The sequence below is a fragment of the Strix aluco genome, chromosome 1 (assembly GCF_031877795.1).
Source record: "Strix aluco isolate bStrAlu1 chromosome 1, bStrAlu1.hap1, whole genome shotgun sequence".
Taxonomy (NCBI): Eukaryota; Metazoa; Chordata; class Aves; order Strigiformes; family Strigidae; genus Strix; species Strix aluco.
This window is the reverse complement of record NC_133931.1, coordinates 12,639,907-12,784,085: the sequence shown is the minus strand read 5'-3', so window position 1 is coordinate 12,784,085 and position 144,179 is coordinate 12,639,907. Positions and strand designations below refer to the sequence as shown.

At 41.9% G+C, this 144,179-nt stretch overlaps 1 protein-coding gene across 1 annotated transcript; it reads left to right on the top strand.

The window, feature by feature from the left end:
- The first annotated feature begins 42,991 nt into the window (after nt 1-42,991).
- FER1L6 (fer-1 like family member 6) lies at nt 42,992-125,257 on the top strand. The gene is made up of 42 exons (XM_074816502.1): nt 42,992-43,119; nt 47,233-47,379; nt 56,870-56,952; nt 60,052-60,178; nt 60,749-60,803; nt 60,898-61,029; nt 61,760-61,822; nt 66,736-66,814; nt 68,310-68,466; nt 69,537-69,723; nt 71,317-71,509; nt 72,530-72,879; nt 76,053-76,161; nt 77,944-78,124; nt 81,656-81,776; nt 83,031-83,131; nt 83,791-83,881; nt 84,685-84,804; nt 85,965-86,117; nt 87,432-87,618; nt 88,168-88,292; nt 90,241-90,375; nt 90,931-91,080; nt 94,948-95,058; nt 97,267-97,428; nt 98,568-98,751; nt 98,945-99,129; nt 100,645-100,767; nt 100,913-100,952; nt 102,702-102,817; nt 103,954-104,085; nt 105,125-105,250; nt 106,265-106,392; nt 108,040-108,210; nt 109,354-109,514; nt 112,457-112,599; nt 113,169-113,257; nt 114,843-114,941; nt 117,278-117,519; nt 117,860-118,023; nt 120,736-120,836; nt 125,077-125,257. Exons 1-42 carry the CDS (start codon nt 42,992-42,994, stop codon nt 125,255-125,257), a joined length of 5,832 nt encoding a protein of 1,943 aa, XP_074672603.1.
- Nucleotides 125,258-144,179: the final 18,922 nt, after the last annotated feature.

Sequence of the window (144,179 nt, the reverse complement as noted above, 5' to 3'; positions counted from 1 at the left end):
GACAAGAAAACTTAATGGTAACAAGAAGACTTGGGCTAGAGTCCAGGGCAGCAGCGAAGTGCTGAGGACTGAGATCTTGGAGGAGGAGGGGGTAGATGGAAATGGAGGTGATGCTGCTGGGAATGGTAGCAAGGACACATGTGGCTGCAGCAACTTGTAAGTTGTTGATGCGCTTCCAGGTTCTGTCTTACCTGCTGGTGTCCAGCGTGGGGGGAATTTACTGCTTTCCTCATCCAGCAGCGCTGAATGGCTTCTGTGGCTGCAAGCACTGGTTGTGAGTGTTGCTGCTGAGAAATGCACAACACTGCTTCAGCTGTGGCTGTCTAGCAGTAGTGAGTTTTCCTTTATGGCTCTGTTATGTAGGTCAATGCAGAAAGGTTTTTTGGTGGTTACTGGACAGCTAACCTGATTCCCTAACCTCAAAGGTGGCTGCTTTTGTGGTTTTGGTTTGGGTTTTTTTTTGTCCTATTGGGTTTAGAGTTTTTTTCCCCATATGAAAGAAAGAAATAACTAATGAACTGGCTGCATCCTTTTTTCTAGATGTAATGTGCCTGTAGGAAACATTCTAGCTGAAAAAAAAAAAAGCACTGTGAGAAACTGTTAAGAGATCTGCTGCAAGACTTTCTTAGGTTGTTCTGTTCTTCTGAATTGCTTCTGCATCGTATGAACTGATAATATCACTTGAGAATGGTGGTTTCTCTGTTTGTCTTGTTTCAACCTATTTGGCATTTTGTTTGTGAGTGATAAGGGTTTAGTTCTTTTATGATTTTATCATTGTAGAACATGTTTTCCTAGGCTGTAGCTTTTGCTTGTTTTCCTTCTATAAAAAGAAAATCTATCACGTTTTCTGCAATACCCGTTTTCTTCTTGATGTTTTATTCCCTGCGGGTTTTTGTGCTGCAGCCTCAGCTTTTTACCTGCAGCTAGCCTACACATCCTTCTTGGTCGCTTTACACTGTGCTTGTGCACATGCAAAATCTAACTTTGAGTCTCTGCTTATGTTTTTACTGTTATTAATAATGTTCACGTGGTTTTTTTTTTTTTCTTTTCTAAAGTCTTTGGCCAGCTGAAGGCTTTCTTTTGTTATAATAACTGCATAAAATCCTATATGGGGGTGGGGGGACCTCACTTATTCTGTTTTCCATCACAGTACACATGGGCTTTTACCCTCACCACGAGTCTGCCACTTAGGGCATGTGCTTGAAGGGTAGCGTTGCATACATTGATAGCTCTAAATGTCTGAGTTATCTTGGAAGAAGCTGCTGAAATCAGACACAGCTTCTGATTGAATGGTTTGGCTTGGCAAGACACTGTTTTGTTGTTTCTTCAATTTGTAAATATAATTCTTCAAAAGCTGCAGGGCAGCGGAGTCCCCAGTCCTAGGAGGAGAGATATATAGAACCAATGCGAAGAATTAAGTAATTTGTCAGGAATAACATGTTCCATGTGACATCGATGCTGAACTTTGTGATTTGCAAGGTGTTCCGTAGCATGTATAGCCTGTGACGTGTATAGCATGTGTATGAGCCACGAGATTTAGTGAATAGAGTCTTGGCCCAGCATTGTTGACTGAAAATACTTGTTGCAACAGAAGGAATATATTCAACTGGGGATCAGAAATGGAAATGAAAAGAAGCTAATGATGAGAAGGGGGAAGGAATAACAGTCTAGAAAAGTTCTGGGAGAAGAGGGGAAGTGTCTGTCTGACCCCTTATATCCTAGAGCTCAGTCTTACAGAATAGAGAAATGGAAACACAACTCTGAATTACAAGTCCTCAGGGACCATTCCTACCCCAAAAACCTGGGAAAGAAGTTAGACACAGAAGTGAGAGGTGCCGAGGGTGTGAGCAGACTGGGAAGCAGGCAGTAGAAATAGAATTGGAAAGTGCTCTCATGGCTTGTTTTTCCAGTTCTCTGAACTCCTTCAGACAATCAACATGAATTGGCCTGGATTGTATTTTCACCCGATGTATAAAAATAAAACATATTTTGAAAAATGAGTGATGAGATATTACTCCAATCATTTTTTAAAATAAATCAGATCAAGTAGCTGTCATGCTGTGAAATCATATGCTTGTTTAACTGGACCTACCATACAGTGCGAGTGATATAGTAAGACTTGCCAGGTTGAGGTTTCTAGACACAGAGATGTCTTGCCCTGTAGGTGTCAGCACTTTTCTTGTTATTGTCTTGACTTCCAGCAACAGGCAGCATCAGGGAAAAACTGGATTAGTTTGGCTTTTTTTTTTTATTAAAATATCAAGTGGATGTTCTTTGTCAGTGAGCGCTACTGAAGTAAGGCAGTTTTATATAATTAAGAGGCAGAGCTCTCCTTACTGGATAAAGCGGCTTCAGAAAATAGACCTGGTAAAAATGTTACTTGCAGAATATCATATAGCTGTTTATAAAACTATCTAAACAATAGGGCTAAGCCTTTGGCAAATATTGATATGACAAATGGCATTCATCAGTTGTAATGAACTTCTTGATTCCATAAGCATTGCTATATATGACAGCATCTCTTAGGTTAAACATTAGCTCCAGGTTGGCTAAGTTCTGGCTCTTGAAGCAGAGCCAGGATCTTCTGAGTGAAGGATGTGGCGTAGGACTTTGTTACTCCTTACGTGCGACTGGTTCACATTCATGTTTGTTCATCTGCTGTAAAGCCAGTGAGGGCAGAATTACTTTAACTCAGCTTTCCTGGAGGACTGGAGTCCAGCTCTGGAAAGGTGGTTCAGCGCTGAGTAAACACATAGGACTTGAGTGTCTGAGCAACCTGGGGAACCTGGGCCTGACACCTTAGAAGCAGGAGGAGGAATGTGTTTTCAGCCCAGTGCTGTTTATGTAAGATTTTTTGATAATTGTGGTTAGGAGGATGGAAGAGTGAATTTGAAACACCTTTTTAATACATAGATAGAAAATTGGCATGGAGTATCCTCTCTCTTGGACCTGGTACTCTCTCAAGTGCTTCGAAAGTCTGACAGTGCTAGCACAGCCATTTGATTCAGAAATAGATTTGGGATTTGTATTTGGAAGACTGCTGAAGCTCATTTTTGTAGCATTCCTTGCACTTCTTGTTCTGCATTGATCCTGGCTAGCAATTTGTCTAGGCTGACTCTGTATTTCTGACCTTGTGAATTACTGAAGAGAGCTCTTTTCTTGGTGCTTGCTTCCAAGGCAGCCCAATAAAGAATTATTAGCTGAATTTCCATACGACAGTTTCTGAAGTATTAGTTTCTTTGGCTAACAAATCTGATTATGTTGGCTCATATTCTTCGTTGGACCAACACTTCTTGCCCTCTTCCTAGAGAGCTGATTTTACAGCTATGCAGAATATGTCCAGAGGGGACTGAATAGATGTCAGTGACAAAACTGAAGGTTTATCCATGGTAACACACATGTGATAATACTTCAGAAGGCAGAAGGAGATACTGTATTTTCGTCTCTCCTCTTCAGAGTGGATGCATCTCAAATCCATTATTAAACAGATGGCAGGATCTATAATTGAAGTGCTCTGTGTGTTTGTCTTCAGGCTAGCTGTACAGGAAATGAAGGTGCCATGGGGTATGCGTCAAGCAAGATAAAATAGAACCAGTTTCTGTGGACAAGATGGTATGGAGATTATTTTTTGAGTTCATGCATTGAAATAATGTATTCATCTATGTCAAGCCTGCAGATTGAGTTGCTGGAGCCAGCGACTCCTGGGGATGTCGCTAAGCTTGTTTTAAGTGAGGTGAGTTGGGCAAAGGCAGCCTGACCCATGCAAAGCCAGCAGCAGCAGAGAGCTTGGCCTTGGCTACAAAAATATGCCCACGCAGCTGGCATGAGGTGCCTGAGTCAACCTCTGCTTATGAGTGAGAGACTCAGGTCAATCAGCTTGTACCAAAGGAGATGCCCGTGTGAAGCTGCGCGTGGACACTTCTCTGTGCATTTTATGTAAACTTGCACTTTAGACCGTCAAAATTAGAACTGGTTGGGAACCTTTTACAAGCAGTCCTGCACAGAAAGTGCTGATTTGCTGAAAGGGAGCTTCATGGGCCCAAGATGCCTGTATGTGTGCGATGGATCCTTTCTCCCTGCAGCAGAGATATGTCTGCAGGGCACTCAATCCCTGCTCTGATCCAGGTGTGCCATTACTCTGAAGTGGTATAGTTGTCTTTGCTGTAAGTACCATAATTCATATAAATAGCTGCATATTATGGAAAGAAACTCTGTAGCCCACAATTAGGAAAAAAAGAAAATCAGAATCCCATGTAGAAGAATTGTTTATAGTCCTTGCTCTGAGTTGAGAAGAACAGCTGCTTTGTTTATCAAGGGAAAAATCTAGATAATGCTTTCTTAAGATGCAGAACAAATTGTTACTTTTTTCATAAACTGATGTTTAACTCCCAGCCAGTGGTACCACTGTCCTGCTGATACTGGAAAAGTACCAATTGCTGCCTGAGAGGGTTTTAGTAGGATGCAAACAGCAGACAGGGCTTCTCCAATCCAACAGAGAGCAGTCTTGCATTTAAAAAATGAGACACTAATCTGTTGCAGAAGTGCTGTTGTATCTGCTCCTCCTAGGTTAGGAGTGAGAGCAACTACCCAGAAGCTCTTGATTTTAGAAAAATGTACTTCTGTTTTTCTAAACAGGTCCTCTCCCCTCCTATCCCTATACCTGGCTGAATCTCCATCTGCAGAGAGTGGATGAGCTTGTTGGGAAGGTGTTAAGTTTCTGACTGCAGCTCCTGGCTCGTCTTTTCTCTCTTACTTCATCTTTGCAAGTGCTTACAGGGCAGAAGTGGCTTCTCACCATGTGCCGGTGTGTGTCCTGCAGCAGCGGTTCGACGACGACCCCGGGAGGTATTGGTGTGGTGTGGTGTGCCTGGCAGCCTGCGAACTGCATCCCCACCTGGCTGACTGACTTTTCTCAAAGATGACGAGTTTGTACTGTTCAAACAGCGGAGTGTCATGGATGGAGTGACATACTTCACTTGTAAAAGACAAGTAGCAATGTGTTTATTGATACAAACCAGTGATTTAACAAAGTTTGATAGTAAATGCGACAGTGGTTTAACAAGATTTGATGGCAAGGTTCACTTGATATTTACTGCATAGAGGACAGGGTCAGGCAAAACTGTCAGGGAGACCCTCCCGTTGACTCATGAGGTTCAGAATGGACCCCCTTGCTCTCTAAACTCTTTCTCAGAGAGGAATCTAGGTGCAGCTGGATCCACTCGTAGTCCCAGACTTGGTCAGTGGTTTATGTCTGAAGGAGTATATGTGCACAATCAATCCTTTATATCACTTAGCTAAGATTTCAAAGTTTAGCATGCTATTAATCACTTACCGAGAATCTGTTGCAGCAAGGAATCTCTCAGCCTCAAGGAGTAGCCTTGAGAGGGTCCCTACTCAAGAGGAGGTCCTGGTGTGCAGCCCGCTGCAGTGCGGGAGACTGAACGGGCTCTGGGCTGTGCACTATTTATGGAGTAAGATAATTGACTTGTAGTCATATTTACATACCAACTACAGGTGTTAGTTTCTTCCGGATTTGGCTTGAGTCACACATTGGCCAGCACCGTGGTTAAGGTGGGCACACAGTTCACATTAGCCCTTGGCTTTTGTGTTGTCATTTGTCTGCTCCCAATCCACCTTGAGTTGGATGCAGCCATCACGACCAGACACATCCGTTATAACTGCCACTGGTGGTTATCGCTTGAGTAGGGTTACAGGGCGTACAGGTCAGGTTGGGGTGGGGGGGAGCACACCACCACACCCAGCTGCCAACCTCTGCCCACGCTTCCTGGCAGTCAGTGTGCACACACCCCCCGGGCCAAGACCATCGCTCCCTTTGCGCTTAAAGGGGACCCCTGGATCACTTCAGCAACGCAGCCCGAGCAGATATCCCCATAAGCAGAGTTTCAGCACTGTGTCCAACCCCTTTGGACCATCCCACATTAGCAAAACAAGGCTGGATTCCCTACTGCTCGTGCAGCGGGGTGGGTGTTGCCCGGCTTGTTGCAAACTCAAGCTGGTGGTGCAGTGTGACAGATTGTTTTATGTTGTTTGTAGACAGGTATCACCTGGGCTCCAGGTTATGCTTTGCTTTTTTGTGGTAACATTCAGACATACTCACGTAATATTTTAAGATCCTAAATTAAGATGTTAAATCTTCCTTAAGAGAAGGGAAGGAGAGAGAGGAAAAAACTATTCTTACTGTGTAGATCTTATTAGACCTTAAAAAAAACTGAAGAATTTTTAATGCTCTTAATAGATATTCATTTGCTTGAGTAGAGAAGAACTCAAGTGGATTTCTTAAAATATTTAGATGATAAGTTTAGTTTGATTAAACACTATGTGGTCTGCCACTGAAGAATGTTGCCATGATGGAAAAAATCTCCCCTTCTGAGATCAATTAGTCTGCTGAGATCAATTAGCCCTGCTGGTGGGATGATTCAAGGCAAGTCTGACACTGGGGTATCTCTGGGCTCTTAGCAGGGCTGTGGGGAAAGAAGGGTAGAAATAGATGGGTTTTTTCCCATGACAGAGCTATGCTGTGTCTGTCAGCAGAGGCTCCTGCCTGTACCTTGCTGCACACCTCCCCTTCCCACTCACAGCACCTTTACCGTGCTGAACAAGAAGAAATGGAGGTGAAATGCGTCCCACACTGCTCATGAACATCTCCGGGTCCTCTCATCTCAGGTGGCTTCAGAAAGGTCTGTGCAGGGACCCAGAGCTGGAAGGGGACAGCAGGGCCACTGGGCAGTCACAGCCACTGGGTGTTTAATAACCAGCAAGAGGACTCTGACGAGCTGTACTGTCGTCATAAGAAGAAACTGTGTCTCCTGAAGGTACGCACTGATAACTGAGTCTTTCAGAGCTGCAAAGCTGTATGTAGCTGTTACATTTGGAAGGATTGCTCTGTGCATGAGAAAAATTAAAAGACCGATGTTGGCAGAAGCCTTGCAAAGTGTTAAAAGACATGGAGGGTTACACGCCAGGAAAAAATGCAGCAAGCTTTTTTTGATGTTGTGGGATCCTTTTAACTGTTATGTTGTATTTGTGTCACTGAAATAAATCTCTCCAGTCATAATCACTCCAAAGTTTAATTTTTCTAGAGCAGGGAATTGAATGGTATCTCAGGAAGAGGGTAATTATGCTTCAAAGAAGAGATGTCATTCTGCAATAGGGTTATCTTTAATCTGGGATTAGGTGTCCCCAGGGGGATTTACACTGGCATACCTGAGCTGCCTGATCACTCCAGAGCACTGCTTGCCCCTTCCTTTGTCCTCACGTGGTCTTACAGGTTTCATCTGCTTAAAGTTTGCTTTGTCATACGTTATGGTCCCTGAGGTTTAAAAATAGAAGCTAATTTAACAGCAAGCTTCCAGCTGCCAATCAAACTTTACTTGCACATGAAGGGAAGAAATGACAGAAAATCTTCAAATGCTTCAAAGAAGTAATCAGATGAGCTTACCTGTCAAATAAGGGTTTTTTTTTTTAAATCATTATATTGGTCTGGTAAAGACTGCAGTTATCCTCTGGGGTCAGGCTTAGTTTTAAAAAAAGCCAGATGTTGCAGAACTGGGCTCCTATCTCCAAACTAGGTTTGACTTTTGCAGATAAATTTATTGACAGATGGGATGCAACCAGCCCTTCCTGCCTCCTGTCCCCTGTTCCTCAGCAAATTTCTGCCCCAGGGAGCTCTGCAGAAGTTGGACACCCTGCAGAGTTTGCTCGCTGCACAAAGCTGCTCTGTGGGGACCTGTCTCTGTGCAGAGACTGGTCCAGCCCAGCTGATTTCAACCTGATTTAAAGGATTATTAAGAAGGTGGCTCCAGCTCCTGAGCTTAACTGGTCAGAACTCAAAGCAGTGGGTGGCTGAAATAGTGGCCATCCAGGACTTGGTGACAGTGGCTGAGTGGATGACATGGCCACAGCTGACTTGTGGTTGAGATGTGCATGGGCTGTGCATGTTTGTGTTTCCATTCCTTCGGTTTTTATAGTCTTTTTATAGTCCCTTCTTTTAAAAAAAAAAGTTTAAAGGAGGAGGGGAGGGAATGGCCTATGACACTGAAGTGTCCCTGGATATTCCTTCCCACTTGGGAATATTTCATGGAGGGTTTTGGCTTTTTATAGCAGCTCCAGTGAGCCAGTTTGCTGACTTCACTTCTCAGACACCCAACACACATGTACAACTGTGGGATGAAAAGGTTTCCTCTTGGGTTTTGTAGAAATCCTAGCACAAAATGTAAATCCCCATCTTGAGCATTGCTATATATATATTTAAAATGTGTGGATATATACCTCTCATCTCCTTGCCGTGATCCTGTAGCCAGATACCTATTGGCCTCCTGGCTTCAAAGGCTAGTCCTAGGAAAGCGTTTTCCATGAATTATCCAGGGCTATAGAGCAATTACAGCCTCTGACTTTTACACTGACAAAATGGTCAGAGTTTGCCTTTGGGGAGCACTGTGCAATTCTTTTTCTGCCCTGATGTGAATGATTGGCACTGGTGTTTTGTACTGGGGATGAATTAGATTAATTTGCTGACTTACTGCTTTGCAAAACAACAAAAGTGTTGTCCCTGGAGCAGATTTGTTTTTTCACTGGCAGCAGCAGATGGAGGGGGGCAGGCTCTGCTGCCTGCTGCCTTCAGAAACATCCTGCTTTGGAGCAACCGTGGGAAACGATCGAAAGCAAATTTGCTTGCAGCAAAGTTTGAAAAGGCTGTGGAAACTGAAGCCAGTTATTTTCAGGAGGAAAACTCACCAAAAAGTAGCATGAACTTGTCATGGTCTTTCTGAAGAAGCTCTGCCAAGGTGGACAGAGGTATAACCAACATGGGTGTAAAGAGGAGGGGTGACACCCCCCTCGCACTCTGATGTGAGCTTGGATAGCTTGTACAAGTGTGGAGCTTCTCCCTGATGCTTCTGAGACCTTGCAGCAATTTGTTTTATTTCAACAGACTGAGGTGCTTGAGCAACATGTAACGTCCTTCCCTTGGAGGGGCACTTCTGTATGTTGTCAGGATGTCAGACCTGGCTCCTGAGTGAGAGGCGGAGCTGAGGGCTGTGGCCATAGCCTGGGACCACAGGACGCTGAGGAAGGGGTGGTGGCATCCTTCGCAGCACCTCTTTGCTTCCTGCTACGTTCACAGGTGAAGAAGCAGTTTAAACTGAGTGCAGGAGCTCAGCTTCAGACATTGACAATGCTGATGACTTCCACTGGGCCTTCCCAAGTTGCTGCTCTGCCTCTTTTCTTGTCAGTGAGATGCAAATCCAACCTCACCGGCTTTGCTGAAGGGCTGTGAGGGCTTGCTGCCATCACTTCTGCAAAACCTCTCCCAGGGGAGATGGGTGCTGTAACAGCATTTCTGTTGCTGGAAGTACAGTGGAGGGAGCCCAGCTGAATTGCTTGCATGCTTGCTTTCCTGGGGACACTTCAGCATCGGGTCCGTGGGCCAGCTGTGCTGAGCTCCCTTCTGCCAGGGTTAAGCTGCAAGAAAGCCGATAGCTTAAATCAGGCTTATCTTAGGTCTTTGTGATTTCCCCAGCAGGTTCCGTTTTCTTCATTCAGAGGACTTCAGCAAGGCAGCACGTAGGGAGGCTGGGCTGGAAGGCTTAGCAGCATGCCTGAGCACCCTGACCTATTTAATATGCCAATCTAATATGCTTAACACGCAGCTCATCGGGACTAGCTGGGGTTAGGTGTGTCTCCAGCCTGAGGACAACTAGCAGGTGACTGCAGTGATCCTGTACCCTGTTATTCAGCTGCTCTTGTATTGCTTGACTGATCCATCATGGCATTGTGAAAGTAGCAAAAACTGCCCTTTGCAGGTACTTTCTCATTTTGCCATTCCTGAGCTATTTGCATTTTAATGTAGCTGTGCACTTCCCAGTTATGACTGTGGAAAGCAATGCAGAGGTCTGGATGCCTGAGATACTGTTCATTACCCTAATCTTTCTGCACCTCTGTTGTCTTAACCATAAGCTACAGGGCGGTGAAAGAAAAGAATTGGAGAATTGTTGGCTTTGGATATTTAGAAACTGAAGGGTTTTGGTGGCGCTGAAGGGGACAGGTTTAGTGGCTGTCCCTGGATTGCCCCCAGTCCCAAATGTACAGACTAGGGACTGTGCTCTTGAATTTCATAGCAGCACCTATAGCTGTCTGTGTCCAACCCTGATCTAGATGCTAATGTTTCTGTTGGTAATGAATACAGTCACCAGGATCCCGGTAGGTTTTTTCTCTCCTTCTCCAAACAAGTCTAAGTTTCCATGTAACGATGAATCCATTATGCTAATTATAGCTGTGGGGAAAGGTTAACCTTGTCTGCCAACATCTGCATTGCTGAGACACAAGTCAGACTCAGGAAGAGTTTTTCTGCTGCAGATCTGTATTTAATCATGGTAGCAGTTCTAGGCTTTATTATTATAACAGCACAGACATCCTCCATTAATTCATAGTGTACTGCTGTGCCTGTCACACATGGGCTTGAGGCTCCAGTGCTCAGTGGCTTCTCAGGCTGCGTGAGGCTGCCTATGGATGGGTGGTGTGGGGAGCAGGCTCAGGGCAGAGATGGCAGTTTTGGGAAAGGAAAAAATGCTTAAACCAAATGAAAACGGATGAAGGTCTTCTGAGGTTTGGGACTTCTTATTAATATTTAGAAATATCACCCATAGCTCCAAAAATTACAGGATCATGCTGTGTATCAAGTCATTTTGCTGCAGGCTTATCTTTGCCCTAAGTGGGACAGAAAAGAATGACTGTGACTGCATTGTGCCATTTTATTTGTAAATAAAAATAGGTAGGCCACCAGTGACTTTGCTCTAAGCAGTATAGATATATCCTTATTAATAATTAAAAAAAAAGTACTTCACTCCTGAAGGCTGCGTTTCTAAGGAATTATAACAAGGTTGGAAAGGTCTTGCAGCTAGCACCATGATGTTTGTGTGGTACCTGCAGGACAGTGTCAATTCTGTAGAAGTGATGACCCCTTTCCCTGGATTACTGCCAGAACTCATGTCAGGGCTTGAGTCAGTGGAAGACCAAATGTGGGTGAATGGAGGGAGATGCCTCAGGAGATGTTCCAGCTTTGTGCTGCCTCTGTACCGGGCTGTGTCTAAAACGCACTGAGCCCTGGGGGAATGAATTTGCTGTAGATTTTCAAACTTGACTGAACTTATAACTTTAATTACCCAGAAAGCTACTGAAAGGTTGTTCTGCATCCTGCATAGCAGGGACAGCCCTGTCTTTGCTGTGAAGAGCTCCTATGCAACATTGCCTGCTGCTGCTGAAACCTAGGGGTCTAATGGATAATTTTGTATGAAGCTGGTAGGGAAGGTGTGTATGTATCTGTGTAACGTGCATATATAGTGCCACATATGTGTTCCTTTCTTCTATATCCTCTTTTCCTGCTCTGAAATGTGTCTCCTGTCAAATACCTCTAGAGGAAATGCTGTCAGGCTGGGGAGCCTCACATGTGAAATGCAGAAAAGCCTCCTACCTTATCACCCTGTCAGAGACCCTTCTGGGGGGATCCACATCATCCGTTTCTGTCAGATACTTTTAAGAGACAGATCTTAAATTCATAGTAAAAATTCATCTCTGTCCCACTGGTAAGTTGATTAAAACTCTTACACTGAAATGCTGAAGAGCAAAGAAGGAGCCAGAGGTGTTAATGAAAAGTTTGGAGCTAATTGAAATCTAAATGTGGTAATCCTGTGAAACCAGGTCAACTTTGTATGCTAGGAGCTGCCTTATTTCAAGGCAGATGATACCAAATTCTCATGAAGGCACTGAAATTGGCTAAAATGCTCATTGTTCCACGTGCTATTGGAGATGCAGCATTCAAGAGTCCAGCCAGATATGAGAAAATTGTGTTGAGAGATTTTTGCCTTTGACTGTAGAATCAGGGGTTTATGCTCAGATCATGGGCTGGGACTCGGTTTTCTAAAACATGAACATGATAATCAAGCTCAGTCATATGGCTTCAGCAGGAAACCCCGATGTTCTTGTTATCAGTGGCACCAGTTATGTAACAAGACAATTTTCTGAATCTGTGTCACTTTAAGCAATAAAAAATGGTTATTTGTATCACAAATAGCGAAGACAGTAAAACATTAATTCACAGTATTTCAAAGAACACAAATTACTTTAAGGAGGCGGAGAACTGACTTTTGCAGGAGATGCTAACCTGTACTTTCCCACATTCCCCAGAACTTTCTCTTGAAACTTTTTAAAGTACTTTGCACAGCCAATTGAAATTAGTGTTATAATAATTTATGATGGTTCAGCCTGGTGCAGCAAAACACACAAGTGGGCATTTTGCCAAGTGTGACTATAACAGCATGAAACATGGGGCTGCACAGGAAGTTGGGAGGGGACACAGCCAGGACAGCTGACCCCAACTGACCAAAGGGATGTGCCATACCATATGATGTCATGCTCAATATATAAACTAGGGGGAAAGCTGGCCAAGGAGCCGCTGCTTGGGAACAGGCTGGGGCAGTAGTTGGTTGGTGGTGAACAACTGTTTTCATTTGCATCACTTGTTTCTTGGAGTTTATTTCTCTCTCTCTTTTAAATTTTCCTTTTCATTGCAATTAATTATTATTGCTGTTGTTATTATATTTCAATTATTAAACTATTCTTATCTTAACCCATGAATTTTCTTACTTTTACCCTTTCGATTCTCTCTTCCATCCCACCGGGGTGGGGTGAGTGAGCCAGCAACTGTGTGGTGCGTAGCATTATCAACATTATTCTCATCTTAAATCCAAAACACAGCACTATACCAGCTACTAGGAAGAAAATTAACTCTATCCCAGCCAAAATCAGGACAATACCTTTAAGATCTGGAGGGAAGGGATGTGCCATCTGCAGGGACCTGGACAGGCTGGAGAGGTGGGGCCTGTGCGAACCTCACGAAGTCCAACCAGGCCCAGTGCAAGGTCCTGCATGTGGGTCAGAGCAATCCCAAGCAGCTACAGGCTGGGTGATGAGTCGATTGAGAGCAGCCCTGCAGAGAAGGACCTGGGGGTATTGGTGGATATTTCCCAGGGCTGATGTGCACTTGCAGCCAAGAAAGCCAACCATATCCTGGGCTGCATCAAGAGCAGCGTGGCCAGCAGGTTGAGGGAGGTGATTCTCCCCCTCTATTCCACTCTCATGAGATTCCCCCTGCAGTGCTGTGTTCACCTCTGGGGCTCCCAACAAAATAAGGATGTGGACCTGCTCAAGCGGGTCCAGAGGAGGGCCCAGAAGATGATCAGGGGGCTGGAGAACCTCCCTCATGATGACAGGCTGAGAGAGTTGGGGGTGTTCAGCCTGGAGAAGAGAAGGCTCTGGGGAGACCTTATAGCACCCTTCCAGTACCTAAAGGGGGCTACAGGAAAGATGGGGAGGGACTCTTGATCAGGGAGTGTAGGTATAGGACGAGGGGTAGTGATTTTAAACTGAAAGAGAGTAGATTCGGATTAGAGGTAAGGAAGAAATTCTTTACTGTGAGGGTGGTGAGGCACTGGCACAGGTTGTCCAGAGAAGTTGTGGCTGCCCCCTCCCTGGAAGTGTTCAAGGCCAGGTTGGACGGGGCTTTGAGCAACCTGGTCTAGTGGAAGGTGTCTCTGCCCATGGCGGGGGGGTTGGAACTAGATGATCTTTAAGTCCCTTCCAACCCAAACCATTCTGTGATTCTATGATTCTGTGACTTGAAGACAGAGCGATTTAGTGTGGTATGTATCTTGACTGCAGCTTCTGGATGGAGTTGCACTTCTGAGAATGGGAACAGTAAAGCAGAAAGGATTGGAGGGTTTAGTTTTTTCCTACAAAAAGAGAGATATTGAAGTGACTGTCTTCCCCATGGTGTTTAATCCCTGCCTAACATCTGCTGTCCATAAAGCTTTGACTTGGATGCTGGTGCCGTAGTTCTCTACAAAGCATTCAGGAGCCAGGGTGCTGGCATTTCTGTAAATGGATTTTAGTTATCTGCTCAGAAGAGGTTGAAAAGTCACTGAATTAGACTCTGGAGGAGCTGTTCCTAGTTTTACAGATCATTTGAGCGTGACACTTTTTTCAAAAAAAGAACTATCTGAGATGAAAATATTAAGAATAATGCAGGTTTTGTATTTTGATAAAAAAAAAATTCCAAATAATGTTTTAAACTTAGACACAAAACTCTTCAACTTTTAGAAATGTATTGAATTGCAATTGCAAATTATGCCAGCAACATTCTTATGTGGTTGAGGCAGATATGCAGTGCTGAAAATGTAGAAATGTGTTTGGGAACTTGAGTTACAGTTGAAGGTCTGTTGGCAGTAGTGATACTATTATATTTACTTCCACTGAGTGCTGACGTAAGAAAGGCCATTTTCAGCACGGACATTTTCTGAAGTATATTTACCTATCTGAATGTCTCAAGTGATGATGTGGGAAAGAAAAACTGGCATGACATCTCAGTTATGCCCTGCTCACAGCGTGGGCTGAGCTATGGCAGCATCAGGCTCTTGCCCACTGGGACGTCAGCCCTGGGAAATAGTAATCAAAACAACCCCACACAAGGCTGTCTGTCTGACGTAGGGTATTTCAGGCCCAACATTGTCATGGCCAGAGAGGAAAGCACACAGCCCTGTTTGCATCCTGAATTGCACATGCAGGCAGAAATGATGTGTGGGGGACGGTGAGGTGTCTGGCAGGGGCAGAGAGGGCAGCTGGCAGGGTTTCCAGTGGGGACAGGGTTGTTCTTCCACTTGCCCAGTACATGCAAGGACTGAGACTGCTTCTCTGTAAGAAATAACATTCTGTGTTTTGTATTCTTCCCAGGGGAATGTTGCGTGCTGTTCCCCAGCTCTTGCTTTGAGCTCAGTTCCAGCCTGCACATGCCACAAACTGCAGCATAATCTGCAGTGAACCTGGGCTGCTGCCTGCCTTGGGCAAAGCCAGAGAGAAACCAACTTCTCTGGTGAGTTTTGGATCAAAACACACAAGTGTTTTATTGGCCAGGATGTGCATGGTCTCTTGCTGGTGTTATGTGTTAGATGCCCTTCGGATGTTTTTAGTGTCCTCACATGAGAAAGAAGCCATAGATGAGACAGCATCATGTACATGTATTTTCCAGTTTGTGTTTCAATTGTGCTTTCTCCTTTCATAATTCCTTGCTATGGGAATTACAGCTGAAAAGGTTTTGTAAAAGAAATATGGTTGAGACAGTTTGTGCTTAGGAGTATCACATGTTTCATTTCAGGGTTCTGTGAGCCCTTCTTCAGAAACGAAAATCACTTGAAGGTCTTCCTTTGATCGTATTTGATTTATTCTGAAATAGGTAGAATTTCACTTCCACAGCCTGTCATCTCAAACTCTGAAAGCTGGAATAGTTTTTACATCTGCATGGCCAGCTATGGAGGAGAATATTCAGCAGCCGTGCCATGCACATCTGCTGTGCTGCATACTTCTCGCAGGTGTACTCTGTGGGATCTGCTTTTGTCAGCTGTTCCTCAGGATGAACACAGACAGCAGGAAAAAAAGAATTGTCTGTGTTCTGCTGCTCAAATTTATCTAGTGATTTTACCCTCATCTGATTAAAAAATTTGCAAACCAATCTGCAGTCCTGTGCAAGGAGTAGGATGACAAAAAGATTCATGCCTGCACCAAGCTCTAATTTGTTTTTATCATTCACTTCAAAGAATACAGATAGAGAAATAGAGTTAATCTTTTTCAACACAAGGTATAAACCAAAATTAAACAGAAAATTGTTGAGGCAAATCTAGGAAAGGAAAAAAAATGCTCACACTAATAGCAAAACACTTATTTACAGGGGTATGTTATGGTTTATGATCATCCCTGAAAGAATTATCATAATATTTTTAAGCAATTCAGGCTGAAGCATCACTTCATTTCCTTCTAGATACAAACAAGATAGTTGAAGCTGAAGATTGGAGCTGAGACACTCTGAGTGACACTTTTGAGATTCAACTGGACAGGGTGCTGGGCCATCTTGTCTAGACTGTGCTTTTGCCAAGAAAGGTTGGACCAAATGATCACTGAGGTCCCTTCCAAGCTGGTATTCTGTGATTCTATTTTTGACAAATAATTTACTTGTTGAAAAAAGGCAAATGGACCGGACTTTTTTTGCTGAACTATTTGCTGATTTAATCTAAATATATTCCATTGTATTTTGCCTACTTTTAAATTTGAAAAGTTAAAAAAAAAAAAAAATAATCATCATGCTAAGATAGGTGTTTCATCCAGTCCCAAAATGATCAAGGTTGTATTCTTCACTTCACCGGCAGAACTGAACTAGTCCTCTCCTTTCGGTTGGTGACACAACACGTGAGACAGCCGCAAGGCCACCGTGTGTTCCCCGACATCCAATGGAGATCAGTGCCAGCTGCTCCCCTGGGAAGAGTCCTGACAGGTCTAGAGGGACAAACGTATGTTCCTGCATGGGTCTACAGATGTTGCTGCTTTCTAAGGGGAGAGGAACTGTCTTAAATTTGTGGGGCAAATTTCTTCTTCTCCAAACCCTTTTGGTTCGAACTCCACCATGGGAACATCCTTGCAGGGAGGGATGCCCGGCCGGGGCTGCTGCTATGCCCCATCCCACTGACACCCCTGTGGTGCCTACACCTGACAGAGCAGCAACCACAAAACCACCCCAAACCCCCATCAGCTGATGGGAGCTGACTGGGCAGGCAAAGTGCTGATGTGAGATTGTAACCATCTATGTCAATAGGTTCTTCTGTTGGAGAAGTGTAAAGGACAAAAAGGTTTTAACTCTAGGTAATCCCTCAATTTTCTTGACTTGCTGAGCGGCAGTGCTGTGTCTGTGTGTCATCTGGCTGATACCTGGAACAATGATACTTTGAAATAAGGAGTAAAAACCTGTATGAAAATAGAAGGACAGAAGTGAAGGGATGTCTTAATTACAGTGGTCCCTACCAGCCTCTTAGGAGTGACTCATTCATCAGCTTCACCATCACATAAATTTTATGTATGGCATTGTGGTGGTCAAATAATACCTTTTATTTTAGAGCAAAAGAGCAGAGGATCAACACATTGAAGTGAAGAAATGTTTATTTCCTAATTGTGCAGGAGCAACCCAGGGAATGTGATCTGTAACAACAGAAGAGGCAAAATGTCTTGTCTTTCAGTGCACCAGGTTAGTTCCAAAATAGCTTCCAAATTCCTGTGACTGGAGTTTCAAATAGAGCTGTGTTTGCATAGCATAGTTTGAAATGGCTCTTTGGCAGAGAGCAGTGTATTTCTAAACAGACACACAAAATGCAGCATGGCCTGCCTTTCTGGCAAATATTTGGTTAAATGGATGTTGTTAGGAATGTGTCCTGCTCTGCTGTTGACACTAAGGATTTGTCATTGCAAGTTAGGGGACAAAATGGTTTGTTGTTTCCAAAGACAGGGAGGAAGGTGGACATGGCACATGCCTAGTGCAGGTTGCAGTAGAGTTTTACCCCACTGTCAGCCAAAATGGGGATTTTATTCCTGCTGTATACTTGAATCGGGATAAAAAAACCCCACAAATGTTGAATTTGATGCTGCAGTCATTGCAGTATAATGGGACAGATAATATAAACACAAGGTCTAGCTTCAGCTGCTCTGAACTTGTACTTGCAGGGACCCTTGCAGTCCTGAGTTATTCAGGCAACTGCTGGCAAGATTCAAGGCTGAATTTATCTCAATATCATAAATCCACCAAAACTTTTAAAACCAGAAGAGACCAGGTAACACTGGTCTTCAACCAGACATATCATCTTTGCTCTGCCAAGATCACTACTGGCTTTAGGATGTAGAGAGACTGCAGTCATTCTGGAAAGAGACGTGAGCAGGCAATGGTTCAAGGTTTCCCAAGCTGTGGATTTGCTTTATGGGAACAGCCTGCAGTTAAATAAATCTGGAGAAATGTGCTAGAGAAGGTACCCTTAGGAAGCAGCCCAAGAGGGAATAAAGTGCAATGGGAAAGCTCCAGTGACCTGGGAATTACCATCAGAAAAAAATAAAGCTGGTTGTATCTTTCTTGCAGGCAAACTGGTTTTGGAAGTAGCTGACCTAAAAATAAAATGGAAAACACTGACACCACCCCTCCAGGTCCTCCAGGGTGCATTTGCTCTGCATTCAGCACCTGACTGCCTGTTTGTGTGCTCTGCTGGCATACTGCCTTGACCCGGCTGCCCCAGGGCTGAGTGATCCTGTGCCATGGCAGCCTAGCACCTGAGGGACAAGGTTGGCAGAGATCCGAGATCTTTTTATTTTCTATTTAGTTCTATTTGGAGAACATGTTTGTCTGCTGGCTCTGAGACCCAGCCCAGACTCAGCCCAGCTGAGAGCAGTGAGCCTGTGGCTGCTGCAGCTGCAAGCTGTATGGTGTATGCGCTGGTTCAGGGAGCCTCTCCCTGGCTACCCTATTAATACGATCTTATTTATATAAAGCAGAAGACTAAGGTCAGGAGAGACTGAAAGAGACTCATATTTCCTTTCCCTTTTAATTTTTTCCTAAATTCACAGTGCCATGGTTAGCATTCAGGCAGGATGCAGAAGGCTCACCTTCCTGTTGGGTTTCTATCAGACAATGACTTGAGTTGGCATTTCCCACTTTTTTATAAAAATACCTTTGCAGGTGTTGAGTTTCAAGACTTTATCATGGAAAGGTTCAATTGCTGTACAGGCACTTTAGGAGAAATGCCTAGATTTTTTGGAAATAAATGTCATTTCAGATTAGTAACTGGCTTTATCCAGACTCTGATAAGTGGTTATTTGACTCCTGAGTATATATATTATGCTTCAAGATATGGCATTATTTGCAGTGGGTGGTCAGAGCTCCATGTGTTTTCTTGATGCTGCAGCTGAGTTTCTGCAGCTGTGGTGGAAATGGATCTGTAAGAAATGGCACGGGGACTCTGCTGCTGAGGCTTCTTGGGGAAAAAGGGAGCGAGCAGACAGGCTTCAGGCTCTGCTTGCAAATTGTTCTTTACTCAGAAAAAAAGCAATTAAGTGACAAAGGATTTTGTTATCCTTTGCAAAAAAGCATCAAGGTTTCTTCCCTCCAGTACTGTTCTGTATTTGTGTGAAAAAAACAATGACAGTTAAATGAGCTTTATTAAATCTTTCATAAAACACGTTAGCTGTGGAGAAGGCAGAGAAGTTAAGGTCTAGCATTTTCCCTGCAGACTTTCTTGCAGAGACTCCTACAAATATCACTGTCTGCAAATCTGATTCCTACATGCAGTTGCTCATTTTTGCACATAGAAATTCCTGCGAGTGACTGTTTCAAGAGAAATCTCACAGATTCTGAATTTTCTTCTATTCCATCTGAAGTAATTTTCCCCCAATACAATTCCATCTGAAGTCCATTTTCTCCATTTTTCTCCATTTTTTTGTGTAATGTGACAGTGGTTTTAAGTCCACTGTTTTTTCATGAAGGTTCAGCTAATTATTTTTAAAGGATCTGTACAGACAAGAGGCAGGCTTTTGGGGTCAGCTATACATTTCTTACACAATCCCATTTCCTGGGTATAAGTGATTTGATAAACTACCCCTGGATATGAAACCCTGCATGAGAGCAATCCAGGTCTGTGTTTTACAGAGATTTTGGAAAAAGCAAAGGCTGTACATGCTCAAATGCTGATGTTAGTAAGTTATATCACAGGTGACTGACAGCTACGTTTCCAATTTCAATGGTTACCACAGTGCTGCTTGGGTTTGTTCTGTGCTAATTAAGTTTTAGCATGTCTCAAATTTGTGTTAGTATCTTTCTATTATGTTAACATGTAATTTCAAATTTAAAAGTGTGGCTAGCAGCCTACACAGTACCTTTCACAAAACTAATCTAAATGTCTTGAAAAAAAGATTTTAATTCATGTTTAATGAGATAACTGACAGAAGGCTTCTGTCTTCTCTCTCTGTTTTCCTTATTTATATTCCTAGATGCCTATTTTATCTGGCTTTCAAGCCCTCACTGCAGTGGAGTTTTGCTGCTTAAAAATAAAGCAATTCCTTTGCAGGCCAACAAATGTGCTTCCAAATCAGGAAGACAAGTATTTGGCTTCTGTGCTTCACTAACCTGTGCTGATGCTGTGAGGAGGTGGGTTATTTCTGTGTTGATCTTGGCAGTGTTGCTGCGTTCAATAGCTAGACCTCTTCACTGTGGCTTATGGCAGATCAGAATAGCAAATATTACTGCTAACTTAATTTTGTGCAGAGTAATGCAGCTTTTTGTGTGCCTCCTTGTTTAACAAGGGCTATTAATTTGTGCAGCGTATGTTTAGTGTGGAAAGATAATTTAATGGAGGCATATTTCCTCCCATTTACAAATCAAAGCCTCCTAATAAACCGTGGGTCGAATCACAGAGAGCTGAGGGACATGCTTCATCTCTCATATGCTCTTTTCTTTGCTGGATGGTGAGTGCTTTGAGGCTGCAGTTACGTTTTCCTGTCTCTCTCTGACAGTCCAGACAGAGCTTGGTGGACTGTCGGCTTTAATGTCTCACAGAGTATTATAAAAGGAGCATAGAAGTGGCTTGTATAAAAAGTATCATCTCTTCTTTTACCTTTGCCTTTCATGGTTACTGTATTTTTAGTATAGTTTGAGGCAGTGATCAGAATGAAAATGTAAAACTTGCCCTGTAAAATCCTGCAACCAGACTGCATATTTGGTGTTTGGAGAGGGGTGGAGTAGTGTAAGCCATATACAAGCTCCCTTCAGCCCTTGGTTTGGGTTTAAAACCCTGGGTTAAATCCCTGGGGCCTAAATACTCTTGTCCGTTCTTTGAACTCTCAGTAGGGAAAGGATGCTGCTGCAAGGAGAGCTTGGACCCGCGTTTCAGCCAGCTCTGTGCAGGTGATTAAAGATCACCCCCACCAAATGAGACAACAAAATCGTGCCGAGTATGAATGGACAGGATTCTGGTTATTATAATTATCCCTATTAAGGGTCAGGGTGTTGGGGTTCAGGGTCCCTTGGGGCAGGTTTTGGGTACTGCAAAGCAAAGGGGCAGTCTCTGTCCCACCTTTGTCGCACTGTTGATGGAGCACAGCCTGGGCTGACTGTTCCTTGCTGGCATCTCCAGGGGCTTCGGTGGTGACCTGCTGTGGGGACACGCTGGTATTTCTGGTATTTCCATTTTGCACTGCTGTCTTCTATGACTCAGTATGGAGCTGTGGGTTGCTTCATTCATTCTCTAAAGCGGGAGTTGAGTGGTCTGGGGTCAATCTGTGTGACCTTACCCCCCTCCTGTTTTCTTGAGCGCATTTTTTTAATAAAATAGAGTTCTTTATTGCACCTTGTCATTTTGTAAATCAGTCTTATAGGTGAGTGATACGAAAGTGATATGAAAAGGGAAGCCAATGAAGAGAAAGCCATGCCACAGGACCTATTTATAGGGCAGTGCACTTACTGAAGCATGGCCTGTTTGCTCAGGTTTTTAAGTTTTTTGGGGCAGAAACTACCTGCATAGGTCTGAATGAGTTCTAAGACGATGGCACGCAATTTTGAGTGGGGTTCTTAAGGAGTGATCACTCTTACTAAGAGGGAGATACTCACAAGTGCTTACCAGTCACTGAGGCCATTCAGGGAGATGTAAAATACTTGTGTTTGGGCAACAGCAGCATCATTTTTCTTAGGAAGAGATTTGAGTGACCAGGGAAAAAGGTATGAAGTTCAAACATGGAGCCAGGCAGTACCTACTGGCGCAAGATTGGTGAGATCCACAAAGACGACACTGCTGGGTGATGTTTGCCAGCCTTGCTGTCTCCTCCATGCCCTGGTAAGGGAAGTGAGTCCATGGAGCTAGAGAAACCACCATCCTGGCTTAGCATATTCTGCTCTGAACTTGCACCTGAAATCATGGCTGTGTAAATACACATTTGCCAAAAGCACAAAGAAAATTCTCCTTTCTGCAACACTGAAATAACAGGATACTTCCTCAAATTTAGCTGCATGTTTGATATTGACTCAAACCGGTCTGAGCACACAGTGTACAGGGGTGTTGACACACCAGCCTACTTGGCAGAAACTCCATGTTATAGTCTAATTTTCTATTTGTATCTGGCCTACCATTTGATACCCATTATAAAAGCTGCACCACATAATGATCAGATTGGGCTGACAATCAAAAGGAAGCCAAGATATGAAAAACAGCCATTGCAAGGGGAAAAACTGAGTCCTGTTGGCAGAACTGTAGATGGCAGTTTGCATTACATCTCCTTGCCCTTCTCCATGCTATGCCTGAATAATTTGCAATAATTGCATCACATTCTCTGATCTCTTAAGACTGATTTGCATAATATGTGGGAATATTAAAAACCCCAAACCACCCAGGGGTGGAGTGGCCCAACAGGTAAGACCTGGAGACCATGCTAGAGATGGAGGGGAGTATTTAAGAAAAGGCTGCAATTCTCAGGTGATATTGTTCCAACAGTTCAGGCTATTTAAAAAAACCAACAAAACAACCACCACAAAACACACAAAAGGAGACTATGATACCTTGCAAACCTCTAATGATAACATCATGATGAAATCAAGATAAACCTGGTCATGGAAATACTTCTGGAAAATTCTAGGAAGAATCACTTCTAACTTGCTGCTTTGATATCAGGAAATATGACATTTGTCTATAATTTTCTTTAACTGAATTGAGCTAGTACTAACCAAGTAGTTTGCAAGAACTAATGAGAATTGAACACCATTTGGGATGCCTAGATTGAAGCCAAGTTATCAGATTCAGAAGTGTCAGTGTAGCTATTTGGGAAGATGTTTGCCATGCCCAAAGGTTAACGTAACCATTTGGAAAGCTTGTTAGGTTAAAAATTCATGCCTGAATGAGCTGAATCAAGATTTGCCAAATCAAAGGCAGCACTGGCATTTTTTGGCCTGGGTCAGCTGCACAGTCAGTATATGGAGCAGAGGGCTGTTCGCTGGGGAAGCCTTTATCTCCCTAAAAAATCAAATGAGGAGGAGAGTGGTACCTCGTATTGGTAAGTGGGACCACATCTGAGATGTCTTTATCCACCATACTGGCAGTTGTTTTAGGGACTCTGAATTACAATATTTGGGGGACTGGGCATTTTAGGGACTGTAGTACCTATGCTGGAGGCTGAAGACAGGCTGTCTGCATCTGACCCTCTGCTGTATTTTGGTTTCTGGAACTGGTCTGCGCTCATGTTAGGGCATCAGAAGGATAGACTGTTACCTATTACTGCTGTAATGTTCTGTTTAAGACCTGCGTGCAGCTTTGAAGTAGAGCCATATGAAGATATTACCATTCTGGTCTCATTCTAGTTTGAGACATCACGGAAGAAAATTAAATAAAGAGGTAATATGACAACTGCTTTACAAATTATCCCACAGGTATTATGAAGGTGAAGTGATGCAGATAAAATACGCAGAGCAATTCCAAATACGTTAGCAGAGGATGCGCTTAGAAGTCCCCTATTACGGAAATTTGTGGGCAGCTGTCCATAAATTGTTAAAAATGCATACTCCAAGCAATGCTCACAAAGCTGAGACTGGAACAGTAATGGGGGAGCTGTGCAAGTCTCTGGCACTAAGTATTCTCCATAACTATACACACACAGAAACAAAGACAAGGCTGGGAAAATCAGAATTAATGGCAATCCAACTTAACAAGAAGTAATCACTTCACAAGTGCTTGTAGAAGGAAACAGTCTGTTTAATGCAGAAATTAGAAAAAAGGAGGAAAATCATTATGTGTAATCAGGGGTTCAGTCTGACTCACACCAAAAACAAAAGCATTTCAAAAGTATAGCTGTCTTTGCCTTTTCAAGCCTATGCTGTGGAATAAGGTCTAAACAAATGAAGAATGATTGGTGTTATAGATACATTAACTACCTGGTCATGTAAAAGATGTGAAGGTATAAAAATAATTCTATGGCCAATGTTAACTTTAAAGCAACTTGTTTGTAACAAAGTAGGTTCAGAGGCATCAGAATAGGGTAATGAGGTAAATTTTGGAAAGGAGAATAAAAGATTACTGTGGGCAATGCTGTGTGAAGTTTTAAAGCACAAACCACTCCCTCATGCATACGAGCAAGCAGCTGAAGCTTGGAAGCTTGCTTAGAGGTGGGATTTGGATTATGGACACTGCTGAGAAAATTCAGTATAAACTTGTTTCTGTTGGAGTAAAAAAAGCAAAATAGGCATCTGCTGACATATGAACACAAAAAATGTCACCTACAGGATTTCAGATTCAATTTAAATGAATAAACTTGTTGTGGATTAAATAAACCAATAGAGTATATCAATATGGAATATCAAGAAGCACAGTTTCTAAAAAAAATTTCTTTCCTTTTTCTAAAGCAACACAGCTGAGGAAGAAAAAGAACTGACTTTATCATGGTTTTAACAACAGTTATGTAGACAAAACTGTTTGATTTATACAGAATTTTATCACAGAGGGAAATCAAAACATCTATGGCTGAGCTGCATGGGAAGCTATAAGAATGCAAATGAGGAGAAGAAATGTATTTGATTCACATAGGAGAAATCTGGCCATGTAAAATCCAGTCTCTCCATACTGTAAGTAAAAGTGAGAAAGGGATGCCTGTGAAGCAAGAGACATCTCTTTGTATTATACCTCCAAACCATTGGGAAGTGCTGATATAACAGCAGTGGGGGATCCAGCTAAAAGCTTTGTAATCTACATTTGATTTTGTTAAGTAAAACAATGTGAAGGACATGGTTGAAGCTTTGTCTGTGGAGCAGATGGATAAGGTATCAGGGTACTGCAGGGTAGGTCAGTGTGGTACTTGTGCACATGATGTCCTTTCTACCTGATGCCAAAATCAAACATTGCAGAGCTCTTGGGTGGTGTCAGCTAATACAGTATGGGGACACTGCATTTGTAGCAAGACTATGGTGGTCTGATGTTTTGAGCTTGATGGGAGTATGTAAACAGGAGCTACTCTCTTCATAGTGTTAGTTATTAAATATGTCTTCTTGTTATGCTGTTAAGTGTAATCTTACTACCACAAGACTGGGAAGGACTGTTGGGTCTTTTATTCCACCCTCTTCCCTGGGCCATGGCTTCAAATGTTAAACCTGAACCTGCGAGGAGAGCTCAGGGGGTTCACCTGGTAGGTGTCCACACCTGCATGAGTTTTCTAGAGGTGTGTTAGGTCAGCCAAACTCTCAAAATTCTTCTTTACCTCCATTGACTAAGAGGCTCCAGATGACTAATTCACATGTGAACATTTAGTCTGCAGACACCTGGAGTTAGGAGAGATGAATCTCATCTCTGTCATCCACATTAAGTGAATCATGATATAGCAAACTGTGCAACTTGCAACACAACTCCCTTCTCAGAGGAAAGAGGAGAGAAAACAGCAGAAGAAAAATAGGAAATTTGGCAGCAGGTTCAAGTTCCTCCTTTTATGTTAGAGTTGGCCTGTGCGTGGCTGTCTTCATTTTGCACCTTCTTTGTTAGGTTTGTGGGTAAGAGGGGAAATGGATCATCTTACGATGGGGGTAAGTTAAAATGAAAGAGAGCCTCTGTGTCTGCAAAAGTGGCAGTATTCTGGAAAGTAATACTGTGTGTGCTTTTAGCAGAGTTACAAATATTCCTACTGTACAGACAATCATGTAGTAGATGGGTTTGAGTGAGAGAAGATACGAGTGTTGTATGAATTACAGCATGGGCTACAGAGATAACAGATCTTTGCCATATTTGTTTCCTGGTGCTTAAGCACAGAAAGTCAGGGAGAAAAAGCCCAGAGCATTTAAGGCTGTCAGGGAGTCAGAAATGTGCCCAAAGTAGCATCATGACTACATAGCAGCCATGTCCATGGGTGCTCAGCATCCATGTCTACAAGGTGCTGAGCACTCCTGGTCTCACTGCAATCACTAGGAGCAGACTTTGCCAAGCAGTCCCACATGCTCCAGCCCATAGATTTCACAGTGGCACAGCCCTTATCCTTGGGCCTGTCATAACTTGTGCTGGAATGTGGTGCTCAGAGTTTTCCTGCAGTGGATGAGAGGCCTTCGTGCTGCTGAGATGGGTCAGGTGCCACAGTGTATGCAGGTACATCACCTGCTCTCACGCACAGCAGCCTATGGGTAGAGGAACCAGCCATCCTGGTGGCCACGTGGCTGCTGTGTGGCTTGGGACAGATGCTGCTGTGGGTGCTGGAGAGTGGGGCCATAGAGGAGGACAGGACTGTGGTGGTCTCTCTGACCGTGGTCATCTTCCACACCAGCTGCGACTCACATTCTGCAGATATGTGACAGATGCCTGGCATTTGGAAATGGAGCTGTCTTCCCCTGTGGTCAGGCTGTGCTGGTGCTAGTGAATGGGGGTGGCCCCTCCTAAAACCCTTGTGGAGGTGGAAGCTGAAGGTTTCCCCCCTCAGAAAGGCTATAGGGGAGCAGGGAGGGTTCAGAGAGAACCATTTTGATAATCCAAAGGATAGGAAACAGCTGAAAACAACAGTTTTGTGACATTTTGAAGAGAAAAAGAGATGAGGAAGGGCATGGTAGAGGTCTATAAAACCCAGAGTGGCCTGGAGGGGGTGGACATCATGTTCACTGCCTCTTCCAATGCAAGAACTCCCAGCCAACCAGTTACACTAAAAGACAATGTAGAAACAAAAAAATGTTTGGTTTAGGCAAGATTTAGGCTTCAGGTTTATGCAAGCTGTGGAGCAGGTGGCACTAGGGAGCTGTGGCTGCTAGAGGTGCTGGGGTGAAGTGCTTTGTTCTTCTCTCTCCTCCCAATTCAGCTGCTACAGACCAAGAAAATCCAACTCTTGAGGGGCTTAGCCCCCTTAGCAGGCTTTCTCAGAAGTGTACCCTGTCATGATTTCCCAGCAGATACTCCTCTTGCCATACTGCTGCTATCTCTACTAACTAATTCAGAGAAAAGAAGAAGAGCTGCTCTGTACCTCCCTTTCTCTGGAAGGCTTGGACCTCCAGGAGACCTCTAAATGTATCCCACCCATTTATCTTTTCCAAGCATGTGTCCTAACTTTTGTAGTTGTAACTTGTCTGGAAGCTACTCCATGCCCTTGGTCACCTCAGTCACTCTCCTCTGTCCCCTGCCAGTTGTCTTCTTTTGGGAGGACTGCACAGAATATTAGACTATACAGAGTATTAAAACTAGGTGTATAGAGTGGCATAATACTTTTTGTCACAAAATGAAGAAAAGATGGATGTTTTGTCCACAAAAGGGACTCTTAGACATGACCACTGCATAAATAAAATGTCCTTGTAATGAAATCCCCAAGTGAATTTTCACAATAAACTGCTCCATTTGTCTTTCTTTCCCCTTTCTTTCTGAAGTGTATGAGAACCTCTGCCAGCTTTGCATCTGCCTGGGCGGAGCCCTTTTCCTCATTACCTGTTTTCCCATTTCTCTCCAGAATGTGCTTTACCCAGACTGTGCTTCTCCTTGGCATTTCAATGCACTACATTGTGTTACTCAAACTCTCCTTTGCAAGCATAATGGCACTGTTCAAACTAATAATGATAACCATATAATGAAAGCTAGCCACACCTTTTGGCTGGTCTCTTCTAAACTCTCTAATCAACTTGCCTTGTGAGGGGTTGAGGAAATATTAGCGGGTAAATACTTATGAGTCACAGTGGTTTCTAGAAGTCAGCTGCCTGGGAAGCAGGAAAGTGCCCAGGCTTACGTAATCCCTCAGCCAGGGAGCTCTCTCTGGTCAGCATTGCAATGCTGGAGATGGGTCCAGACAGACCTGCTTTTGTCTTTTTTTTTCCCTTATTGAAACACAACATAGTTTTCCATGTTTAATCACTGGGTAGCTGTTTTTAAAAAAATGTTGATGTGTTGTTCTTGAGTTATAAGTGTCAATTAATACTCAAATCCCACTGTCAGAGGACAGTAGAACCCCCACTGTGTATTTCCAATAGAGTCAATTATTATCTCTCTGCAAAGTCTATTTGTGCTGCAAAAATACCCTGTCATTTCTATGACTATGTATTAACCCTAAGACATCGACAGAGTGAAAGCCTGGTATCGACATACATTTCCTCTTCCTTTCCTCCCCTCAGACAACAGACCATCACTGCTGTCACTGCTTTTCAGCTCACAGTTAGTATTTTGCAGCCTCCTCTGCCTCCCGGGGTGTTCAAGCGGATCAGACAGACCTTGTTGAACTGGGTGACTTCCTTCAGGGCACTGAAGTGTCCCTCATTTCACTTTCATTTATTTCACTTCCAAACTTAAGCAAACCAAATCAAATCGCTGTCACGGGAATTCTGAGCATGTGTCTCTACATAGAGATTAATGCAGTTGAATTTGTCCACTTTAAAAAGTTAATTCAGATTAACTCCCCTGGGCCCCCTGTGCAGTAGAGCTGTCAGTGGTCTCCCACAGAGCCAAGAGGCTGGCCTCTTCCAGAGAATTAGAGAAATAAAAATACCTAGGGTAAGAACAATGTCACTTAATCTCATAAAGCCCCTTTCTAGCCCGTGCAGAGCAGTGAGGCAGAGTGCTGCTGGCCTCCTCTGGACAGGTACATTAGGAAGCACCCTGGAGTGGTGAAACGAGGGCAGATGGACCCTGATGGATGTCTGGCACTGCATGAGATGATTCTCCCTCCTTAAGATGGGTCAGTATCCTAAATTTAAGGAAACTACGTCAGTTCTGTAATGTAATGATCAGTGGCAGCTATAATATCCACTGAGCTAACTGCACTCCAGAAAAGTGCCCCAAATAATTATGAAGTGAAAGAGCTCAGCACTGTGAAAGGCAAACTCTCTTAAATGTGGGAGCTGGACTGATTGACATTCGCCCAGAAAAGCTTGGAATGACTTTAAAAAAAATCGAGTTTCTGTCTTTTGTTTTATTTGAATCAGTTTTCAGAACTGAGCCCTACAGCATAATGTACTGAAAACTAGTGGTTCACACTCAGTTCCCCAAGCAAAATTGGAACTGTATAAATGCAGGCATCTAGTGCTATTAGAGATGCCGAGAAGCTCAGCCACCCACAAGGGCTGGCAAGTATAGCACAGGATCCATAGGACACCCACACATTTCTGGAGAGGTGGAGGGAGACCAAGCAGGATGACCTGAAGCATCACAAGATGTCTCTGATTGCCCCTGTTGAGGCAGAATTGCTCCCTTTGTATCCTTATTTCTGAAACTGTGTCCTCTCCTGCCCCAGTTGCTGTCCTGATGAACACCCACCCAGACATACCTAGAGCCCTTCCTCAGAAAGCTTCTAGAACTATTTTGCCAAGATAAACATATCTTTGGGTGAAGGAAGGAGGAAACAGCTCTCCTGATACCTTTGTAGGCCACACTAGAATAAGTACTTAAGATTGTGGTTTCATCAGCGTCTCAGCCAACCTGATGGCTCCATCTTCCCTCCTGTCCTTCCTTCTGCTCCCCACTGTGTGATGCCTCTCCCTCCTTTTTTCCTGTCTCCAGACTTCCTGGTTCCTACTGCAAGACAGTTCCAAATTCTCCACTGCTTTCTGGTGGATTAGTGAGTTAAACTGGCTCAGAGCAGCGTTGTTATAGTTGTCATAACATAAACAGCAGGAACATGGCTGAGAGCAGAAGAGAGGACTGGTAAAGGGGAGTGATGCCCCCATCCCTTCTCAGTATCCGTGAGCTGTTAAATTGATTCAGATTGCTGCCTGAAACCCCCACAAATGATAAATGTCTAAACTTGGTTGGATGAACATTTCCCTCTGTTTTCCTTAGCACCTAGAACATCTGTGCTGACTAGCCAAGTGCTAAAACAGCCATAAAAAAATCAAATAAGAAAATTCTACCAAATGTTGATGCCCTTTATTGTGTCCCTCTGACACAATCCTTTTTTAACTAAAATGGAGAGCAGTTTCTGTATGGGAAGACCCAAATTAACCTTCATGATGTAAGACATTCCTCTTGCCAAGAGATCAGGTTTTTGTTTTCTTCCACATTTTCTCCTCAACACAACTCTTCAGGAACACTTGAACATTAATTGCAAAACTAATGAACTGAGTAGCAAAATGACTGCATATGCAATGTACTGCACAGTGAGACGGGTCTCCTCTTTTTGTGCTAAATGTATTAATTGCAGCAGTTCATTTATTCTTTTGTGTGATGGTGTTTTTTGATACATGAAACAGGTTTACATTTGCAGAACTGTGGAGCACAGTGAAGCATTTATGTATTTCTGATATGAGAGATCAAATGATCAGCTAGTTAACACCCTCTGTATTTGGTCAGCAGGTTGATATTCAGTTAGTTTAATTAGGTTAAGCAAGACATTGTCTTAAACATGCCTGTGCTTTGTCCCAAAGTTTATGTGTGTATTGCTCCAGGGACTAATGGAAATGTTGCGTTTGCTGTATTGCTGTGACACTGTAGAGCATCATTTGCTGTATGAATAATTTGAAAAAGTTATACTATGCTTGCAAATGCCCCAGGGAAATAAGGAACTAGAATAGTTCCCATATTGCAGCTGCATAAGCTGTAGTTCAGAGAGGATGTATGACTTGTGAGGTCATAGTAGCATCAACATCACTACAGGGAGCAGATTTCACCCTCAACCATTGCTGTAAATCCTGATATACCTGCACACACCATTACCAGTGTCAGAATATGGGATCATAGGGCAGGATCACAGAACTGAGCTTGGAAGGGCCCTCGTGCAGTGTCTAGGCCAAATGCCTGCTCAGAGGAGGGTGAGCCATGAGTGCAGTCCAGGTTGCTCAGGGCTTGGTCCAACCAGGCTTTGAAAACCTGCAAGGACAGAGTCTGTACAACCTCACTGAGCAGCTTGTTCTAATGCTGGATTGTCCTCATTGTAAAAACATTTTTTGTATATCCAGGACACATAGGGAGCAATATCTCTGAACCCTGGAGGGAACTAAACGCCCGAGCTTTTTCTTGCACCTATACCCACTCCACCAGTCTCTAATATCTTGGCCAAACTCCCACTGATTTCATTGGGATATCTGTACACTGGGGAGAGCAGTCTGGACTGGCAAGTCTGGGAAGAGGGTCTGTTCATGTCAAGGAGCAGAAATTGTATTAGTACAGCAAATACCTGAACTGCATGAAGCTCTGTGAAAGGAAATGCATACCTCATTTCGGCATCATCGCAACGCAGAACATCAGGCTATTGTGTTTCTGGAACTGTTTTATGAGCCAAAATGCTGGCTGAGTCATAAGCTGGTTCCACCCGACCACAGTGGGGAGAACCCACTCCTGGCAGGAGCAGGAAAAAATGTCTCTGTAAAGGAGCACTATGAGCCAAAACCACAGAATTTTACAAGGCTTCACTAAGCAGCTAACTCCACTTGTACACTTCAGTGTTTTGAGAAACCTTATCTAGAATAAGAGTCACGAATATAATTAAGTGTTTAAACAGCCTCACCCTACCGTGGCAGATATCGCGGCGGGTTAATCATAAACACAGGTAGAATCCCTATGGCAGCCAAGTGAAGAAGAGTATCGTGTCTTGCAGGTGCTGGATGAGTTGCCAAAGGCCAGCTTGACACAGGACACAGGAAAGTGTAGGAGATGGAGGAAAAAAAACCAAGGTAATGTCTCTTCTATTTTTCCTGATTTTTTGACAGTGAAAATGTAAGATATACTGCATTGACAAAAATGAAGTTTAGAAATACTTAAAGACTTAGAATTTTAACGCTGAGGTGCTTGCCTGAGCAAGCTTTGTATTTATTTATGTCAGCAATTTGTATTTATTATTTTTATGCTTTAAAAGTCTTTAAGGGAAGATCATTAATTCTACTGAACTGCAAATGGGAGATGAATGTCTCTAGCAAGCATCTTGTGTCTTTAGGGTTTTCATTTCCTGTCCACTGTTTTAGAAGTTCAGTGTCTTTGGTATTACCTTGGTTCACACTTGGTGTGCATCAATCCAGCAGTACGAGTAAGAGAACAGAAATCACTCAGAGCACCCTGGTCCAGGGCTTCGGAGCTCGAGTGCACAGGAGTGGTTTCTATGCCCATGTCAGTTGGTCTAACATAATTGGTATCCCTGTAGTTTTGTGATTCTGCCTTGAAGAAGTATGTAGAAACAGCATGCCATGTTTCGTAGATAGGTGCCTGTATGCTTCACTTTACCCAGTGAGAACTTCTTTTGATTTCAATAGGATGCACCTAAGGGCAAAATTTGACACTTAAATCTTTTAATGCTCAGGTGCAGCAGCTGGAAATAATATTATTTTCCTGAGATAATCCAATTCATGAGTTGAGGATTAGCTCTAATTTGTGAAGTGCTTGTTTTTCATAAGAAAAGGATACTGACTTTTTACTGAAAGAGAACAGAGGAATGTATGTGTGTTTGTGCCTATGAGTGTATGCATATATACATGCACATATCCATGGTTTTTTGTATGTTTCTGTTTTTCTGTTCACAGTAAGATTACTTAAATAAGATGTCCTGCTTATAGTGTATTTTCTTGTTTCTACCTTCCTTTGCAGTAGAGGTGAATGTAGTACTAACAAACAAATTTTACCCTGGCTATAGTAGACGAAACCCAGAACTTTTCCATGGATCACAGATGCGGAACTGAAATGAAAGCTTGGCCAAAGTGCTTAGAGGATTTGCCTGAGAATTTACCATAAATTAGTTTGTATAAATAGTAAATAAATGGTAGTGGTTAAATAAATTTAACATACTGACTAATTTTAATTTATGCCTGCCTAATTCAAGGGCAACTGCATGAGGTTTGGTGTGTGAAGAGACAGGCATGTTTTGTTTCAATAGTTTGCTTCCTTCATTGAAGCAGTCTAAGAAAATGTACCTGAAACTAAGCTAGCATTTGCTCTGGTAAGATTTAGATCAACTTTTCTATTCCTTCTGCTGAAATGGATTTGTCCTGCTGAGAGAGCTACATGGTTTTGGAGTCCAAGTCATTTACTGTTCTGTGGGTCTGATCGTGCAGACAACAGAGACCTTCTCCATCAGATGCCTGGGGTGTTGGATTAGTCTCTGCACCAGAGAGTTCCCAGGCTCAGGGTTTTTAAAATTGACTCTAGACAGTTTATTAGCTTTGGAAAGTGGTAATAGTTTGTTTTTCATGGATTAGATACATATCATTTCAGTCGATGTAGCTGATCTTTAAGAAACCATAGCTTCTCAATGTGAAATAGCACAATAACATGAGTTCAATCTAAAAATATTAATACCAATTTCTTGTGGGTCCTTTGCTTAGATTGGTCTTTTGACATCCGTAGATTTTTACTTTGAGGATGATGAAGTATTTAGTATTAAATTCAGTCCATGGTCTCGTTTTCTTATGTACTGCTATTATAACTTCAAAAGTGAACATGGTTTCTATGCGTAGTAAGGAAACATGGGTGATATTAGAGCTGACATTCTACTTATTGATTGTGATTTTATCTCAGATGCAGGGATAGCTCTAGAGAAATAACTAATTGCATCAGCATACCTGACAGCAGGATTTAATCCACTAAAAATAAACCATGTGACTTCAGCTATTTGTTAAGGTGCAAATGACTGATATTTTTTTTTTTAAAAGCACGATTATTACAAATGAGACCAAAAATCATTTTACGATTGAAAACAAAGCACAGTTGTTCCCACTTGTGTATATATCTTTGCCACTCCATAGTCTGAACTCTTTGAGGCTGCTGGCATGCAGCTGTGTTGTGTGCGACGCTGGAAAGAAACCCACATTGCAAGGTAGCTTTGGGCTGAGGCAGGCACGGGAACCTTGCCAGATAAACCACACAACATGCAACAAGAAAGAAGCCAGTTGTCCCCTTGGCAAGTTCTGGGTGGCTGCAAGAAGCATCTGACTATGCTGACACTGCTTTGGACGAGGGTTTGGGTTTCTCTGTAAGCACTCAGGGAACTGTAATCCCTCCTTTTTCTGCCCTGTGCTATGGATTATCACCTGTACCACTGCTGAGGGAAAGGCAGGGGAAGAATTCTGTCATGAGCTCCCTGGGGAGTATTTTTCTTTTGTCAGCCCTGGATGGCACAATCTAGTCCTTGTGTGTGAGCATGAAATTAACATCTGCGGGGGCCCTGGGGCTGGTGTGTTTAGCTGGATCATCACGATGTTCGGTGCCTTGGGGCTCCATTGCTCAGTGTCGTAGGTTGACCTCTCCTGACTTGCTTGACTATGTCCAAGCACAGGATTTGGATACTTCAGTGCCTGCAGTTTGGCTCAACCAGCACGTCCCCAGCTCCCATGTGTAAAAGTCCTGGCACATGAAAAACTCGAGAGTTCAGATTTAGAGATCTGAATATTGGGCCATTGCTCAAAATGTCCTTAATTCACAGCAAGCTGTAAGCTATGGACACAAGTTTGGCTTGCTGGGAAAGGCAAAATCCATCTTGAGGGTTGTATGAGCTGTCTGTGTAGAAGTAGCTCTGGATGTTAAGCCTGTAAACACAGCGGGAAACCTCCTGCTGCTGTTTTTGCACCTTGATAAAGCTCATGAGGCCCAGAAAGTACTCTCCACCAAGAAAAAACAAACAAAAAATCAATGGCACTCTGAAGTATTTTGAACAAGGACCTTGAGAACACTTTTTGCCTCAAGGATGCATTAATTGCAGCCTTCTTCCTCTTTCCTCGTTACATGCCTTGAATCCTTTGTCCTGGAATTTTCATGGGTCAGGTGTACAGGTCAGGATGTACAGGAACTGGAGAGCAAGCACTGTGCCTCCAGCAGGTGACCTGGGAAGTCTGGGGCAGCAAGGTCCTGGCTTCACTCTCTGCTGATGGAGAAAGCTGCCTGGGAGAAGGGGATCTTCTCCAGTCCTCTTTCCCCTCAGGAATGTAGGAAATCATCTGTGATCAGCTGTGGCCACCAGCAACTTGCTACACACACAATGGCAGTGAAGCACTGGGACATCCCCCACCAACGGTGAAACTGCTGCTCTTTGAGTCAAGTCATTCCTCTTCTTCCTAACTCCTTGTTACTTCTTTATTGCTATTTTTTTTTCATTTTATTGCCTTTTTATTGTTTATTATGGAGCTACTGTAAAATCTCTGGGAGGTTGGCATTCAGGTCTTGCTCCTAAAGCTGCTAACGGTATCACTGACTAACTTCACCTAACTAAAATGAACTGCATGGATAGAAAAGGTGACTGATGGTGAGGTCTTTGGATGGGACTTGGAAAACACACATTGACTCCTGTTTGTAACACCAGCCTTGGGTCCTGCCTACCATGTGCTGTACACACCTCAGGGAAGTTTTGCTGAATTGGTTCTGATGCAGCTTTTCCCCATCATCACTTTCTATTTATGTTACTTGTACCAATATTTGTTTCTGCCTTAAACTCTTTATTACAAGCCCATCAAATAAATACATTCAGTGGGGACCAGGACTGTAGGTACATCCATTCCTGCAGAAAGCTTGCTACTCACAGGACACAACTCAGCCCCTTTTATCCTCAAAGGATGCCTGTAATCACCCGAAAGGGCTTCGAAGAGGCACCACCAGGTGGCATTTGAGGACCAAAGCACCGGTGGCACAGACAGGCTTTGCAATGTCATTTAACTCCTCTATCAGGACAGGGTGATGGATAATCTCACTTTGGAGTGGGGAGATTTGCTGACTCCAATCATGAACATAAAAGAACTCGCACTGCTGTCTCCCCTTCACCGACCAAAAAAAATGCTGACATCAAGTTACTTGTGTAGAGCCCTGAGGTAGAGCTAAACTGATCATGTTCATAAAAAGATTAGCTGTGCTCCATGTGGGTGTCAATGCAAGGGCAGGGAAACCCTTACGTTTGTGCTTCTCAAGTGAAATGCCCCGGATTTTACAAAAACATTTTTTTTTTCCCCACAAAACACTTTACTCTCTGTATTTGAAATCTCTCTTTGTCTCATGAAGAAAGTTTGATATATCTTTTTTTGTTGTTTTTACACCCTCTTTCTCAGGATTGCCACATGAGGGTGGGATTAATCTGGACAAATGTAGATGTCTCAAGTGTCTAGACTCCCTTCCCAGTTGATGGGGAGAAATAGACACTTCTGGTGCCTGATTCATATGGATGCATTTCTGATGTCTACTTGATACTGATTACCTGGGACGACTGGCTGGGATGTAGCAGCCTGCCTCTAGATGTCTGAAGTTAGGTGAGATGAATCTGTCACTGGCATCTAGATGTGTGGCAACAGATCACACTCAAATAAAACCCATATTGTGACTATATGGGATATTTCTGTCTTTATCCTCTCATGCTTTCTGATGAAAGGCCTGGCCAGGTGGCTGAGCTGGATCTAGCTGGTGTAAGTGGAGGGACTGTGCTGGTTGACACCAACTGAGCATCTTGCCTAAATTTATTCTTCAGTGTTGATCCATATTTCCTACTTTATTTTCATGTGAAAATCACCCTGAAAGTCTTGTTTCCTGGGATTTTTTTTTCTTTTTTTAAACTGCACCTTTGCAAATATAAAAATTGAAGCAAAGTGTATTTTTCCTGCTAGCTCTTTACTCTTACTGCCTCCCAAGGAGATGAGGTGGATTTTCTGTGTGTTTTATAGAATGTTTGAAGAACACAATCTTTTCAGTGACTGTGGATATCTTAAAATTTAGTGTTTCTGGCTGTGAAGACTGGAGCCATGCAAAAAGCCTGGGAGAACCATTATCCAACCTGCCCATGCAGACCAAGGCTGAGACATGCATGCTGTGCCTGATCAGCAGTAACTCTGGGCTTCTATACTGTTCAGAAACAGAAGATAACTTGATTGAATTTAACCTGTAACAACAGACACTTATGTTAAGTGAAAGTACTTGGCATTTCCTGCAGTTAATGATCTGTACCGATCCAAGGCAACTCAGTTGTGTCTGAACCCTGTTCTTATTGGCTGTGTCTCTTCCAAGCTGTAGCTCAGGGCTTTGGCTAGCTCTAAAATGATGGTTTTAGCCAGCACTGTCAGAAATTCTTCCGTGGTAGAAGTGGCCAAAAAAGGCATGTGCCTTACAATGACCTCCACAGATGGAAAATTACCAGGCTTTGGTGTGTCCCTGCTGAAGGCAAAGGGGTCGAAAAGTCTGCTGCGTATTGTGGCTTCCTCCAAGACAGAGATGTTGTAGGAAGCTCTCTCCACTGAGATCAAACAGCTGTATTGCCTCTCCAAGAGTGTCTCACATTGCTTCAGCTAATGTTCGTTTGTACTGGGCATTTGTTGGTGGCAGGGAATTCTAGAAGATAAAAAAGACACTTGATGTAATGCATTGCTTTTGACAAAAATAGTAATCCTTTATAAAGCCAAAATCAGCTTTCACTTCTCACCTTTTTTTCACATGCCTTAACTATGTCCCAAATAATCCTGCCTTTTGGGCAAGTAGATAAGAACTGTGAGCTATGACTTATAGCCTAGCTTCTGTAGGACCATTAACTTATCTGCCATCTTTAAAAAGGAGTCTATGCTTGGCCTTGCAAAGCTCCCTGAAATCCTCAGAAGAAAGGTTTTCTAGTTATTATCAGATAGATATTTCTGCTGCATTACTGATTAATATATTTAAAATAAACAAAAGGAAGTGTCTTCTGAAAAGGACTTGTCACAGTAGAAAGGCAATAGGAAGCTGGGTGTGATTATTCTGATTAATTTTAGGTATTATATAGGATCTAGGCTGCTTGCTGTCATTGAGGGAAGTGTTCTTCCTGAAAACATTTCACATAAGCCTTTGCTGTTAAATGCTGTCTGGAAGAGCCTGTCTGTCTCCACCGGTCTGCTAGGAGGATCCTGCCTGCTAATATGCAGTGTGTCCTTCCTTTCCTCGACCCCAGCAATGGTGACACAGTGGGTGACTTTTATTTCATGTCTGGGGCAATAGTCCTATTCTCTACAGCTCGGCAGCTCTGTTAGGCACTGCAGCACAAGGAAAGGCAAATCAATTGTGCTAGGGAAGAAATGTTTTTGAAATAGTGGATATGGAAAATTATTTCAGTGATGGACTGCTTTCCTCCTTGAGTAATATGAATACCTTCAGCAAATTTGCAGAAGACACTAAGCTGAGTGGTGAAGTTGATTCACTTGAGGGAAGGGATGCCATCCAGGGGGACCTTGACAGGCTTGAGGAGTGGGCTCATACAAATTTCATGAAGTTCAATAAGGCCTGCACCTGGGTTGGGGCAATCCCCAATATTAGTACAGACTGAGGAATGAATGGATTGAGAGCAGCCCTGCAGAGAAAGTCTTAGGGATACTGGTAGGTGAAAAATTGGACATGAACTGGTAACGTGCGCTTGTGGCCCAGAAAGCCAATCCTGTCCTGGGCTGCATAAAAAGAAGCGTGACCAGCAGGTGATTCTTCCCCTCTACTGTGCTCTCATGAGACCCCACCTGGAGTCCCCTGCCACCACTGCATCCAGCTCTGGAGGCCTCAGTTCAGAAAAGACATGGACCTGTTGGAGCAGGTCCAGAGGACGGCCACAAAAATGATCAGAAGGCTGGAACACCTCTCCTATGAAGAAAACCCGAGAGAGTTGGGGTTGTTCAGCCTGGAGAAGAGAAGGCTCCAGCGAAATCTTGTTGCACACTTTCAATATATAAAAGGCACTTATAAGAAAGATGAAGAAAGACTTTTTATCAGAGCCTTTAGTAACAGGAGAAGGGGCAATGGTTTTAAACTAAAAGAGAGGAGGTTTATATTGGACATAAGTAAGACATTTTTTATGATGAGGGTGGTGAGACACTGAAACAGGTTGCCCATAGAGGTGGTAGACGCCCCATCCCTGGAAGTGTTCAAGGCCAAGTTTGATGGGGCTTTGAGCAACCTGATCTAGTGAAAGATGTCTCTGCCCATGGCAGGGGGTTGGGCTAGAAGATTTTCAAAGGTCCATTCCAACCCAAACCAATCTATGATTCTGTGATTCTATGAATAGAAGATTAATTATTTCTCTTCGTTTATACAGAAGGGGGCATATAAGTCATTCCTCCAACAATCTTTCTTCGTATAGTAGTCTGTGTCTTATTCATGTTTGTTTGCTTTTCTTCTTTATTAAATAGTCCCAGTAAAATATGAATGAAATTTGAAACAAGGGTTTCAGACGTGATCCTTCACAAGAAAGTTCATTCCAAATTTTTATTTGGAGACAGGCTCCTCTCCAGACTACGCAGACAGCTATTTTTGACCAACCATTTCCATCTCTGATACTAACAATGCTTGTGGAAATTGCTGGAGCTTGTCTGCTTCCAAACACCTTGAGAAATACTGCAGTAACCAAAAGTGCTTGGTTCAACCAAATGTGCTTATAGTTGACAAAGTGTGAATCATACCCACAAACAGCAAACGCCTTTGAGTTGCACCCTGTGAAGGCAGGATGCTCTCAGGGACATTGATGAGAAGCAAATATTGAGACGTAAAGATGTTTATTTTAGACAGTAGTAGTACTCTAGTAGTTTTATACAACCTTTGTTTGAACAGCTTCCCTCCAACTCCAGTAAAATGAAGGAGAAATATTGATGAATATGTTATATTGATGACTATGATAAAAGTGGGGAGATGAGATGTTTGTCTGGGAAACTTTTAGGCCCTCTCATCTGAAAGATACAGCTGACTTTGAATGAAAGGGTAATTTTGTGGGAAGTCTGGACTGGTTGCACACTTTCTTTTTACAAGTTTGGATTCTCTGTTACCAAATGGAAACTGAATTGCTGCAGCACCAGTGGAGACTGATTTCCAGTCCAGTTTAAAGGCGTTTGGCAGCATCAGCATGAAGCACATGTACTTGTGGCAGGCCATTGCTACCTCCCTGATCAGCACCTCCAACGGGTCATCTGGTACTGAATGGCAGCAGCCCCGTGTCCTGCTTGTAGCCCTTGGAAGTTCCTTGAGATTTGGCTTGGGCAATAACCTAATGCTCTACAAAAATTGTTCAAGGTGATATTATTTTTTTTTCTCTCTCATGACTAGTTCTGGACCAGAGAAGAAAGGAGTTTATTTGGCCTGGCAGGGTACAGGTTATCCAGAGTGAAAATCAAATCACCCTGGAATGATTTCTGTCTGAACTTGGACACAATTACTGTACCAGCTATTTTATAAAATGCTCAGTTTGGTATCTACAGAAAGGCTGAATGCAACATCTGCTCTCCTGGCTTTCAACAGATATAAGTCTGTTGTGAAGATGATCCTCTAAAATCATAGTGAAGATTAATTTGAAAGTTTTTCAGAACAGGTTATTCTGGAATATATGACGGTTAAGCTCTAGCATTTCACAGTCCCACTGAGCCAGAAATAAATGAATTCTTAGCACTTTAAGACAAGTCGGATACTCATCCTGTTTCAAGACATGTCAGAAACACCTGCTACTAGCCTCTTCATCTAGGAGCATCTTTTACATTGGTCAACGACTGTCTTGTTACTCATTCAGACTGGGACTGAAGTAGGCACAATAAGAACAGATTTATGATGGAAGGATAGATTTAAAAAGGAAAGAGATCCAACATTGGTGATGTAGGATCACAGGGACATAGGAAGTGAAAAGGTGTTGTCAGCACATGAGCAATGCAAAAATCATTACTTTAATCTTATACACAGGCACCTGTAAACAGAAAACTATATTATGTGCTCAAGAATTGGCAGTAGCTTTTGGTAAAGCTCTGGGAGGGCAACCCACATCCCTTATCCTCCACATCTGCCCATCAGGATCCTTGTGTGTGCCCAGTGGGTCTCTTGTTGTTGGACGACTGTATTTGTCTTGGTAAGGTGAGCTACAACCTTTCTGAGACTGGAATAACAAAAAGGCTCTCTGCCAGGAGGAGTGACTTCTGAGCTGGTTTGTGCTCAAACACCTTTTTGTTTATGGAAATCAACCTTCTTGGCCTCCTGAACAATGTTTAAACTTCATGTCTACTTGGTAGAGAATCTCACCATGTGTGTGATGAGCTCAGATGCCAAACACTTCCCACAGCACAGTCTGGTTTTGTTCCTATGCCAGAAACGATTCATTTAGGACTAATACTTTCATGCTGAATAGCCAATGGTTATGTTCCAGTGCAAACAACGTGCTGATAAAACAGAAGTATCTTCGCAAATGTCACTGCTTAATTGGCATTCACAGAATATTTTGCTTTATCTCTGGAGAGTGATGAACCAGCCAGCAGCTTGAGGGTCGTATTGGCGGGCTGTAGTTTTGAGCCATGAGTCCTAATGACTGTACTGAGTAGAAGACAGAGCCTCGTTTCCCTGTCAGAGCATGGGAGAGCTCACAGCTCTGTCTTTGGGACCAACAGGGTTTGGTACAAAATAGGGTGGCCCTAAGGATGTTTCAGATCCGTGGCCCAGGCAGGATTTGATGGGACTTATTATTCCTCTCCTCTTCTAGCTCCACGGTAATTTGCTGAAAAATCTTGCCAACGGTATCTGGAAAGTTGAAGATTAAGTATGTTGGGAGTACTGTAAAATAACAAGCCCCTTGGGGAGAACTAGGATGCACAGCTGAGCTGCAAAACATGGGCTTGAATGCTGAGACCTGGCACCGACTGTGAAGGGTTGAACCACTGCCTCTGAGAAATGGCTCGGTAAGGGATACTTGTCAGCCTGACTTTATGGGAACAAAGCTTGCTCAGGAATGGTTCCTGTCCAGGATGGAGACCCAGGCTTGTTTTTACACCCACAGGGTACTGAGGTATCAGCACTGACTATAGGCTGATTATAGACCCCTCCTGGCTGACCCGGCAACGAGGATTCTCTTTGCCTTGCTGTTTGAGTGGGTTTCATTGACAGACCAGCACAGACCCCATCCTGTCACTGATGCTTCATTACTTTTGTAGATACAGTAGGTTTTTATGACATTGCAGAAATAGAACCAAAGGCATCAGCAGCAGTCTGAGCCACTTTGTGTTGCCTGATCTGTACTGCAGCATCTGCTGTACAAGCAGGTAGGTGGAAGGGGAAGCAGGGGCACAGAGACCTGCCAGCAGCTGCTCGGCTGCCTTGAGGCAAAGTTGGGATTACAATTCAGGGTTCCTGAGTACCACCCCCTCTGCACTTCAGTATGTTTTTCTCTTCCTAAAATAAAAATTTCTCGTAAAGCAAGTGCAAAAAGACTGAGTTGATATCACAAATCCCTCTGGGTAGGGCACTGAATGTGATACTTCACTTCCACAAAGCATTTATTTTAATTTTCAAATTTGAAATCTTTTCCTTTATATCAAAGCATCCATTAGTTCAATATTCAGGAAGAAATGCACTCACTGGGGGTAATCCAACAACACTGCCCCATACCAGACAGGTCTTGCAGCAGTCAGCAGATTCTGGCTCTCCATCCCTGGCTGACCACCCTGCAACACGCTCCCTGAAGCTGCCAGAAGCATCGGGAAAATGTTCCTGTTGTGGTTCTGTACTGATGCTTCCATATCTGCCCTTCTCTTGGCCCATGATCAGCTCTGCAGCATCACCTACAAAAGTCAAATTCTGCTTTTTTATACTTGGCTCTGTCAAATCTTTTTACTTATTTTCAGCTGGATCGTTAGCTAGATGCTTCTGCATAGTTTTTAACACATTGATTCTTCCCTTAAAAATTACAGTAATCCCATTTCTAGGGCCACCCAGTTATTGAGATAACACACCAATTTATACCCGCTGAGGAGGCAGCCTATTTAAGCTTCTCAGTTTTTCTAAGTATCACTTTTTCTCGAACCAGGTTGCTCCAATGCTTTGAGGACTCCCCGGCAGCAGACAATTCATGGTTCATGTTCTCTGGCACGTCACAAAACAGATTAACTCCTGTTTATAGCTGCTTGCATTTGTCAGCAACATGTCCAGTTTGGAACCATTTAGAATCATAGAATGGGTTATGTTGGAAGGGACCTTTAAAGGTCATCTAGTCCAACCCCCCTGCAATGAGCAGGGACATCTTCAACTAGATCAGGTTGCTCAGAGCCCCATCCAACCTGACCTTGAATGTTTCCAGGGATGGTGCATCTGTCACCTCTCTGGGCAACCTGTTCCTGTGGCTCAGTGCAGTAAAAGGCATCGGGTCTCTCAGGGTTTTAAAGGTGATTGAGAACGATATTCTGCATGCATTAGAGAAACCAAAACCAAAATATGTGGATCACTAAGCGCCTATGGTAGTTGCGAGGAACCATTTTGTTCAAGCCTTAGATGCACCAGACCAACTCTATAAACACTGTGGTTTTGATCAGAGCCTTCTCAAACAACATTTATGTCTCCCGATGTTCTTCCCATGGGACAGGTAAATGTTTTAAAACCACTAACTGAACAGACCACCCAAAACTACATAACTTTATGGATGTGGCAGGAATGAGGCTGGAAATAGACTCTATATCTTGACTTTCTTCTTATCCCTTCCCTTCCACTGAAGTCTTGGCTTAGTCCAGGACTGATCTACTGTTTTATGAAACAAGAGGGGCTGAGTCACTTTTTTAATGTATTGACTATTGAAAACCTCCCCTTATGTAAGCTTTCTATTTATTTACACCCCTAAACATCCTGTAACTTGGTGCCGGGCACAGCCCCCACCTTCATTTATCAGGCAGCTCAGAGAAACACCCCCTTTGTAAATACAAAGGAGTTTCTGTTCAGCCTCAGATTCATAAAATGAAAACCCCAGAACTTTCTGTTCATCTTGCCCTGTAGCACAGAGCAATTCATCAGGCAGAGGGATTACTGCCCTGTGCCACCTTGCAAAGCAGGCGTGAAAGAGGCATCCGCGCTGTGGCTGGTGGGTTGATGGTCACAGCCTGGTGTGTGTGTGGATTTCTGCTGGACAGCAATGGGACACACAAAGCACAGTTGGCCTTTGAACACGGTGGAGAAAAATGAGTTTAACAAATATTACTACTGGGGATGGATTTCCTAGGGGAGGGGAGAAAGGAAAATGTCACCCTTCAGGCAGTGATTTTGATGTGAGTGTTTCGTGACCTGTAATGGATGGCTGGTGAAGGTAGCGTGCCTGTGGGGCTGTTTGCTGCTGCCTTCCTATGTTAACACCACAGCTAGAACCAGCCAACTTTATTTTACACTGATTTCAATAGGATACTGTCCATCACCTGCTGAAGAAAGCTTCAGTTTTAGCTACTACCTCCCTGAAGCCTGTTATCCCATCCCTGGACACCATGCCCCTCAGTGAGCATTTACTGTGTGCCACAGCAATAGCCAGAACTGTTCTGGTGACATTTTTTACTGCCCTTGATATGATGGCAGGTAGAGACCAGGACCCCACTGTGTTTGGACCAGGATATGTACACAGACAGTCTCTGTCCTGAAGAGCTTTTAGTTTCACTAGTGAAGTGAAAGGGTGAGGTGAAAGGAATTATCAGTACAGTGGTCATAGAGATAGGAAACATCACATAGACTGATTTCAATAGTTCAACATGTATCCTCTATATAGCAGCCATGACTTTTTTAACAATTAATAATAAATGGAGAGGATAGTTCCTGGGACAAGACTTTCCATTGTACCAGATGCTCTGCAAACATGGATTGATTTCAGTATATATATAGACATATATATGGAATCTGCTTCTGCCCTACTTGTTGCACAGCAGCTCCAGAAACATAAGCTTTGAGAAACATGAATGGAAGTTGCAGCTGGAACGTGGTCCTTCCAGGCAGTAAGAGCAGGGTATACCACCCTCTCAGCCTTTTCTTGCTGCTATAGCACTTAGTTATGAAACAGTCAGTGAGACTTCTCCTCCATGCCAAGTCTTGCCAGTCTGGAGGCACAGGGACTGAGGAGCAGTGTACATGTTTACATACATGTCTTTCAGCATTAAACCTCCTCTTAAAAAAGCCCCGTAGGCAGCTCAAGGCAGGCATCCCATGCAGCCTGGGAGCTGGTTTACACCTCTTTGCATGTTGAACCTTAACTGTTAAAGTGCATAAGTCTGCAAATATTTCCTGTACAAAATAAAGCAGTCAAGACATGAGACATGCATAATCTCTACTTTCTCCTTCTTCCCAACAAAGTATGTCCTCTTTTAATCAAGACCTGGTTTTGTTACCATTTCAAAAAGAAAACAAAAGCAAGAAAAGAGGAAAGAGGAGGAAAGAGGAGGAAAGAGAGAAAGAGCAAAAAAGTGAGCAAGCAAGTGAAGGAGAGGAAGGGAGGAAGGGAGGAAGGAAGGGAGGAAGGAAGGGAGGAAGGAAGGAAGGGAGGAAGGGAGGAAGGGAGGAAGGAAGGAAGGAAGGAAGGAAGGAAGGAAGGAAGGAAGGAAGGAAGGAAGGAAGGAAGGAAGGAAGGAAGGAAGGAAGGAAGGAAGGAATGGAAGAGTCTCAAGTAGGCCAGAGCAGCTGCTGAAAGGTCACCTCAGCTTCTGCCACTCACCTACTAATTGGGTGCTCAGTGTAGTGCCTCTGTTTCCAGCTGAGCAAAGGAGATGCTTGCTGGCTTGTTTCATATGTTAAGGGAAGCTTTGTGCTGTTTGAGACCTGGATGGTGTAGGTGGCTATCAGCCTGGCAGGGAGGCTCTCAGCCTTTGCAAGGAGAGTTTGGTTGCCTGCCAAGATGCTGGTGAGCAAAACTGATCAGCTGCTGGTGGGTGCTCAGGGTGCCCAGGACTCTCCCTCCCCAACAGCCTTTTTCCTGCAGAGCTGCCAGTTCAGCTTATTTGGTTGCAAATTTTATGACAAGGTAGTGAAAAACTTCTGTATTGGTAATGAATCATTTCTGAATGCAGCTGGAAAAGGGGTTGGAATTAATGAAATGAAAGGTTTTTGTTTTTTTTTTTTTGGATGCTGCCAGACTGTGAGCAACCCTCCACTGAGAGGGCTCACTGACTGCTCACGGTGTTTAAGATTTCCTCTAGAACCAGAATGCTTTAAAACCTGGCTTTGGTGAATGTGCTTTGAAGTGGCAGTGTGACATGTCCCAAGGGACCGTACTGTTCTGCTGTCAGCTGAGCCTGCCTGGACTAGATGTGCTATTATATGCTATTATACATGTTGCTATACCCTTCCTTAGTGTAGCTCATGCTTTTCACTGAAAAAGTTGTTAAGCCTTTTAAGGGAATTAGATAGCTAAAGCAACAGTAACCTCCTGGGGCATAGGCACTTCATCACCCAAACATAAGACGTGCTCCTGGTGATTTCCATTATTGGTATTTTTTACGATGTCTTGTTTGTGTTAGAAAGAGAAAGAAAATGAGAGAAACTAAGAAAAGAAATTGAAGAAAAACACTTCCAGAAAAAGCCAGAATAAGAACATGGGGCTAACTGTAAACTTCAGAAGGGTGGATGAAAAAAGAAAGTATTTAATTTTCTGCTCCAGTGGAGAAAAGGGGATTTTGCATATGCTTTTTAAAAGTTGTATGAGATATATAATTTAATTACCATTCCTCCTCCTAGCAGAGCTTTGCCCAACTGCTCAAGTCAAACAAGAGTATGATTGGTACCAGTTAAGGGCAGGGCAGCTTCTGGGCAGCTAGGCTGGAAGCTTGCACCTTGTTGAATGGAGGCAGAGCAAATAAACCTGACCTGCAGAGGCAGCTGTCTCCCAGAAGTCACCCAAAAGAAATAAAAGGATGCAGAATTTTGAACATGGCTGATCACTTGGGTTAAACTGCCTAAAGTTGTTTCATTTCCCTGGTGCATTTCTCACTCCAGTAAAACTACAGATGCCATCACAGCAGGGAACATAATTATGTATCTTGGGAAGAATGAACCCCCCGGGGTTCAAATACTTGATTCTGAAGGCATCCTTAAAGAGACGTTCAGCCTCATGGTAATAGACTATCCTCTCTACAGGGCAGTTCCCATCAGACAAGGTTAAGAACAGTGTGAAAATGGTCTTGTGGGAAGAGCAGAACAAAAGAGGTCTTATGCTTCTGTAACCTGTTCTCAGCAAGGACTGGAGTATGTCCAAGAGGAAATGTCAAGGAAGTAGCTGTAGATACAAGACTGGAGCCGAGATTTGTGAATAATGTGAAAGTTTACTGACTAAAAATAACACCTATTAAGCCTTTTAACTGGGGAGATGGGAGGAGTAGAAGGGGGAACCACAATCCAGAGCTGTGCACATTGGGCTGCAATAGAGAAAAGTTAGGCAAGTTATGGATGGATAAAGTGAGAAAATAGAGAAAAAGAAATTATGTTCTTATTAAATAATAACTGGGCATAAATACATGAATACTTAAAATAGGCCTATTTTTCCAGAGAGTGGTTGCTCAGTCTGTCTGAAATCTAAACTTTTTCAAGGTGTCTTGGTGTGAAAATCTCTGTATCCTTTTAGCTTGGAGGTGTGGTTCACTGGCTTGCTCCCGCGGGTCTCTGCAGAGCAAGAGAAGTTAATGTTTGCACAGGGATAAGTCTTTGCTCTTGTTCAGTGTTTACCAACTTGACTAACCAGGCACCACGTTTGCTACCAGCAGGTAGCAAACTTAAATGGTCTTAAATGCAAATATGAGCTTGGAGAGCCTGTTCATTATGTGAAAGGTAGTGACTGGAAGAAAACCAGCAGGATGGAGCCCTCAGCAGTGGCACCTCAGGCCCACAGGTATGTCTAATACCCTTAGGAAATTCTTCCAAGGTTTGAGTTAAATTCAGCTGATTATATTTAAAGACTTCTTGAAGGAAAAGAAAAAAAACCAAGTCCTTCAATACTTGTTTAACCATTCATGGCAGATGTGATTATTGTTGCTGGTATTAATTTATTCCATACTGCCTTGTGCTTTATTTAATAATTTCTACCTGAACGATGTCAAGGGAAGACTTTCTGAGTCCAGTGGGTGATGGCTCAAGCTCCCTGTGGAGGGAGAAAAGGGTTCTAAGAGGTAGAGAAACAGGAGAAATGAACGCCCTGTGTGTATTAACTGCATTCTTTATTTTGTAGGCATATGTTAGTGTTCAGTAGATCTGTTACCCTGCTCTTGAGCATTGACATGAGACAAGTTGATGAATATGACCACTAACTTGCACCTGTTCAGGACATGGCTTCTTTGCTGCTATGACTCATCTGTCAATAAAAATGTCATTGCTTCTCTGCAGAAGGGACAGGATTTGAAAGAACCAAGGCTGTATGTGCCTGGGTAAATGGCCAGTGTTTGCAGAGGTGCCGTGCTGTGGTGCTGCTGTTTCTGAATCCTTCTCAGAGCTTTGAAGTTTAAGACCATTTGTGGCAGGACTGTGCAAAATTCAAGTTCAAATTATAGGTTGTTCAGAGTGTTTTTGAATATACCTGATATTTCTTCTTCCAGATCATCTTTTAGTCATTCTGCATATAACAGCATCTAGAGAAATAATATTTTTCTAATTAAAATGCTAAAATCATGGAAGAAACTGTGTCAAACTGTAAGGTCTCCTTCACCCCAGTTTCTGCCTCCAAAGAGGGGCCAAGGGTGGATACTTGAGAAAAGTCTGTGAAACAGGTATGAGCAAGTGATCCTGTCCTTAGCAGTTTCATGGACTTAAGAATTTTATGAGCTGGATGGATATCAGTCCCTCTGGCCACAAATTCCATAATTTTACCTGAAATCTCTTTGAATTCTTTGGTCTCAACAACCTTCCTTGCAATGTATCTTATGATTTATGTGTCTCACTGAAAAACACTTCTGCTCATTTGTTTTAAGCTTGTTGCCTGATAATGTCATTGAGTGCTCCTGTCTTGTGATCTGGGGACTGAAACTGAGAAACTCCTTCTCTGTTCATCTCTCCAGGACGCTCATTATTTTATATCTCACTTCCAAACACCACTTCAGCTGCAGTTAGACAAAACAGTAAATCCAGGTAACTCTCAAGAACATGGTGATCACATAAGGCTGTGCTAATTGGGGATGAACTCACCTTCCTGTTCAAGTGCATTCCGAAAACAGATTTTTTTCACTATCAGGTTTTATGCTGGATTAGGTATAATTCTGGCAAAAGCTTGTGTGCTTTGATCATTCTGACAGAAATGGGATAATAAACCCATATCAGATTCAAATCTAGTATGACTGTCAGGTGAGTCAGCCATGCAGAGATTTGGTATTTATGATCAGAGAACCACCAGAACGTGAAAAATACCCTATGAGGTCAGATCTAGTATCCATCTGGCACGGTGCTCTGTCTCCAGCAGTCACAAAAGGAGATGATATTCAGGGAGAGCACATGAACCTGGCCACTTTCTGTGGTCCATTCGTCCCAGCATTCAGAACATTTTTATCACGAGTGTTAATGAATACATCCCTGTCTGGTCCTTTTAGTACTTTTAGACCTCTTTCATCATGTGCATCCTCATTCTAGTGTTGTGGGTTTTGCTGAGTAACAAGCAGCTCTGCTTTCACCTTATTCACCAGCTTAAATTTATAAACTTTGATCCTATTCCTACTTAGTCATCCCTTCTCCAAATGAAGAGTCCCAGCTGTTTCAGTCTCTCATAAGGTGGCTTCTACCACCTTTTTTCTGTGCCTCTTCTAACCCTGTTATCTTTCTTGAGATGTGGAGACCAAAGCTGCATGCAGTATCTGAGATGTCAAACTGAATCATTCTGTGATCCTGTCTTACGATCTTGTGAAGGCTCACCAGTGCTTTAGAGGCAAAATGACACTCACTTCTGTCTTCTTAATATCCATCCTGACAACACCCACCACTGTGTTAGGTTTTTTTACTGATGCTGCACACTGAGCTGCTGACTTCGTAGACCACCAGTGATGACTCCAGGACCATCTCTTTGAGTTTGATTGCCAGTTCAGCACTTCTCAGGCATACTTGATTATCTTTACCTCACTGCACCACCTTAAAAATACAGGCTATCATCTCTTTTCCAGGCTGAATAGACTGCCAGGAGCCATCACCCTCCTCTGATCACACCAGTATTTTCTGCACATTGCTGAGTTTTGAGTTCCTTCTGAGAGGGGCAATCAGAGTGGCAAGCAGTAGCCAAAATGCAGTAATTTAGTGGCATATGATCTTCTCTGTCATATTTTTAATCTCATTTCTTACATTTCTTAATGGCTGATTTCAGTTTTTCACTGCTACAGTGCAATAAACTAAAGTTTTACAGAGAATTATCAACAAAGCAGACTTTCTTTCCTGAGTTGTAATAGCTAATTTAGAGCCTGCTCTTGAATGTTCAAAGTATAACTAATATTGACAACCATATTGTCACCTTGCATTTTGTTTTCTTATTGATGAGATATTAATAGCTGAGACAAGACATATAATGTCATAGTATCACACAGATGTGAAAAACGCCAGAACTTCAGAACTGATACCTATGTGTGTGTCACAGCTGGTTCTTAAACAGTAGCTTGTCATACAGGATTGTGTATTCACCTTTTTGAGGAGCTGAAGCTTTTCTATTGCAAATCCTTGGACCTGTCAAAACAATGGAACTAGTGGGAAATCAGGAAAAATGGAAACAAGACAGCTAGTGAGAGCTCTGGGCTGTGAAAGAACCACAGCAGAAATAATGGATTTTGGGATAAAGGGAATCTCATTACTGAATCAGGATAAAGTATCTGACAATATACTGTATGAAGCAACCCTGCACTGGCAAAGGAGATAAATTAAATGAATAAACAGTCAAAGTCTCCCTTTAACTTCTGTAATCCTGAGAAAAGAAAGCATAAAATGAGTGCATTGTTAACTATTCATTAAGATGTTTTTTGCTTTCCCTATGTTCAAGAACACAGAAGATATTTTATTCAGCCCTATTTGACAATTAATATAATGCAATAAATTTCTTCCCTAGGGCCTCATCTATTACCACAAATGACATACTAGCATAATAAAAATGTTTCTGAATTAACCAGTTATGCTCACTTTATAGTTTTAAATTGATCAGGCTTTTTATGTTGAAGCCACACCTTTGCATTCTAATTATGTTTTACTCTTTGAAATGAGTGGTTTAAATTATGAGGTAATTTACTTTTCCTTTAAAATTCCTTGACTAGTACATATCGGGAAAGTGGTAAAATGAGCCAATAGTCTTTCTTATGTTTTTGCATTTAAAAAGGAAAGAGAAAACATTTTTATAACCTAGAGAATAAGGTTCTTCTTGCTTGTGTTTATCTGATGAAAATGATAAATTATCATGTGGAGATAATTATTCATCTAGTTCAACACTGTTTGATCTACTGCAAAGCTCTTTGGAAAATGAAGTTATGTTGAAAGATGCAGAATTTTAAGGATGGTGCCAAAAAGTTTGCAGAGTCTGCTGCTTCCAGGGAGGAAGGGGCTTGGAGAGGTGTGTGGGGGGGGAAGCAGGGCAGCTGCTCCAATAAGGATTTTCTGCTACCAGGGTCACGCTGGCAACTTGCTCACCCTGTCTACATGAGGGCCCCTGGATAGTCTCAGGAGATGTACTGGATAAAAGAGGGTTTGTTTCTGTGTCTGCCCTCTGTGTTTCCAAACCTCACTCCCTGGTTTTGTTCCTCTGTGCACACCAGGAGCAGGGATCACATGCCAGCACTAGGGAAGGGCATCCCAAGGCTCATGGCTATGAAAATGGACCTTGACAAGCATCTTGGTCTAATGCAGGTTAAGCCCAAGACTGGGTTTTACTTGAACAAGAGGTAGAAAGTTGTAGTGAGAGGGGGGCCTTGTGGAAGGGGACAGAAGGTCTCTCCTCGAGTCTGTGTTTAGATGGCTCAGGTTATTCTTCTGACATTATAACCAACAGAGAAGCAATTTCTGTCATTCTACAGTGTCTAGAGTGCCCGTTTGTCTCTGGATGATGTGTGACCATTTCCACAGCAAGAAGCTATTCTCTTCATACATCAATTCTCTGAGCACACAGACTTCTGGAAGGATTTTGCTGGAAGAAGAAACTAAGTTTAAACAATGTGGAGAAAGTCCAAGGAGATTCAGTATTTAGTAAGGTCACTTGTACTTTCTTGCTGACAACTCTGAAGTGCTTTTTTTTTTGCCAGCTTTCCTTTAAATTAGACAGCAAATTGCAATTTTTGGATATCTAAGAGAACATTACACAGTGCAAGAAGTGATTATAAAGTCTCTGTGATGACTGGACAGCTTAAATGAAAAAGAAAGGGTTTGAAAGGATTTTTTTGGAAATCTAACAAGCTGGAAAGCTGGAAGCTACCATGGATAAATCTTGATGAGAGGAAAATACAGTTTGTGAGTCTTTTTCAAAGAGTATGAAGATTTATTCAGAGACACAGTGGACCCATGGCACTGATAACAAGAAATGAACCTTTGTATTCATAGATTTCTGGTGCAAATCCAAGATGGTCTGTGTATAGTCAAATGCTGTGGTATGGTTGGTGGCCACTCTTATTTACTATTTATATCAGAGAAACCTCAATGCATCACAGTCATAAACCAGGGCTCACATTGTCACTGTGCATATGCAGAGGAGAAAAATTTCTCATTATTCCAGGTTTTTTAACAATCCCCATGTGGAAGGAGCTGGGACACTCAGTCCTCTTTGAACCAAGAAATGTTCTTGATTAGTTGAGATGGCTAATTTTTATTTGTTTCTAATCAAGGCACTTACAATGGGAAACCTGTTAGTAGTCTGTAGGAACTCTTTCCTCCACCTTCTCTTTGGACATGAATTTGTTTTATTGTATCTTAAATTAGCTTGTTGAATCCAGGAAGGAACAAAATCCTTATTTGTATTTGTGCATCATATAACATATGGGGGATAAATCTTCACTGAAGTTTGTCAGTACTACCACAATAATGACAACCTCCAACCTCACCATGGATCCAAGACTGATGAAAGACTTTTTCTACACCCCAAGTCTCTCTTATTTCCCAGGTTCTTGCGGTGTCATGTTTGTGCCTTGCTGACAGCCAGGAGGTCTTGTGAGGAACATGGGAGATACTTTTTCATGACATCTTCGGGGTCTGCCTAGAGGTGGCACACAGTTTTATGCCTGGCTTAGGGATAACAGATGGGTGTGAATAATTTGGGGGACATTATCAAATCTGGTGAAACTGCATGGAAGACTGAAACTTTCCCTTCTTGGCAACATTTTCCTGTGAAAATTTTCACAATCTTGGGGACAGGGGAAAGAGTAATTTTCAAGTTTTCAACAGCTGATTGAATTTATATCAAAGATTCAGTGAAAAGAAACATTCTTTGTGGAAATTTGAAGATTACCTTTTTTTCCCTTTCCAAGAGAACAAACTTCCTGTTGCAAAAAGAGTATCCACAGAACATTTTAAAGAAGCCTAAATGATTTTATTAAGCATTGTGGATGTTACCCATGGGCACAATATTTGGAGCACGTACACTGTCACTGGATGATAAAGAGTTTACATATCAAAGTGATGGAGCCTCTCTGCTGTGAGGGATCGATACCTTCATTTTCCTGAAAACTTAATTTACTTAGTGAAGACCTTTACAGAGAAGATTCTCTCTGGCAAATCTCATGTATAACGAAAGCTGCCCTGCCATCTTGGTGAACAAACCCACGGTCTTCTCCTTTCCCATAGCTGAGCCTTGCAAGTGGCTTGTGCTTGTTGCCTCTCCAGTGCTTTAGAGGGATACTTCTCTGTGTGGTCACAGCTGCCCTTGGCCAAGGTAACCAGTGGGGCCAGGGGTGCAGGAGAGCTCAGGTGCACCCTGATGCCTTTCTGTGCACAAACCTCTAACAGACTAAAAAGCTAAGACTGAAATCTGGTTTGCCTCAAAGATAGATTTTGCTATTGGCACCTGTGGAGTTATCTCAAGCTTGGCTGTTTCTCTTTCTGTCACTCTGTGGCACCTTCTGCAGTTCTGTCTTTAAGAAGTTTCAGTGTTACATAAACATAAAAATCATGGAAGGCAGACCAGGCTTTATTAATGACCATTCCCTCCAGTTGCCCACTGACTCCTGCTTTGCTTGAGCAATTTTTTGTCTTAGTACTACACTTCCACTCATACTGATTTGGTTTTGGCATTCTCTGGCACATGGAAGTTGTGCATTTTCTGTGATTGTGCCCAGCATTGCTGACGTTCCTCTTGGGCCTGGCCAGCAAACTTCATTTGCTTGCTCTGAATACAACTTTTAAACGTTATCAGCTTCCCTTTCCAGTTTGCAGTAACTTTTCCTCCATAGCTAAATGCACCTCAAGTTTGCAGGTGATTTCAGATGTTTGAGCACTGTTTGCTGTTAGGTGTGCTCAGCTCGTAGGTGCCTGCTTGTTTGAGCTAGTTGGGCTGTGTGCTTCCCCAGGTAAGTTTTTATTCCTACAGCAATTTAGGCAAACAAGTCCTCTGATGATAGGGAGAAAAAAATGTGCTGAATGTTTTTCACTGCATGCTTGTGGCCAAAGAGAACCTGAAAAATGTTGCCATTATACTAAATCCTTTGTGTTTCCACTCTCACCACCTGGTTTGTTTGTCAGTAGAGTTAATAGCACAAAATTCTCAAGCAGCTTAGGTTGTTTCTCCCTCTGAAATATGCGGCTTATTTGTTTCCTTGTAGTATGAAATCATGCCCACAGAGAGGTCCTCTTGAGCCAATGTGCCCGATAATTGGGAAAATAGTACAGAGCAATATGCAAATAAAAGTGAAATTCTAGGTGAGTTGAAACCCATCACTGCTCGCAAATTTGCGTGGGATTTAGTGAACGTTTCAGCTCTCAAAATGAAGTATATTTTCAAAATATAAAAACATGAAATTTCAACATTTCAAAATGAAATGTTTCAGATATGCTGGAATGTTTTTCTTGCCATTTCAAATTGAAAAGGATCAGATTGTCTGCAGACAGAGTCACATATTTCACTACTATTTAATATGAAATCTGAACTATGTTGATTTCAGCAAGCAGATAAGATTTGCAACAATGGGATTTACATTTTCACCATCAAATAAAGCCAAGTGAATTGTTTGCAATGACTTTGGATTTTTTGAGTATAAGTCAGGTTGGTCTGGTTAAGTCAAATGATAATTCTACAGGCTTTTATTTAGTGAAAATAGCCTCTTGAACTTGGTTTGGTTTTACTGATTTCTTTACCCATTTTTTCTTTTTTGTATTAGTTCAGACATTCAAAGCCAAGAGTTCATTATCACCCACTCCTATTCCAAGCACCATTCAGTTTACCATTAAGGAATAACTTTTGTGTATGTTTCCTGCATTGTTATGACTGTTTTAACAGACCTTGATTGGCAGCAAGAAAAGACATGTGCAACTGTAAGGGTCATTATTAAGAACTGGTTTGTGTCCTCCAGAAACCTTCAGAAACCTGGAAAAATTAAACTGCATGCTCCAGTGCTCAGAGATTTGATTTCCATTCCCCAACCCCCTCTCGAATGGTGAATCATGTGGCTTAAAAACACACACTTTGTGAAAGGAAGAAAAGATGAGAAAAACATGAAGATAAACAAAAACCAGCCAGTCCTTTCCCAAAGTGTAAGGATATCTGTGCTAAATCTCTCAGGGAGGCAACTGCAGGATAGCCATCTGCTTCCCACCCCTTCTCTAAAATCTTCAGTTGAAAGTGGGTCTCTGGGCACAGCTTTAATGCAGAAAATGGTGTTTCTCTTCCATGTTGCTAAGAATGGATATTGTGCTGAGCCCTGCTGTGGGGCAAGGGGAAGAAATCCCATCTTCTTCCCACAGCTTTCCTTTTCTGCAGTGCCTTGGCTCCTGCCTGTGTATCAGCTCTAGAGTATGGTAGAGCAGAAGTTGGAGCAGTAGGTCAGGTGTGAACTGGAGACTGTTCAAGTTACTAGTCTTGTAGTCATATTTTGTTCCATGCTTGCAAAATGTCAGAACAGTATTGGTGTCCTATTGCAGGACTGGTGCTCCCAGACCCTGCCATGGGGCAAACAAAGAGTTTGGTAGGATGATGCTGTCTGGCAACCAACAAGGAGGGATGGGTGACTATGGGAAGAAAAAGACGACCCTTTGTTGAGAGGAAAATACTGTATGACATTTGTGGAGTTACTTCCTTTCGCCCCCCTCTTTAAAACCAATTCTACAAAACACAGCTGCTCTTTCTTTCTACTCTCTCTGCTCACTGAAGAGCTGAAGGACCAATGGAAGAGTAAAATAGGAAAAGGACAACCAACACAGACCTCTGAACATACAATCTGGGCCTGCACTGTCACTGGGAGAGGTGCTTTATCTTAGCTCAGCAGCTGTATGGCCTCCCAAGTCAGGGCTGTGGGGAGTTTTGCCATCAGTTTCCTATGTTTTATCTGTGATGGCAACCAGATCAGGGCTGTGCTTCCTTGCCTGTGTCTCACCCCACAAATGCACTTCATTCCTGGATGATTATTGTAGGCTTCTGGCAAGGAGTTGTGGCTAAAACTGAGTTGAATGCAAGGCATAAGGAAGCCCTAATGAGGCTGTAGAGCTGCTTTAGCAGGCATGACTAAAGGATCTGAAAAATGGCCTCGCCAAGCTTTAACTGGTTTGGTTAGTTTTAAGCTGGATCAATTCCCTAATCCAGTATAGGAAGACGTGGGAGTCAGAAAAGCCCCAGGCAGTGGTAGCTGGGCTTGATGCCGGGCTGAAGCATTTCTGTAACATAGCTTGAGGAGAAACCCTTGTCCAAGTCCTGCTCGTGACTTTGCTGTTGGAAGGAAGTGAGAACTAACTAAATAAATGGCAAAAGCTGTTGTGGTGTATGTGTCACTGATACAGTGGGTGTCCTCACCAAGGAAGTTTACACAAATGTTTTTATGTTTGTCTTAATTCACTGCTTTCTGCATAAAACTGCTTTTGATCTGGAACTTGTATTTTTGTGAGAAGCTTTTCTCTCTAGTCTTGTCACAGACTTAAGAATCACATGTGTGGGAAGTCAGTAGATTGCAAATTTACTTTGGATTTCTTTTCTTTGCCTCCTGCTGTCTTGGTTTGAAAAGAAGTTTTGGCTCTTCTCTCAGTATGTTTGCCTGTACACCGCCAAATTTTAAAAATAAACAAAATTAGATGAAGCATAAAACCAGAGCCTTCTCTTGTTTGCTTTCAATAAAAGGAAAATCAGAGTATAATGATGTGACTTGGAAATCAAAAATCCCTTTTAACAACTCCTTCAGTTTAATTAGAGTCCAGCACAGAAAAAGAGTTGAAGATATTGCACTGATCACTTTTCTTTATTTTTTCAGAAAGGGGCTGTTTGCTGGCATGAAGCTGAAGAAGAAGAAAAAAGGCGGGAAAGGGTTGACTATTGCAAACAAAGATGCACTGGGTAAGGCCTCATAAATCAATATTGTAACTGGGAAGAGCAGGTGGGGGATTATATTATATCTAATTTCATGTGAACTCATTTGAATTGTGTTTTAGGACTTACTTAGTATTGATAAAATGGGCAGTAAACTCCTTATCACTCCCAAGTAAACAGAGAGCTTGCTCTTTTTGCATTAACTGTTTTGTTAAGTCCACCTTCAGATTCTACGAGTTCAGACTGCTCTATCTGGTAGAGTAAAACAAAAATGTCAGCCTGACTCTTACCATAGACAGATGACACATTTTTGAATTTTTTTTTTTTCTATTCTAGAGATAGATAATTCATTACAGGTGTATAATTCCTCCAGAAGATCTACTTCATCTAGAAAACATAAGAACACAAACTGAGTAGGCTCTGATGGCCAGATGGGCTGGCTTGATAAAGCTGGGAGCTTTACTTAGTAGCAGATCTCCTCTTAAATGTATGGCAGTTATTTTATTTTTTAATAATTATTTTTTGTTTTTAACAGTTGTGGGTACATCCATAAGACGTGCAGACTTTCCTATTTCTTTCCCTTAACACACCATTGGTTTCCAAGCTAAGGATACATTCCCCTGCACATCCTACCACTGTAATTTTTCTCCTATCATCACAGTTGTGCCATTCACCAAAACCTGCAGTTCAGCTGCAACAGTCTTCACCTTCTGTAGTTTTATTTTGCAGTCTCACACCTCAAATTTCATGGAATTTTTAAAACATGGCCTACTATATGTTTAGTGCAGCCCTTGAATTACAGTGTTGTAATAAACCAGCCATGTGTGTCTTGACTCACTGTTGGGCAGAAACAAGAATACATATTTAGTGCCAAAGGCATTATTTAGCTAAAGGGCACTACTTGTAAAAAGATTCTCCCCTGGTCCTTATAGCAATGGGTTTGGGCTTTTGGAGCAGAGAAAACTAAAGACCATGAAATTTCTTACTAATTACAGATATGTTGGAGTTTGTTTATCTTATGCTCCATGAAATATGCCATGCTCTACAAGATACACTATAGTGTAGTTTGCTTCAGTCTTCCATGTGAGCATTCAGGTCTCTGTTTATTTCAAATGATTGTGTTTGAATCACTGGATAGATTGGGGCCCTTATGCTGCATCTCTGTCTATTTCATTAGTGTCTTTGCTGAAGAGTCTGAACCAGCAAAGATACAGCAATCCCCAGTTCTCTTATCTTGGTTGGGATTTGGGTTTAGGAGACCTACCAGGGAAGTGTGCTGTAGAGGAACATTGTCACTCACTGAAACATTTGCATTTTCTGTTAGTGGATCCATACTGGGGAATAATTCTTGCTGGTAGGCTACGCACAATATACATATGGTTACTGAGGGGAAAAAACGGTTCAGATATTAAAATGTCAGGAAAATGGAGCTATAAAGGGAAAGAAGCATTGCAAAGAGTTTACATTTCAATAGAAACAACATGGAACTCAGAAAAAGTGGTTCAGGCAGGGTGTCATGCTGATGCATGCCTGTCCCCCAACTGGGGGAAAGTTTTATCTGCTTTAACCTCAGAGCAAACAGTACAGACTACTACAAGCCCATAATCAAACAGCATGCTCTAGAGTAAATAGTATATGGGTGGTAGTCATGGGAACTTGGTGCTACAGATGCAAAACTATGGACAGATGCCTTTGTCTCAAGGGCTGAAAATCAGGCTATGCCTACAGGGATACAGAGACAAGTTCACCTTCCCTGTGTTCTTGGGAGGTTGGACAAGAGCCAGGGAGGCAGTTGGGGAGCCAATATGTTATATGAGATTGCTAGTGGAGGAATCTTCATGGAGCTGGCTCATGCCTGGCTGCCTTGCAACACAAGAAAAAGTTGTGTCTGTCTGTACCTCTCTGGTGGCTTGCCTTGGAGTAGGGGCTTGTGGAAACCAGCTGAAAAAGGAACATTCAGACCTATGAGAGCTATTCAAGTGAGTTTTATTATACAGTGTATGGTCCTTTACTACCATCACCAGTTTCTAAACACCCCTCAAGTGACCATACCTTTGCAAAGAGACAAAGAAGCACTATTACAACCCATTGTCTAATTTTGCAGTGGGAACACAGTGGCATAGAGTACTTGCAGAAAATACACTTGGATGTGTCTCCTTTCATTTGATGCAAGGTCATCCATAAGGTCACCTAAGCCCCTGAGTATTGCTGGGCAACTCATCTTTACTGTTGCAGGTACCACTTTACAACTTCTAGACCAGAAATAACTCGCGTCTAGAGTCACTGAACATTTCTTGCTTACAGATGTAATTATTGGAATGAACTACAGGCACCCAAAGTTTTAACTTTCACCTAAAACACACAGCTCCCTTCCCAAGGCAGGTGTTGAACACAGATATGCTTGTCAAAAGGCAGTGATGCTGGTAGGACTTCTGCCAGACCAGGAGGACAAAGCAGAACAGTGTGGGAAGGGCTCCTCTGGCCAAATGTAGATGTGCACATCTGAGCTAGTCACTGAGATTCTCTTCATGGTCAGGAAGAAAAATAAGCACTTCTGGAAGTAATTTGTCTTGTCTGAGTATAACTCTCTACAAGAGTTCCCATGAATCATGCTCTTCAACTCTCTTTTTCTGTCCTTGATCTTACAGTTCATCATCTCTGCAAAGAGGAAAGGTGAGAAATTATTTCTAAGCTAGGCTCTGCTTTGGTCACTTGGAAGGGACTGAAGCGTGTCAAACTGTTACAACAAACCATGGATGGCAGACTCACCGCTGCAAAGTAATATGTGCAAAACCTAGCAATAATTTGTCCCACTGTCTTTCTAGCAGATGAGAGATGGGGCAGTCAGATGTGACTAGTGGGCATGTGCCTGTTGTGGGTGCATATGGGGTGAAGAGAGTGGCTACAGCTGCGATTTATATGGTACATGATTTTGCACAGGAGGGGAGCTGCCACTGTAATCAATGCAGCTCAATACAAACCACTACTGTATCTCTAATTGTGATACCCAAGTAAATAAAATACACAGTTCATGCTGATGAATTCACTGCTCTGGTCCAAGTTACTTTTTTTTTGCTAGTAGAAATCAGAGGTGGGTTTTACTTTCTTGACTGTTTTCTTCATCAGGTGATCATGATGAAAGTGCAAATCTTCACCATGACACTCTCAGAAGGCAAGAAGAGGGAGAGGAAGACCTAATGAATGACGATGCACTGTCCAATGTTTTTGGATCCTTAAGCCCAAAGAGGAAAAGGTATACCTTACCTAACATCCCCCAAAACACCTTTTCCATCCTTCTCAGGAATGGCATTGCCCTAGGACAATACATCGACTGACAGAAACCCCATTTGCTGACAGCAGTGATCCCTTCACTCCTGATCTCCTACATGACAGAGTGGGATATACTTGTCAGCAAAATATTATCAGCTCAAGACAGATTGTCAACAGATGCTATTCACTGCAAGGAGAGATTGAAATGGATGTTCAGAGTGCCTGAACTGTGCTAATGAAAATGAGCCAAAGGGGACAGCAATCTCTATAGCCAAGAGTTTGTGTAGTTGTTTTTTCATACAGGGGAGGAATGGAGTCAGGTCTGATGGGATCAACAAGTGAAATCATTCTCATGCATGGCAGGTAGCTGCACTGGATGCAAAACATTTCCCTATCACCAAGACATATGCTGATGAAATGAAGCCTAACTGTTCACAGCAAAGCTACCTGACATAAACAATGCTTACTTAGTGACGAGAAATCTTTTCAACATGTGCCCAAGTAGCAGCTCTTGCCTAGAGATGCCTAATGACCTGTTTTGTCATTTAAACAGGGCAAAGCTCATGACCAGAATTCACGAAGAGGAGATGAAATCGCAGAACTACCAGGTGAGCAGGAGGTGATGGCCCTTAGGTGCCTGTGAAATCCCAGGCAGGCTGGATCTGAGCCTAGAAGCGCATGTGATGTCCTTGTGCCCCACAGATTGCCATCACCATCATTGAGGCCAGGCAGCTGGTGGGTGAGAACATTGACCCTGTGGTGACTATCGAGATAGGTGATGAGAAGAAGCAAACGACAGTAAAGGAAGGCACAAATGCCCCTTTCTACAATGAGGTAGGTGCTTTCTCTTGAAGAAGGAATTTTCTTCAGTGGCTCTGGGTGGCTTCCACCACATAGTAGCTCAAAAGGGGATGAACCAAGTTTGTGCATGTCTGAGCAGGGAGGTCTGTCCAGAAGCTGTTTGAGTTTCAAGCTTGAACAAGCACCAGCAATAGGTCCCTTGGGTTTAGCTCTATTTGCTCTTTCTCTTCTCAAGCTCTGCCCATTCTGTTCCCTGCCCCCTCCACAGCATCCTGTCCTAGTGCCACTGCCTCTGCTTTTTTTCAAATGATCTGTTTGGGAGCTTTGTCTAAACTGACCCCTCACAACCTCCCTTTTCTACCATTTCACTGTTTCAGCCTATCCTCGACATGTGTTTGTCCCAGCTGGTGTCAAATGAGACCAAAACCAGTCCCAAAACCAACCGGTCCTTTGGGTTCCCTTGTGCCTCCTGTCCCTTTTGACAGTACTCTCTGATGCAGGGTGAGAGCTGTGGTCATTTGTGAAGGGCAGTGCTCTGCAGCCATGCAAAGAGGAGAGTAGAAACAGATCTGGGCCGTGGCAGACATGAGCCAGGGAGCAAGGAAAGGGTTCTGCTGTGTCCACCACCACCTCCCCAGCATGCCCAGTGTCTCACTGGGAGTCTGTGTGGTAATGTGGTAACCCAAAAAGCTAAACCATGCTTCTGACAGCTCTGGCTACCAGCACAAGGATGATTCTGATCTGCTGTCCCCTTTTTCCACAGTACTTTGTGTTTGATTTCATTGGACCACAGGTGTTCCTGTTCGACAAAATAATCAACATCTCTGTAAGTACCTAGGAAAACATCACAGTAAGTAAAGGTCATTGTTGCTTGTGTCACTTCAGCTCTAAATGATTCTTCTTAATGTAATTAAAAAGAGAAACAATTTTAGGTACCAAGAGTGCCATAAAGTCAGCATGAAGTACAGGAAAGAGAAATGAAATAGGAGAGGAAAAGGAGGAAAGGAAGAAGGCAATGATTTGAAGGAATGTAACCCTAAAGGAAGATGCAGTGTGCATTTTCAGGGACACTCATTGCTGGCTTGGCAATCTGCAAGGTAGAACAAGAAAATTCAACTTAGTTAACTCTTGTCAGCATTGTCTTCATCCCTTTAATTTTTAAGCTGCCACTTGTTTCAAATGACTGAGTTGACACTTCTGGCTTATCTCAGCTCCTCAGATACAACTGTTTCTAACTAAACTATCCAGGTACCTTATCGTCAACAGCGGCTCTTGGTGTGTCCAGGAACGTCAGTGTCTGGTTGCTATTAGCATGGGAGTGGGCTCCAAGTGTTCAGTGCTGCTCCCACTGCTTACTGCAAGTAAAGTCCCAGTGAAGCTATGTGACATCTCAGAACAGCCCTGATGGAAGACACATGTGCTTTTGGACTTGGGGCATTAGATAATGATTTGTTGTTTGGAAGGCCAAGTCTATGGAGCCATGCTAATTATCTTACCTGAAGCTCCTGAGGATCATCACCACATTTAGCAAAGCTGCTGAGGAATTAAGGAAGATCTCATGAGACTCTGGACAGTGCTGTGTTTGGATTGCTTAGAACTATCACAAGCTGTGCCCTTCATGAGCTGTTTTTTTTGTATTTCTACTGTCAAAATTCCCACTACTTGGCCAGAGAAATGAGCAGTGAGTTGTTGCCCCAGGAAACGTTCTTTTTCCCTGAAGTGCTTTGTCCATTTCAAAAAAAGTACACCAGGAAAGGGTCTGTGCTGGTTGTGCTTGACAGAGACAGGCAGTGGTCAGGAGCTATAGGAGACATCTGTGCAAAACCTCTTAGAGATTAGAGATGTTCACCATGTACCTGCTTTGCTGAGTGGTTAATAAAGTGACTCTTCCCAGCTACAAAAATAAAGTGTTCATTTACACATGGACAGCTGGACAACTAGTTTTTCAATGCTGGTAGTAAATTGACAATCTGAATCCTAAACTCCAGTTCAAATCCACTATATCACATGCACAGTTCAAATATATGAAATTCGTACCTACATAAGGTATCTGCAGATCTGACCTTCACTTATCCCTGAGAACAGAGTTTACTACAGGCTGACAATGACCCATCTTTTGATGGGAGTAGATATGGTCTCACTGTTATGACTTATATCACAGTGTATGGCCCCTATATGTGTTTCTGACATGGTTAGTATCTGCACAGTACTGAGGCATCAACTCTTGTGAGCTACTGCTGCTTGAGGATGCATAGTTATTTTTCTCCAAGATACGGCCAGTCTTTCCGATCTCACACTTATTTGATAAGGATTCCATATATCCAGTGGTGGAGGGGAGAGTGCCAGCTTTCTGAGTGTGTTGGGACTGTGGGGAAATGTGTCACCGTTACCTGCTGTAAATCTGCATAGTTTCATCAGGCTCAGCAAGCTTATTTGATTTATAGCTGGTGAAGATGCAACACTAAGGTCTTCTAGATAAAAATGTCATTTTTAAAAAAAAAAAACATGAACTAATCTAGTGCAATGCTCATGTATGCTACTGAAAACAGAGATTCGTTACCTTGTGACATAGTTTTGGAGAATGCAATATAACAGGGGAATAGAAACAAAATAGAGGAAATACGTGTGCTGGGAGTGAAGGAAAACCTGGGGAATGTAAAGTTTCACAGCACTTGCTTAACATGAATCTCACTTACGGAGAAACAAAGACTGGCAGCCTCCATTACCAGCAACCATTCATGCACTCGGTTTGCTTAATCTGTGAAAAATGGCTTCTCTGCATATGGAAGCTCAAGGAAGCCAAAAAAGATTAGTACCATCGTCCATCAGTTCAGCAGTTAGTCTAGCTGTATTCAAACCCTGAAGTTGAGGGGAAGATGAGATTTTCAGTTTCTCAGCACCTGCTAATTAATAGAATTTTTTTTCTTCATTAATATCTTCCAGTGCATTTCAGAAACCCTGTATTAATGCCACAGTAAAACTGAGATGCCCCTTTGATGCTAAACCTGTATCTCCAGTACTGAAATACTCCCCAGTTTAACACTCTGCGTGCTTGTCCTCATCCAGAAAATTTGAAGAAAATCCTTCAGTCATCTATAGAGTCAATCAAGTGTGAAAAGACACAAACCTTTAATTAGATACAGTGTAGATGTGATGCTCCCTCTCAGGGAAGACAAGAAGTGTTTGTTATAAGCTTCATGCTCACCTGCTTTGTTACATTAGAAAAAATACACTTGAAAAAAAAAAGTGCCAGGAAAGATGCAGTGCATTTAATAGAAACAGTGAGTTATTTCCTCAGCAGTTAAAAGCAATGTGTGCTACAGGGAGTGGAAACCCCCATCATTTCAGTAGGAAGAGGGGGCATTTACCCAAGGGCACCACATTCACACAGCAAGTCTCAAGGACGAAGTTTACACATTTAACATTTAATGCTCTCTGAACATACTGTCATCCACTGGAGAGAAAATGCAATAAGCAATGAGACAACACTACCTTGGACTAACTACATATCTTCCTTTTTTTTTTTGTCTACAAAGAGGCTACAGCCTTCTTCCCCCTTCAATCCATCCTGTGTTGGTTCAGTTGATTTGGGAAAGCTCTTATTTCCAAGTGGTTCCTCCAAAGATGTAATTCTGCATGGCTTCAGGATGAAACCCACCAATTTTCATGGCTTTTTCCCCACCCCTGTGTGCCCTAGTCCAACCCCATAGGAACAAGGGTCCAGTGTTATGATGGGATCTGGCAGCATCAGGGACTGAGAAAAAGCAGCACCAGTGCATGGAGTGCTGCCTTCACACTGACTCCTCTACCACATGAAGGTTGCTTAATTTTTAAGCTTTAATAGTAAAGTAAAATAAAACTGCTCCTTTGTCCGCTCTTGACTTTTCAGCTGTAGAAATTCCTTACATGTTGAAGTGAGGAATTATCAAGGACAACTGAGTGTGTTCCCTAAATCATAGGAGCACAGTGGCATGAGGCCTTTAACAGGGAATGACACTATGTTGCACCTAGAAACCTCCCGAATTTTCTGGTAGGTCTTGATGAAGGTGTCAGTGATCATTACTTTCGAATGTTTCGAATGTCTCCTGGTCTTGAAGAAAAATGCACAAAATGAAGTCACATGACAAATCCAATACAAAATCATAGAAGTCTTGTATCCCTATCTAGGATGTGTAGGTCCAAAGACAGGGTGTGATGTCTTCTAGGTTCCTAAAATTCTCTCAGAGGCTTGGTCTGTCGTGGTTTAATCCTGGCTGACAACTAAGCACCACACAGCTGCTTGCTCATTCCCTGACTGGTGGGGTGGGGAAGAGGATTGGAAGGGTAAAAGTAAGAAAACTCATGGGTTGAGAAAAGAACAGTTTAATAATTTAAATGAAACAATAATAATCATCATCAAAAATGGTAATAAAATGGGAAATAATAAAAAGAGAGAGAAATAAACCCCAAGAAAAACAAGTGATGCAATGAAAAACAATTGCTCACCACCAACTGACCAATGCCCAGCTTGTTCCCAAGCAGTGCCCCCCCGGCCAGCTTTCCCCCTAGTGTATATGCTGAGCATGATACCATATGGTATGGCATATCCTTTTGGCCAGTCTGGGTCAGCTGTCCTGGCTGTGTCCCCTCCCAGCCTCTTGTGCACCCCCAGCCTCCACTGACAGGGCAATGTGAGAAGCTGAAAAGTCCTTGATTTAGTGTAAGCACTGCTCAGCACCAACTAAAATATCAGTGTGTTATCAAAATTATTCTCATCCTAAGTCCAAAACACATCACTATACCAGCTACTAGGAAGAATATTAACTCTATTGCAGCCGAAACCAGGACAACTGTTTAGTAGCTTCTGTGGGCTAGTTTATCTTTGCAGTTTGGCCAAAGTATTCCAGACAATTCAGCCTGCTTTCAGAAACTTTTCCACAACCAAGGATTAGATTTCAACATTTTAAACTATTCTGAAACCAAGTGAGATACATTTTTCAAGAAATACAGTTCTAGAGACAATCTTCCCTTAGAAGATGTTGCTAGCCTCTGCCTTGTCTGTAAAGTGAAGCCACACGTGTATTTGAAAACCAGACACAGAAGTACATAGATTTGGGAATCATGACAAAGGAAAACTATTAATTAAATTTGAATTAAATTAAATTATTACTTGGCAGGAAGGATAAGGAGGTAGACTTGCTGGGGCCTGCTTACCATCTCATTTATATCTATATCACTTTTCTGTTTTCATTAATATTGTTGAGAGTAAATCAGAATCAAGTCTCTTGGTTTATGTGCACACTGAAATGTTGCAAAGAAACACTTTAATTCTCTCTCCTCTGTGTGTACTCAGTTCTTATGGCAATTCAGCTATTGTACAAAGAATGATATGATTTCTGCAGCCTAGTGTGAAAACAGTTATGCCCCATGTGTTTATATTCATTATGATTTATTTAAAACCTGCTCTGAAGACACATCCATCTGATTCCTGCTCTATATAATCCTGGGACCTGGGATGAACCCATGTGATTTCACTTAGATGAAACTATATTGGTTTCTAAATTGGCACAATATTTCAAACTTCACAACACTTCAAATGCTTGCTGTATCTGCTGTGGCTATGTACACACAGTTTTGGGTAGTGCTGGATCTCGCTGCTTATTACTTCTGAACCAAATGTGATCTTTGTTTGGACTGCCCTTTCTTATGCTGACTGGAAACAGAGACAGTGACATTCTTTAACCAGCCTTTTTCTAACAGGTTATGCACAATAAACTGATTGGGAGTGTGCTGATAGGCTCCTTTAAAGTAGATCTGGGGACAGTGTATGGTCAGCCAGGTAAGTAAGTGGTGCATTTTCTACCCTTTTTGTCTGTTAAATGAGATGTGAGGCAGGGAAGGAGAAGAGAGGGACGTGTGCTCCTTTTCCACTTAGATGCTTGAGGTTTATGCCAAGGGATAAACTTAATAAGGTTTTTGGAAGTGTTGTTTTCCTATTTGGATACCAGAGTACCAGCCAAATTTTTGGAAAAATGTTCAACAGTGAAAACCTTCACAATCTGCCCATTGGTGAGAAGCACTTATCAAGGATGGCTTTTCTTTAGGGGATCAGAGTGGGCTCCACATAACCCAACCCCACTCATTCATTACACAGCATCCAAAGCTCTGCCATGTGTGTTGGGGTAGAAGGGGTGGAGGGAGGGAAAGTGGGATGGAGCGTGGAAGGAATGGTGAGAAGAGCACAAGATGAGAGGAGGAGCAGACCATTACGGGAGAGAGAAGAAGGAAATTACAGAGTTGACCACGGATCCACTTGACCTGCCATCTTCAGAGCTGTCTAGTGCTTTCTGAAATCTGAAGCTAAGAAAAGATCACCTACCTCTTTTTTGGCCTGTTTTTACAACCATCCACAAAATATGTATCTTTCTCTCTTCCATAATTACTCAAGCACCCGGGCTTTTCTCAGTCTTTGGGAATGAATATATTTAGGCCACTTGCACCCAGTTATGGCAAAAGTGTAGAGTCATTCAGGCCAGCCTCTCTTCAGGGCTCCTGTAAGAGTCAGTAGAAAGAAATGACCTGACTGAAGTGAGCAGTCTATGTCCATACTGAGACTGTGTGAGTCTTTGAATTCTGTCCTGTATTTCCTGCTCACATTTTTACAGAAGGATGTTGTCTGAGGGTTGATCTTGAGCTAATATCCCTGGTACACTCTGGTCTCTCCCTCCAACTCCTTTACACACCCAAGGTCATGGCCAAGGACTTGATGTAAGGTTTTAGGCCCTTGCTCAAAGCAGGTTGTTGAAGCAGGCCTGCAGCAAGGGCTGTTGTGGATGAATTGTCTTTTGCATTTTCCCACTGGAAAGAGAGCAGAACCTCCTTCTGGCTGCTTCTTCTTTCTCTGATGACTGTCCACCCTCCTTTCTCACCTGGCTGCCAGTGTTATGCCTGGCCACAGCTCCCAGCAAGGACTTTGCTGACAGTTCTGACATCTTCAGACTGTTCTCATCAAAAAGTTGGTTTTTCCTCATAAAGCTTCAGCCTTAATTCAGCTGCTGAATGCTCACCCAACTTCCACTGTTCTTTAGTCACTGATCTCAGTAACCATGGATGAAAATGAGCTTGTTGCTGATGAGCTCTAGATCAATCCTTTGTTTGTCTTTTTGGTCACAGAACATTTTGGACCCTCTAGATGTGCATGGTAAGCAAGTATACTTCAGCACGATCCTCTTGCACTGCAAACATTTGTGCTTGCCCTTTCTGGGAGTGGAGAGGAGAAATATTTGTATTTTTTGCATCCTCTGTTTAGGTGTTTAAGTTTGTTCATCTTACAGGTCATCAGTTTTGTGACAAGTGGGCGCTTCTCACAGACCCTGCTGACATTAGGACGGGAGCCAAGGGATACTTGAAGTGTGACATCAGTGTGACTGGGAAAGGTGATGCAATACAAGCTACACAGAAAACAGCTGATACTGAGGAGCAGATTGAAAAGTACTGCAATAGTTTCTTTTTTACTGCTTTCTTCTTTACTAAGTACCTCAAGAGTTCTCTGACCTCCTTTCAGTCCTTTCCTTGCTAACTCAGGGTTAATAGCAGGATAGCATTGTACATCTGGCTGTTCTGATGTGCTCAAAGAGAGTTTTTACAATCCTCTCAACTAAATTGAATGGCATGTTAGGGTCACTTCTCTGCAGCTGATGACAGGGTTGACCATGCCCTGTGGCTAAGTGCCAGATTATCCCTGACAGATGGTTCATTGATCTGAAACCAGTTAAATATTTCTGAAAAGCAGTGAACAAAGAAGAAAAATATGAGGAAAAGCTATTCCTTCTCTTCTATCAGATGTGTGTGCATGGATATTTTCCATATCCGTACATAAACTCGAATGCATTAGCATTCTCCTTGTAAAACACAGAAGTTCAAGGTAGTAAAGTGTGCTGCCAGCATAGTTTAAATTTTACAGAAGCAATGTTTCTGGTCATTACTGACATACTGGACCAATTCCATGGAGAGTCACCACGATGATGGAGGGCTGGAGCACATGGTCTACAGGGAAAATTGTCTGTGGGGATTTGGTTTCTTGAGCCTTAAGAAAAGCAGGTTAAGGGGTATCCTACATGAAGAGGGAAGAGCCAGACTCTTTTCAGAGGAATACAGCAGAAGGATGAGAGACTTTGAACACAGGTTAGAACAAGGGAATTTCAAAACAGATACAAGATTTTTTTTTACCATGAAGGTGGTCAAATGTAACAGGGCCCCAGAGAGAGTGGGGGATCTCCATCCTTGGAGATATTCTGAATTTACTGGAGAAGGTCCTGAGCAACCTGATCTATCTGGACCTCGTTCTATATCACATAGAAAAGTTTGCTGAGTAATACTATATCATTTTCTCATCGTAACCAGAAAATGTTTTGGTAAATTTGGTGAATTTGGTAAATTCGTATGCCTTTTTGTGTCTTCTCAGGAGACAAGCTAAGTTAAGATGACAATTTTGTTGGAAAAAATATAATTTCATTGTCTAAGTTTTCAATTTTAAGGAAATGGATTCTTTTTTCTTCCAGGAACCTCTTGATCCCCAAAGGCTTTCCATCTGAAAGACCATGGGCCAGATTTTATGTGAGAATTTACAAAGCAGAGGGACTTCCGAAGATGAACTCTAGCATCATGGCCAATGTCACCAAAGCATTCATAGGTGACAGTAAGGACCTTGTGGATCCCTATGTGGTGGTCATGTTTGCAGGTCAAATGGTAATTGGGATCCTCTTGATCACAAATATAGGCCTTCTTTCCTATTAGCTGTGCTACAGGCAGGTAATTATGCTGATGTCCTTTAACTTATAGTTACATAAATTAAACAAACCACACATTTCTGTCATCAGAAAGAAAATTTTCAGTTCTTAAATTATGCAGGAACAAAGTGATGGAAACATTTATTGCCAGCAGACTAATATCAGCCTCACAGCATTAGGTTAGAGTCTGGCAGCAGGAGGGGAAAGATAATTCTGTAGATCTGTTACTAAAACATCAAGTTTCAAGACAGTTAAATACTCAGTGTAGTATTAGGTAAGTGCTATGTTCTGGTCTCCCTAGAGTGAAAAAAGGAAACAGGGCTGAAATCAGCAAAGATGGTTCAATCTGGATTTTAGGGCTGTATATTGACTTCTGAATTACTCTGCTGTAATTCAGAACCCTTCCAACTTTTCTGTGGGTAGCAGAAGAGGAAGCACTTGAATAGACTCTGTCTCAGTGTTGCCTGGCTTCATTGCTCCCAGAGCTCCTTCAAGACCAAACATGGTGCTACAGAGGGCTGCTGAGAGGTGGAAGAGGAGTGCAGAGGATGCCCAAGGACCTGGTTCCTCTGGGGTACACCCAAGAAACACTGTATCAGGGAGCTTGTCTTGATTATTGGTGTAAATAAGGAAAGAGTCAAACTGTAAATGATTTTAAGCCAGCAATGCTTTCTGTGTGCAAGGAAGCTTTAGGGACAACTCCAGTTAGTGCCTTCAGGCATGAGAATGAGGCTCTTGGTGCTGATCTTGTGTTTTGTTGTGAATCCAAACTTCAAAGTATTACATCTCAAACTAGTATGGGTTAAAATGTTCAAATGCATGAAACTGCTTCAGGTTTAACAGAGGGCTGAGGAAGACATAAAAATGGGTCACTGATGTGAGTTTTCATGCTGGTGTGCAACATATGGGCTTAGAGACATTGTTGGTGGGTTTCCTGACTTTGCTCTCCCCACTAAATGTGAAAGTAGAAGGCCTGCCACACCTGCGACTGCATGGACTGTGGTACAGTCCTGTCATCTTCTTCAGGCTAGGAGGAATAGCTCCAGTGTCTACATCCCTAACACACAGACATATGCCCAGAACGCAAACCACAGTAATCATATTTTGTACTAGATGAGTTGCCTCATTTAAGGTAACTCCGTTGGTACATGCAGCCTTGCAGCTGTAATGAATTTCACCTTTTATGAGACAAACTGCGCTGCATTACCACTACTCAGGTATTCCAAAAGCCACTGAAGATGTGCAGTTTGTAGCAGAAATGACAAAGTCTGGCTTCACAGATGTTTTGTGCATAAGGGCCCTGAAGAAGTAGATCTTATTCCAGGCTCTGCTGTGTGCAGGTGAGAATTCGTTAGCTATAATGTGGTCTTTTATTAGATATGGAGGGGAAAATAAACAAACTAATGGAGAAGCTGAAGTACTTTTCAAGATAGGATATTTGTGCTTTAAAAATGACCAGAGAGATGTTGCTAAGTGCAATCTGTGCTATACTCATTGTCATTCTCCAGGGTCTGACCCATCTGGGGTTAAATTTGCTGGACTTTCATTTCAGGGTCGGACAACAGTGCAAAAGAACTGTGCAGATCCAGTATGGCATGAACAGATTATCTTCAAGGAAATGTTCCCTCCACTCTGCCGAAGAGTCAAAATCCAGGTCTGGGATGAAGGCAGCATGAATGATGTGGCCTTAGCCACCCACTTCATTGACTTGAAGAAAATATCAAATGAACAAGACGGTGACAAAGGTAAAGGGGAAAATGTTTGTTCCAGAATATGCCCTTTACATAGGATCTACTTGCTTGGGATCTGGGCACTGCCTAATCCCATTTTAGGAATGCCCAGAGCTCAAGTAAACATCCATAGTTTTTGTTGGTTCTGAGAGACCTTCTCTTGCTTAATTTGAAGTTATATTATGTTGTGCTTGGTGCATGGTGGTCTGACACTGCTTTTCTTGTTGCAGGGCTGCTACATAACTTGGTATCTTCTTTGTGACTGTGGCAATAGCCTGCTGTAGTCCATTAGGGATAACTGATGTACGTTTATAGTTCATGAGAGTTTCTGTCGGGCAATGAAAGCACAAAGTGCAAATCACAGGCAGAGCAGGCTTGTGTTTTTTATCTACCCAGTAAGAGCAAAGTGTTTAAGTAAGGCTCAGCTGAGTGCTATCACAGCTCAAGGAGGTACCATAGACTAGTGTGTTTGTCCTTGTGTATGTGAGGTAAATCTCACTATTTGGAGTCTTTTCACTGATGTTTGAATCTACATGTATAGCCTTATTTATGTTGTGCAATCTATGTGTGGGACATGGTCAGTTATCACAGCTCAGCAAAGGCACAGTAACTCCTTAAACTTGTCAATTCAAATGTGTATCTGAGTCCTTAATCAGAAAATAGAAGATAAATCATATAAAGTAGTGACATGGACTTGGGAACAATTTGGACAAGGTGAGAAAGCTTCCATTCCTTTCCCACCATGTCCTAGCCCTCAGCCTATGGGAGCAAGATGTTTTCTTCAAGAGGTGCAATAGGCCTCATGCCCCAGCACATGTGTACAAACACCTTCTGAGAAATAGCACCATACTGGCAGAGTCCCTGGTTGGGTATTGGCAGAGGCTCCTTGGTGCCTAAGTATTGCCCTGCAAAACAGCATAGAAATGGGTCCAGGTTTGGCTTTTGATATGCAAGAGGTGAAATTTCTTGGAGTGGACAGTGAAGAGAGTGTGCTAACACCTAACAGAAATGCTATAAAGTCTGCTTTATCTCCAGGGTTTTTGCCTACCTTTGGGCCTGCCTGGATCAATCTTTATGGCTCACCCAGGAACCACAGCCTCATGGATGACCACCAGGAGCTTAACGAAGGTTTTGGAGAAGGGGTCTCCTTCAGGGGACGTCTCTTCATTGAGATTGCTGTGGAGATACTTTCAGGAGGAGCCCGTGAGTCAAAGTTTTCAAGTATTATCAAGGATATCAAACTGCCATCTAAAGATAAAGACTCCAAAGCACCCAAAGGAAAAGACAAAACTGAGAAAGCAGGAGAGGATCGAAAGTCAGCTTGCCCTTCAGATAAGATGAACTCAACTGAAGTGGAAGTCGAGCCATTCGATGTGCCTTCAGAGGTCTGTATGATATTAAGAGACTGATTGACATGTGCCCCTAAACCTCCATGGATGGCACTGATGTGTGTATTTGGGTCCAGGCCATAAAATACTGCTTTTATGTGCTCCCTCCAGCTTCCCCATGCCTCCATAGTCTTGGGACTTTCCCATAATAATGCAGCACAAGTGGAACAATAATATGTACCTGTAACTCATAAAAAAAATATCAAGTAGGAGAGTTTCCATAAAACTTAGTCTTCTGTCCTATTGTCCCTGCTGCGCTAGCTGCATTCATGTCTTCCTACTAGAAACTTATATGATGTAGTATCTGCTAAATGACAGAGGGCTGATGGGGGCAGCTAGTAATTATGAAGTCTGATTTCCTGCATTCGAGAAAATTAATAGTTGTCAATTGAAGTCATTAGGAAATCATTAACACAGAATTTGTGAAAATGCAGAGAGATACAGCCTAGCCTATTACACTCTCCTCCTTTAACTCTGCATTCTCATTGCAGTTTTAGATTGCTAATCTCTTTAGGAGAGGAGCTGGAAATCATATGCTCAGTCTCAACTGGTGTTAACTGATATTACTTTCCTAACTCCAGCTACTGTAGTGCGTTACAACATGGGAAGATCTGTGCTACGATGCTTTGTGAAGGTTGTGCAATTGTGGCAGGGCATGTGAGTTCAGGTGCTGAGTCAATACTTGAGCTTTGATTCTCTGTTCCATCACATCACTGTCTGGGAGCAACAGCACATTTTTTTTTTAACCCAATAAACAGGAAGAAAAATATCCTCATAACTAATTTTCTTCCCACTTCACTATGTCACTGATGAAAATTTTGGCTTTTGTATTGGGAGTCCCACCTCAGTGCTTAAGGCACTCATGTCACTTATTAGATCAGATTCTTGGTCTTTTGGCTCCATCTCTGCAAGTAAATAGGAGAGAAGAAATTGTTCTTTGGTCTTGAGGCCTAGCCTTGGCAAGTGCTCTTCCTTGGCCTGTGCTCTGGCATTGTCTGCATGAGTGCTAGCTGGAGCAGGTCAAGGAGTGTGTTAGCAGAGAAGTGGCATGGGTAATTGCAAGTCAGTTGTGCGAACTTGTGCCCTGGTCTTGCTTTATATACTCATATAGTTGTAAATTGCCTCTGTCCCTCAGTTCTTCTCTGAAGATTGTAATAGAGGTGACATGAGAAGTAATTTATTTCCATACAGATTTTCCTTTATATGGAAGAAATCCATTACTGTGAGTGGCTCAAAAACTGTGGTCTTAGGTGCTAGCTAAATACTCCAGGTAGAGGAACAAACCCTGCTGTAACACTGGTAAATATTAATAACAGTAATAAGGATTTATTTCTGGCTACTGTGCCTTGGTTTCAAATACAGAATGAGTAAAAGGCAACAACATAATACAGGGATGCTTGATATTCTTTTGTTTTTGACATTCAGCAATATTTCATGCTACATGCTACAGTAGACACGGTAATTGTATTACAACTCTCTGAGCAGGAACTGAAGACATTAAAAATAAGGCAAAAAATGTCTCATAGAACCTCTGAGAAAACAGAAGCAAATTACCCAGCCCTACAGACCAACTTTATTGGCCTATTCTGGCAGCAAGAAGACATTAACTGCTTGCAATTTGCTTGCTTTATAGTGGGAGATAAATGTGTGATTTGTAGTCTCTGAGCCTCAGCTTTATTAGGCACCCTATGTTGTGGGTTCATGCTGAAAATAATCAAGGCACAGGGAAGCCAAAACTACTCTGGACCTACAATCTGTTTGTGGTGTAGCTTTGATATGTGATGCTGCTAATCCTTTCACTGAAGACCTATGCCCTTTTATTGTGTATAACAGAGGATTTTCAAAATGAAATGGTCATGGGCTGTGTCAAATGATGCTTATGCTTTGCAGAGGTCAGGGAAACAGATATTCATATTCAGCTGACATTTTATTCATTGTCTTGCTCTGTTACAAAAGCAGCTAGTACTGATCTTGCCTAAGGGGCTTCAGCACGCTGGTATCCATGCTGTGAAATGAGTAGGGTGTGCATTGGAGAGATTGTGACAGTCAGGGTGTAAATCTGGGGAGAACTCAAACCATAAAAGTCTTGGCTTGGGGCTATTAGCTTGTTTTGTTAATGACCCAAGAGCGCTAGAGGTGTTAGCTGGCCATCCCTGAGTGAGAGTGTGCCAGGGACAAGCAGATGCTGGGTCTCTAATAGGTTTAAAGAGAGTCTAGCAGAGCCTTAAAACTCCACAAAAGGTTGTTACACTTTCCAGGGTGTGCTGCTGTGCTGAGACCCTTTGGTTCCTGTGCTTCCAATGTGCTTCCAAATTCTGTCAAAAGCTGAAAAGAAGATTACTGTGTTTCAGGTTTCTGTGCTGTGATGCCAGGGAAGGCAGAGAGCAGAGGACTGCACTCCCCTGCACTGAGACCCCACCTTTGGGCCTGTGGTTTAAAGCACAAGAAGATAGAAAAAATGAAGGACTGCTTGGTTTCAGTAGGCTTTAGCACAGGGATGCCATCTAAAATATGGATACCAGAAATTTTTGTGTCCTACTGGTGTCACTGGGAGCTGAGTGTCAAAGTCTTGACTTTGAGCAAGGTCAATGTCTGGATAGTACAAACACATGGGCAATAGGTTAAAATCATTCTGAGGAAAGCAGAGCTGGGTGAGCACTCCGCTGCTTGGATGCATTACAATGGCAGAATTTACTATTGCAATGCAAAGGAAGACTACTGCCACACTCACTGATAAATGACTTATATTTGTATGGTGATATTTTGTTGCTGTTGCACTAAAAGAGTGCTCTTAAACTGCCCTTGAACTGCCATAGATGTATAGTTTGAATGATGGTATAAGAGTATGTGAAGATGCTGAAATCATTTAATAGCGACTACTGGTGAGACAGAGAATGAAGTGAGGGGTAATGAGTTTCATGTAACCAGTTATAACTAGACAATATTGACAAGACCAAAGTCACACAGGCTTATCTCTTTTTCCAATCATATCAGTTTCTCAGAGAAGAGGTATTACTTCTTCCTACAAATTGTGCCTCACTGACCACCACAGACTGATAGATCTACAACAGTAACACAGCTGCTAGAGACTTATAAAGACTACTCTGTGCTGTAAAAAAGAGTAGAACATAAAATAAATGACATTTTTCTTCCTCCTTCTTCTCCAATAGATCTATGAAGAGAAATTTGAGGAATTCCTCCTCTTTGGGACATTTTTTGAAGCCACAATGATTGATAGGAAGGTTGGGGACAAGCCAATAACCTTTGAGGTTTCCATTGGTAAGTGTGTTGAGCTCTTCTCCAAAGCAGAGAGGGAGTCTTAGGAGCAAAGGGATGCTATGTGTTATTGACAGCTGTGTCTCAGAACTCAGGAGTCAGCTTCAGAGTAGGGTTTACATTTGAATTAAATGCTGTTCATCATTTCTCTGGATAACAGGCAAGCTGGGCGTACTGATGCCTAGCTGTCTCTACTCCAGATGCCCTGTATTAATACAAATCCTTTTACCCACTATATACAGCAACTCACTCAGTATTTAGCCTCTTAATCCCCTGGGAGACCAAACTCAAATAATTTACTTCAGGGCAGAGTTCATTCTGTGGTGCCCGTTGCAATTAGTCTGTGTCTGTGAGGGAGCCTCTTTGCAGGGAGGATCCGTGTGGACTGTCTTGGCCAATCCTGCTGAGCTACATGTGGGTCTGTGAGTGTGGCATTGGGTGATGTACAGCCAAGCCTCAAAATGCACGCACCAGCTTGTACTCTAAGATCCTCCTGGTAAGTCCTGTCTTCTTTCTGAGTAAGGCAGGACTGTACTGCATGAGGGACTTCCTCATGGTGGAGCTGAACTGTCCCCAGGAGCAGACTAAAGAGAAAATAAAGAAATTTTCATGAACATTGAGTGGATATTTTCATAGCAGAAGAAATTTCCCTTAAGAGACAAGCTTGAATTGGTCTCATTCCCCTTGCAGGGGTTTGCTTATCTCAGAACTAGCCTCATTTAGAGTCCAAGTGCACAGTAGCACCCTGGCACTTCCCATCTTTGTGCTTGTGTACCTGAGTGTGCTCAGCTGTAAGGCTATGTGTGCAGGGAGAGATGTCTGTGACAAACAGGGCAATCAATGAGTGATATTGATTCCTGCTGAAACTCAGCAGGAAGCAGAGCTGAGAATGACAAGAAACTCATTTGTATAGCTGGGCAAGAAATCATACTGATTCTTGTCAGAAATAATACTAAAGATGAATCTGGATCTGAATTCTGGACCTGAACATCTACCAGCTACCTGTGCAGTTGAAATTTGGATCAAAATTTGGCAAATGACCATTATTTACATGAAAGATGGAACCAAAGTTCCAGATCAGGATGTCATCTGGGGTGATTCAGCACATCCTTCTCCTGCGGGAAATGTTTTCTGCCTGTCTAATAAAATCTGTAATTACCAGTCTGATGGATGCACCTCTTTCCCAGTGCTGGTAATTGCCCTTTAAGGCAAAACCCCATCAGAGAAGATGGGTGTATCATTAGCAGAGTTGTCTGGCATTAGGCTTGAAACTGGAGACTCAAAGCATGGTTATTACTAACTCTGCAACCCTACTGTGCAAAATTTGCTTGTGTGAAAATGAGCTGAGATCAGACTTTGAAATGGCCATCCATATGTTGTAAAGAAGACACACATTTGCTATGTAAATCAAACACATATCAGGACTCCTGGGTCTAGAGATATCAACAGCAGCACTGGTTTTGCTTCTAAGTTTCTTTAGCAAAAGCAGAAGGTCCTGGGGGCCAGCAACTAGAGGATTGTATCACCTAGTGATAGGGGCAATATATTAGGTATATATCACATAAAAGGCAGGTAAAGCAGCACTGTCCTGGAGTCTGAAAAGTCATTGGGACTAACATACCTTGTCAGGACCTTTATAAACTGTTGTATGGTCAGAACAGCTAACAAACAGGAAGGGACAAACATTTTCCACTGGTATGACTGGTCCTTCTCTTTTTTTAAATCTCATTCAGGTTTACCACCTCCAAGCTAGTCATCTCTTTACTTGTAACCCTGTGTCTCTAGGTAACTTTGGAAATATTACTGATGGACCATCAGCAGGAGCTGGAGGAAAAAAGAAGACACGTGATGGAGAAGCAGAAGAAAGCCTGATGCATGAGGGGGAGGATGAAATTTCTCATGACCTTGGAGTAACCCTGATATCCACCACACCCCCTGAGAAGCCACTGATCACAGGTGGGAACAGGTGAGGATCTGTGTTTCAAAATCTCATCATCCAGGACTCTGGTTCCTATTTTATAATCCTGCAGGACTCATTAATGAACCCCAGCAGCATTAAACAGGTTGTTTTGGAATAGAGGCTTTCAAATCTTCAGTTATATCTTTCACAATGGTAAATTTTCTAAGCTCCACTAAAGTGAACGTGCTCTAAGCCATTTTACACTCATCTTCTGATCTTGGCCTCTACAGTCTACATATATAAGGACCAGAGCAGTCTACAGATATAAGGACCAGGGGGGAAATATCAACCTGGATCTGTTTGGTTTCTGGACCTACCTAAAGTTAAAATGTACTTTCATCCTTTCTTGCAATTAATGGCTCAGTCAGATTAAATAAGAGCTAGTAAAAGAAAACAAGAATTAAAATACCATACAATTTTTGTTTCTGCAGCAAATAAATAAAGAAAAGGGGGAAGTAACCAATATTTGACCGAAAGATACTTGCATCTCCTCATTAACAGGACTGCAGATTTGGGTACATGCTCAGTTATTATCCTCTCTGAGAGACTGTGGGATTTTTAGTTTTTCCCTTAACAAGAATTTAGATTTAAAGAACCATTGTAAAAGAATGAATCATTCTTCAAATTTGCTGTTTGCTTCTTGGCTCACTCCAATATTAACAAAGTTTTCTCTCATTAAAGATCCCCTTTCCTCAAATTTATGTACAATATTGCATCTTGTTTTCCCTCCTGTGCTATCTAACATTTTGGCCAGCCACAGATACCAACTAATGACAATATGTCATCTTACTGGTTTCATCACTGGATATTTTTAGTATTCATCAGTACTTAATGGGATATCCAATAGTTTAGATAAACTCTGCATTTTAGAATTATAAATGAACAATAGAGAACAATAACAAGAGTCGATTTTGGAGATTAAAACCACCAACTTATTAAAGGAGCAGGCAGAGCAGTAAGATTTCTAAAGCAGACACCATGAAATTGCCAGGAATTTTCCACATTTATGTCAAAATGTATAGCAAGGATAAGCTAACACTAAAAAAGTGGTTTCCCCCGGTTCTCTTAGAGGGAATAATAAACATGAAAGTTCAGTCTTTCATGTGAGTTATTTCATGGCTATATAATTTTCTTAGTAAGTCCCATGAAAAGATTCTTAAGATCTATGAATTTCAGGTTAAGAAGGTCTGGCATTGAGAGATAGTTGAATTGTTTTTCCCTCTTATGAAACGACCAAAATTAATTATTGCTCGAGATCTGTGTAGCTCTGCTGTGCGCCTGTTCAACGGGTAATGCTCACCTTGCTGTAGGTTATTGAGGAGAAAGTAAAACAGAAATTATTTTTCTCTTTGATATCCCATAGGGCAGGAAAATTAAGTTGTACAGAAGATCTTTATCTTTTTAAACAGAAAAATTCTCGCATAAACCTATTAGGTATGTGTGGAACTTAGGAGTTATGGATAGGCCGCTCAAGAGTGGCAAGGGATTTGGTTTCTGTGGGTTTGGCTTAGTGGTTAAACACATGTGCCCAGTTCTATCTGAAATGACTTAGGGTATCTGAGGCATCCTTACAAGCAAACATGAGAGGCCCAGCCCCTTCTGGGCCCGCGGGTGGATGCCCATGCTTAGTCAGCTCAGCCTACTGGGACTCTGGATTTCAGGAGCAGATGATCAGGACTTTCTAAAAATTTGGCTGTGCTGACTGAGATAGAGAGACCTTGAAATGGAAGAAAAGTCTCCTCTCCATACAAAGTGCACTCTCCTTTCTTAGAACCACAGCCTCTCCTAGAGGAGAGGAAATGGAAAATGCAACCATTTTTTAGGTCAGTTGAACATCGTGAAGAGCAGGAGATGTGGGTAGTTTTATTCTTTATTATTTAGGGAATCAGTTTCTGTGGGGAAATACTGAAGGGTCACAAGGCAAGTTGTGCTGGTTTTGACTGAGATAGAGTTAGTTTTTTCCATAGTAGACTGTATGGAGCTATGTTTTGGATTTGTGCTGGAAACAGTTTGATAATACAGGGGTGTTTTTGTTATTGCTGAGCAGTGCTTACACAGAGTCAAGGCCTTTCTGCTGCTCACACCACCCCACCAGCAAGTAGGCTGGGGGTGCACAAGATGTTGGGAGGGGACACAGCTGGGACAGCTGACCCCAACTGACCAAAGGGATATTCCATACCAACTGGTGTCATGCTCACTGATATAAAGGTGGGGGAAGAAGAAGGAAGGGGAGGGGATATTTGGAGTGATGATGTTTGTCTTCTCAAGTAACTGTTACAATGGAGCCCTGCTTTCCTGGAGATGGCTGAACATCTGCCTGCTGATGGGAAGTGGTGAATTAATTCCTTGTTTTGCTTTGCTTGTGTGCGCAACTTTTGCTTTACCTATTTAATTGTCTTCATCTCAACCCTTGAGTTTTCTCACTTTTATCCTTCTGATTCTCTCCTGCATCCCACTGGAGAGGAGTGAGCGAGCAGCTGTGTGGTGCTTAGTTGCTGGCTGGGATTAAACCACGACACATGTATACACCAGTAAATAACTCTCCAGTACAGGCTCTTCTCAGCTGCAGGGCATGTATTGGTGGCATCAGGTTAGACCCATTCCCAGAAGAACATAAAGCTGTTTATAGAGTTTCATATCCAAAGCTCTCCACTGTCCCACCATTAGTAAGGTAAATGATGAGACCTTGTGTGTGAAATCCAGCATGGCTGAGCATGGTGTTTCATAGAGCTATAGTATTTCTATAAAGGGAGGAAAACATGCTTATCAGGTACATGGTTTTGACGTAGTGCCTACCACAACTCTAATCAAAGCATCAGGCTTTGTGGCAGGTGTACATTAAAGTCTGCAGAGCCTCTGGTTATGCTGGTGTCTTGCTCATTTTTTTCACTACAAGACACTCAGAGCTGAACACCCAAAGAAAGCAGCATTATAAAAATAGTCAATATGGCAATTTGGACCTAAGATAAAAAGTGAGAAAGGAGAGAGCAACAGATGCATTTTATCACTGAGTTTATTATGAGTTTGGTATCACTTTTACTAAGCAGGTCCTGCAGATCATCTTCTCCCAAGGAATGTCAATCTCCCCTAGCTATTGCTTCTGAAAAAAAGCATCTCATGAAAGTAATGTGGTGGTGAGACTCTACCATGCCTCTTCCACTGTGCAGTGTGTGGAGCCATTGTTCTTGAAGAGGTGATTGGATTTTAATCTTTGCTTCTTTTCCCCTTGTTGCTTCCCACCATTAGCAGTATTTCAGAGCTTCTCTGCATGCCTCTTTGCCTGGCTTTTCTCCCACCCTGGAAAGCACTGAAATGAGATTCATTGACTTCAAGCTTTTTCTCTTCAGGGATCTCACAGGTAGTGTAAGTGATATCTGTGTTTGTTCTTCCCAGTATTTACTGGTTAACACATGTGAACACATCCTGTTGTGTCTTCAGTTTCTGTGCTGTGAGAGAGCACCAAAGTTTTTCTTTCCTGAGCCTCCCCTTGAACTCCTCTCTCACCTCTATTATCTGCTCCATACTTTGTTTTCACAGGAACTACCAATACCTGCCATACGATGAGAGGAAGCCATGTATCTGTGTCAAGAGCTACTGGGGCAACCAGACCTTTCGTCTGTACTCTTCCAACACTCTTGAGAAAATGGCAGATCACCTGGTAAGTGGCAACCATGCTTCCAGGCTCATGTATTCATCAGAGTATGGCAGTGAGAGGTCACGTTCCCTAAAATAGGCCTTCAAAATTTCCCCCAACTGCATTCCTTGTTGTTCATTTTGTGAAAGAATAGGTGATATAGCCCCTTCTTTTTTTTTTTTTTCCCCAAATTGTTTGATCTATTAGAGCTAGTCAAATATTCTTGTCCATGTTTTGTTTTTTTTTTTTCTCCATAGGGATGTCTTCTTTTCTGAGAAACGCTATATTCTTTGTAAGAACAGTCAAACAATTAAAATATGTGATATAGAATAATTCTGTTTCCTATGGCTCTTCCTCTGATGTCTTCTTGCCCAGACCACATGGTTTAACCTGTGTTTATGCTGGAGACTCTTAGAACATATCATCTCATGGGCAGTCACTCTGATGCCCTAATCATAGTGTTTTCCCATAATAATGTTTTTTTCTACCCTTATTTAAAGTTGACTATCAACAGTAGTAGTATTTCTTTAAAGTGACTTCTAATGCTGAATATTTTAATTTGGGGCACTCAGGGTAAGAGTGATTCATTCCTCATTTATCCTTATGCACCTCATGATCAACAACACTGAAGTCATATTCATACAAGGTTGTATCATGAGAAGACAGTGGTTTATAGGCCAACATTTCAAACCCAGGTATTTGCAAATTAAACATCTAAATATATATATATGGAGAGATATGTTTGTATCTGATATGTTGTACCTGAACACTCACAGGCCTTGCTGGAAATCCAGCTATGTATTTTAGTTTGTAAGAACAGACTCCATTTTTCAATGATAACAGCAGGTGTTGCAGTAGACCTTGCATATGGATTCAGGTGCCCACTAAAGTTTAAGAAGTTAACTCCAGCAACTTGCTAAATTTAGGCAGCAGAGCTGGAAGCAGAACCAAGGAGAACTACAGTTTTTCCTCCTACCTAGTGGAGTGTTTCCCACTGACTGATCTTTACCAAAGAAGCGAGAAAACAAAGCTGCTCCAAGCAGTACTAGCTTGGACTAGTAGTTGGAGAAACTGGGGAAAGGTCAAAATAAATGATGCTGCCGGAGTCTTCTCTCTGTGTACTTTAAGCATTAGTGATATATCAGAGGTCCTGTTCTGTCAGATTACAGTTGCCTCCCTCATTCTTGCTAGTCATACAGTGAATAATGGTATTATAACACTATCAGAATGACAAAGTTCCGTTCTTTACATAACGGCTTTTTCATGTATTTTTCATAGGAAGAATCATTAGAGCAAGTAAAGGACTTGATCAAGGTTTCAGAGATTGCATCTGAGGAGAAAATGAGGACGACCCTAAATCATTTTATCAATCAAAGCAGGTAACTACATTTACTAGAGGCATACAGAAAATCAACTTTATATATTGGCTACAAATTTGAAGCTAGACAAGGAAACTGATGATAATTAAAAAAAGTACAGTAAACTTACTGGAATATGTATTTTATTTATTCTGCTGCAAAAGCAAAGGCCTTCCCAAATTGCAGTTTCTATTTATACAGAGAAAATATTTTGTTGTTATTTTCAGTATTCAGTATTGTCAGTAGAATACTGCCAATCATTGTCATATTATTTTGGCTTTCTGGACTCTGAGAATAGAATGTCTATGGGATAAGTAGGATTTAATAGACTGTGTGATAGACATACTGTAAAAAAGGACAGGGTTAAGATAAAAACAAAGGATTCCACATGGCAGGATAAATCACACAGTGGGCTCTGTGTCAGATGACATGATTTGGCTTAAAGTAGATGTAAACCCTTATTTCTAGATATTAACCCTGTTTCTGTGAAATGTGATGCAGAGTTTTTGGAATCTATCCTTTGAATCTTATAGATGCTCAATATTTATTTTAGAGAATTTCAGCATCTCTGTCTTCTGGTTCATGCACTGCAGCAGATAGAACATTTAATTCCAAAGTATTTTAGCAGCTCACATTAAAAAAATAACACATTTAAAGAACCTTTTATTCTTGTGTCCTAGGGCCTTCATTACCATTGCTGAAAAGAAGCCCAAAGGGTTGAACTACACTGGTTTGGATAGAAAGAGACTCATGCTGTTCAAGCAAGAGCTGGTATGTGTGTTTTTGCCTTTAAGCATCGATGCAATGACATTAACTGAAAGCACACTGGTTGTATACATTTTAATTTCTCTTTGATTTCACCATACTGGAATGCTTTGTAATTAACATGAATATAGTATCCAAGAGCATTTTTTTTAATAAACCCTGCTGTGCTTAGTTTACAATGAAGGTTGGTCTTACAACAACAAAGAGTTGTAAGATACCCTAAAATAATTCAGAACATGTTGTTTTTACATACAAATAAGACATTATAATAATGAGCTGTTTTTTCTTTTCCATGCATTTTAAAATGGGGTGATGCTAGTTCAGTGTAAAAACACCAGATTAACACTGCTGTTAGGCATTTAATTACTGTGGTGGGGCTGAACTTCAAGACTAGTAAAGTCTGGCATTTGATATTCCTGGACCTAGTCACCTCCTCCAGGGAACCAGTGAGAAGAAACCAAACTGGGTGGAGGTCATCTGAATGTTTATTAGCTTTGTTTGCTGTTTGTAGCACAGAATTTGGCTGTGACTTCTGTCAGGCCTGAGGTCTGATAATTCTAGGTGGTAATCACATGTCTCTTGGGGCATCTATGCAGTATGCATACAAAGAGAAAATGGGGAACATTCACATTTTATGTTATTCAGCTCCAAAGAGTTGATTCCTTTCTGTTACGACAAAGGTTATTGTTACCTTGAACCAAGTGTCTCTTCTCTTTTCAACTTGAATCGAAGACTGTTTTCTCCTTCTGTGTCCAGTTCAAACTACTTGAGGATGCATAAAAAATACATATTGTCTTTCCTGACTGCAGGAAGCAATGTCCAGTGATGCCAAGGGAATTGTTCAGCAGCAGAAAAAGAAGATGCCACTGGATGAAATCATGCGTGAGACCCAGAGCTTTATAGATAAAATTCGATTCTTGGTTGATGAGGTAATCCACATAGAAATTCAGATAAATTTAAAATGCAGGATTTGACTTTGATTTTCATAATCCTGTGTGAATAATAACTCCTGGTCTGGTTATCCAAAGAGTTCTCCTTTGGATGTCTGGACCCAATCTTGTTTTGTGTTAAATGGAGCTGTTAATAGACTGGGGTAGGAAACACTGTGCTATGTGGTATGGAGAGGATGCAGTATGGAGAGTTTTTTTCTTCTTCTTCTTTTTGTTTGTTTGTGGTTTTGTTTTTTTTTTTGTTTTGTTTTGTTTTGTTTTGTTTTGTTTTTTAAATAAGGTCATCCCATATGTGCCCTGGTAGTTTGGAGATAGTCTGCTTTCTGATTTGAATTCATGTCTCCACTTGTATGGACATAATATAAGCTCAGGAATCTCTATGCTATACTTCACTGTGCAGACACTGCCTAGACATGCTATAAAGCCTGGGAATAAGGGAAGAAGAAACATATTTGGTCAAACCAAAATCCAGCCAGTGGAGTGCTATCCCTCTGAGAGCTGTCTGTGCTAGCAAACTAAACAGGGCCATGGCTATTCCCTGGCTCAGAGAGCAAGTGGCACAGCCTGGTGTGATTTGCAGTCTATACCCAAACTCTCTTCCTTCCCAAAACAGAGTAACCTCGCTCACAGTGCCTTCTGGGAACAGCCTCTGGGCTGGTCTTTGCTTCAGACCACGCTCAGGCTTTGCTTGGGGAAATGTTGTCTGGGATGGGGCAAGGTAATGCCAAGGACCATCCTCTCAAGCAGAATAGATGATCATATGCCAGTTCTTAGGTTTAGCCCTGGTCCTTTTTGGTTTGCTGGTATAGATGAAGTTGATGGTATTTCCATGGTAAGTACTTCCAGTTTACACAGTCTGTGAGTAAGTTATTTCCTGAAGCAGAGTTGTACCCAGGTTTTTAGTTTCCCCTGAAATGTTTTATGGAGTGGGTGTTCCTGAATCACTCTACCAAGCTTAGGAATGGAGGTTTGGACTGCAAGCATGAAGTGACAGTCTCTTTTAGTCTGGGTGCACATCTGCCACTCCACAGGAGCTGTGAGGGAATCAGCTCTTGGTAGAGGGTGTTTTAAGAAAAAATATTGGTGGTGGCTCATAGAAAGAATTCAGTTTTAGTTCAATATTCCTTCTCACTTAACAGCCACAGAATACGGTGCCTGATGTGTTCATCTGGATGCTCAGCAGCAACAAGAGAGTTGCATATGCAAGAGTCCCAGCAAAAAACATACTCTATTCCCCAGCGAAAGAGCAGAGAGGCAAAGACTGTGGGAAGATTAAAACCCATTTCCTGAAAGTAAGTCTGGGGCGCTCTGCAAACACTGGGGTTGTCTGGGGAGCATTCAGTATTCAAATTTCTTTCAGGGATTGTATTTTACAGGCTCATCTTTGTAATGTACTAAAAATGTGTACACATTCATAGCTTGTTTGCTTCTCATTTATGCTTGTCCTTCTTTAAGCACTGTATCATTGCCAGGCTTTTGGTACACCAGTAATTAATTCTCTCACTACTTTTTATGGCAAGTGTATAGCATTGTTTATCTATAGCTGTATACATAAACAGATAGAAGAGGTACAGCTTCTTTGCTGGCAAAGACGTCAGAATACAGTACATGAAAGTCTGGGAGGAGAATGGTAAGCGACCAGCACCCAGCAACTGAGATAGCAAGGAAACTAGGTGTTCGGAGGTAATATAACAATTCTTTACACTTAAAATGTGCCTAGGTTTGTGCAATATATGTCAAAAATATTGTTATTGGATTATTCATTTTGAAGAAAGTCTTAGTGCATATAATCCTACAAAGGTGGGTAGTATCTGGCAGTGGAATATCATGCACTGTAATTTTTACTATGGCCATCAGGAAAAGCTCAAACACACAAGACAATAGTAACTTCATATAATGACTTTTTAGTGCTTTTTCATCTGGGGTTGCTGGGAGCACTTCCATAACATATAAGTACTCCCATAATAAGTATCTAAGCTCCTGGTAGTGGTCATAGGTACTCATTAAGCACAGTACTATTTGCCTGCATGAACAAAAAAATGCCATAATTAACTCTCCAGCCCTTTCAGTATCAAGAATTACCTTGGGAACAGATAATAATAAATTAGTTTATTATTATCTGAGCTAAATGAAGTGGGAAGGGAGAGGAAGGAAATAATAGTATTTTTTGTTAAGACTAGTAATGTTTTATACCTGAATATGTTTTCCGACCTGTCCAATGGAGTAATATTTTTAGTAACACATGGGAGCAACTATTGGAGACCAGTAAAAGTGCATGAAATGGAAAGTAGGCTGAAGTCTGGGAAAAGTAGGGTATCAGCTAGCACTGATGTACTTGCAGCTATTATGTAGCCTACACAGACCTCTGCATATTAGGCAGTATGCCATTTACATAGACTTTCAACCGAGCAAACCACTCATTTCTTCCCTAAGAATCACAGAAGTTCCTTGTGCTAAAGGAGTCTCAGGGCCACTCATTGTGGAGAAAGGTAATTTATCAGTGTATCAACTCAGTGAATGCTGCTTTTTCTCAGGCTTGGTAGGACTCAGCATCCAGCCATCTCTCTTTCTTAAGCTTGTTGGTGATGGGTGGATTTTTTCTTCAGTTACCAGGCAAGCGCCCACTGGGCTGGCCTGTGCAGGCGAAGGTGGACATCTACCTATGGCTTGGACCTGCCAGCTATGCTCACAGCATCATGGAGAATTTGCCTGTAGGATATGAGACTGAACTACCAGCTAACACCAACTCAGGGCACAGTGTGGTGCCCTCACCTGCCTGCCTGCTGTATAAAAGTAAGGCACTCTTTCTTCTTAATATTAGCAATTAAGAGACATGGCCCCAAAAGCTCTAATTCAGAGGGAGGCACAACCTCTGTTTAAAGTAACTGTTCTAAGATGATCATGGTTTAGCATCTTTTAATGAGAAAAGGCTAGTTTTGTTGCCAAGTCATTAGCCCTGCCACTGAAAATTAGCAGATGTCAGGGAAAGAAAGGACCTGTTAATTTGTAATTTCTGTTCCCTGTCCCAATGAGGAAACATCCTTCAGTTCTCCTGATGAAGCTACCATGTTGAACATCTAGTAGATAAATCAGTGATGAGAGATAAAAACTGGCAGTTAACAACCTTGCAGTAGAGACTTACATCGGACATTGATTTTAAGTGAATACAGAAGTCTTACACAACTTCTGAGTGTCTTGGGTGTTTCTTTAGTAAGACAACACTAGCAACAGTTTCCCTTGTCGGATTCTGGTTGGACAGCAGGTGATGAATCTTACCTTTCTATCTATGTGCTGCATCATTTCCATGAAGCTGACTTTACCGTTTTCTTTGCACTGACATAGCCCCGCACCTCTTCCAGCTGAGAGCCCACATGTATCAGGCCAGGGGGCTCATTGCAGCTGACAGCACTGGACTTTCCGACCCTTTTGCAAAAGTTACTTTCACATCACACTGCCAGACTACAAAGGTAAGTTCCAAAGTCTATTTCAGTAAATGAAAACACTTTTTTTTTTTTTTTTCCCCCAAATAAACCATGAAAAGGAAAAATCTTGGTTTTGCAAGGAGGTACCTAGCAGGAATAGTTAGATGCCCGCTGTTAAAGGGCAACGCCTGACAGTCCACTGCAAGCAAGGCAAATGTTTAGGTGTAACCCACTACTCTAACATGAGGTGCAGTAGTACTAGTTTATTTTAGCTCAGATGTCAGATTCTCTGGGGCTACTAGGACATTGTAGCAAGTGAATTACCTTTTTCTGCATCTCTTTCTATACATTTTAAGTTTGGGCTGTTGTCATTGCTTGGGTATAAGGATGAACCCCCACGGTTCTCTTTTCCTATAGTCTATGTGTGCAATGATTGAGCAAAGAGTGAAGACCTTTATATGGTTTCTGTAGCCATGTGAGCCAGCATGGCTCTTTGTGATGGAATTCGGCAAAGAACACAGGTGGTTTTAGAGTGACAAAGTTGAAATGAGCTGAAAACAGAGAGGTGTGAAACTTTCTGCACTACTTAAATGTTGCAAAAATGTGCCCAGAGGGAGTGGTCTCACATCTCCTTCAGGCATTTCCAGGGGGCAGATGGTATCCTGTGGACATTTGATGAAGCCTCCAGAGAGAAGTGGGAACTTCTACGGAGCTCCAGTAAGAAGGGTTGAAGTACAGCCCTGGCAAATGAGCAGGAGGATGGTCCCTCACAGAACATGCAGACTGGCTTTCAGAGGTCCTGAGCCCTCTACAACTACCCTGGAGTTAAAATAGGGCCGGTAGTTCTGAAACCCATGCCTCAAGCAGAATTTGCTGGGCCAAATATGGTCTTGCTTCAGAAAAAGTGTTTAACCCCCGTCCAGTCCCTCCCCTAAAAAACTCCACAGAATACTGTTTTAATTTAATTAATTCTGAAACTCCTCTGACAGCTGCTTCTCTTACGAAGCAAGTTCTGTGGCATGTGCCAAAGGGAATGAGAAGCAAAAGCCTTTCTCTGCTCTACATTGTAGGTGTCTGTTTCTGCTCCTTTGCCTCAAGGACATGAACTGATTTTTTCCTGTAATGTGATTTTAACTTCTAATAGAAGTTGGTGAATGAAGTCAATGAAGTGCGTGTTTAGATGCACTAGATTCAGAAAAGTAGAATTTGGCCCAGGAAAAATAGGATTTTATAGGCACAGAAGTGTTAAGTTTATTCACTGCCTGAATAAAATATTGCAACCAATAACTTGCATGTTTTTAGAAGACTCTCAGTGAAGTGCCAATAAACTGTAGTCAAGAGCCTTATTTCCATTCAAAAGAATGATAGCAGGTTATGAGTCATTTTACAGTTGGCATATTTTTCCTCTTTAAATGTTATCTTTGTTAAATATATTTCTTGCCAAGACAGTTAAAACATTGTCTATGATGAAACGGCATAAGCATCCACATAAGCCAAATTCCAACATATTAAAAACTATTGGTTTATTATGAGTGATTCATTAAAATATCTTTTTTTTTTTCCTCATTAAATGTTACGTGTCATTACACTGAAGTAAAAACAAGACTGAAAAAATGTACCTTGGAGAAGAGAAAACTGGCTTCGGTTTAGGGCAAAGGCTTTATTTCAATAACACTGGACACGCGCCTGTTTTCCTAAACCAACAGCTTTCCTCTAAATTTAATACTGATCTTTGTCTACAGAGACTGGTGGACATGTATTGATATACTTGCGAGGGGTCTGTGAGGAAAACAGTGATATGGAGAAAATGGAGATACCAGCCTCAAGGCGAAAGAATCATATTCTTCTGTCTGGGAATAGCTGCTAAAAATTGTGGTGTCTCGGACAAAGAATTGATCAGACTGTGGGAAAGGACATCACCAGCAGCACGTCCTCTGAAAGACTCCGAACCAACCAGTTCATAGCTCATTAAACATTTCCTCTCTTTCATTAGATCATTTCTCAGACATTATCCCCCACCTGGAACCAGATGCTGCTCTTCAACAGCATTGTGCTTCATGGCAACAGAGAGGAGATTGCTTACTTCCCACCAGAGATCGTCATCGAGCTGTATGATGATGATGCAGTGGTAAACTTGAAATCCTTCTTAGTAAAAGCCTGGGTTCTTACATCTTACTGCCAGTCTGAAGGCAAAGCTGTGTCACTGAATAGTTGTTAAATGGATGACCTTGCTGAATGGAGCTCAGTGTTACAGTGGTTTGCAGTTTAACATCTGAAACCAGCCCTGAGACTCATTTTACGTCCTTGCAAAGCTGTGTCCTTGTTTTTTCCCAAGTGAATCTCACTCCTAAAGACTGGCTTACAGAAATCAGAAGCATCTTGCTCTCACCTCTCCTGCACACAGCTGTAAATATTGTCTCTAAGTCTGGGGAGACACAGATTTATCTCTGACCATGCAAATTCTGACACAGTCTCACTGACTGAATATAGAGCTCAGAAACTTTGGATGCTCTGAGGAGGTAAAAGTACTCAGCTTTTCCATTTTCTTTGCTGCCTTGCATTTGACCCTGCTCTTTCCTTCAGGGGAAGGTTTTTTTACAAATACTAAACTCTGCATCATCTTGGCTCCTATGACAGCTGTGAAATTGAAATGCATTTGACACCTGTATTCTCCTTTATTTAGGGTAAGGCAGAATATATTGGGTCTACAGTGGCTGCCCCCGTGGTGAGACTTGCTGATCAAAAATATGAACCACCTAAACTTTCTTACCACCCAGTGTATTGTGGCAATCTTTCAGGAGGAGACCTTCTTGCTACATTTGAGCTTCTGGAGGTAAACTAGACTTTCTCAACCATTATACTTTTACACCCTGGGCTCACAAAAGCAGCTGTGGCATCAAGGCCCATCACTCTTTTAAATTAATGGGAATTGCAACTGAAGCAAACTGATTCTGCTGTTGGATCTCATAGTCCCCAAGCAATCTCTGTCACTCCCTCCACCCTGCCAGGGGCCACCATCCATGCACACACCACCGCCAGCCCCTTTCATGCTCTGAGCCTCATTTGCCCATCACTTGCCCTGCTCTAAACTGGGATCTGATCTGAGAAACAACTGTGAAAATCCCATCGCCATCGCAATGACCTGTGGTTTGGAGTAACACACGGCCCTGACTTTAGCAACCTCAAAGCTCTCAATCCAGCTTTCATTCTTAGGAAAAGGAAGTGGTGAATAGTAAGGATTGGATTAGGGAGACTGAGTTTTCAGATATCCGTAACATATTAAGAGAAATGTTACGCTGGTCTCCAACTGCAAGACAAAAGGCAAATTCAGCTTACCTCTGGGGCTAGCCTGGCAGATGCATGAGTGGGGTGCATCATGCCTGGGATTTCAGGGAATTTCAGTGGAATTTGCAGAGCCACCAGTTAGAGGAAACTTCTCTCTGCTGAAAACCTATAGCAGTTTATTCTGAAATCTGAAATGGGAAAAATGTGGAACTCCATGACATGTTTTGCACATATTCCCAAGATAAAACAGGCTTCTAGACACAATGGGCTAATTATATTCTTGGTGAAAGCCTGAAATATGACACCATGTGGAACATTTCCTCGTTATGGGGGGTACCAAGGGATAGAGTCTAGTACCTTATCCATAATTTTCCCATTTTTTTAACTGAAATCCACTTTTTGGTGAACAAAGAGAGGATTGTAATTTGTTGTGCCATCTTTTGGGACAAGGGAAGCAACACTGCTTCCGGGATATATCTAAATACACCCCTAAGACTTCTCTAGAAAGTTGACAGTAACAGTAAATAAACACCCTGCAGTCTTTATTTTCACACACTGTATTATTCTTCTCAGTACAACACTCTAGAACATCTCACATGGCATAAAATAGCAATATGGACATTAAAGAAATTTTCAGGAAAAGATATATATATATAAACATCTGCCAGTCTTCAAAGCACTCCCAGAGCTAATGTGCCAGTGTCTCCTTCCAACGTTAAGGGATTCCTGATGATGCCCTGTGTGAGGATGGAAACAAAAATCTCTCATCACTGATTTATTCTCATTCTGAGCCCATGACCTTTCCTATGACATACTGTCCTTGATAACTCTGATCTGCAGGTACCATTTGGTTCAGCTGAAGAAGTGTAAGAAGTGAATGCTTCTTTCTCAAAATGAATGCTATTATGCTGGGTTTTGGGATGAAATTATTCTTAAAACAGAGCATCTCGGCATTTATAAAAATATGACTAATGAATACTAACAGGCTTGATTTTGCTCAAAGTGAGCTCAGGACTTACTGATTTATTTTTTTTAATCAAAAAAGCAAAATATCCTTGTAAATACATCTCATGGGCATTTTCCTCTACTGTCATTTGAGTGACAGATCATTCTTCACCTCTTGTTCTGTGCAGTTTCACTGTGGCCATGAAGCAAAGTCCTTTCTGAGTTATACCAAGCTAATTTCACTGAAATTACCAGAATTTCACTATGTAATACAGAAACAGTGTCAACTCCACTAATGGTTGTTAGATCTTGGAAAACTGGAGACCTTGCACTATATTGAACTGTTCAGTTAACTGCAATACATAAAAAGAACAAGATGAAGAACAAGTGAAGATCCAGAGAATCTTGATTTGGTATCAGTCTTAGGTTTTGCACTCTTGGAGTGCAGTTTAATAAAACCCTTTTATTAAAAGTGTTAGAGTGCAGTTCTGTCCTCAAATGTGAGATCATGCCAGCCTTCCTCTCCTAAGCTATGTGCTTTGGAACTAATCCCTTCTCACAGCTGTAAGAGAGGACACAAATAGCTATATATGTTCCAGTTTAAAATAAATAAATAAGTGGTACAGTTTAGAAATTACATATGCATAAATCACTGTATCATGTAGATTAATATATTTTGCTTGATCACCTGTCATCAGTACACAAGTCGGATAATGCAATGAAAGTGGGTACCCTGAGATATGGACTGTGTGCAGGAAGATGACATCTGGTATATGATCTGATTCAGGTAGTGTGCCTCCTGTTTTATTTAAAGTACCAGTTAATCTATTATGAGGTAAATTTTTGGAACATTTAATGTCAGTTAATATAGAGTTGGAAGGTCTGAATATGATTAAAGCTAAACAGGTGGATTTCATAAAGTCGTGTGTTTCTGTTTGGCTTTTTAAACAACATCACAGACATGACTGATAGAAACCAGATACATTGAGGAACAACAAAACTAGACCTAGATCTCTGGCCTTAAGTTTCATGAAATCTATTAAATTAATTGCTTTTGATTTCTACTGATAAAAGGAAGTAAACATGTCCATGTGAATTATTGCTGTTAATTATGTGAATACTCACATACTCTGCAGGTCCTATGCTAGAAGATACATTTTCCACCCGTCTCCTTCACCTGCAAGGTACTAGGGAACACATTAAACTCCCACACAACTGTACATAGCTGCAGATAACAGACAGGTGGCCTAGTTAAATGAAGCAGAAGGTTCAATCAACTCTGCAGGTCCTTTGAGAGCTGTATCTCAGCTGCTTCACCTTTCAAGTGACATATTAACTTAGGAACACTGAAGCACTCCAGAAGTTGTGTTTCTTTTTTCCAGAAGCTGTATGTACAGTATGCTTTAGGTACCATACTTCATGTGAAAGCCAAGGAGAGCTCTGTTTATGGGTTGCTAGCTCACCTGTGAAACCTGCGTTCCTACTGTTCTCTGCTATCACAACCTGAGTTTCATGTAAGACTTGATCATCAGGTGCTGGCTTCAACTGTTTTATGTAGACATTTGCTAAATCAGGCCAGGCTTCAGTTCTGGCCTGCATGGACTGAGAAGGTCATAAACACACTGTGGAAAATTAGAAAGGTATTGGAAAGGAAGCCAGGGAGCTTTCCCACAGAAGGTGAACCAAACCAAGCAGGCAGCAGATCCTGGAGCATGGCAAGAGGCAAAGAGATGGTCAAGCCTCAGAGCTGTGGTGGAGCATGGTCTCCTCCCACCCACCTGGTACATGGCAATCGTGTACACCCAAATAAGCTCCTGAAAGTGGGGCAGGCTTATGTGTAATCACATACAAAGATCATAAGTGCCGCCTGCTGCAAGATTTTCATAGTTGCACAGAGAAGACCCAGACCTAATGCTGAAGATGCCATTTACAAGTTTTCAAATGGTGACAGCATGCAATAATGCAGGGCCACTATGTCATAGGGGCTGAAAACCATTATGTCTGTCTGGCAAATGTGTGGTTTAGCTGATGTGTACAGTCTGTTCACCAGCCTTTTTTAACTAGGATCAGATCTAGAATTTTCCTGTGAAAGCCTTCTAAGAAGTTTTGCTCAGGATTTTTGTTAAATAGAATTACCATGCATTCCATTTTTAGTAAATAAAGTCACCATGCTTCAGTACATGCATGTCTTTAGGGCAAACTATGTCCCGTTAGGACAAAGAAGTCTTTTTTTCAGAAAGGTGCATAAACCCAATGTATTGAATACTCTTTCTGCCAAATGTTTTAGCATCCCAGCAGGACAGATAGCAATCCAGGCCACATTCCCCTCACAGCACAACCTGTCTGCTCTGCAATGTGTCTTGTAAAACTGCAGTAAATTGATGTGTTCTATGTGCCATTCACAGATATTTCTCATACTAGTTTTATTCTTCCAAAAAACACCCTAAGTTATGACCGCTTAATTTTGCAGATTCCTGAGTCAGATCCAGGCAGACTTCCCCCACTGGATCCACCAGATGTTGGCCAGATTTACCCAGTCCCAGCTAACATCCGACCTGTTTTAAGCAAGTACAGAGTGGAGGTGAGTTACTTAGAATATTTCCATTTCCAAATCTCAGCTCCTTTTATTCTCTTATTGAACTGTAATAGTAAGGGATGATGATTTTAAAATCCTGATCAATAGGAATCATGTGAATATAGCATATGGGTCCCAAAATAATTCTGGTAAACTCAGATGAAATTGATTCTCCGAGGCTGAGCATGCAAGGAAGTGCTTCCACCTGAGACCAGCAAGGGTTACATCTCAGTCCGGACCTGCTGGGAAGGCAGAACTTGGGTGATGGACCTGTGCTCTGTGCAGCCCAGGGAAGTGTCTGCAGGAGACGGAGAGCTTCCCCTTGTAGCTGACCTCACTGGAGGTTAAGTTCAACATCAGCCACCTCCCAAGATTTTTCTGGGTCCCAAACTTCAGCCAAACAATATTTCCTGCCTGTGTGCAAATGTTTGCACCTCCTCTGCCCTCCTCTCTTGCACTATTTGGGTCCAAACTCCCCTTATGTTAGAAAGCAGGGAAATGTGGCAGCTTTTCACATCAGTGTAAGGCCTGGATACTGCCCAGCCTCACCACTCACTGTCACTTGTCCTGCAGCCTTCACACTATCTGCTTACTTGTCCATTTTGCTGTGCCAAGTCAGACCCTGCTTGCATTACCTGGTGGCCCTTCCCCAGAGATACTCTTTTGGGAGCCCAGAAGCGGGTCCAGCTTTGCCTTCAAGGATCAAGCAATTAAGCTGCTGAAAAGGAGAGAACAGTTATTAGCTCTGCTATATCATTTAGTTAAACTATTGTTTTCTGTACATAGGAAAGAGTTTTTGTTAGCAGTATTCTTTTTTCACACCTGACATTGGGAGGAAAATAAGCCCATGAACGACTCTGCCGATGCTAAAGGGACAGCTTAAATCCTTAAATTTAGGTGTTCCCATTGCTCCTGCAGCATGATTGCTTTGTGCTGTTTGTGCATTTTCTACTTTACACTGCTGTGACATTCATCCCAACTAGCTCTAAGGCACCTAGCTTAGAAACATCCTCACTGTAGGCTTCTTGTTTGAACAGCTGAGCAGAGTGGCTACCTTCTCAAAGTGTTTCAGATCTCAGATAGATTAAATCATGTTTTGTAAGTGCATTTCTGTCTCCTTTGGTTATGGAAGGAGCCCAGGACAGCTCCACTCCTTAGTCTGATACCTTGGGCACCTCAAAATCAGGGAAATTGCATCCAGATAGTTAAATTTCTATAAGAACAAGTTGAAGTGCATGTATATATAGGGAAATACAAACTCTGGAGGATATCTAGTAAGGACATAACACAAAATGAATATAACACAATTATTTTTGTTAAGATATTATAAACTATATCTCACACTGGTGGAAAAGGCCACGGAACCATTGTAACTACAGAAGTGTGCTTCAATTTTAACTGGGAACCTCTGGCAACAAAGCAGGATCTCACTGATCCTCACGCTCCTCCAGTCACTCTTGCTGCTCCCTGACTCACACAAATCTCCAGTCCTGCCGATGTTCAAATTGTCCACAAAGCCCCCCAAGGTTTCTTTTGCTTCTAGTCTTCATTTCACGTTCATGAGACTCATGGCTTCTCTCACCAACTGTAACGTCCATCTCTCACCAACTGTAACCAACCATCTCTTGCTGACCCAGCCCTCTCCTTCAGGGCCCCCCCAGCACACGCTATATAAACTCCCATTTTTCCTGCAGACCTCTATTTTTCAGACCCAGTTTCCTTCTTGTCCTCCAGTCCAGGAGGACAGTCCTCTGAAGGAAATCTGCTTGGAGACCTCCCACCATCCATTGCAGACCTGAGGGCTTGCTCAGCTGGCAAGCTTCTGTTAATCACCTCTGCTCATATGGGATTTGTTTGCTCCTTCAACAGGTCTAACACTTTAGACAAACTAAGCCACTGCTGGTCAGATGAATAGTCCCCGTTGCCCTGCTGAAAAGACAGCTTTTGCAAATGTGATTATTATGGCTTGCTGTTGGCAATATCTCCTTGATAATAGTGGGATGTTATTAAGTGCTTTGACTTCTACCGTTAATCCTGATGGTTATTGAATATCAGATTTCAGTTTTTGTTTTGTTTGGGTTTTTTTGTTTGTTTGTTTGTTTTCTGGTACTCCTGCATTCCCAAAGGGATATGAGGTGATGGGATCCCAGCAGTGGCTTTCCCCAGACTGAGGGGTCTTTGCAGGCTACTGATGTTTCTCTCTGCTTACCACAGGTCCTGTTTTGGGGTGTTCGAGAACTGAAGAAAGTCCAGCTCCTCTCTGTAGATCGCCCCCAGGTTCTCATTGAATGTGCGGGGAAAGGAGTGAAATCCTGTGTCATCCAAAGCTACAAGAAAAATCCCAATTTCAGTGGCCTTGCAGACTGGTTTGAAGTGGTGTGTATAGCATGCTGCTGCTTGCCTGTCCATTCTCTGGTTAGGCAAGGTGTTAATTACTAATTTCCTTCCCTCCTTGTCAAATAATTTCCTCTGTGTCTTGATAAAATACTAAGGGGTATCAGTTCTCATGAAAAAACTACTGATTTGAAGATGCTTTAAAAGACTTCTGCTACAACTGTATGATAAAAGATGATGTTATTCACATTATGTCCCAAGTAGGCAAGGAAATATGTTGCAATCAGATTTTTACTGATAGGTTGGAACTTGTTGACAGATAACAGGGATATTTTTAATACTTTTTCCTTCTCCTTTCCCGTTTTGCAGGGTAGTGCTCAGTTTCCTTTATTTTCTTTCCATTCTTTTAACATTCCTTCATGTGTTACTGGGCTATTAAGGGGATTGATCAGTTATGGCTCATGAGCTCTGGACCTTTTCATATTGTAATACTCACTGTTATGGCCTGGAAATTTAATTATCACTTGTTGTCTGGGTTACACTTTCAGTGGACAAAGGTCAGCATCAGAAAAAAATAATTGGTTCGATTTGTTCTAGTTGCTAACATCAAGAGAAAAGAAGTTTATAAGACAAAAGGACATCAAAACACTAGCCTGGAAAGTGAAGTGCAGTTGCTACAGTATTTTTAGCTTCCATTGTACATCATATGTCCAAAGAGCTGTTTTCCCTTTTGTAATTCATCCTATAAGGCATATAGCCACCCAATGTCCACAACTCATGGTTGGGCAAACTGAGGCAGAGAGGGTTAATAGCCTTCAACAAAGCAGCTGTGGCATTAGGACTCAACTTCCAACACAGCATTCATTCCTTCTGAACGTCCTGATTCTCCCAGTTTATTCTAACAAGAGATGCTTGCATATGACAGCATGGGACTCAAACCAGTAGCACAGTCTGTACAGTCCACTCTGTATTCTTAAGGACAAGGCTTTCTCCACACTTTGCAGGAAACCATGGACAGAACTATATTGCCTATGCTGTATGCATTTTGCATTTTGAGTATGTTAATAGCTGAGGAGGAGAAGGGAGGAAAGAGTAAAAGCCTCATTGCTGTGCATGACATATTCTATATGTGTTCTATATTCTCTGGCAATTCTCAGCTGCTGTCTGTCCTCCTCCACTAGGAGCTGCCTGAAAATGAACTCTTGCATCCACCACTAAGCATCTGTGTGGTCGACTGGAGAGCGTTTGGGAGGAGTACTCTTGTTGGAACACATACCATCAATTGCCTTAAACAATTCCTTTGTAAAACCCTGTTGGGTCCTCAAGCTACACCAAACAGACTAGACATTGTAGAAACTGAGAAAGGTAAATGTCCAGTCCCAACCCCAAATAAGAAGACAAAGGACCTACTCAGAAGCTTAACACTAAGCACATACTTATGTTTTATTGTGTTGAGTGTAGGGTCAAACCCTTGATGATATGGTCATTTGATGATCACCAAGTGTGATGATAACATTTCTGGCAAAATCTTACTTAATTTGCAAAGTTTCAATTTCAGCTTCGCCTGAGTCCTCCCAGCCTGCTGAGTTATCCCGAGAAGAACTATTTTTAGCTGATCACATCTATGCTGAGGTGGAGCAGGGTAAATGTACAGTGGTGGAGCCAGACCCACATCTTGCAACGCTTCCTGCAACTGAACCAGAGCACTCGGCTTCTGAACCAAAGAAAGAGAGAAAACAGAAGGTGTGCATAGTTGAAGCTGCCAGCTAACTTTCTGTTGCAGTCTTGCAGACTTTAGCCCTTCCTTATAAAATGGTAATCTCTTACTTATCTCAGGATTAGAGATTCTGGGTACTGATGTTAACACCCATGCTATCTTGATGGCCCTTGAGAGAACTAGATAGCAATGAGGCTTCAACCGTGTATAATTTCATTACTTCCATTAATAGATACTTCCTTTCTTTCCTTTTGTGCTAGATAGTCATCTCATAGGCAAATAATACTGGTGTAGCTTTTCCTTGCCTTGAATGATCTACTTAATTGCAAAACTCTCACTGTGAATGACTGTTTCTGTGTCCATGGCATTTAGGCAGGGATGAAAGCCCCCTTGTGTTAGATGCTGTACAAATGTGGAGCAGAAAGTCTGTTTCCAAAAGATCTGACTGACAAAGTACAAAACTAGTGTCAGTCTGTGGGTAGAAGAAGATAGGAAAGTACAGGAAAACAAGGTAATGGTCTTTGCAGTACAGTAAACGCTCTAGATTGTACTATTTTTTGTTCGGATGCACTTGCTCCTCCTTTCTCTGTAGTTTCTTCCATCACAAATACTCTTTTATTAAAAACAACAAAAGCAGAGGATGCAGTACTGTGTTTCATTTCAGAAGCTGTTTCTGCGGCTACATGAGACATGCTTCTTTAACCTTTGATGTTTCAGTGGTCAGATGTTTCCGGCATCCTTCATAATTAGGAGGTCAAAGAAACTGCAGGGCTGTCTTGTTCCCTTGATGTACACACCAGTCTGGATCTTTCATCTGATACAGAACAATTTTAATGTATAGCAGCAAAGTATAGTAAGAAAAGAGTCCTAAAGAGAACCCCGTAATTTAACTATCTGTGTTATATTAATTATCATTCCCACCTATCTATCATTCCCAATTATGTATCTCTGCTCTGGCCTCCCCAGCCAAGCTGACAACTCTCTTTAATTGTGTAGGATGAAACACTCTTTAACAAGGGCCAATCTTTAGGCAAGAATGAAGTTAGTAAGGTTTGCCACATGAGCAGGTCATCTTCAGGATCAGATTTTAGCTTTTTGTAAGAAGAGAACAGCTGAACTGCAGCAACTGTTGGGACTCTTTCTTCTTGCAAAAGGCAATAAAGTAATAATGGGAGTTCTTAAAATACTCGCAGACTTAAGTGGGAGAAACCAGTTTGTATCTGAATGTTCGCATCCCTTAAAACATCATTACCTATTTCTCTGTGTAGATTTGCCTGTTGTGTGTGTTGCTCCTGTGGCAATGTCTCAAATGTTCAAAGTTTTGACATCATCAGTAGGTAATATAGAGACAGCTTTAATAATATGATGATCATGATGAAGTGTCTTGCAATAAAAGACAGAGACACTAATTCATATTGCATTTTATTTAGCTCTTGGAGGTTGAAATTTTCTTTGTACACATCTGTTCATGCTTAATGTCATGAGTCAGGTGATTAGTTTTAATCATTTCTAGAGTCTGTCTTTTTCCCATGCTTTGGTAGGATATGAAAAAATCTATCCGACGGTCAACAAAGAGGAGAAGAAGAACAATTGCAGATGAATCAGCTGAAAATGTTATTGACTGGTGGTCAAAATACTATGCTTCTGTGCTCAAAATGCAAAAGGTAAGCCACCCAGCATGCCCAAAACTCTCATGGATGAGCAAAGTTGTAAAATTAGATTTTTACTACTGGATGATTCCTTTTTGGTATTTCATTCATAATGAGGAGTTTGTCCATTGTCTTTTTTTTTTTTTTTTTTTTTGGAAAGGCAAAAGAAATTCTTTCCAGTGAGGGAAAACCTGAAGACAGTAAGTAAATTATTTCCATTTTTCTATTACTTTGTACTACTAATACTTTGCTTTTCTATTATTTTACTCTCAGCAGTTAATGTCTGGTAACAGAGTACTGCTAATATGCTGGGTTCTTTCCACTACAGCTGATCAGATAGTGAGTAAGTTAAAACTTCATAAACAGTGTTGGGTTAAAATGAGTTTCCTGTCATTCAAATCTCATGCACAAAGATTTACAAAGTCAAAGTCCTAAATGATAGAATGTGGAGATTATCCTAATCTTAGGTTACATTTGTAACAGATTCAGAAAAAAGCTTCTTTCAATTTTGAATCCAATTCAGGATCAATGACGTAGGAACAGCTTTTGCTAGGAGACTCCATAGTCATGTGTGTTATTTCCATAGCTGAAAAACTTTGTGTCTAGCTCACGTTCTAGCAGAAAGTTTTTTGCTCAAGAACCTAAAAGAACTGGCCAGAAATAAGCTCTGTGTGTGTGTATGTATATATGTCTCCATATGTGTATACTTCATGGCTTAACAAGTCCTCCCACAATCAAACAGAACTCCAGACAATTTTTTTTTTTTTTGGACAAATGTGACTGAGCAGACTGGCAAAACCCCCAAATTTTTACTGTTTACACAGAGCTGCTGTTTGGAATTAAACTATAACATCTTCCCATGCCAGAGCTGACTGCACTTCACCAGTGATTGAGGTGATTTCTATTTTGAAGGAGGTGTGGAGATTTCTCTGGATGGAAGACACAACCTAAATGTCAGATGGTATCATTCTGGAAATAGCACCTGATGGTGTTTCAGTGATCAACAGGGCTGCTGAGAGATGAGGCGGAGATCAGTTTCTGAGTGAAACTCACTTGTCCACAGGGAGGAAATATTTAGATAGAAAATGTTCTACAAATGTTCACTTACAAATAGATATTTACTTGACATTGTGACATCCACTCACATGTTATTCAGGCAGCCATGACATATTGGTTTTGACTGGTGGCTTCAGATCTTGTAAATTCTGATAGTTTTTGTTACATATTTTCACCTATGATGATAGGCATTATAAATACAGGACAGCACATATATACATATTTCAAAATATTTAGTGATATCAAACACACAAGAACTACTCAGAAAATGAAAGTAAAGTGAACTCAAAATCCAGATTTCAGCCAAAGAACCGAACCATCTCAATGCCATTTTTGAGTCCTCACTGTCTTTTTGTTGGGAAGTTCCCTCTCAGTGTTTGGGGCTGGCCAAGATTCCTCCTCCTCCCATTTCTCATACTTCTAGGCTTTCACAAGGTGAGATACACTCTATTTTGTGATACCTTTGAGGAGAGAAGGACTTGGATCACCTGATATCTGAAGTACTAGTCAGCCTAAATAGCTGCTTCCAGTTTTAAATAAGCCTTAAATTTTACACGAAAACTGTTAAGATCTGTTAGTTTGCATCTTGGAGGAGTCAGAGCGGAAGGAAAAAGGTGTTCTTGGAGATGGCCAGCAGGGAAGGAGTGATACAGGACACCATCACACTTGGTCCACCAAGCTTGTCATGAAGACTGTTAGCCACAGAGAGGATAAAATGCCACTTCTCTGCCTGGGAGGAGCGGTGGGAAAAGGCAGGAACCTATGTTTGGGGGTAGAAGAATGAACGGAGAAGGATCAAGGAGGAGTCTTTAAAATATATTTTGCATCCTTATCTGAAGCATTTGATGTGCTTTGCTCACTAAAACCTACATGATGTCATGAAATCTCTGCAGATAAGCAGACTTCTGACCACATTGCATTGATCATAGAAGAGGAGACAGACAAAAAGAAGAAGGATAAGACATTGAAAAAGAAACAGAAAGAAATTGCAAACCTAGCAACACTTCAGGTAAGAGAGAAGTAAGGCTGAGAGGTAAGACTGTTATTCACTGTCTCCTCAAAGCTTGACATCAGCAGCTGAGTTTAGTGAATCCCCCTTACATTTATTTCAGACACTTTAAAATGAATAAAACACACAAAATGATAGTGATAATATACATCAGCACATGGGGCCCTGAGGAAACCAGGGTCTCGTAGGGCGGACGTGGCCTCCTTGGCCTTAGACCTTTAATTTACCAGTATAGACACCCCCAGAGAGACTGAAGTGAAAATTCAGTTCTGTTTGCCTGTAAAACACTGAATTTGGAAATTCCAAATTTCATGTTGGAAATATTACAGTCTATTAAGAATAACTTTAAAAAGAGTGTGGAAAGCATTGCTTCAATCTCTAGTGCATCCTCCCTGATGGGGATGGGGAGGTAATATTCAGCTTGCATTAGATTTGATTGAGCAACGATAGAATGAATTCAAGGAAAACCATATGGGTCATGCAAAATGACTGGAGAGATGAGGAGGTTTGAAAAGATTAAGACTGCTTGGATTAGATTGTAGCTGACTAAAGGGGAATTTGAAACTGCTGTTTCCATTTTTTAAGAGATGGCACTAGTATAGGCCCTTTAATTTCACACTGAATAACACTTCATAAATCACAGGAGGAGAGTGTTGAAAAAAACCCCCTCCTTTTAAAAATTATTTGGTCTTTTACCTATCCTAAAGCTCTGTCCTCACAGCACTTTATTATTGTCTGCTTTGCTCTCATGTTCTGACACATTAACATAACAGAATGGGTCAGTACATCACAGGCACATTGCAGAGAGGAAACAGAAGCAAAGAGCAGCACATCCACACTGTTTTTCACCCACACCAGTGCTTACATATATTCATTCTGGCCCTTCTAGAGCCACTTCTACCTGCTACATTAACGTGCTATTCCAGTAGTTGGGGAGGACTTTGGTTAAGGACAAAACTGCTCAAGTTTTAGGTGGGGAATTAACTTCTTTTTTCCTCAAGGACTTTTGCAAAACCTTGGTTTTATTAAAATATCTATTTTGTGTTAAAATGGATTTCTAGTCATCCTGCAATAAAAAGCTTGCTATAAATATATTCACTGCACCACAAAAAATAAGCATTCTCGTATTTTCAAAGATTTATGAAGGAGACTTGGAGAGTGAGTTTAATAACTTTGAGGACTGGGTGAAAACTTTCCAGCTCTTAAGAGGAAAATCTAATGACGAAGTTCATGCTGACTCTGAAGACAGAATAATAGGAAAATTTAAGGTGAGCTTTAGTGCTGATTAAATGGGTAATAATTTAGAGACTTTAAGATTTCAGCTTATTTCAGGTATAACAAAGATGAAAGAAAAAGACATTGACAGGCTGTTGTAAATAGAATTATCTCTTTTATTGGATCTAGAGTAATATTCTTCCTTTCCCATTTTCTGATAGATGAAAGCAGCATCCAACACCAGGTGTTCACTGTTGTTTAGAAACAAGGAATTAGAAAAAAGTTTTAAACCACAGAAGGGGAAGATGAGATATATTATGTAGTCCAGATTCTGCTAATGCAACTTGATTACTGCACTGTCAGTTACTGCACCATATACGTAATTTTCAGTAATTTAAATGGAGGCCCTTACAGATGCTCCAATTGGAAACAATTGCACAGCCTGATCCAGGGCACAATGAGGCAATCTGAAAACCTAGTTCAGAGCATGAATAATGATATTAGGATTTCAAGCATTTTGTACTTTAGAGGAACTGATTAAACTCACTGATACCTCAATTAGTTTGCAATGCAAATTTCTGTTCAAATGACCTGCTAGTTGCTTTCAGGCAGTATGAGCTACTCAGCAGCATGAGTCAATATTGATTTATATGAGTTGTGTGGTGGCTGCAAAAATACAGTTGGATTCCAGTCACACTTTTGCAAAACTAACCCAGTGGAATTGTTGATTTGCAAATATACAGTTAAGGGCAAAACATTATTTTTAGAATATTAATACTAAGAAAACTAGATTTAGAACACCTGCAGGTGTTAGTCCTTTAAATAATAAGATAGAGAGCTAAGAGCGTGCAAGTACTTCTTGCAATCACCTAGATGTGATAATAGTACCACATTATAGAGCAAAGACATTTTAAAGGATGATGTTTAGTGCACTGAAGCTTGTGTTGCCTTGGAGTGGTACCAAAACGTGTTGTGTATATGTATGTGCTGCAGTGCAGGCCTCATGAATGATGTTTTGTTTGCATTCAGAGGGTTGTTTTTGTATTGCACTTGATCTGTTTTCAAGGGAGATAAAAACCAGTGTATTACCAGGGCTCTTTCTGCATATACCGAAGTCCTGAGGATGGCAGCTTGTTGGACGGAGGGCAGCCCCGCATCCTGCAAGGGATACCACCAAACCACTCTGTCAAAGTCCTCATCAGGGTTTATATTGTGGCAGTAAGTAGACAGATGTTCTTTTAACCTTGAAATAACTTGGATGTTTCTTTTCAACTCAGTTTACCTGCAGTGTCTTTGCAGTGAAGCTTCTGAAAGTCCTCATCCATGTGGTAGAATTTTTTGGGGTCGTATTTCAGACATATTTCATGTTCTAGAAATGGGTGTTCAGACTAGAAAATGTTACATATTCCTCATGATAAATCACAAGACTGGAGAGTCACTTTACTTGTTCAAACTGAAAGGGCTAGAGACATAACTAACATAGCATGGACAACCTGTTCCAGCCACATTATGCAAATGCAGCCAGTTTTAATCAGTAGAGTTGTTTCAAAATAACACATATTTAAACAAAACCTCAGTGGGAGCACATAGTTTGAGGGCTGTGAATTCCATGTAATCAAAGTGGTAGAGGTTGTGAAAAAGTTATGGGGTGGAGAAAGAGGTAGAAATATAGAGGACAAGATGATAAGAGAGCACAATGTGAGAAGTAAAAGGGGTAGAAGGAGCTGATATTTCAGAGAAATAAGAGAGTTGCAGGTGATCTAAGAGGGGAGGAATGACAAGCAAAGAGACAGTGGCAAACAAAACAGAAGAGAAGGATTGGAAGAGATTACTTTATTTCCTGAATATAAAGACTTCCAAGCCAGAAGAAGAAGAGTTGTTTTGCACTGTCCAAGGGTCTGGACCAGTATTTTTGGGAAACCTTTCCTGAATCCTGCATGTACTTGTGCAGCCAGGTTCCTCCTCAGGGTTGTCTCTCCTGCTCATCTCTTTTTCCATCTTGGTGGTGGGACAGCACTTACATCTGCTCCACCTTTGCAAACTCTCTTCTCCTCCAGGTTGTCTGTTCCCAGTAGCCTACGAAGCTAAATGCCAAATTTTATATTACATGAGGCAAGCAAAGCCCCCGCACTTCTGGAATACACAGGACTGGGCAGGAAACCCACGGTCCTGTGTCATGACCATGCTGCATTTAAGCAAGCTTTTTGAGGACGCAGTCTTTCTTCTTAACAGGCATTTAACCTCAGCCCAGCTGATCCAGATGGCAAGTCAGATCCCTACATTGTGCTGAGACTGGGCAACACAGAAATTAAAGACAGGGAAAACTACATCCCCAAGCAACTAAACCCAGTATTTGGAAGGTCAGTGATGGCTCGTTTTCTTATTCTGGGGTGATTTCTGCTTTATCACTTGCCACCACTATTGCTGTTACTATCAAAGTGTTTGTTATGTGCTGATTTCAGCCTGTTTGGATGTTTTATCATTCTATTAGTTAAAATGTTGAGAATTGGTGTCACCCCGTATGATTATAAATTATTTCATTTTCATACTAGTGAAAACACATCACGGAATGCAATCCATGAGAGCTTTTGCAAAGTGAGGCATGAGAGGAAATGAGGCAACAAATGATCTTTGTGCAAATTGATGCAATTGTTAAGTTTAAAGTGAAATAAATATCAGCACAGCAAAGTGTGATTTCACAATCTTTGTTACTATTTCAGGTTGAATAGAGTGCCAAATAAATCTCATAATTTTAGGACTAGGACAAAAAACCTAGTTTTTTGAACCCACACAGCCTTGTGAATGGGGGAGCCAGGGGCCACTGTCAGTAAATATCAACATTGCTTTATCAATGTTTTATACTTATTTATATTGTTAATGCTAATAGCTGTGATTTTTTGCTAGTAAGTTTTCCTGTTTTAAGACAGTTGAAAATGTTTTCATTTGGGGTGGAATTATTCTGTAAGAGCATTAAGACAGAGAAATGATACGATGTTAGACTGAAAGTCCCCTAGTCCAGGGTCCTGTCTGCAAAAGCAGAGGCTTAATAAAAAAAGTGTAGGGAGAAAAGACAAGAACAGAGTAGTGCCTCCATAGCATGCCATCTCAGTTTCTGTGATTTAAGCTTTTTCTTAGTAGAGGTTGCAACTGAACCATCGTTATGATAAACCACAAAGCACAGTCATGCATGTAGATGGAATGGGAAATCACCACTGTGTTCATTTTAGGCAAGGTTAGGAATGCACTGTTCATTTGGATAGTCCTTGCTGCTTCTGCCAGTGGCAACACTGAGGTGACCTGACCAGCAAATCCTTCAGGAGACAAAGCTCAGTTTTGCCTGTGCTCTGGAGAAATCTGGAGCCACTGCTTTGCTGATGAGGGTGCCCTCTCATTAATTTGCCAAATCGCCTTTAAAATCACTTTTATATTTTCAGCTTCCCTAAATGTCTCAATGACAAAGATTCTTATCCTTGAAAAATGCACTGAGTAAAAAGGGAGTTCTGATCTTCACTTTTTTGAGACTTGTTTAAAGCTTTTGCCTGATCATTTTGTTGGGTGCCCCCAGATTTCTATATTCAATAGCTAACCTGGAGCTTTTGGACTAAAACAGTAGAGACTTAGATGTCCCTTTTGTGGTTTCTGAAAAGCATGTGAGAACTCTTACAAATAGCTTTGTTAGCCTTGTAATTTCCATACTTCCACCTCTGTTGGATTCAGGATAAGTCATTGCACCTGACCAGCTCCATCCCATTGCTCTGTCTATTGTAGGTAGGAAAAATCTTAGAACTGTATAGGGAGCGGTACAGAAGCAGGAGAAAAAAATACTTTTGCACTCTGTGTTTCCAGTATGTTCAGGTATTTCACTGAAACAAAAAACGCTACCAAAACCACCCCACTGCTTATTAGAAGAGACACTGTTCACGCATTGTTTGCACAGTGTTCATTAACTTAATCTTTTAGGCTTCAAAACTGATTTGACTGCATGTAGGTCTCAATTTTTGCTGTAGATCATTTGAAATCCAAGCTACATTCCCCAAGGATTCCTTGCTCACAGTCCTGATCTATGACCATGACTTCGTGGGAACAGATGATCTCATTGGAGAGACTAAAATTGATTTGGAAAATCGTTTCTACAGCAGGCATCGAGCGACCTGTGGGTTGCAAAGTCAATATGAAATGTAAGTACCTTATCAGACAACAACAGAGCACACAGTGAATGACTTGACTTGAAGGAGAATTTCAAGTTGTGGTTAAATATTATGTTTTCTCCAGCACAAAAGTGTCACAGGAGATATTTTAATTAAAATTCACCAAAGAGCTTATCAGTGGCTTTGGGTAGCTGCCAGCCTCAGTAGGAAGTGGATATTTTAAAATTAACAACACTCTTTGTTCACCGTGTATTTTAGATAGTAAACAGCCTGTGTATAACATACCTGCTTGATAAACTGTCTTTGGACAGGCATAAAGGACAAATGGAAAAAAATCTGTCAGAGTAGTTATAACAGGGCTCCACTCTGCTCTCCGTTATGCAGCTGTAGCAAGGCTGGTGGGACTGGTGTGGCACTGGTGGGAGCAGGAGCAGATCAGGGCTGCTGGCATGGCCTCTGTAACAGAGATGAGTCACAGGATGCTGATGCTGAGCTTCTGGTCCCTGTCATATGGCTGCACTCTCAAGGACATTGTGCACAAAGATTAATTAATCCAGAGAAAGTCAAACTAAAATAATTCCATTGCCCTGGGGTGGGGCAGTAACCTGGGAGACGTGGGTTTGGGGTTCTTCTCTTATGATTGTTTCTATATTTTTTTTACAAACAAAGGGTGGACAATGTGAAAAAGCAATGCAGGAGCACAGACCAAACTCCAAGACTTTCCTTGTCAGCTTGGTCTCCAGTGCGAGATATTGCTTTTATGTGCTTGTTCCAGGCCCCAGATAATCTCGGCTTCTCCTCTGTGTGTGGGAGCCACAGAACACTTCTCCTTAAATGGAGGTAGAACACGTAGACTTGAATCCTTTAGGTAGAACAGGGAATGAGCTCTGGTCCTGTTCCTCTTGGCAAGCATGCCAATACCTGGGCTACCTTAAACTGTGGGTAAGCCTGCATCAATGTCTCCTGTGTTTTGAGAGAAAAGAGTGGTTGGCCCCAGAACCTGAGCAGACAAGGAAGTAGTGCTGGACAATTCAAAGGAAAAATTTGGCTGAGCAGATGTCAGGGCCACTGACCACAAAGCAAATCTCTGCATAGGAAGTACTGATTTGCCAGTCCACTTTGCTGAAGGAAAACCTCACCCATTTCTCTTCACTCTCTGTTCCCTCCTTGCAGAGAAGGGTACAATGCATGGCGAGATGCAACCAAGCCAAGTGAGATCCTCACTAAGCTGTGTAAGGACTACAGAATAAGTGGACCCTTCATGCGGCCAGGGGAGATACAAGTAGGAACAAAAGTCTTTAAGGGTCAGACAGTCTTCACAGAAGATGAGAATGGTAATGAACTAGTTCATCATTTATCAGCTGCATTGTAGCAGCACTAAGAAGCTGCTCAAGCTGTAGCTGGGGCCCCGTTGTGCTATGCACTCTAAAGTCAGATTACTGGAACCTGTCTCCGCTTTGAAATACTCATACAACTGTGGAGGTGAAGGCTGTGTCTATATTGGCTATTGCTGTAGCTTAATTGCAGAGAATCTGTAGGTTGAGACAGTTTTTTCTGGTGACCTGTCATCCACATTGTAGGTGTTGGGGGATGCTATGAACTAACTTCTGCCTGATCCCAAGGATAGCATGCCCAGGATTGGCTGGAGTGCAGGGGACCCTCTTGGAACATGTCTTCTGGCTTAGTTTCATCTGAAAGGAATGCAGCTTGCATGCTCTGAGGTCCTTCCACACAGCAAATCACAGCATGGAAAGTCAGGGAGTCTTTTCAAAAATGCATTCCCTGTCTAAACTAAAACAAGCAGTGAGAAGAAGGGGAAAGGGAAATACAGGTGTGAAGTGAGTCACTCAAGATCAGACAGGTCTCTGTTTGACCACAGTTAGGTTCCAGGTCACTTATCTGCCAGTCCTACCTTATCTACTTGGCTTTCCTCTCTGTTGTTTTTTTCCGCTTCTTGATTATTACCACTCTGACTGCTCTGAAACACTAACACAGCGCTGTGTAAATCCAGGTATCTGTGGGGTCCATGAATCCAGAGGGCAGGGCAGAACTTGCTTTAAAAAGAGGTCAAAGCTGCCAGTAAGTTGAGTGTCCGTATCACATAGGGGTGGAGTGGGACAGAGCTGTCAGCAAAAGATGTCCCTGTCCATGGCAGAGGGTTGGATGAGATGATCATTGAAGGTCCCTTCCAACCCAAACTGTTCTATGATTCAGTTTTATACTTAGGATAAGGAAAAGAGGTGTGAGGATGGAAACTTTCGGGGGGGGATCAGGAGGAGCTGGTCTTGGAGACAGTAGTGGACACTGTCAGTGTAGGGAAACCTCTACACCCTTATCTGTGTTTATACATCTTTGAGCAAATTCCCCTTGGCAGCTACAAAATACAGCTCACACCTCAAGTGGGAGGCTGCTAAGGTTTCATTGCTAAAGGGAGAAGAGTTGATCCATTTTTGCTTTCTTGTCCTGAGAGAGATATTTGATTCCAGTAGTGTTGTTTGTTTTCCTCACCAGCAGATGACTGAGTGTGACTATCAGCAACAGGATCTCTTGATCAAAATTCTGGTTCACTAAAATGAGCTTCAGACAAACCAACATCAGACAAGATGATGTAAACCAGAAGCAAGGAAATACAGAACCAGATGGCAAAGTCCAAAGTACATAGTACACCAGTTTTTCAACACGTTATAAAGAAATAGTTTACAGCAGACAGTCTTCTGCATAATTCTTATCCAGATTGCTGTTTTGATAAGTACATCTGGGTCCTTATTTCCTGCTGGGTTTCTGTGCTGGTCATCATTTGGATCTGTAAAACTAACAAAGACCACAGATTTGAGCTCTAGAGGAGTACCAAAAAGGAGAAGCAGTACCATTTCCACTTTACAGGTGGAGAAAATTATATTTATGGACCTTACATCCAGCTTTAAATTGCAAGGGAAAGAATAATTTAACTTTGCTTTAGGAGCATAGATGTTTAGAATGGAATGGAATGGAATGGAATGGAATAGAATAGAATAGAATAGAATAGAATAGAATAGAATAGAATAGAATAGAATAGAATAGAATAGAATAGAATAGAATAGAATAGAATAGAATAGAATAGAATAGTTCAGTTGGAAGGGACCTACAACAATCATCTGGTCCAACTGCCTGACCACTACTCCCAGGTAGTCTAGGACTACCTGTAGCCAATGGGAAGAAATAGGCATCTTCAGAGGGTGAAAACAATCTTTAGAAAGGTGTCTTAGAGAGGATATGGGGGTTATCATGGGACAGTCTATGTCCTTGCTGTAGAGGCTGCCTGAGTAGCTCAGGCTAAAGACCTTGCTTTTAGCTGGCTAAAATTAAATGAAATACATCATATCTCAAACACATATTGGTACACAAGAGGCAACCAGGACTCATAACCACAGGGTCATCCTTCCTTGCTCTCTGAGCCATTAGGTAGGGTTTAACACCTACTGTTTAAAGACCAAACAAACCTTTCGACATCTACCAGCAACCCAGAGATAGCAACACAGGAAAAGTAATAACAGTTTGCTGACAAAGATGTCTTGACTTTCTTCCCACTTGGGTACTTCTCTCCTAATCTAGAAGATATCCCTCTTCAAAAGTCTGTGTCCCTTCTGTCTGAATCCCACAAAAAAAAAGTAAGGTCAAGACCTCAAAAGGCTTTCTGTGCTTTCCAATATTCACCCTACCTTCAAAATTAACACTGGTCCTTCCTTGAGGTGCCATTCTCTGGGCTCTCCCTTCCTCCGGTGGCCAAGCTGAGCTGGTCAGGAGGTGACACACTCTTGCCCATGGACTTCAACCCTCTTCCTCTGAGGTGTGATTCAGTTCTCTTTGCTGTTGCCATCACAAGGCAAAATGAAGTGTAGATATAACTACTATTGCCTATTTACTGTCAGCTCCGTCAAAATCCAAGTCTCCTTGTCTTTCATGAGCTGTAAAAAAGATTCACATTTTCAGTTAAAAGAGTAGTTCACAGGATTCTTCCATCTCCCTGTTAGAAACTGTAATAGTGAAATGATTCGCTGTGTATTACAGATAAACTGCTGCCTAAGTGCTAATCTAGTTGCCCTGGTGGGTATCCTTATTTACAAGAACTAAATGCATTTCAAGACACTTCTTTATTCAGCTGGGATACATAAAACCTTCCTTTTAACTCAAGCAAATTTTTAATGACCGTCTTTAATAATTAATGGCACATATTACCAAGGGGTTCAACATTATAATTCAGCTCTCTTTGTTCTTTTTGTTTGACTCTTTCCTATAGAGGAGCCAGTTGAATCGTATGAACATCTCTCCTTAAAGGTTTTATGTGCTTGGGAAGAAATCCCTGGAGCTGGATATAAACTGGTTCCAGAGCACATTGAGACTCGGCCTCTCTACCATAAGGATAAGCCAGGCATGGAACAGGTAGAGCAGCTCAGAGGTGGTGGTGATGGTAGACCCAGGAGCAGTTTTTCTTTCCTCCAGTTATTGTGGTTTCTATTTGTATGAACTTACAGAAACAGCATCCAAATGTTGTACCATACATGAGACTTTGTACAGTATCAACCTGGAAATTGTGACACATGTATGTATACAGCCAGTTACCTAAATACACAGTAATCATACAAGGTGTAACTGCATATTTTCATTCTTTTAAATACTTTAGTTTATTAAGTTAACACAAACTCTGCTTGTATTTAGACTTCAGTTCTTTTTTTCTGTTCATCAAGTAATATTTTTATATGTATTTTACCTTGAAGTTGCCAATGTTTGAGCTCAATTTCAACTTTACCAAATTCCTGAGACACTGATAGAATATGTGTATGAAAAAAATATATTGTCCTGTAAGTTTATAGATGAAATCATAGTTACAGTATAGTGAGCTGGTTGGTGCTTATAGAGGAAGTGGTGGGTTTGGATGTCAGAACTATATTTAAAGCCTTCTAAAGTCTCTAAAATTAGATTAGAGAGACGTTTATCTCTTTGCTTTCAAGGGTCGTGTACAGATGTGGGTCGACATGTTTCCTAAGGATATGCCTTTGCCAGGACCCCCAGTGGACATTTCACCAAGAAAACCCAAAGGGTAATATTCTATGCTTTCCTCCCAGCACAGTGACATAAGTCTTCAAAGATTGAATCTTTCTTAAGTGTGTAGAAAGAACTATAAAAAGAACTATCAGAACAAACTTCTGTGATCCTGAGAAAAGTTTGAGATAGTTCCTCAAGCTAATTGAATGTTTGTAAATGAAACACAAAAATGAGCAACAGAGTTCTCAACTCATCCTGTATCAGCTTTATTCCATTATTTTAGCAAGGCCTTTCCTGACAACTTTATGTCTGAAGCAACATCAGGTACTATTCCTGTATTATTTATGTTTGAACAAGAAATAATGTAATAAAAACTTGTTTCTTTTTCTTTCCTTTAACAAAAGCCAAGATTTGACATAAATAAGAGTCTATGTAACAATCACTTTCTTCAGACCAGAACTTTCTATAAAGCTCCTTAACAACAAGCATTTTTCAATCCAAAAAGTTTTGAAACTAATCATATCCACAAAAACAAATTGTTGCTGCCATTTCTGTGGTCTACAAAAGCAGGGAAAAATAGTGTCAAACCATTAATTATGAGAAAGAAAGTAAACATTCAAACAGAACTTACACATTTTGATGAAAAATGTGTATTTGCTGTAGCAAAACAGTCTCCAGGCTCCATAAGACTTCAAACACTTTGTGAAAGTATTTCTTGTTGAAGATCTTCAACTGAACAAGGCTCTGACGGAGTACTGCAGATGCAAGTTGGTTTTTATGGTCAACATCTCCTTAAGAGTTCCATGGCCTGGTATCTCGGTATCTGGTAATTTCTGGGACAAACTGTTTCACACCTGAGATTGAGGCTTTTTCTAAGACAACACGTGTCATATCAGAAAAATCATATGTTAGTGTTCTCAGACACAGTTGGTTTATTTTTTTTTAAATTTATTTTGAGTTTATAGAATGACTCAAGGCATACCTAAAGTTTTGAGTATCATTTTTTTATGTCACCTGTAACATTTGTATTTCAGTTCAAGCTTCTAGAGCTTTGGATGGCCACTATAAATGTCTATATATAGGGAGTGAAAATGATGGGAAAATGAATTCCTTTTACTAATGATGTCTCTATAGATGATTGCACTTGCTTAAATGAAAATATTTCTAAACAGTGCTTCTCTTCCCTTTTAATGAACTAGATTGCACCAAATACAATGTTTTTAGGCATTTCTTCTGAAAAGCACCTTCCAGGAAGCTCTGATTTTTATTAGCAAGCTGCTCACTGTTTTGGAGACTGCTCTGATGATGTTCAGATCAACTTTGCTTTGTTTCACTGCAACATTTTTGTGAAAAGAAATGAAAAGCAACAGGCACATAAAAAGTGAGGAATTTTCCATCCCTCTGAAGCTGACAGTGACTCCACTATTGTCCAGCATACTCCAAGACCTTAGAGGAGCCACCAGCCCTAGTCTATCACTAGACTCTTGTAAACAGAAGAGGCCTGAGGCTGATGCTATTTTAAGAGTTTTTCACAAATACAACATTTCTCACTTTATAAAAGCATGATTTGATAGATGTTTACATTAGTGTTTGACTAGAGCTTAAGCATACACAGGCCTACTTTCTTTTTTTTTTTTCAGCTATGAACTGAGGGTAATAATCTGGAATACAGAGGATGTAATTCTAGAAGATGAAAATATCTTTACAGGGCAAAAATCAAGTGATATCTATGTAAAAGGGTAAGTTCTTCAGGACTTGTTTTCAAAAGAACATGTAATATTTCATTCAAAAATCACAAAAAATAATTATGTTGTGAGAATATCTGATAAGCTATTTCTATGATCCTGGCACTTTGCTCTAAATGCCTGCCCAAATTACTCATCTATATTGGATACTGCTTTTTTTTTTTTTTTTTCCCCTCTTAAAATCAAGTAACTGTAAAATGACACTAGTCATTACTTCCTGCTCAGAACCAAGCCCACAGTTTAGCAAACAGAGATCAAACACTTACAGAACTTGAACTGTAAAAGCTTACACAGATGCAGAGAGATTTGACATAATCAGAGAAAAGGGAGTTATGACTACGTTAGAAACAAGAAAGCAGTTGTCTGCTAGACTATTTCTATTGGAAATATTTTCTAACCCCATGTGGGGAGCATGTGTAGGTGAATGACCACGGCCACGTTGGGGAGAACATCCCATGGGCACTTTCTGCTCTCCATCTCCTTCCTGCTGCAGACAAAACGTCTATCACAGCTTCACAGATGTTACTGGGACAATCAATAAACCATATCACATAAATAAAATGAAAAGAGGGAGAACAAAAGAGAACCTTAACACTCAAACCATCTCTTTCCTGAGATTGTAGCAGGTTACTTAAAATTAATTGCTTGTTTTGGAGTACTGCTTTGCATTTTCTGCTTCTGAGCAGGATTTGAATGCAGGTACCAGAGAGGAGTGGGGGAATATATGGCATAAATGACAGTAAGAAGTGTTGGAAATCTCAGGTGTGAGACTGGTCTTAAATTTCTTGCTGTGTTTCCACTGCTAGAGAGGGACATTAATATGCCAGTATGAATTATGTAATTTTGGAGTCCTGGAAAAATCTGAATTTCTAGAGTGCTAAGCATAGGGAAACTGAATTTCCCTAAAAACTTGTTGCAGCATTGCCAATGACCAAATGCAAAGAGCTGGAGGAGGGAGCACTGTGACTGATGGAGCAGGGAAGGGAGGATGTTTTCCACTTTGCAGGTTCTGAAAATCACGTCAACATAATAAGAAATCCAAAGTAAGTGTAAGGACAGGTCAGGCTGGTAGCAGCTATTACTCCTGTGGGGGGTTACATTGTGTTAGCGCTGACCAAGCTGTGTGGGGCATCAGGAATGGTACCACTCCTTTGGAGCAGGTGATATTAGCCCAGGTGAAGCACGCTCTAATACAACCATATGGCCCCCAGTGTGCTGCAAGAGTGGTTATTGAACACACTGGCTGAGCAAACCTCCCCTTGCAGTTCCCTGAGAGCACCTACTCTGAAATCACTGGTGTTCACACAGATATATCCAATTTATCAATAAACGTGTTCAGAGCAGTAGCAGAGTAGCTCCGAGAGCACAAAATTGAGGAAAGAAATAGGGAGCCAGCCTTTATGCTGAGCTCTGTGATAACATGAAGACATCACTATCAGTGCCAGAGTGTTTGCTTCTGTGCCTTAATGATGAAGACATAAATCTTATTATGCTCAGACAGTGCACATGGCACTGAATCTGTCACCAGGCATGGATTTGCACTGGAGGCAGTGCTGTGCTTGGGATTGTTACTGGTTTTCCCAATTCCTTTTTGAAATAAGGGGGCTTGCAGGGGAAAAGCCACTCTTTGAGTGCAGCACAAAGATGTTAATCTTTACTCAAGCTGTGATAAATCATCTTCAGAACTAAAACATACCTTGCTGGATCATTACCTCAGTGGAGCTCTTCAGAAGAGATTATGTTTAGGAAATTTTTGTCCTTTTGTACCGTAGCATTGCACATCAGATGTGCACACTGTAGCAGAAACCAAGAGGAAATCACAAGAAAAACCAGAGAGACTTCTCCAGCCATACTTATGCCATGTTTATACCCCCAAATAGCAACTGCAAACAACTTAGACTTTAATACTGAGCACTGAAATCAGTCTTAGGATATTGACACACAATTTATTAGTGTGGCACAACATGAATACAGGGTGATTAGTAGTGGATAAATGACTGATGCTGTCTTTGTCTCTCCCAAAGAAGACAGATGTCTTGGCCAATAGTGAGTCGCCAACTGGTATTTTGGGGTCTAATTGATATAAAAATCATGTTCTCACTCTCTGCTTTTGATCATCACTGGCCATCACTGCAGCCTGTGTCATGGCTGGCAGGTGGCTGAGATCCCCAAGCCTGGGCTGTTGCTGCATATCACAGTCCTGAACAGTGTGTTGCCTCCTGCTGATTATGTAGGAATTAGTAAATGATCATGCCTGTAACCAAATAACGACAACCTTGATTCAAGCTCCCCTGGTGACAGCAGTGCTTTCCACTATGTGCTTGCCATAGGTGGATAAAGGGCCTGGAAGATGACAAGCAGGAGACAGATGTACATTACAACTCCTTAACAGGAGAGGGCAATTTCAACTGGCGCTTTGTGTTCCCATTCCACTATCTCCCAGCAGAGAAACAAATGGTGGTTAGTAAAAGAGAAAACATATTTTCCTTGGAAAAGACGGAGCGCAAAATACCTGCTGAGCTGGTGCTTCAGGTGTGGGACTTTGAAAGACTCTCTTCAGATGATTTCTTGGGTAAGTATGCAATGGATCTGCCTGAACTTCACCTGAGGTCTCGCCAGACCTGTATTTTGTAGAGGTATGTACAAAGCGGTCTTTGAGACCCAACTTTTGCTTGTCGTTCTCTAAGCACCACATTACAAACTTACACATTTCTTGGAGAGAGGATAATTAGGAACTCAGATGAGATGTTGCCAGGGCAACACAAATGAATGACTGACAGTACAGAGAGATCCCCAGCTCTGAAGCTTGGGCCCAAGATGCTTGGCTCCATGTATCTCATCTGGAAGCTGTTGTTTGAATACCTTGGTGTCTGTCTGGTCTCTGACTGTTGTCACATTACTTATCCCTCCAGGCACTCTTGAATTAAACCTGAATGGGTTCCCTCGAGCAGCAAAGACAGCCAAGAGCTGTGACCTAGGCATAGTTATGTCAGCAAGTGAAGAAAACAAGATCTCCATATTTCAGCAGAAGCGCATCAGAGGCTGGTGGCCTTTCATCAAGGCTGGGGAGCTCACGGTAGGCATCTCACTACAGATGAACAGCTTTTCCCTGGGGCTGTTATGCTCTGCCGAGATCCTGAAACAGCGAGATACTAATTTTGGATATGGCATCTGAAGAACAAACACCACTGGCAGTCCATAGGACCCCTCCAAATGCTTTAGTGGTTCCCCAAAGATTTGATTCAGATAATCCCACGCAACCAGAGCACTTTGTACTTTTTCTTTGAATTCTTCATTTCCCAGCACACTGGATGGGTAGTGTGGAAAATGAGGTGTTTCCAGCCAACTTTATTTCAGCTGAGGAAACCCTGAGAGGAATCTCACCTGCTTATTTATTTCTTTAGTATTTATTTCTCACGTCAACCAGAGCAAAGGAACTGATTTTGGAGTCCACCATTATTCTCCTTGCTAGTGACACATCTCAAGCAGAAAGAGCTCAGTCCCCTCTTCTTGTTGAAGTGTGCTCAATAAGCCAATATTTTTTGATTTAGTGGCAGGATACAATTGATACAAAGGAGTGCAAAGGACAATGACAGCTTCCCCCAAACTCTATAAGACTTGTTACGTTAGAATTATTCTCCTAAAAGGAATATAAATGCTGACACACAAATTTTCATTTACCCAAAGCCTCTAGTGTAACCAGGCTTGCAGCAGGGTGTAAATCTCACTCAGTGTGTACTTAGCCATTTATCTCAGAGTTTTCTGGTGCAGCTTCTCTTCATAACGTTATAGTGCTTTCTGTTTATAATCTGGAGCTACACTGAAATTCTCAGTGTTTAACACAACTTCTCCATTTTCCCTATCTTTAAGGTTCCTTTGTACTGTTACAGCAGTATAGGGATCCTCAGTGTAAAGCCAGCTCTGGTTCTCTGTTTCCTAGGTGGAGTGCATGTATCTAGACATGAATTACATCCCAATAGTTAACTCTGCTCATGGTCTTTGGGGCATATCTACATGAAACAGAGCATGAAGCAGAAGCATGTGAGATAGTGAAGGAAAACCCAAGCTGATGTGCTCGCATGGCCACAGTGGACTTTGGGAGCTTGGACCCGAACCCAGGCATCCCTGCAGCCCATTTCTGGGATTGGTGTGGCTGGAGTCTTTTTAGGTGCATCCAGATCCCTGTGGGGATACAGACCAAGAGTTACAAGATAGCTTCCTGTAGTATAGTCCTCTACAAATACACCTGCTTTGGCCCTTTTTTAAGGGATCTCCTTCCCTCTGTAGATTTTCATTGATTCTCTAAGGGTTTTCCTAAACCTCACCCTTCCTTCATAGTTCTGTCCATTCCAGCAAGAATGTTTTAATAAAAAGTGCCATCTTCAAGTTCATTGCCTTCTTCAGATTGAAGGTGACTGTGTACTTTCCATGGATTTAGTGAATGGGCTCCACTCCCAAACCCCTGCTTTACCTCCATTTTCTCAGCTCTAGTACAATTGATTCTCCTTCTCCCAGTCCACTTTCAGCTCTTGATCCCCTTGTCTTCCACACTGATCCCTTTTATGTTCATCCTTCTTTCAGCCTAGTTCTGTGCTGAATCGCAGCCACTGATAAATAACCACATTTCAGTTTTTGATATCCATAAAGGTATGGGGTAGGAAAATAGTAAATACATGAAAAGCAATTTGTTTGTTTTTCATCCATCACAGATTTTATAAAGCAGATTTGATTTACCCACTCTTAATAGTTACTGGAATCTTTAAATCTCTGAAATCTTTTTTTAAATCTTTTTTCCTTTGGCCTAATTAATTCTATGGTGGAGATAGCACTGAAGAACGCACCTGGATGAACAGGGAAAAGAGAGAACATCTCTAACCTAATACAGACAGAACTATCAACAGATTTGTTGCTGTGAGTGCAAGGGAAAAATAAATATTTAACCCATATTTAGGAAACTCTAACTTCCATAGCAGAAGTTACAGTTGATACTAAGAGTCCAAATAACTCAGATTACATATTTCTACTGCAAGGTGTAACAGACATGATCTCTTACAAGTGCTAATATTTTGTTAGTCACTCAACAAGCTTTAATGGCTTGTCACAATGAAAACAAGCAGTAAACCAGAAGTTATATTCCATTATGACTTTTCCTGATTCTAGGAATTATCAGTAAGTTGGTGCTGAACAAAGTTGTGCTTTTGTCACAGCTCTGTGTATCATCTTCCATCACGAAAATTTACTCTGCATCCACCTGCCAGACCACTATTCTTTTATGCTGAACAGAGCTCTAGCACTTCATGATGTTTTCAGCACACAGATCTCATTTCTAGCCATCCGCCTTTTGTGAGCTGAGACCCCACAGCTCAACTGCTCCAGCACTTGTGACTGGCTGGATTTCCTCCTGTTGGTGTCCTACACCTTGTCCACGTCAGCAATGCAGCTTCCAGATTGACCATTCAGCTCTGTCAGGAAGTGTGATAGATAGAAGACAGGTCTTCTCAGATGATTTATGTTATAATTTAGGAATCAGAATATGTATTTATGGGTCTGGAAGAAAACATCCTACCTCTCTCTTTCCTCACGGTCCTTGAGCATAAGTCAGGAATTTGGTGCCTGGGTTTTCCTTTGTGCTTTCTCTTTAACTGCAAAAACTTTATCTTATTTTTTTCTAAAAAACTTCCTTTGCCCTCAGCTGGTTTCATAACTTATCCACAAGCTGAATCCTGCTGTGATTTAGTGATGATAATAACCCACGATTGGATGCTTACATATGATCTCTCTGATCCAGGGCAAGGTGGAAGCTGAGTTTCACTTAGTCACAGCAGAAGAAGCTGAGAAGAATCCGGTAGGCAAAGCTCGAAAGGAGCCTGAGCCCTTGGAAAAACCCAAGTGAGTAGAAGCATACTCATTAAACAAGCTGGGGCAGGGGCATTCAGCAGGAGACGGGGAAGAGCAGGTCTTGTCCTCTCCTGGCTTTTGTCCTCTTTCCTGCTGTAACCCTGAGCAAGACATTTGTCCAACTTGTGCATTGCGTGGCTGCTGGCACTCATAGTTGGCAGCAACTTCCAGGTTAGCTGAAATACCTTCCTCTGGAAGACCAAATAAATTGCATTGCTGCACATTTGTCCTCAGCTAGAGTTCACAGGCGGGCTCATTCCATAGCTGACCTGGTATGTGATAACTTCTTAAACCATCATAATTTATGCATACACCCAGCACCTCAGTTTAGTCACCTGTAAAGATCAGATGGATTATATTTATTATATTAAAAGGATAACTATAAGCCATTAATATTTAAGTGCTTTAAAATGACTGTATGAAATATTTTCTATGTCTAGGTTGGTTTTTTTTTTTAATATGACCATTAGGAGACAGAGTCTTAGTATTAGGAAGCAAGAATTTTGGATATTAGGAAAAATTTCTTCACCGAAAGGGTTATCAAGCACTGGAACAGTTTGCCTAGGGAAGTAGATGAGTCACCATCCCTGAAAGTATTTAAAAGACCTGTAGACATGGCACTTAGGGACATGGTTTAGTGGTTGGACTTGATGATCTTAAAGGTGTTTTCCAACCTAACTGATTCTATGATTCTGTGATTCTGTGATTCTATTATTCCAAGAATTATCTGCACACATTTAAAGGTATCTCAGCTGTTACATACCAGTGGAAAACTTACCTCTGCGTACATATAGTTATTTTTGAATAAATTAATCACTTGCATATAAAAGCACATAAAGCAAGAAAATGAGGTCATACAGGAATGATACAACTTTAACAAATCTTTCTCTAAATTTTTTTTACTTCATGATCAAAGAATTAAAATGCTTATTTTTCATCATAAGACTTTTCAATGAGGACATTTAAAGTGGTTTATCAAAGACATGATCTAGAATGAGCATTTTCTCTTTCAGCATTTGTCACATTAAAAAAATATCAGCTGAGATTTTTGCATTCAGAAAAAATGTACTTCAAATCTGTTTTGGCTCAAGTACTTTGTTCTACTAAAGTAATGAGCTAGATTTAAAAAAATAAAAAGAGAAATTGATGTTATATTTCCTGCTACCAGAGCTTCTAAAAATCAATTGCTAATCATAATGGTAATCATTGCATATTCTGTTTAATTTTGTTGGTTTGATATATATCTCAGGATAAACATGAAGAAGGATAAAACAGCATAAATGTGGAATTGCCAATACCTCTACAAAGGGTATAAATTTAGCCTGAAAATTAGAGGTAGACTTGTTGAAAATTAGCCTTGGAAAGACTTTAATCAATCATTTCACCCAACATCTTTACCCAAAGGCAGGATGAGCTATGCCTGACAGATGTCTGAAAGATTCCCAGTAATGGAAACTAAAGCACTGTTTTACAGAGGAGAGAGGACTGGGATAGCTCTGAAATACATGTGGTGGGAAACACTCAGACTAGGCAGTTTTAAGAGGGAGTGTAGTGTGTAATAGTGGCATTACATGTCCAGGAGGTTGTCAACAGGATGTGCAGAGGCACTGTCTCATTTTCCTCTCATTTTTTCAGGCCCAGCCCATTCATCCCAGGCAGCCTGGGGCTCCAAGGCTCCCTGTGTTTTCACCTCAAGGGTGTTTTATCTACAAATGTGCTGTTGGGCCAAAAGGTTGTCACTAGCCTGCTGACCCCTTCTCTGCTGCATAGCCAGCCTGGAGGTGTTTTGACCCAGAAGCCACAAAACCAGAGTCATCCTCCAGATCTTGCACTGAGTAATCAGAGAGGCTCCACATCTAGGTTTTTATGATGAAATACAGGGCTGACACATCACTCAACCCAGTTCTACTCTTAACTGAGATATATGCCTCAATTAAATTGAAATTAGAGTGAGGCTAGTCTCACTTGACATTACCCATCTCAGAAGCAAGCCATTCAGGCTCCTTTTGTAGCTGCTTATGTACAGGTGATGGAGTCACCCCATTTACCTAACAAACATATCTTAAGACGGGAGCTGGGGAAAGAGATGTATTGTCCTCCAGAAGGTCCTTCCTCTCCACATGCAGACAGCCCATGACTGACCGGGCTGGGCACCTAAGTTTTAAAGTTAGGCAAAATAAATCCTAAGGTTACTAAAGTAAAATTTTAACATGTGGCTAGTAAATACTATTTTAGCTAGACACTCACTTACTGGAAAGAAAATAAACTAATAGCTGAAGACATTGCATGCCATTAACCAGCTCAGTGCCCCCGAGAGATGGAATATGTAGTTCATACATGCAGAGTAGACAAAATCAACTGAGAGATAACAGATAACTGTTTCTGCACTTTAAATGAGTTCTCTTTAGGAAGAAGTGCATCTCAAGGAGCTTTGTGTCAGGACCTCCATATTTCTATGCCAGTACTGTAGGGTCACATTATTTTTTTCTAATCACATAGGCTCACACAGAGAGGGAGGGAAAGTTTCAGATTGTTTTTTGTAATTAAGTTTTCAAAATAAGAAACAAAATAATTTCAAAACTAAAATTATCTTCTAGGAGCTACTAGACAGTAGCAGACTCTTTAATGTACCAGAGCAAAGGTAGACAAAGATTAACTGTCTGGGAACTAAAGAGAAACATGCAAATGAGAAATAAAGTGCAGTGAGTGTAATTTCCTGCTGGCCAAAGCACCGTGATGTGCATCATGATGTTGTCCATCTCTTCATCTCTGTCAATGAAGACAGAACGCTTCTCTGGATGCACTCTATTATAACAAATATGCTGCTATAACTGGCACCGAATTCTATTGCCTACATTGCAAAGAAAACAAATTAAATGATCAACAGCCTGGCTTTTTTTCCCTGTCTTTAAAGGTTATGAAAAGCCCTTAAGTAGTTGGAACATGCAGATTAATGGTTTTGTTACTCAAGTCTGTGATTCATTAAGTTTTACTCTTTAGAGTATCCATTTTTTAATAATTCCTTTTAACCTGGAGGGCTTATTTGTTGATTTATTTCTGAGTCATTTCCACCTCAGTATAAAACAGTCTTTAATTAAAAGATATTCAGTTGGCTTTTTAGATTTACAGACTTTCTGTTACATTGGCATTCACTGCCACATGCTGAACGCTGAATTCTCCAGATGACTAAGACATTGCTTAAATTCCTTAAACAGCTTTCTGGAGTGAGGCATGGCTGTTGCTTTTTGTGACCCTGAGTCTTAATTTCATTCTCCTTACTGCTGCACTATCTGTACAACTACAGTGATATTAGATAAGAAAGACAACCTGCACCAAATTTTTCAGGTGTTAATGTTGCTCCACACCACCATATTCATCAGGTCATCCTATCATACAAAACTGACAGATGTTGCCTCAGCTCATTGCAGGGATAGGGCTGTTGAAGTAAGAGGCACAGTGACCTCCCAAGCTGGGTGGAATGCCAGAGGAGAGATTACACCAACATTTTTCCTAAGGAGAACATTGTTTTCCTCTCTGTATGTAGCCAGTTTTACTGTACAGTGTGAAGAAACTCCTGATATGGAGGAGAATATAACGTGAGGCAACATTTGAAAAAAACTTAGGATTGTGGATTGCAGATATTCTCCAGCAGAAGAAGGTGGCTCTTCTTTATGTACACAAGCAAACTACCTAGATTTTGGGTTTCAACTCATCTCCTGTTTTCAGGAGGCCTCTTTTAAATTTCCTTCTGAAAATATGCCATTTTGGGCCATATGCCAGGCCTGAGCTGGCTCTGACTGTTATGGCACTGTGACTAGCATTGAGCAATCAGATTTTTTGTAGTGACTACTCCTTTTGCGATGTTAAATTCCTTGCAATGATTAGAAAGCTTTTGTACTCAAGTTTGAGTATATCTGCATTTCTTCTTTAGGATTTATCATGATCTTGCCTGTAATTTTGAACCCCATATCTTGCCTTGAACTGGAGTAGTTATGAAGTGTGAACTGGATTTTCATTCTGAGTGTTGTGTGGGGCTTGGGCTCTGGAACAAATGAAAGAAGAATGACCCAATATATGTGCATCTTGTGGAAGTTTCCTCTAAACTCTTTAGTGGGTTCCCAGGAGTTAAAGGGCCTTTTTAGACTCAAATATCTATTTTGCAGTGGGGTAACTTTGGAAATAGTTGGATCTGCCTTTACAACAGTTTTTATTTTTCTTTCTTCTGCTTTAGCCGACCAGACACATCCTTCTCTTGGTTTGTAAATCCCTTCAAGTGTTTGTATCACCTGATCTGGAGAAATTACAAGAAGTACATCATCGCTGGCATAATTCTGCTTATTCTTATTGTCTTCCTGGTGCTCTTCATCTACACGCTGCCAGGTGCAATCAGTCATAGGATAGTTGTAGGATGAGCATAGTTGTGGCTCTCATTGTAACCAATCGTATACAGACACTTCAGTTAAAAACAGAAGTCAGGCATAGAGAATTAATCAACCTGAAACACATTTCATTCATTGTCAAAAGAAAATATAACTATTCATATCATAAACTGGAGCTCTTTTAGAATGTTTTATTGTCTTCTTTGGCTGCTCATTCAGACCCAGCCTTAATGTACATTATCATTAACATACTGATGCAGCTTTATTGACAATGGAAGTTTGATTCTTCACCTAAAACTGTGTTTGAAAGTAAGTTCCTTAATGCTATGCAGAAACTGATTTGTCAGTCAGATATTTATTATTACAGACAAATGATTAAATATTCAGGGCAAAATCTGTACACAAAGATAAATGTATAGTTCAGTCTTTGCATAGTTTTGTAATTAATTATTTCAACTGTTTTTCAATGACTTATTATAATGGCATGATTATTTTGAGATAAAAGTTTTATTAAAAAAAAAATCTAAGGTTAAATTGTCTCATTTAGTGTCATGTGCAGAATTCATCCTGTGCTTCTCAGTAGGAGCTCTGTGCTCTATAAAGATGTCTCACACACTTATAAATGAGGTAAGTGTCTATGACAGGGGGAGGTAGAAGCAGAGATGGAAAGAACTTTTTTCAGCTGCAGTTTGAAAGTGCTGGAGGTCACTGGAGGAGAGAGATCAGGAAGATGAAGACTCAGTCACAGGCATTGCAGTAGCAAATGATCCTTGTTAAGGAGAGGGAACAAGGAGAATCCTGCTGCTTGATGAGCAGAGGGAAAGAGGAATGGGAAAGAGAAAATCTCCAGAGTGGAACAAATCATGGAGGATTAAAGAAAACAAGGAATAAAACCTTACACAATTGTCAATGTGAAAATCCTCATCCTACCTAAGAATACAGAAGAAAATGCTGCAGCCTGTCATGCACAAGGCAAGGATTGATAACTTAATGACCCCACTTGGCCTTAAAATGAATGATTATGAATTTGAAGTAGCTATAGAAATCTAGTCTCATCCATGGTTAGACATGTTGTAAAGGTGACCTTTGAGAAAATGCTTTGCATCATGCTCTGCTCATAAAAAGTGTGAAAACCCTTTTCAAATTTTAAAGTATCTAAAGGCAAGAACAAGAAATCCTAGAAATACTGTTAACAGGAATTATATAGGTGCAGGAACAGAAATGTAGGCATCTGCATCATTCTCAGAGGCCAGTTCTATGAGAAGCTTGAGTGGTAGTTTGTACCTGGCCTGTTAAGACTGTGCAATGATCCTCTGTGTTCCCCTCTAGCTTACAACACAGGCAATTGCATTATTCTGAAAAATGAAGGTTAGTAAAACTTCCACAAAGGTATTTTACACTTAAAAAGCATTTTAGAGGCTTATTTTGGATGGAATGAATTGCTCTGAAAGCACCTTTTCCTCATTCCACTGATGATAGAGGCAGATGGCTAAAGGCAGGCTGAACGCATTCCATCGCCACCCTATCTAGCTAATTGTAACTCTTAGTTCATGTTCTAAGTATACAGTAAATATAACTGAATTATTTAGGTATGTGAGTAATTACGTTACGATTAAACATGAGGGTTTTACTGTTGGGCTGATTTCCTTTAGCAGTGTATTTAATATGACCGAGAAATTAGAACACAATTACATGGTTGAATCTGCACTAGTTAAATGTAGCAATGCAAGACAGTGATGTGGAAAGGTGCTGAGCACCCTCGAGTCCCTCTTCATCTCATATCTCTCTACACTGGGCCCTCATGTAGTGCAGCCTCTACTTCCACAGCATGTGTGACACATTCCTCTGAAACCAATTGTTTTTCATTGTGCTACTTTGCAGTTGAGCCTGTATGAAATAGAAAAGGAAGTCTTATTTCTCCTAATATATTTCACCATGCCATGAATTGTGGAATTACAATTTGAAAATTCCAGTAAGAGCAAATAAAATTATTTTTGTGCAATAAGTGGAAGATGAATTGCGACAGCTGGAGTATGTTGTGACAGTCATAAAGGTGATGGTTCTGATTTTTTTCCAGTGTGTCAGGTAGTAGGCCTGATTCTACATGACAGCTGCTCTGTCCATCTGTCCTTACTCTGCTTGTTTGACCTTGCTGTCACGCACTGTGTGAAGCACTGGACTGTGGCTTGAGTGTCCTGCCCTTGCTGGAGGGTCCTCCTGCATGACTTCATGACCAAGCCTTGACTCTGGACCCCAGCAGCAAGCACACAGTGGCAGCAGCACTGTTAGGAGGAGACAGCTGAAAAGACATCCCCCTCCAAGTCCTGGTCTGAGTCTGGATGAGCAGGGACCTTGCAAAGACCCTGTCTCCCTTCTTCCCTTGCCTTCCTGTTCAAATAGCTATCTCCTTCACCCCTGCTGCCCCTGGGGTCTTCAATCCCCTGCAGCACAGCCATTTCTGAGCCCCTTGCATTGCTGAACCACCAAGATCCCCTTATCCCTGCATAGCCCTGCAGTCTGGGCTAAAAAGGGCATCACACAGCCAAAATCTAAACAAACTAACTCCTCCACAATTCTTAAACTGCCTATCACTATAGTCAACAAATGTAGGCTGAGCTGGATAGCATTGTCTTATGGGACAAAACTAAATCAAATACCTTTTCATGATCTTCCAGATGGCTGCAAAGTAGCTGGAGAGGTAGGGTTGTCAGTAAGTATTAAAGAAAGAGACAAAATATAGGAGCACTCAATTCTGGATTACTGTCGTGGATTGAGCCCAGAGGGAAACTGAGCACCATGCAGCTGTTCACTCACCTCTTCCCTCTCAGGAATGGGAAGGAGAAAATAAAGCAAAAGGCTTAGGAATCAAGATAAGGATAGGGGAGTAGATGAGTCACCCATTATGGTCATGGGCAAAAGACAGACTCTTTAGGGGAAGAAAAAAAGATCAATTTAATTCAAACACCACCACCACTATCACTTAACAAAGAGAGTTGTTAAGTTTCAGCTGTCTCCTCCTAACAGTGCTGCTGCCACTGTGTGCTTGCTGCTGGGGTCCTACGGTGAGAAGTATAACCACATCTTAAAAACACCTTCCCCCTACCCCACCCATCTTCCCAGGCTCAGCTTTGCTCCCAGTTTTTTTACCTCCTTCCCCCCAGCAGCGCAAGGGCACAGGGAATGGGGGTTGTGGTCAGTCCCGCATCCATTGTTTTCGCTGCTCCTTCCTCCTCAAGGGAAGGATTCCTTGCACTCTTCCCTTACTCCGGTGTGGTGTCCCTCTCATGGGACACAGTCTTCTATGACTTTCTCTGACATGAGTCCTTCCCACGGGCTGCAAGCCTTCCTGAACTGCTCCAGTGTGGGTTCCTCCTGCATGTTGCAGTCCTCCCAGTGCTGAACTACAGCAGCAGGGGCTTCCCTCAGAGTCCCGTCCTTCTTCAGGTGCAGCCACCTGCTCCGGCATGGGGTCTTCCATGGGTTGCAGATTGTCATCTGTTCCACCATGGACCTCCATGGGCTGCAGGGACACAACCTGCCTCACCATGAGATACAGGGGAGTCTCTGCTGCAATGCACCTCCCCCTCTCCTCCTTCTCCTTTCTTCTGCTGACCTCAGTGTTTGCATAGGCGTGTCCCCCAGAATGCCTCCTCACAACTTCAACTCCTCCTCCCAAGTTCTCCTTCTTAAATACATTATCACAGAGGCGCAGCCACCATCGCTAATTGGCCCGGCCTTGGTGCAAAGGCAGGTCCGACTTGGAGCCTGGGGAGCTCTGAGAAGCTTCTCACAGGGGTCACTGCTGTAGCCCCCTTCCCCACTACCAAAAACCCCACCACACACACAAACCCAACACAACTACTCATACAGATGCCAGATGTTATGGGTTTGCATCTTAAGTGAGTTTATGGTGACATGGGCTTTGTGATTAATAGGGAGTGAGGTTTATACTGAGGATTTTTGTTAATGCCAAGGGCTTCTATCTGTTTCATACAAAAGGCAGAGATCCTTATTCTGAGCAGTTACCTCAACATTAGTCTGCAATCATGTTGGCTGAATTCTGAGGCCAGCTGGTACAACTTGGAGTTTTATCAACTGGTTTCTGACCACAAATAACTCATTAAATAGCAGAGTGCTACCATTGGCAACTATGAGATCTGTAGATATAAGGTTGGGAAGGTTAGCCAGGAATCCCAAAAATATTTGGAAATAATAGCCGACCACTGCTAATCTAAAAAGGCACATCTTGCTTTGAAACATTTGGTTTGCAATAATAAACACTGGGTTTTGCATCCAAAAATCTCAGGAGGGAGCAGATGTTACCCTTCTGGGAGGCAAACCTGAAAGATAGAGAGACCTATTCCTGAACTGTTCAAGACAGACACAAGTTTGGGGTGAAATAATTCCTGGGTGCCCAACGTCAGATACCCTGGGTCAGATTTGTAGACACTAACTCAGCCTCTGCTGGCATTTAAGGAGCAGAGTGGGAAGAGAGTCCCACGGTTTAGTGTTGTGTAACAAGCTGGGCATTGCTCCTGCTCTAGGCTCCAGTTGTAGATGATTTGACCTATGGGCACATCAAGATGGGTGACTGGGGACAGACATATCAGAGAGTTGTGCTAGCCAGACTGAAGCCAATTCTAGCCCAAAAACATGTATTGGTGCCAAAACCTTGCTGCTTTCAACAGGACACATCAGGTCACAAAGCAAATAGTGGCCTGTTGTCATCCACGCATGTGTCCATTGTTGTAGGTGAATGTGCTGCATTTTCAATCACTAGGCAAAACTGCATGAAAAGAAATTGTACGGGTTTATAAATGCTACCAGCATATGTCCAACAGCACAGCGGTAGAGATGGGGCAGCAGGGGAAGATGGACCTCTGCCTTGTTCTGGTGATATAGCTGAAGAACATCTGAGGAAAGGAAATGGAAAGTCTACTTTTAAAGAGGAAAAACAAAGCAGAATCTAATCAAGATACAATGCGAACCATTGGAAAAGGACCTGTTCTCTGAGGAAAAAAATCTCAGCTCCAGGAGTATTCACAGGCACACAAAAATGGAATCTTTATAAAATATTTTTATTACATGAATCAGAAGGAAGAAGCATTACTGCCATTGCAGAGTAGAGATGTGAAACCACACGCTTTGACAGAGCAGGAGGAAAGCAATAAGAAATCGCTATCAGATCTTTGCTGTCAAGGCCTCCCATAAAAGGGAACAATACTGAAAAAACCCACCAACAGATTACTGAATTGTGAGCCCTTGAGCAAAATATTCATTTTTACCTCTTTCATTTTTATTGGCTCAGTTTGGGAACATACAGTGACATGGTAATGCTACAGGCAAGCAAGAGCATGAAATACTTAAGAAGCAGCAGAAGTTTTGAGCTCGGCCAGTAAAAGTAGACAGTTACCAGTAATCAGTACCTCCACATTGGGGTTTGCTGCAGTCTTGCCTCGTTTCCTACTGTAAGAACAGAAAAGAGCTGTTATCACTGATTTGGCCACATGCTGACCAGGTACATGACAGCAAAAGGCAAGTCTTATGGTTATTGACAAATTTTGGCGATTTTGCATTCCCATATAGCTAATTAAAACAAACAAACAAAAATTTTCTCATGCTGCACAGTGTAGCAGTTCCCAAAGAATACACTTGCTGTTTCTGAGTCTTGCTACAGAAGTTTGCAACAAAAAACCCCATCTAACTGTGTAAGCAAAAGCTACTTCAGCCTAGCTGCTGAAGAACAGCTGTTTATGTGTGCTGGTCTGGAAATACCGTAGTGTGAAATGATCACCAGACTCACTGGGAGTTAAGGATGGGGTCATGTGCAGCACCCATTACCAGCTATTTCCCACTCATAACATCCCAGCCTATCACAAAACCCCCAGGAAAACTCAAGCATAGGCTTCCCTCTACTGTCACCACAATTCGGGAGCTTAAACTACCACACGATAAAAAGGAATCAGGAAAAAAACCATAATTCTAATTCCCTTTCCCTGTCCATTGAGTGAGACGGAGAAAAGCAGCACTTGATTTCCCTGTGAGCCAAGTTCCCACCAAGCCCCCACCGATGCTGAGCTGCCCAGCAGAGCCAGGACAACCAGGACAGCCTTGAAGCTCTGCTAGAGGATGAGGTTTCAAAGCCCAGACTTGCACTGGGCCAGCCAGAACATGTTTACCATCATCTGCAAAGTAATTTCTGCAAAACTCACCAGGTCCCTGCTAGTTTCTGAGTGTTGTGCAGTTAGTTTGCATTTCATATAGTGAGGTAGCATCCCAGCAGCATGCAGCTGCAGGCTGGTACGTGGGTTGTCTAGACGGGCTACAATTGCATCTGCAGCTTAGTGCTCTCTCCAGATCTGCTCTGGAGATCTGTTTTCCTTTCTTTGCCATGTGGCCCCTTGATGCTGGCAGCAGGTATACTCCTCTCCTATCTCTATGTGACCTTGGCAAAGGGCTGATTTGCTTCTGCTGTGAATAAGGCACCACATCTTCTTCCCTCCCAAAATAAATGGGCTTTGGGGGGTGGGGCTTTTCTGACAACCTAGCTGATGGACAAATGTTTCCAGATCCTGTGCTGGGAGCCATCATACTCTGAGCACATCACGTGTTCACCTCTCCCCTCACACCACTACAAGCCAGAAGACTCGGAAGAGCCTCTGCAGCCACCATGGGAGGTGTTGGCATGCTCTGAGGAGCTGTGCCTGCCCAGCCTGGCATCTTGGCCTTGCATTGCTCAGACTTTGGAAGAGAAGAACATGGAGGGAAGGAGGGGTCTCAGAAGATCTTTTTCACACAAGGGAGAAACTTGAGCAACTCACACAATGTGCTTCTCATCACAGATGTGCTAATTTGTTTCTGCAGAAGAAGGAAGGTTTGCTGGCTATCATTTATGCAATTCCTTCTGCTTTTGAGGGAGTGATGGAAATGCACGTGTTTGCTGACTGCCCCAACCCCTCAGCATCCCACTGCAGCAGTTAACATCTAATTTGCTGCTGGACTCCCAGATGCTCATGCAGAACCACAGTTCTCTCAAATGCATCAGTCAGTCAGTCAGTCAGAGACACCTAACTATTGACCATATCATAGAACCATAGAATGGTTTAGGTTGGAAAGGACCGTAAAGATCATCTAGTTCCAACCCCACTGTCTTGGACAGGGACACCTTCCACTAGCCCAGGTTGCTCAAAGCCCCATCCAACCTTGCCTTGAGCACTGCCAGAGAGGGGGCAGCCACAACCTCTCTGGGCCACCTGTTCCAGTGTCTCACTGCCCTCATAGTGATTAATTCTTCCTTATATGTATTCTAATGGCTTTAATCTTTCAGTTTAAAACCATTACCACTTGTCCTATCACTACATGTCCTTGTAAAAGGTCCCTTTCCAGCTTTCTTGTACATAAAGGAGAAAGGGTGATAAAGGTGAAAGGACAGCTTTTGAAAATGTACCTTCCAATTTTCAATCCTTATCCTCTGTAAGGAAGGGATACTTTTTTTGAAAGCCTAGTCTTTTTACTTTTTTAGCTTCTTGCAAACATTTTAAAAAGGGAAGATAACAATGTGACTGGCAGAAATTATGGATAACATACTCAACTAGTTTTGGTGGGATTATCATACTGAGAGTGGCCATTCATGTTGTACTGAATATTGTATTTGTGGATTGGCAGAACAATTTAACCTACAAAACAAAGCAAGGGGGAAAAGCTAACTCCAAAACAGACTGTATACATCTTTATCCTGCAGTTACCTTTCTTCTGAGACAACAAATTCAACAGCTCTGTGCCTCTTGGCAGACTTCATTCTAAGTGGTTTTAAGTCCAATATGAAATAGCCTGGATCTCCTGGATTTGGGGAGTTGGGTATTTTTTGTTTAGTTTGTTTGTTTGTTTTGTTTTGGTTTTTTTTCCCCCCCAAACTTTCTTGAAAGTTAAGATTCTGGACAAACTGAAGATATTTTACCTGTAAAGAGATTTCTTTCCTACTCAGAAAAGGTTTGAAAGCACTGTGATTGATGTTCATGTGATCATAGCTCCAGAAGTTAGTTTATCTGAAGGTTCAACAACCGGGGGTCTCCTTACAATTGCACGTGCCCCCTGGAGGTCTCCCTTTTTACACGTATGAGACCATCTCAAGCCAGTCCTGGCACCTTGCAGTAAGTGCAAGGTGTCCTTCACTTCCACTCTGATTTCAACACAAAGAAAGGTGGTCACCACCGCACAAGATATATTAAGGACATATCAGAAAAAGAAAGGCACTACCCAGACCTTTGAATCTTATTCCTCACTTAAATGTACCCTAGAGCCTTTCACGTTTAGCTATCACTACTCTGCTGTCCATATAGATAAGAGACAGCTGTATCCATCCTACATGGAATATTATAAATCAAATCTCCATCTCAGTGCGCTGAATTGTTCCACAAAGCACAGAAATATTTTGTAACATTGCAGCTGCTGCTGCTTTTGAGGTGTTTGTTGGTATGGTGGTTTGGTCAGGGTCATGAAGCCAGGGGTGTCAGATTGGGTCTGCAGGGGGTCTTGCCCTGCCCTGCTTTCTGCAGAATATTCTTGCTCCTAGCCCGCTAACTGCACTGCACTCAGCTGGTTGGTCTCGTAGTGACTAATAAGTACGTTAAAATTAATTTTAAATTTGGAAGAAACAAATTGCCTGATGAGGTAATATAAGAATTTGTTTCCTCCACACGTTAGTCACAGAAAAGGCTTTTGATTGCCAGGAGGAGCTCCTCATTGCTCTCTGTGCTGGCTGTGATCTCCAAAAGGGATATTTATGAGCTTGGCTGAATAGCCTGTTTGCCTTCAGCTCCAAAGTGCAGAATGCTGTCTCCTTCTAGACTAATTTATGCATTTTCTATCAGCCATTTGTGACAGGGGAAAAGTTCAACCCAAAATCTGGTTCCAGGCTCCCAGACATTTGGTATATGACAACCACCTCTCCCTTCCGCTTTCGAATTAAGTCCCCATCTCAAAAGCAAACAAATAACAATGTTTCACATTATTTCTGATGGAGAAAGGATGATTTATAAAAATCTTCCAGACTGCATCTCTTTTAATCACTTCTGCAAGCAGGTATGGAGACTAATCAGAGCTACATTAATTAGCAGAAACTATGCATCTGCTTCTTGGATGCCTCTGCCATGGCTCCAAGATGCCACGGCAGTAACAGAGACCACCTTCATTAAGAGCAATCTGGAAAGATCTCTGGCTGTACCATCTCTCCCACTGACCGAAGAGCGGCCCTGGCTGCGTTCTCTCTGATGATACTGACAGCTAATTAATGGGCTAATTCCAGCACCCTGCTCTTTCAGAATAATCTGCTCGTCACAGCACAGAACCTTTTTCATGCTACAGCTCCTGAAAAAGGCTGTGCTTGACCTGCCAGCTCAGGAGGACACTGTTACCAGCACCATTACCTCCCCCTTGTACTGCACTGATGGCTGGTACTTTTTGCAAGCAGCTGGCTCCTGCCTGTGAGCAAGATGGAAAGCAGCAAGTTCACTGCACGCAACTGCTGGCTCAGAAGCTGGAGTGAAGGGAAGGCTGGTAGAGGGGAAGGAAACGTTCTCCAGTTTCCATGTCCAGCCCCAGTCTGCATTTTCCCTTGCCATTCAGGCACTGAAAACACTGCAGACTTGCAGGTAGTATCTGCAGGTGCTATAAGACTCCTTCCCAAAATGTCTTTTAAGAAAGGCATGTATAGAAATTTGACATCTATTAGTAGGCAAAATTGAGAGTCGTTGGAGACTGGGAAATACTGTAGTATATATAAAAGCATGTTAAATATACAGAAGAAGAACTCTTCACATGTCTACATTGCTAAGTGGGATGGTTGAACAGTATAGTTATACTGCCATCACCTCCCTCCAGTGGTTTCCTTTTACTCTAGGTCTTTGTTATTCTCTGCAATTCTCATCCAGAAGGGTCTCTGTGTACCCTTGGTCCCTGAACCAGAATAGCCAGCCACCCTGGGGTACCACATCTCAGAGGGATTCCTTCATCCACTTTTGTTACCTGTAATCTAAGTGGTTACAGCTGGTCCAGCTGCCTCATTTGGAAGCCCTGCTTCTCAATCCTTCATCTTTGATCAAAGCACCTTGCACCCATTTTGTCGGTCTCAGACCAGCCGGGACCAGGGCGACGCGTTAAATAATAATAAACTCACTTTGTTGAAGGGGGACCATTGTCAAGAACAAATGACACCGCACTGTGTGCAAGCTCCCTATTTATTAACACCTGTTTACATAGGTTTGTTTTTATTTCTATATCCTACCGACCTTCAGGTTTTATCTGTTTACTGCTCACACACTCACCATGCATTCTGCAGGCGGTGTTCCAGCCTGCTGTTTCTGACGCTCGCAACATGGCGTTCTGAATGTTGCCTCAGTTCCCCACAATCATTCTTCTAACCTCAAGGGCAGTTTACGTTTTGCTTACTACCAGTTCTTAATTCCCACACACCCATGAGCAGTGGTTACAGCTGCAAGCCCCCGCTAGGCTAAGGAACAGATTTCAGACAGAAGGAAATCCAGGTAGGTTTGTCATGCTCAGAGCATGCTGGTCCACACCGTTTAGCTCTGCACTGCAACTTACATGCCAGATCTCAGGAAAATATTAGAAAAAGAGCCAAATACAAAAGCAACCCCAGAGGCTGTTGGCACATCATGAGAGACAAGGATTTATTTTTTTGTTTACTTATTTGTTAGTGATGTTTCTTTTTCCTCGCAGATAAGTGATAGCTAATCCACTGCAGAAACAAGCACACACTTCTGATATACTGGTAAAGCATTGGCCTGTCAATAGGACTGTACATGTATGAATGTTGGCTGCATTTGGTGCATGTGATGAACTTTTAATTAGCCATTGCAATAAAACCTCACTGAAACAGTAAACAAAGCACTTTTCAAAAGCCTTTGACCTCTTGACACCATCATTATGTTCTTGGCTCTTGGTGTGTGAATAGCTTCTTCACCCAAGAGAGCAGCTCTGCCTTTGACCGATGGCTCTCCAGAGCTGGTACCCACAGTGCAGATGGATGTGCACAGATTATGTGAAAGCGCTACACTATAGCACCTTCAAAGGCTATTTTAGAGCCTTGGAATGCAACTGCAGTGAATATCATACAATGAAGTCAATATATTAAGCTAACAGTAATAATAAGAGCAAACCATTAATCAGAGGATTAGTGAGAGTTCTCTTGTTCTGCTCAGTTCACATATTTCTCCTCCTTCAATATCTTTATTTGGAAATAGTTTGCATGTCCCAGGCTCTGTTTTGACTGATTCCTGATGGGGTGCAGTTCACACAGGTTTCCCATTGGCAGTTATGACCAGAAAGAGGGCTCACTCACAGCTCTGGGAACATGGGTGGATTTTGATGTACTAAGGCCAGGTTTTCCTGTTCTTGGCATAAAGAGCTGGAGTAGCTGTTTGTGAGGAGCACTTACGGACTGGATCTGTAAAATGTGACAGCATAGAGGATGGGTTTCAAAGCCAAGCACTGTGATTTTCCCTCCCAGGAACATAGTAGACCCTTAAGAGAGTTGAATATCTGCCTTCTCCAGTGCTGTTCGTGTGATTCTGGGTCTACATCTCTCACTGGTGATGCTCGCTGCCCACCAGGATGGACCTCTGGAGTGTGGGGCTAACATATGTGCTCAAGAAAGAGGAACTTATTAGCTCATCCAGTTGTTGGACTTTTAGACATGAAAGATTTTTCAGCCTGAAAAGCGAAGCTGGGATGCTTTGTCAGAATTTTTTTTCCCCTGTAATATCTGTGATGGGGAGAGGAAAGATGAAAAGGCCAAACCCTTTTTTACTTACTCCATGGGCTTTGGTCAGGGCCTTTCTGGTTTGAAAAACCAAAGATTGTGCAGGCAGCTAAAAAGAGAAATTTTGCGAACACTGTGTTTGTAGTCCAAATCTCATTACAGCCCTCTCAAATTCCAGTGATTGTAGAGCCCTCACAGCCCCCTCGGGTCAAGAGCCAAAGCCTATTTATTTCTAAGAACATCACTTTTTTGGGGCTAAAATTTTATAGATTGACTTTAGTGTTTCCATTCCCATTTAGTGGTTTGAGAAGTCAGCTGGATTTGGGGACAGGGAAGCATAGACTAATGAGAATTTGAGGTTGCTGTATCAGGTCAGACCATGAGCCATCGAAGCCAGAGGTCTGCCCAGCAGCAGCTGGCAGGGCAGTGGCAGAGCTGTGCACAGAGCTGTATGAAGGGCATGGTCCAGGCTGAGTTCTTGCATCAATCCTTGGGGGCCTGTACAACAAACATGCTCCAGACTGTGAGATCTTGCACAGCTGAACGCCCCCTTGCCAAAGCCATTTCTTACTACATCAGGCAAACCATTTCCCAGCAGGTGTCAGTTTATCCAAGGTGTTATTCCCACTGGATCCAAAAAGGGAAGCTGCACCCGTAAATCGCTTGCACCTGTAGTCACTGGGGTGCTGACTGAATTCCCTGTGGCATCTGGGCATGTGTCAGACCCCAGACACTCCACTGCTTATGTCAGGCACAAAACCTTTTTTAGGAACAGAATAAAAAAGGTGTGACATCTGCCTGAAAGGTTGTTTCACTTGGTTAGTATTCAAATATGCTAATTTATTCATGGCAAGAAAATTATCTTGCTGCACACAAAACTACATGCTGACTGCTGCTGTCACTTACATTTCAGTAGTTTCACAAAAAGCTACGGATTTGACTCCGAATTTACTCCCATTCATTTTGTACCCACTGTAGGGAAGTTCCTCATGAGTCACTGTGAGCATCCCGAGGACCGCCCAGACAGGCTGGGGAACTGACAGCTGGGGAGAGAAATATCAACTCACTATTTGAGTCTGGTCTTGGAAAAGCTGTAATATTTAACAAGCCCTGCTGATCATGCCTTGCTTTGTTAATTGATTCCAGTTAATTGATGACAGTGCTGAAGGACAAACAGAGCATGTGATATGTATCCTACCTGTTAATCACCTTTGAGTCACTCCATGATTTCAGACCTCTCCCCTGCATGCTTCAAGGTCACAAAACTTTCCCTGCAGTTCACGATCACAAGACAACAAGGTTTCCAAATCAGCTTCCACTCACTGCTAAAATTAACCATTCACCATTGCCAAGTAATTGGCTAAACCCCCTCTGTTTCTTTTCCCCTCTGCTACCCATTCCCAGTACTGCAAGAGCAGACAAGTAATTCCCTCCTTAGAAGAAACCAACCTTGTGGGTTCTTCCTTCATTTTAAGTACCTGTGGAGCAAGCTCATCTTCCACTAGCAATGAAAAGTAGATGCACACCTGGTTTAACTGGGCTCATCATTGCTTTGTGTGTTGCAAAGTACCCACAGCATGTTATTTATTGAGCCTGTATTACTTTCTTCAGTTATTGGCTGTAAATTAAAGGATAAAAGCAGGTGGACACATCTCTGCAGTCCTTGGGTCTGAGAAACATCCAGCCTGCTTGGAAATATGTGAAAATGAGCTACAGAAAGTGTATTTTACAAGAAGGTTTGACAGCACAAATCAGACTCAGAGCTGGAACCCAGGTCCTGCACATCCTAGCCCACAGCAGGAGGGCAGAGGAGGAACCAGCTCCAAATTTCACAGCTGGTCCTGCTACCTCCAGGTTTCAGAGCAGCTTGAGCACAACAGGAGCAGACTTACCAGCTGGTCGAGGTGCCCTCTGGGATGTGTGATGGAGGGCAGGCTCCAATGCTGCTGAGGCTTCTCAGCACTAATCAGAATCAGTGTCTGATAGCACTAGCCCACCCCTGCATGACCTGGTCTTATCTCAGCTCTCCAGGTCTGATGGCATTTCAGTACTTTTTGCAGATCTTTATGCAAGTTTCTCACAGTCTACAGTTGATTCAAAACCACTGGCAGTTTCTCTTGGAACTGAGTTAAATAAATGATGATCCCTGTCTCAGAAAAACAGGTAGTATTGTTTTGTCAGTGCTTTTGAGGGGGCAAGGCAAATTTGTCAGCGAAAAATGTTATTTTAACCTTGGGCAGCTTGCAAGTACTTCATACATGACAGCTCTTGCACTGCTTATAATTACATTAACTCAGAGCTTTCACCAGACTCTTGACTTATGAATATGTATGACTGTGATCTCCTTTTTTTTAATCCATCAAAATACCTTTCATCCCAGGATTTGAAGGTTTTTTACACAGGAATCCTTGTGGGTTGGTTTTACTTGCTACTGCATTCATCACTGAAAGAGAAGCAAACTGAGTGCTGTTCCAAATGGTGTATGTGCAGTTGCAAGTCATCTGCTGAGCTGCATGCAGCTGGTGTGCAACCTGCTCACACCTTCAAAAGCTCTCACCGTAAAACCCATCACTGGAGCAGAGCTCCTGAAACACTGGCATGCCAGAGCATTCATGCTCAACTAATTACTGAACAGACCATATGGTTTTTGTGGTCAGTCATCCCTGGCACAGCTTAAACATTTATCTGAAATGACTCTCTGTCAGTGTTCGGCCCCTGGTGTAACACGGAGAAGCAGTTCTGCTCTTGCTGAACATGGTGGGAACTTCGTTTCTGATGTGTGTGGGGCTTGAGATTGCTAGACTTCAAACAGTCAACAGTTTGAGAGTAACTAACTTGGCTGCTGAAGGCTTTGTAAAAAACCTTTGTTGACTCTCATCAAATACATGTGCTCCTGATAGTTTGCATGTTGGAGGAAACTGAACACAGTAAAGAAAGAGACACTGTGAACAAATGTTTCATTATAAAAAAGCTTAGTAGCTTCAGTATTTCACATTTTCAGACTTTTGCTGTGCAGGACTCGAGGACTAGGAAAAAAACCAAACAACAAACCTCTTAAAAAACCCACAAACTTGTCTGAACTCCTGCAGTGTGACTGCAGCCCTGGAGATCAATTTCACCCCTCCAGGATCACTGGGTGCAGTTCTGAAGCAGCGCGTGGCATGTAGGAACATCACTGCGGAGATGTCAAGGCAGGACCAACATCAGATGCCCCATTTGCATTGGTGTGGTGGCACAGGCACTGTGAGGCAGAGCAGAAGCAGGACAGTCAGCTTGCGCTCACCCCGTCACCCCCCATTGCAGCACCTGATATGAGGACCTCACCAGCCCATCCTCACCGGGAGATCTACAGATGTTTCTCTGAGCCTGGATATGTGCTATTACTGCAAATAACACCTTAAGGAACATATTGAAATGGGGCAGGTGATGCCATGAAGTATTTTTAGCAGTCACTGGCTGCAGAATTGAGCCCTCCTAGTCAAGAGCATTTCAATGCTGGAAAAAGGATTCCACAGTGCACACTAGGATGATTCGGAGTGACAGTGGAGAGACGTCTCCTGAGTTCAGACTGCTTTACAGCCGGGACCCAGAACAAGCTATTTCAATAGATCCAGCAACCACATCATCATGGTTATGAGATGGTGCTGGGTTAACAACCAGAGACTTCAGCAGAGCAAAACTGGGCCAATAGACAAACCTATTGCTTCTTATTGTGCTCATTTCAGTCCTTTTATTACAAAAGCAGGAATGGAGTCTAATTAAATAATTTCTCAGCTGTGGCAAAAGAATGAGTAACATTTCAGTTTGAAAACTAGTAAAAATAGAGAATATGACCAAATGAATGAGGTGGAAAAGATTCTAGCACGTCATTCGTGATTTTCAACCACATTTACCTTTTTCACTACATTTTTATTGGGATGTCAATTTTTATCCATAATCTGTGCTGTGCTTTCACTGTTCACCTCTTATTTTTGACTGAAATGGAGCAGACTCATGCCAGAAGTCTCTCACTTCATCATAGCTCCCTGGAGGTTTATATATTGGCTTGCCATAATCCAACTGGTAAAGCATAAAGTGACTGGTTTCATTAAAGGGCAAAATTTGAGTCACCTACCCAGAGGATCACCATTTATTCCTTTTTCCTCATTTCCTGTTTGCAGAATAAGTAATTCATAGTTATATGCAGTTATATATACATACTGTATTTTTGAGTAAGTCCTGTAGCAGAAAAGCTGTTATGCCAGTGCAGTTACCACGCTGCAGGGACTCTAAATCCACCTGGCCTAATGAGGATGTAGGTGATGCAAATGCGTCACTCCTTACAGTGCAAACTGCAGCACTGAGCTCAGTAGTTCTGGCATCCTAAAGCAAATGTAAAAAATGTAAACATTTCTTTAAAAAATAAATAATATTAAAATTATTAAGTCAAAACAAGGTATATAAGTTAAGACAACATCTCTTTTTAAGACCAACCAGTGAAAAAGGAAGAATTAGGCAAGTTTTTGGACATGCAAGATCTTCTTCAGATCTGCATTAGAACCATGGAGCTTCACAGGCATGTCACAGCAGAGAAATGTTGTCACAGATTGATAAACTGTGTATCAGACCATTGCTGAAGGAATTGTGGTTGGTACCTCTCCAGCGGAAAGATATTAATAGGATGGAGAGAAAGGTGCTGTTGTAGATACCAGCTGAGAAAAGAGAAGACAAGATAGTGTAGAAAATGTGAAGCACAGAGAGGTTATCAGGGAGAAGAGTATCATGTGTCGTAAAAGCAATATTGCTACAGAGCCATTGATTTCTGGTATGCAGTAAACTAAGAGTTTTAATTCCCAGGCTCATATTTGGCAGAAGTTTTGTAAGTTTCTTTAATTCATTTTTTTGAGAGAACAACTAACAAGAATTTGTATTTTAGGAAGATTTTTTTAAAGTCTTTATATAACAGTATACCTTAGCAGGTGTGGGTGTGTGTGAATGCAGTATACTTTGCTACTGCTTGAGTATCATGTATATTTAAATAACATCTTTCCATAACCTATCATATTGTCTGCAGAGAAGACTTACATCCACTCTGAAGAGGATGTAGGTTGTGCTCAATGTCCCTGTGGGCTACTGTGAATTGAAATGGCTGCTTTAACCTTGGTGGAACCAGATTAAATATATCAAGTCTGTATGGTTACACTTGTACCTGCGAGATTGTTTAAGGGCTGAGAATTTGTAAGGTTGCAAAAAGCTATTCCCAGTGAGCTGCCTGCCTGAGGTGGGCACAGAGGATGGAGGTAGGATTTCTGGGTGGTCAGTAACTTCAGGGAACATACTTGCTGTATGGAAATTCACTTTTTGTGAACTAGTTTTTGAAGAAAAGGAGAAAATTGCTGGTGGGACATAGTTTTTTTGAGAAGGGGCATTCTCTAATTGCTGCACAGGGATGGGTTGCTCCCAGGCACAAGAGAAAAAGCTGAGTGCAGAGGGAACTCGGTGTCCTTCCTGCTGACATCTCTCACTGTGTTCATGGTGGGCTCTACGTCCCCTCATTAAGCAGCTGCTTGTGGTCCTTTTGAAGCAGACTTTAAACTGTGATTAACATCTCCTTTCTTGGGAACTCATATGGTCATACTGAGGCTCTTCTTCACCTTGTGTTTTCTGAACAGGTACATGGCCATGGCTTTGAGTTGTCTTTTTCATCATATTTATTCTGATGGGGCTGCAGAAGTAAATAGACCCTGTGCTGTTCAGGGAACTGGGTGACCTTGTAAAATGAAAAAATGGTTCCTGGGTACAGCACCCAGGCATGTCTCACCTGGGCTGAGCAGAGGGGAAGGATCACCTCTCTCTACCTGTTGGTAACACTCCTCCAATGCAGTTCAGGATGCTGTTGGCCTCATTACTACTTACACTTACAACTTCTGTTTCTATCTGTAACATCTCACATTGTATCAGGGAGGTGATAAAACTCTTTAAAGAGTTTGAGGCACTTGGACAGTGTGTCAACAGAGCCCTTCATAGTTATTTAAATCAAGGAAAATGTTTTACTCTCAGGTGGTGACCAAAGTAATGAAAAACCCTTCAGCTGCTTTCCCCATACCCCACGGCACAATAAATAAATAAATACTGACTTCATTGCGAGCCCTGTGTGATAGGTGTGTGGGCAGACGTGGGAGTGAACAGTTTGGACAACTCCATCCTCTGCATTAGTAATGTAGCTTTTGATCCCCATGGAGAGATAAAACTCAGCAGGACTGTGGGTTGCCTATAGTGTATGTACAATAAATGCATCTTACAATGTGTGATTCATTACAGCAGAAGGAATGTCCCAGCCAAAGAAGACTCTAGAACTGAGGGGCCACCTGGGAGGACAAGGTAACTCCTGTTACATTTGCATGTTATACCTCCAGGACTGTCTCCAAAAGACATGACAGTGGAAGATGTTAGAGCAAATGGTCCCCATCCCATATAACAACAGTCTGAGCCAGAGGTTCAGAGGCTGCCTTCTTGTGACAGGGAAGAACTAGCAAGTGAAATTCAAATACAGCTGGGAAAGGAGGTCCATCACAGATAAAAGGAGCAAGAGAGAGCTCAGCCACAGCTACTCTGGAAGGGATGGGGAAGGTGTTTGGTCAGGGTTAGCCCTTTAGGGTTCAACACTGAATAGCAGCATGCAGGGAGGTCAGTGGCAATGCCTGAACTCCTTTCTGCTCTCCAGCTGAGAAAAGCCTTAGGGCATCTCAGGGACTACAAGGGAGGAATGTTTCTGCACAGATAGGATCTGAGGTTGGGTTCTTTTATTCTGTCTTTCTCTTCTGTAATCTTTTCCCCTACTTGAAGTACAGCTACCTATCCTTTGGCTTGGATGAAATAAACCTGTCACATTGCCATGCCCTGCCTTACCTGGTGTTAGAAGTCTTGGGGAAGTGGGAAGACTCTTCAGCAGTAACAAGGCGAATTAGAGATGTGCACAGGCAGCACTGAGACCTGCCACTCAGGATGAGTGATGGCACACCTCCTGCAGAGCTTTAAAGGTGGTTCATTAGGCAGTTTTCCCTGATGCCAGCTCCCAGACAGAAGTGCCTCTCCAGCAGCTGAGGAGCTTCCAGTTCCAGGTGCCCTTCCCTCTTTACCTGTCTTGTCTCATACTTCACTTGTCTGAGGGAATGGAAAGTTTTATGTAAGGCAGTC

Bases quoted from the DNA above. Each gene is read 5' to 3' on its own strand.
- FER1L6 (XM_074816502.1), top strand. From the start codon at position 42,992: ATGGTAGTTGCGAGGAACCATTTTGTTCAAGCCTTAGATGCACCAGAC. The intron at 84,805-85,964 runs GTAATCCACATA...CTCACTTAACAG, and splicing joins TTCGATTCTTGGTTGATGAG to CCACAGAATACGGTGCCTGA. The intron at 102,818-103,953 runs GTAAGAGAGAAG...GTATTTTCAAAG, and splicing joins CAAACCTAGCAACACTTCAG to ATTTATGAAGGAGACTTGGA.